Source organism: Rhamphochromis sp. 'chilingali', assembly GCF_963969265.1.
Source record: "Rhamphochromis sp. 'chilingali' genome assembly, chromosome: 21".
Lineage (NCBI taxonomy): Eukaryota > Metazoa > Chordata > Actinopteri > Cichliformes > Cichlidae > Rhamphochromis > Rhamphochromis sp. 'chilingali'.
In genome coordinates this window covers 2874787-2985148 of record NC_137949.1, presented here as the reverse complement: position 1 = coordinate 2985148, position 110362 = coordinate 2874787, and the positions used below count along the sequence as shown (strand labels likewise).

General features: G+C 41.8%; 2 protein-coding genes and 1 long non-coding RNA gene across 3 annotated transcripts; 1 reads left to right on the top strand and 2 right to left on the bottom strand.

Moving 5' to 3' along the window:
* Positions 1-7892: 7892 nt before the first annotated feature.
* Positions 7893-85721, bottom strand: gabrr2a (gamma-aminobutyric acid type A receptor subunit rho2a). The gene is made up of 9 exons (XM_080871168.1): positions 85492-85721; positions 73122-73228; positions 40886-40953; positions 39715-39938; positions 29326-29408; positions 20666-20806; positions 17821-17973; positions 13840-14048; positions 7893-8440 (listed from the first exon to the last, which is right to left on the bottom strand). The coding sequence occupies exons 1-9, from the start codon at positions 85611-85613 to the stop codon at positions 8105-8107; spliced, it is 1443 nt and encodes a 480-aa protein (XP_080727294.1). The 5' UTR covers positions 85614-85721; the 3' UTR covers positions 7893-8104.
* LOC308389742 lies at positions 54912-59122 on the bottom strand. Its single transcript, XR_013970320.1, has 3 exons — positions 58482-59122; positions 57400-57498; positions 54912-57265 (listed from the first exon to the last, which is right to left on the bottom strand). It is a non-coding gene; the product is annotated as an uncharacterized lncRNA (long non-coding RNA).
* Positions 59939-65371, top strand: LOC308389675 (uncharacterized protein). Its single transcript, XM_080871158.1, has 8 exons — positions 59939-59960; positions 60061-60477; positions 60561-60786; positions 60879-61028; positions 61726-61943; positions 62032-62185; positions 63923-64032; positions 64937-65371. The coding sequence occupies exons 2-8, from the start codon at positions 60184-60186 to the stop codon at positions 65246-65248; spliced, it is 1464 nt and encodes a 487-aa protein (XP_080727284.1). The 5' UTR covers positions 59939-59960; positions 60061-60183; the 3' UTR covers positions 65249-65371.
* Positions 85722-110362: the final 24641 nt, after the last annotated feature.

Below are 110362 nucleotides of genomic sequence, written 5' to 3'. Positions count from 1 at the left end.
AGTAATTAAACAGCTGAATTCAGTCACTCAGTTTACGCTTAAAATATGGTTTAACCTGATACAAAAATACAAACTAGAAAAAGAGCTTGGATTAGTTCGATGGATAGCCTATGATGAGGGTTTTACACCCGGTTATGTGGAACAAAGATTTAAACAGTGGATTCCTACTGGATTAACAGCGATGTGTACACTAATTAAAAATGGGAATTTTATGAGTTTCCAGGAGATTAAACAAAAATATGACCTAAGTAATCAAGATCACTACAGATATTTACAGATTCTGGACTTTTTTAATAAAGAAGTAAAACATAGTGTAGATCTGGATAAAAATTCGATAATTAAAACCATAACTGAAGTTTACAAAGCAAAAACAATTAGAACAATCTCTACAATTTACGAGCATATAATGGAGGCAAGAGGGTGTACAATAACATATGTAAAACTGAAGTGGCAGAGAGAGTTGGGAGTGAACATATCTGATGAGGAATGTTCACAAACCTGGAAAATACAGCAGTCAACAACATCATCACGTGCCTGGAGACTGCACTGCTGGGAAAATGTAATTAGATTTTTTATAACACCCAAAATTACGAACAAACATACCTCATTACCACAACCGTGTTGGAGGGGCTGTGGAGAGGTAAATGTGAATCATTCCCATGTGTTCTGGTTCTGTCCCAAGATTACAAAATTTTGGGAAGATATTCATTTAGTTATAGGTACAATTCTGGGTTATGCTGTATCTAAGACTTGTACATTAATATACTTTGGTGTCATTACGGGAAATGTGATGAAAGAAGGTAGATACATATTGAAAATTATGCTTGCTGCCTTTAAAAAGGCAATTACAAGAAAATGGAACAAGATAGACCCACCATCACAGGACGAATGGATCAAAATTATAGATGAAATACAAACCATGGAACAATTGACCTACAGAATAAGGACTCAGGAAGATCAATACCATAAAAAGTGGGAGAAATGGACTGAGCACATAAACCCAACAGGATAAAGACCAACACATTGATAATGAGAAATGATCAAACTGTAGAAACAAAGAGATCCAACATGTTTTTGTTTGTTTGTTTGTTTGTTTGTTATCCTACTTGTTGTATTTATCTTTTTGTTGTTGTTGTTGTTTTGTTGTTTTGTTTTGTTGTATAGTGTTTAAAGAAAAACAATAAAAAGAAAGTTTAAAAAAAATTCAGTAAAACTTGAGGTACTGATTCAACTTCTTTACTTCAATAAAAGTGAAAAAGTAATGGCTATGAAATGCACTCAAAGTAAGAAAGCAAAACGTGGCTCCTTAAAATACATTTCTACCATATTTTTTATGGAAAGGTAACTGGATGTTCTGCTATATTCATTATACACTAATATAATCGTAGTACATGAGAATACTGATGTTATTTAAATCTCAGTTCTAATTCTAATGAATGTTCTTTGCTTGAATCTATTATACAGGACACAAGCAGTAAGAGAGAATTTTAAATTATCTCATTTTTCTGTTGCCTACATGGTTGAGGATGACTTTGCCTCCACACCTAAACAGAAAAATGAGAACAGTCAGGCGTTAAAGTAAGATTCAAAAGATGGGGGAAGCCTAAGATCTGTTGTTTTGTGCTGTTGCGTGGGGGAAATACTAAAAACTAGGATCATTTCTAATGTGAATTCCAGTAGATTTTCTTAATGGACGAGCTGCTCTTTATGGATTTACACAACTGAATTTGAAAACAACACGTAGGAAGATGTTTCAAAACTATCTCAGTCAACATGTAGTGAAATGCTTGTGTTCAAACTGCGGACATTCTGCAGACGTAGCCTGGACCCTTATTGGATACCGGGTTGGAATCAGCCTTGCGACTCCCACTTCAAAACTGTATAAATGGCCTGTATTTGTATATCACTTTACTTTAGTGTACCACTACACATCCAGCTGCTGGATACTACACTATTCAGATAAATAAATTAATCTCGGCTACACTTGATATATCACTGACCATGAACACCAAAGCCTTTACTGTGAGCTCACCACATTACTGCAAGCGAACCTGTTTTTCCTGCACAAAGCTACCGAGCATTTTCATGCAACATCTGAATAACACAAACATAGTCTATTTAATTTGTTGTGCAGAAAGGTAGTGCCAGCCTACATTACATAATATTCTGCCTACAATAAAACCTAGTTCTCCTGTAGACAGTTTTTACACTTATAATGGCTACCCTATGCCTGTGTCAAATTATTCATCCTCTGACACTTAAGACCAACCGTACAAGGCTAAACTACACCCTGGTGCTATGCCCACCTACCAACACATACATGAAGAAACACACACAGTCTCTGCTTTGCCTTTTTTCATTTTTTGATTGGAATTAATAAAAAATAAATAAATTATTGGTTATTTTTTACTATAGTCAATGCAGCTAGGTTTATGTTTGAATAATTCCAGCGACAGTTCTGTTCATGTTAACAGGTTTATATTCAAAAGGCTTGTACAAAATTAAAACACAGTCAACACTCAAAGAAAACAAATTTTTGTGCACTGTTTGCCTCCTGCTTAACCAACTGTTGTCTAAACTAAACAATAAATATAAGTAAATACAGAGAAGGCACAATTTCTAAGAGTACACTTTAGACACTTTCAAGGTCTATATTTTAAAATACATTGGAAAAACTCAGAAAGCCAGGGTGAATCCAGGCGTATTGAGAACATGCAATCTTTAAAGTCACAGGTTTACAGTCAGCTGTTCAAAGCAGTGCACAATTACTTCACATGAAGTCACATGCCTTTCCAAAACTGAGGGATCCTTGCAGTGTAAATAAGTTCTTTAAATTGTTCTTCATTCTCGACACCTCTTGGCAGATAGAGGCATAAGCTGCATGTCGTAAGCGTACAATATGCAGCGCAATCCTGGTTCCTGGTCATAAAACTATTGCAGGACTTTGGGAACCCCAGTGGTGGCAGCTCCAGTTACAAAGACCAGCAAGTCTTCAAATGTATGGTCCACTTCTTGCTCTGGTAAAACTAACAAATAACTAAAAAATAATACTTGAAGTGGTTGACCTTGAAGTGACATTTATGATTACAAAGAATAACTTTTTATTTTTATTTCTTAAAACATGAAAATCACTGCACTCTGTTATTACATTTTACACAGTAGTCCAAGGCTTTCAGAACTGGGTCACATTATAGACTGCGATAGCATGAAAGATTTCCTGTATCTTTCTTTGGAGGAGCAGACCTGAATTAGAGGATTATGATTGTTCGCAGGGTGGTCAGGACTGTCCATGATGGAGTACGGCTCATGGAGCACACCATAGCAAAGTACACGGCACTCACCAGAAGTGACTGACAGAACATCTTCAACATTTTGGTGCACACACAAGCTTCATTAGCAAAAACAGTCTGCTCATCCTCTTTGTGTTCTGCTGTGATGTCACACCCTCTTGTCTTATTCTTATGGGACGTTTCAAGAGCACTCTGATGACTTTGAGAAGGACATCTCAAGTTTACATTAAAAGCAAGTATTTTGTGTTCTTAAGATTGCTCATTTTAATTTTGGTTCAAATCTTAAAGACATCTCTAAGGCAGTATGACATCTTTCTAAAATACGGGAACATGGGGGCAGACAGAAGTGCTGTACATGTAGAAAAACACAACACACAAGAGAGGAAAAGAGTGCAAACAAATACATGGCCACTTTTTAAATTCCCCTCTTGTTTAGTTGACATGTGGACGCCCTCCAGAGGATAAGAAATGTATGACTCATACAGGTCTGTTTCCAAACTGCGCATGAGTTTTTTTTACACGTATGTGTGGAAAGATCAAAAATGATATTCTTGATACACTGTTGATAATGTTATTAAATTTCAAGGCAATTATAAAGTGGCATTAATTTAAATAGAGAAAAACTGTATTTTTCCTAAACATTGAGCTCTCCACTTGTTTAAGAAAAAGCGTTCTGTCTTTTGTTTACTTTATCATGTTTTAAATTCATTAAAATGCATGGTATATAAGTATATAAGTAAAGTATATAAGTAAAGATTATGCTAAAGATTGCTACAGAATAGATAAAGTAGTCAAGCTTAGGCAATTGCTTGCATTTGTGACATGAAATTATTTGCTTGAATTATGCTTTTTTTACTTGCACATACATTATGACATAAATATCATTCAATACAATAAGCTCTATAGAGCTAACATAAAATATGGATTACTGTGTGGCGTGTACGACCTTGTGGTGGAGAGAGGAGAGAAATTTGGAAACGTTTGGAGTCTGTTCGATCCCTCACGGACCCTGGAGCCCTGGACCTCCCCGCTTCCCCCCTCTTGCACGTGTGCATATTATCACCTGGTGTCTTTTGTAAATAAATTCACTGTCTTCTTTGCAAGGATCCCTGGTCTGCGCGTCAGTCCGTTTACACCCCGTAATCACTGCAGAATTGTGTGTTTTTAACACTTCACTTTGTTGAACTGCATAACAAAATAAAAAGTCAGGAAACATGTGAACACAGCAGGAAGAAGTACAGGGCATCAGTGTTTCACATCTGAATCTGCAGACTGGTCAGACACACCTTGAATCCCTGCTGAGTGAAAGTGGTTCCAGAAAACCGGTGGCTAGAAATACATAAATGTGTGGTTATCTTCATACAGAAACGACAATGCTTGAGAAACATGATGTTTTAGAAAACATGACACCAGAAGAGGTAGGTAGTTTCCTTTTTTACCCATAGTATTGATTGCAATTGCAGCAGTTTACAAAACATAATCCCAAGTCACATGTGGCTTTAAACACAACTTTAAATATAACAGCAGTTCTGAAAACATTTGAGATGCTGTATTAAATGTAAATTTTAAATAAAATGCAACAATTTGAAAATGTTACAAACCCATCTTTTAATCGCAACAGAACATAGAAAATACATCAAATGTTGAAACGTAGAAAATGTACAATTTTAAGAAGAAAAAAATAGCTAATTTTAAATTCGATAATAGTTGGGACTATGTTTAGTACGACTGGTCTTTGTGGAACGGAGGGTTCAGGGGCAGTACCAGAGGAGGCCATTTCTATTTTGCTATGTTCTTCTATTTATGTGCACACTTGGTAAGCTGGCACTGAGGTGTGGTTGGTGCTGACTTTGATTGGCAGTCACTGTAGCTCTGACAGTTAATAAAACTGAGCGAACTGGGTTTGGTCTAGTATCACCTTTGGACAAGCATAACCAGAGACTTGCGTCCAGTGGTGTGTGTTGGGGAACCCAAAGATCCTCAAGGTGCTTTGTACAACTTATCTCATTCACACCAGCACCTTTTTTCTACACCTAAGTGCTTTCTAACAGTCACACTCCAATAATTGCATCAGAAAGTAGTTTAGGGTTTCTGGCTCAATGATACTTTGCATGTCAACTGAGCAGCCAGGGACTGAACCACCATTAGCAGATGACCTGCACTACCTCCTGAGGTGCACTACGCTCGTGTTTTGGTAACAGTCTATAAACGTCTGGGAACTGAGGAGATCTTGCTCTTTTGGGAGAGAAATATTGTTGCCCCATTGTAGCCTGATAGATTATTCTAGCTGCTCAACAGTCCTGGGTCTTTTTTCTCATGTTTTTCATTTCAAGACACACCAAATGTTTTTCAGTTGGTGGCCAGATGCTTCTAGTACAAGGCCATGCTGCTGGAAGAGATGCAGTATGTGGTTTTACTGAAATATGCAAACCCTTCCCTGAAGCCATACTCTGGATGGTACATAAGTTGCTCCCCATACCATCAGAGATGGAGGCTTTAAACTGAGTCCTGATAGAAAGGCAGATGGTCCCTCTCCTGTTTAGTCCAGAGGAGCAAGTGCCCAATTCTGTTTTCCAAAAACAATTTCAAATTTTAGTTTGTCTTATTACAGAAGTGTTTTCCACTTTGTTTAAGTCAATTTTTCTTTGTATAACAGAGTTTTAATCTACAGCCATCAAACTGTCTTCACAGATGATTTCTGGAGGTGCTCCTGAGCCTATGCAGTTCACGATAGAATGATACCTGTTCTTAATTCAGTGTCATCTGAGGGTCTGAAGGTAATCGGCATCCAAAATTGATTTTTATCCTTTTATCTAAATTGTAGAACAATGTTTTTCAGAGGTGTCTTCTAAAAACTTCTGGTTTATGATGACCTTTTTGATGCCATGTTTTCTGAAACTTGTAAAGCCGAAGCTGGGCCCATTTAAACCTCTCCCATTCCATCACTTTTGGCTAGAATATACTAAATAATAGAAACATTACCGGTCTATATTGTTAGATGAATGAGTATCCATCACTGTGCTAATTGAACACACCTTCCTTTCAACAGTGATGATGACTGGCTAAGAATGGACACCACTTCATATGCCTCACAGTGATTAGGTTTACTACCTACTGGTCTGTTGACCTCACTGAAATGGTGAGTTTTAAGGAAAATGTGGAAAAAAAATTAACCAGAGCATATGTTATTAGCTCAGTTACCTTGTTGCTGAAACTTGAGCTTCAATTCAGCTAATGTACTCTTATGAGGCAGTCATGTCTTCTAAATAGTGCTGTCAGCGTTAATCTCGTTATTAACATTTATTAACACTGACAGCACTACTTCTAAACCTTACGTATGGAGGCAGGAGTTTGAACATTTAAAATCATTAGAACTAGCTGTATTTTCAACCACTTTGTATTTTTAACTTCCCACCACAGCCTGTGCACATGAAAAATTCTGGAACTTGCCTGTTTCCATCCAAATATTTTTTACATTTTAATTTTATTTAAAAGAGTGTAAAAAATTGTAAATAAGTCCTGCCAGACTGCGGCTTTCAGACTAAAGAAGTGTTAAAAATAGCAGCAGACCAAATCTTTGCTCTGAACCATGCAGACTAATAATTATTCACATTATTGAAACAAACCCATTGCTACGCATATCCACATATTTCTCTGTCTTTTGAGAATTGATTGTTTTTTTTTATGTGATTGTGTTGATCAATCACCAGCAAGATGCTAACAGCTGAGTTACTGTTGAGTTAGCCATTATATGATCAGCCCAACTTCTAATACTGACTAACAGACCTTTGATCTTTGTCATGTGTTACTAGTACGTTGAATTTTAGTTCAAGTGTCCTAGGTAAGTGAAATATCTCTGCAGTTATGGTTACATTACAAGAAACTTTGGTATACATAGTATTGTTCTCCACGGCATGAATCCTGAGTTTCTTGATTTCTTTTACAGAGAAAACTTTATGATTATGTATTATTTTCCACTAATGTTACTATATTGACATTCATCAGCTTCACTTTGTATTTAATCAATTTCTTTCATATTTTTAGAAGCCATTCTTCACAAAAACATTTGAGCTGTTCCCATATTTGTTTCTAGAACTCTATACAGCATATAATGAAAATGCTGAAACTGACAGCAGCAAAATAGAAGCTGGTATCCATGTTAAAGCAAAAGCACTTATTCGCCTTTAAGATGATGCGCATACTAACAGAGTAACCTCGGAGAACTCTTAATGTGTGTTCCTCAATCTTAGGTCAGAATATCATTTTAGCTGAAATAACTGTCTTACAAATATGATCAGAGTTCATTATTTATCTATCATATATATATGAAAATAACTGAGTCATGATTAACAATGCACCTCATTGTGACTTTCATTTTATGATTGTTAAAAATCAAAACAATAAATATAAATAAACAATCAATACCTCACGGCATAAATACAGACACTATACACTGTATCTTTATCTATACAATTAAAATACAAAATATACGGTTTCTTCATCATACCAGGAATAGCAGTAATTTGTACAAAGACCTTTTCAATAGCAGCTGACAACTGACAAAGCTAAAAGAGACGACAAGAATTAGCATCAGTGGTTTGGAACAGAATTTATATCTTTTGTTTTTTTTAACTGATTGACATCCCATAGTCACATTGGAAACATTTAAGACATGTTTTGCTCATGTCCTTCATTATAATGATTTAGCAGCACAACAGCACTCAGAATTAGTCCCTTGTCTCACTGATGTAGCATTCATACTATCTGTGTATGCTAATGTCCCCACTGGCCTCAGTCTTGACTGACAGTGTTGTTTAGCAGTATACTGACCAGTAGATAAGATTAAAGAAGATGTATGAACCAGGGAAAATCATTCGGGAGTATTTGTCAATGGCATGCGTGTTCTGGATGATGTTGAGGGCACGAAGGCTCTTCTTCTTCTTCGTTGTTGTGGACTCACTACTCACTGACAGGTGTACCACCATATGATCAGGTTTATCAGAAACCTCGTGCATGTCTGCCTGTACTTCCTCAGGTACTATGGGCTCTTCAGTGTAGCCAGCCAAACTATTGGTGTCAGCTTCACTGTAGGTGCCATCCAACATGGTCATGGTTCGTGTTTGGGAAATACCACAGGTACAGGGCAGTGACTGGCAGGGAAGAAATACAACTGAAGTCATTATTGCATGCAACATCACCACATATCAACAGTTCATCTTTGCTCCAGGACAGAGCAGCTGGAACACAGATTTTTTGAAGATCACTGCATGAATGATAGCTGTCTTGTAAATGTGCCAATCTTATTCATTTCAGCTACTGTTATCAGAAAGGATTGTGTTGTTCAAACTTCTGCTTTAAAAGCTCTCAGTACAGCACAGTGCCATTTGTTTAAATTCATCCATCCATCCATCCATCCATCCATCCATCCATCCATCCATCTTCTTCCACTTTATCTGGGGCTGGGTCGCGGGGGCAGCAGCCTAAGCAGATAAGCCCAGACCTCCCTCTCCCCAGCCACCTCCTCTAACTTATCCGGGAGAACACCAAGGCGTTCCCAGGCCAGCCGAGAGATATAATCTCTCCAGCGTGTCCTGGGTCTGCAGGAGGCATCCTTGTCAGATGCCCGAACCACCTCAGCTGGCTCCTTTCGATGTGGAGGAGCAGCTGCTCTACTCTGAGCCCCTCCCGGTTGGCTGAACTTCTCACCCTATCTCTAAGGGAGAGGCCAGCCACCCTTCGGAGGAAACTCATTTCCGCCGCTTGTATCCACGATCTCGTTCTTTCGGTTATTACCCACAGCTCGTGGCCATAGGTGAGGGTACGGACATAGATCGACTGGTAAATTGAGACCTTCGCTTTTACACTCAGCTCTCTCTTCACTATGAAGGACCGGTGCAGCGTCCGCATCACTGCAGCCGCAGCATCAATCCATCTGTCAATCTTCGGCTCCCTTCTCCCATCACTTGCGAACAAGACCCCGAGATACTTGAACTCCTCCACTTGGGGCAGGAATTCATCCCCGACCCGGAGTGGGCACTCCACCCTTTTCCGTCTGAGAACCACGGCGCTGCTTCACACTCGACTGCAAACCGTTCCAGTGCAAGCTGGAGGTCATCACCCAATGAAGCCAACAGAACCACATCATCTGCAAAAAGCAGAGATGAGATTCTGAGGCCACCCAAGTGAAAGCCTTCCACCACTTGGCTACGCCTAGAAATCCTGTCCATAAAAATTATGAACAGAATCGGTGACAAAGGGCAGCCCTGGCGGAACCCATCACCCACCGGGAATGAGTCTGACTTATTGCCGGCAATGCGAACCAAGCTCTTTCAAAGGTTGTATAGGGATCGAATGGCCCGTAGCAATGGGCCAGACACCCCATACTCCCGTAGCATCCCGTAGACACGGTTGAATGCCTTCTTCAAGTCCACAAAACACATGTAGACTGGTTGGGCAAACTCCCATGCGCCCTCAAGTATCCTTGAGAGGATAAAGAGCTCGTCCAGTGTTCTGCAACCAGGGCGAAAACTGCATTGTTCCTTTTGTATCTGAGGTTTGACTAGTGGACGAATTCTCCTTTCCAGCACCCTGGCATAGACTTTCCCAGGGAGGCTGAGGAGTGTGATTCCCCTGTAGTTGGAACACACCCTCCGGTCTCCCTTCTTAAAGATGGGGACCACCACCCCCGTCTGCCAGTCCAGGGGTACTGCCCCTGATCTCCACGCAACATTGTAGAGGCGTGTCAATCAGGACAACCCTACAACGTCCAGAGCCTTCAGGAACTCGGGGTGGACCTTATCCACACCAGGGGCTCTGCCACCAAGGAGTTGTTTAACTGCCTCAGTGACCTCGCCCCCGGAAATTGGCGGGTCATTCCCCTCATCCCCAGACTCTGCTTCCTCCTCGGAAGACATGTCAGAGGGATTAAGGAGGTCCTCGAAGTATTCCTTCCACCGCGCGACAATTTTCTCAGTCGACGTCAGCAGCGCTTCGCCAGCACTATACACAGTGCAGGTAGAGCACCGCTTTCCCCTCCTGAGACGCCTGACGGTTTGCCAGAATCTCTTCGAGGCAGTCCCAAAGTCTTTTTCGATGGCCTCTCCGAACTCCTCCCACACCCGAGTTTTTGCTTCAGCCACTGCCCAAGCCGCATTCCACTTGGCCTGTCGGTACCTGTCAGCTGCCTCCGAAGTCACACTGGCTAACCAAGCCTGATAGGACTCCTTCTTCAGCCTGGTGGCTCCCTTCACCTCTGGTGTCCACCATTTGGTTTGGGGGTTACCACCACGACAGGCACCAACCACTTTGCGGCCGCAGCTAAATGCAGCAGCTTCAATGAAGATGCTGAACATGGTCCATTTGGACTCAATGTCCCCAGTCTCCCTCGGAATGCTGTTGCAGCTCTGCCGGTGGTGTGCGTTGAAGATCTCACAGACTGGGGCCTCTGCTACAGTGGGGCAAAAAAGTATTTAGTCAGCCACCGATTGTGCAAGTTCCCCCACCTAAAATGATGACAGAGGTCAGTAATTTGCACCAGAGGTACACTTCAACTGTGAGAGACAGAATGTGAAAAAAAAATCCATGAATCCACATTGTAGGATTTGTAAAGAATTTATTCGTAAATCAGGGTGGAAAATAAGTATTTGGTCAATAACAAAAATACAACTCAATACTTTGTAACATAACCTTTGTTGGCAATAACAGAGGTCAAACGTTTACTATAGGTCTTTACCAGGTTTGCACACACAGTAGCTGGTATTTTGGCCCATTCCTCCATGCAGATCTTCTCGAGAGCAGTGATGTTTTGGGGCTGTCGCCGAGCAACACGGACTTTCAACTCCCGCCACAGATTTTCTATGGGGTTGAGGTCTGGAGACTGGCTAGGCCACTCCAGGACTTTCAAATGCTTCTTACGGAGCCACTCCTTTGTTGCCCGGGCGGTGTGTTTTGGATCATTGTCATGTTGGAAGACCCAGCCTCGTTTCATCTTCAAAGTTCTCACTGATGGAAGGAGGTTTTGGCTCAAAATCTCACGATACATGGCCCCATTCATTCTGTCCTTAACACGGATCAGTCGTCCTGTCCCCTTGGCAGAAAAACAGCCCCATAGCATGATGTTTCCACCTTCACAGTAGGTATGGTGTTCTTGGGATGCAACTCAGTATTCTTCTTCCTCCAAACACCACGAGTTGAGTTTATACCAAAAAGTTCTACTTTGGTTTCATCTGACCACATGACATTCTCCCAATCCTCTGCTGTATCATCCATGTGCTCTCTGGCAAACTTCAGACGGGCCTGGACATGCACTGGCTTCAGCAGCGGAACACGTCTGGCACTGCGGGATTTGATTCCCTGCCGTTGTAGTGTGTTACTGATGGTGACCTTTGTTACTTTGGTCCCAGCTCTCTGCAGGTCATTCACCAGGTCCCCCCGTGTGGTTCTGGGATCTTTGCTCACCGTTCTCATGATCATTTTGACCCCACGGGATGAGATCTTGCGTGGAGCCCCAGATCGAGGGAGATTATCAGTGGTCTTGTATGTCTTCCATTTTCTGATGATTGCTCCCACAGTTGATTTTTTCACACCAAGCTGCTTGCCTATTGTAGATTCACTCTTCCCAGTCTGGTGCAGGTCTACAATACTTTTCCTGGTGTCCTTCGAAAGCTCTTTGGTCTTGGCCATGGCGGAGTTTGGAGTCTGACTGTTTGAGGCTGTGGACAGGTGTCTTTTATACAGATGATGAGTTCAAACAGGTGCCATTCATGCAGGTAACGAGTGGGGGACAGAAAAGCTTCTTACAGAAGACGTTACAGGTCTGTGAGAGCCAGAGATTTTCCTTGTTTGAGGTGACCAAATACTTATTTTCCACCCTGATTTACGAATAAATTCTTTACAAATCCTACCATGTGGATTCATGGATTTTTTTTTTCACATTCTGTCTCTCACAGTTGAAGTGTACCTCTGGTGCAAATTACTGACCTCTGTCATCATTTTAAGTGGGGGAACTTGCACAATCGGTGGCTGACTAAATACTTTTTTGCCCCACTGTATTACGCTTCCGGGCACCCAACACGTCCCTATATTATGAGATTGGAAAAATGAGGAAACACGAGAATCGTTCAGAATGAATTTACACATGTATGTTTGTTTTACTTAAATCGCTTTGGAAAGACTATCTAACGTCATTAGGTGCACACTGTAGGTGTTCGCAGCACACCCTCACTACGCGTTTAGGTGCACTGGGTCTGTCCAGCGTCCTCCCCTGCCACCTGATCCAAGTCACCACCAGGTGGTGATCAGTTGACAGCTCAGCCCCTCTCTTTACCTGAGTGTCCAGAACATATGGTCGCAGGTCTGGTGGAAAGATTACAAAATCGATCATCGACCTGCGGCCTACAGCATCCTGGTGCCACGTGCATTTATGGACACTCTTATGTTCGAACAAGGTGTTCAATTCAGTTTTATTAATATAGCGCCAATTCATAACAACAGTTGCCTCAAGGCACTTTGGTCTAATCTTAAAAGTAGAGATGTGTCTGTCTCCTGAGTTAACAGAAGGAGATAGAAAGAAAAATAAAGGAGAAGAGTGATAGAGAGAGAAAAGACACTAAAAATCTGCTCCATCACCTGCTGAAGAAAAAAAAGCAAAAAGAAAATAACAGAGTAGGGGAATCACAGCAACAACCAACCAACAAACCAGTAACAGTAAATAATAAATATTGAATGTTACTGAGCAGCATACAGGAGCCTGCAGGCTCCAGCAGGCAGACGGCTACGCCAGAGCAGACCAAGCCCCGGGCCCAGAGACCTGAGATCCAAGGGCCCTCCACACCCCGGGAGGTGCCCAACTGAGCCAGGGGGACCAGGCCCCACCAAGCAGCTGCTGGGAGTGAGCCAGTACTCACCCGAGAACCCAGCGCCAGACACAGAGAACCACGAATGCAATGGCAGGGAGTGTGGTGGGGGGAGAGATACTTTGGAAAAAGCTGCAATCACAGCACTGTAGGATGGTGACTCCTCCTCGGCTTAGTGATGCTCGTTCCCTTTCTAACATTAAAGACCTCCCTGACTCTGTTCCAACCAGCGTTTCTCCCTGTCCAAGATGTGTACATCCTCATCACTGGAAGACTGGCCTGTAGGTGTAAATAGACTGCGGAGTCCTGGCCTGACAAGATAGCTCTTCTGTGTTGTGCCATCCACCTAGCCAGGGTTCTTTGGTTTCCCTAAATGTATAATTCAACTGTTAAACATCATTCAGGGATGAGATCTCACAAATTTCACTAACTCTAACAAACTGCTGGCCACAAACACTCACTGTTTCTCTGTTCTTTATTTCTGTCTTTATTTCTTTGGCACTCTTGAGGTGTTGCTTGTAAAACAGAAACCCTGACAGATATTGTAGTAAGTGAAGTGACTCGGGAAGAGAGTCTGGAGGTTTTGCCATTTGATACAGCTGAAGGAGTTGAGGTGTGCCTTGTGAGTAGAATGAATTAACCTCTTTTTAGTTACATTACTTTCTCTTTTGATTTATCAGTGCAGTGAAACAAACCTGAGACCGCACTCTCTCTCTCATTTTGCGCTCTCGACGGTCCTGGACAGTGGACAGGTAGTTGACAGCAGCGTATTCCAACACAGACAAGAAGACAAAGACAAAGCTGACCCAGAGATAAATGTCCACAGCTTTGATGTAGGAGACCCTGGGCATGGAGGCATTCACTCCAGTAATGATGGTGGACATGGTCAACACTGTGGTGATGCCTGGACACAGGATACAAAGTTTTACTAAAGTAAACATGTTTGAATCTTAGCATGCATCTTTTTCATATTACATTGTAGACACTACAGCATAATTCTTTTTTATCTTCAGTCAGGGAGCTAATCTTATGTATAGCTAAAAGTGCAGGCGTAAAAGCATTACCCTGATTCAATACCATTGCCACGCAATGCATGTGACATGACAAGGCTGGATATTTGATTATATGCTGAAGATAATAAAATCATCATTTTAAATTAAATATAACTAGAAAATAATAAAAATACATCAGTGCGTTGTGGCCTTGTATAGTGTATTACCTACAATGATAGTAGGTGTTTTAACATCATCGTAAATTTACAAGTGTGAGTTTTAGAAATTTGTTGGATCTCTCACAACCACTTGTAATTGCAAAACTATTAACAACTGAATTCTGTCATGATCCTGGGTCTTTTGACCCAGCGTTTTAAGTTTGAGTTTATTTTGTTCATTAGGTTATCTAAGTTCATTTGGTTATTAGACTCCTTGTGTTTTCTTCCCCTGTATTTAAGTTTCCCCTCAACCTTCGTGTTTCATGCTGCGTGTCTTATGTTATCAAGTTTGTATTATCATGTCTGTCTCATGTTTCCTGTTTTATTTTGAAGGAGTCGTGTGTTCTTTGTACATTGTATTTAGTTTCACTTCCCTTGTCCTGTTATTAGGCTCATGTCAGTCAGCTGTTCCTCCATGTGTTCCCACTTCCCCTAATCACCTGCTGTGTATTTAAGTCCTCTATTTTCAGTGTGTGATTGTCAGGTCGTCTGTTGTTCATGCCATGCTTCCAAGTTTCTTGTCTAGGTTTTTCTTATTGTTTGTTTAGATTCCCCAGTTTAGGTTTGTGTTAATTTTGCTTCAGTTTGCCTTGCCCTTTGTTTGTACCTTTTCTACCAGCCATATTAAACGGCTCGCCTTTTGTTAACATTTCAAGTTCTGTTCCCTGTTCCTTGGAGTCTGCGTTTTGGGTCCTTTTCTCAATTCATACAGTCTGCTCTCGCCAGACTGTGACAGAATTCAATTTAATTAAATTTATATAGTGCCAAATCACAATAACACTTCCCTCAAAACACTTTATATTGTAAGGTAAAGACCCTATAATAATAAAAAGAAAACAGAGAATCCCCAACAATTATATGACCCCATAAATCAGAGACAAAGTCTGAGAATTCAGACAGAACCTCAGCCTAGGTGGATGATGGGTAACAACAAATAAGACTGGTTGTTTGATTTTTCCAGCTGGGGTGGACAAGGCTAAGTGTCAGGCTTTTGAATGAATTAAAATTCTGTCTAGGTCTTTGGTTGATTAATCAACTGGTGTGGAATAATGTGCAAACACACATTATTACTCAAGGATGTCAAGGACTAACTAAACATCTGAAGCAGTGAGCAAGACAGTGCAGGAGAGACGAGTGAAGTGGCCATGCTGCTAGCGAGTTTTTAATTAAATTGGCTACGCAGATAAGCTACACAAAAACACCAGTGTGTGTTGTAACAGGAAGAGATACTCTACTGCAAGAGAGAGAGCCAACCTGAATGTCATTTCATTTTTCTAATACCTCCATTTTTTACAGCAGGATGAGTCCAGATGTCTTTAAAGGACCAATGTGTTACAGGTGATCACATGCAAAGTATGAGCAATTTTCTGTATAATCGCATTAAACTATGAATCATTGCTTTTCATTTGTTTAAAATGAACCAATGTTATCTACATTTGGTCTGCCAAGCATACTGTGAAGTCACAGTAGTTTCTCCTACATGCTTGGAATGTGAGGAATTGAGTTCGGCAACCTCAGATCCAACACAGTGCTCGCCTCATTTCACTTCAGTGATAGGCTTTGCAATTGTTTCATGTTTTCCTGGTTTTAAAAAGACCAAAACTAGTAGTGTGTTAGTTCATCTCTCAAAAGGACCATCTGTGGCTTAAAGACCTTATCATGTTCATTCCGACTGATGGTATCAATCTTTAACAGCTCCATATTTATAGAATTGAAAAATGCTTCTTAAAACAGCTTGACCATGCACAGTTCTTGCTGGGTCGTGTCTGGATTTTTTCCATCTTGTTTTTCATTTGAAGTTATAATATCAGTACATTTGGTTCTGTTGGCCACAGAACCAAATGAAATGGTGCATACAGCAGTCGCTGACATTGTTTGTGTGGCATGGGGACATTTCTTAAAGATTAACAAGCAGCAAGAGGACATGACTGGGAATTTGGAAATTCTTTTTATAAATTAAGAGAATATTAGAAGATGAAGACGTCAATTATAGATAACTGATAAATGTACAGCCTATTCAAAATGAGTATATATTTTGTCTTTTTAAGTCCTTTGTTAAACAGGTCTTTAAAGATTAATTTAAGTGAAACATTATTAACATTTAATTTATTATAAGGGAATCAAATCCATAATAGGCTTAGTTTAAATGTCATGTAAAGTTAATAAAAAGGTTATTCTCTAGTCCATTTTATTAAAAATCATTTTGTTTGAGAAGCTCATTAATGTAGGGAGTCCAGTAGAATGACTCCATTAATGAAGTGAGGAGGTGGGGAGCATGTACACTAGAAAACTGGGTGGCTGCAGAATTTTGGCTAGAACCATATAATTTTAGACACTGGTACATTTTTGCACTTTTCCAGCTGTGTACCAAAACCTATTCAGTTTACAGTTATGGGATGAAAAATTGGTTACATTTAGCTTTTAACTGAGAGGTGAGACGCCCCCCCCCCCCCCCCCCAATTCTGGAGGCTTAAATGTTATCAAACAACTGACTGAGAAAGTCTTTAAGCAGGTAAAAGGTCTGGAATTGTTCAAAAGTTGTGTTAGCATTCCAAAGGTGTTTATTTGAACACACAGCATGTATTCAAAGCAGCCAATGCAGGTTAAACTGGTCATTGTTGGCAATATTAGCTGAAGAGCTAAAATAAAATTCTGTAGGTAAATCCATTGAATGACAGTAAGTGCGGGTTAAAACGTCTTGATGCATGCTCAATCATCCAGGTAAGTAAATCTCCAAAAGTTGATTCTGCTCATCTGGACGTAGCGTTTTCAGCGGGAGAAACGTTTCCCCAATTAGATTTGGGGAAACCTGCAGTCAGCTGAGACTGAAGAAGTCACCTGGATGATGACGAAACGTTTCTCCCACTGAAAACGCTACGTCCAGATGAACAGAATCAACTTTTGGAGACAGTAAGTGAGCTGTTTTTCAATTTAATAGGAGGTAGAGAACCAACCTTTCTGCTTTATGTGTTACTTTTTTTTTTTTTAACATACTTGTCAGGAAAAGACACCAGAATTAGCTACCTGTTAATTTCATCTGCATAGACTGCCCAAGGACTGCCTGAGCAACTTTCAAATTTAAATTGCTGCTGTAAATTATTAAATGCACAAAGCAGAAAGAAGAAAAAAACAGACCTTCAAACAGTCACGTAAAAACATCTCCACCAACTGAATTTAATAAGAGCGATAAGCTGAGCCATAAGAGAAGTAAGGGGGAAAGCAGATGCCTGCGTGACAAGTACAGCAACAGCCCCAATACAGAAAATAATTCAAAAGAAAAGTAAGCGTGGTATAGCGTGGGAGGCTTGTGTGATGACACATGTATGTGTGTATTCCCAGTTGGTGGAGCTATGTCACAACGAGCTTTCATCATTCCACAGAGACAGATTTTCCTCAGGCATGCAGAGCCTCTTCAAAGAACATTTGATATGAGTTTCTTTTCTTTTTTCTCTCTTTTTCTTTTTACCCAAGGAGACTCTGGCTGGCACAGCCCGGCGGTCAATCCAGAATGACACCCATGAAAGCATCACCATGAGTGTGGCGGGAAAGTACGTCTGCAGCAGGAAGAAGAAGATGTGCCGTCTCAATGTGAAGTTGATGTAGAGACGATTGTACCAGCCTGAAAACACAACAAGAGACCTTCTCAGAGTGGTAAAACAGTCAGAGCTTTCCTTACCTGAAATGTCAAGATTTTGCATGAGGTGTCAAATGTGTAGGTGTAAGATGTAAGAAGTGAAGAATTCTGCTTCTTATTTCCTCTAAAGTACTGCAACAAAATGTATGACTTTTGCCCTCTAACTTAATAACATAAAAACTGCCTGGTGACAGATAGAAACAAAAAGCAGCCTAACCAAATATTTTTCTTCTTCGAGAAAACAGCTGGAAGATCCACAGGGCCTTCCTCGATTATAAACCACTGGTTATCCGCAAGAAACATCTGATAAAACCCACGCACTGGCTTAAAAACTCATGAAATGAAATCAGTGGTTAACTAAGTGCTTAACCAGTGTAAAGACTTTCAGACAGATGTAATATGTAATGTTTGAATGCTCGTTATTTGTGCAGCAAAATTTAGAATGTTCAGCAGCAAAAGACATTTATAAAGATGAGTCTCCTGGGTTTCTGAGAAAGGTATTTTTCAAATAATAAAGTGATGCTTTTAAAATCACACCCTCTGGGTGGCTCTTGCCAGCTATTTCAAATTCTTCAATCCGTATTTGGTGAGTTGAACTTTATTGTAGTTAAACAATTTCTATACCTTTTTTTTTTTTAAATCCAGAAATACTATCACTAACATTTCTGCCTTGAAAAAGAATGCAGAACTTCAGAGTTTATGCTGGGGATAGGTTGTAGATAGGTTGTATCAAGAAAGGTGGGATAGAGACAGATTGAAGTCCCCCTGACTTACCTCTCATCACCTCAGAGACAGGACGAAAAGGCTTAACATCCAGTCAGAGTTTCTTTGTGTGGTTTAGTAAATCATCCTTATTCTTAAGTTTGAGCAGTGATCTTGTAATGGTAAATGGTAAATGGCCTGCATTTGTATAGCGCTTTTCTAGTCCATAGGACCCCAAAGCACTTTACACTACATTCAGTCATTCACACACACATTCACACACTGGTGATGGCAGCTACATTGTAGCCACAGCTGCCCTGGGGCGCACTGACAGAGGCGAGGCTGCCGGACACAGGCGCCACCGGGCCCTCTGACCACCACCAGTAGGCAAACACGGGGTTAGTATCTTGCCCAAGGATATTTGGCATGCAGCCAGGATGCAGCCTGGGATCGAACCACCGACCTTCTGATTAATGGCTAACCTGCTCTGCCACCTGAGCTACAGCCACGTGATCAAGCTTCGACCTTGGCAAGTATTTTAAAGTTGAACAAATATAACAAATAAGCCAATACAACCTATGAAATGATTCCAAGACAGGTCTAACTGAGAGGCTGTGTAGAAACAGCCTTAGGAGGTGTGTGTGTGTGTGTGTGTGTGTGTGTGTGTGTGTGTGTGTGTGTGTGTGTGTGTGTGTGTGTGTGTGTGTGTGTGTGTGTGTGTGTGTGTTTTGCAGGATGGGGAGGAGCCACCAAAGAATGTCTGATTTTTATAATGTATAATTTAATAAAAATAAGTTCTATTAAGAAAAAGTGAGTATTCCTCTATATTTGAATTGTGTTAAAATGGATGTACATATGAGAATGTATTAATGACAAATCTACCTGAAGTAGAATTACCTGAAACAAATGAAACATTAAGATATTGTATCCATAGCTGACTGAAGGTTCAAATGCTGTGTAATTATTAAAAGTATATTAAGTATTACATGGAAAAGAAAAAATGCAATGAAGTGATTTCAATGACTTGTGATTGCTATTATTATTTGATTCTGCTTTTGCTTTGCTCCTGCTAAATTGTTTCAATTTGATATCCTGTAATTAAAGTCATTTTTAATCGTTTGTGAAACAGTAAAGGTATATTTCTGAGTATTAATCCTTTTGGTATAAATAGGTCTTACAGGTTACTCTAGCCCTTTGAAAGTAACAGAACTTTGAGGTCTACTGTCCAGGCCCCAAAATTTAACCCAGTGCACCAATTTAGAGGGTATCTGCCATAACAGGTATCACTGGTAAGATACCGGGCCTGCAAGGCTATTCAGACACTTGTTTATGCTTTTCATCATCTCATTAATTTCCGAAGTATCAAGAAGAATTGCTATACTAAACAAAGCAAACGTCCACTCACTGGAAAATAAACGGAACCATCTCAGACAGGATGTAACATCAACATGAGAGGTGAAAGACAGTTGTTTACTCGTGCTTACTGAGACCTGGCTTAGCAGGGCTAACCATATGCTTATTTAGATAAGCATGAAATAAAGAAACATAAAAACATGAAGATATGATAATAATTTGTACTCCATGTAGTGGTCCAGACTTGGTATTGGTCCCACCAGATTGACAGTTGTATTTGACTTGTTATTACCGGCTAATTCCATGATGTCTTTCTACCTCTATAAACTTAAAGTTGTTGTTTCTACTTTTCATTATTTACTGTTATAAATGATTTCATTTTCAATGAGTTTAACTTAGGCTCAGTTTGACTATTTGAGGATTTCAGATTCTTTAAAAACCTCCCCCTTAAAACCATGCTAGCATAGCAGCCAATATAAAAGGTCCGAATTTATCCTAAGGGTGGAATTAAAGGAAAGGTTATATGTTGACTGTACCCAGTAAGTAAGTGCAAGCCTGTATAGATACACAAAAACATAATTTAAAAAGCATCAAGAACTTATGATTTTTTAAGTGTTTATACCTGTGCTGCTATAGAAGGCCAAGCGAGATGTGGTATGAAACTTCTGAATAAGAAACTGTGATAAGGAGATACGATCATCAATGCTGAGGGACTCATCTCCGCTCTTCCAGTACAGCATCAAGTCTTCATCTGTGTAAGCATCTGTAAAACACCATGCAGTAATAAGCTTAGACTTGGCCAGTAGAACTTTTAACCATTTCTTTACATTAAGAAAAAAAAAGAAAAACAAAACAAAACAGAGGAGCAACCTAAATCAAAAGTAAAGAAACTGCAACTTAAAACTGTCAGAAAAATATATATTAGTATGTACATAACATGAAAAAACTACTCATACCACATATGAGTAGTACCAACCATTTGATTAGTAGATGATCTGCTCTATAGCCTGAGCTATAGCAACCTTAGTAAGGGATTGTATTTATTGTATTATTAAGGCAGTGCTGGACAGGATTTATAAATATTATGCCAAGCACTGTCTCTTCAGCAAATGTAAAATGTACCACTGAAAAAAGAGCCAGTTTGAAGTGGTACTCAAGAAATTTACTACACAATGCAACTGTCTTCTGTTGCAATTCCTTAACTGTCTTTTGTTGAGATTTTGAAGCTTCGCATAGTTCACAGATAAATTTAAAACATGAGAGGATGTAATGTATAGAGACACTAGTGTGTGCTGGCTTTCCTGGCAGCCTTTTTGATGCCTTTAAAAATAAAGGAATGAACAGGCTGAAGGTGCAGTGTACCTGGGTACTAAGGTGCCCAGGTACACAGGTAGCTCTATCTCTGGATAGTAAGAAGAGTATTGCAGAAATAACAGGGAAAATTATGTTTTTTATGCACAGAGCCACAGTTACTTGAACCCTTGGATCCTACAATCAAGACATCCACTGGATGGCATTTACTTGGCCTAGTTTGATTGCACTTTCAGGGATTTCTGACAACATTTTTTTGTATTAAATATAATTAATTTGCTGTTGCTGAAGTTATATAATGAGAAATGGCAGTTTGTGGGATTTTTCCTGTTTTTATTGTCCTGTTTGTGGTAATGCAAATCTACTACTGGTCCTGGTCCTGTCCTGTCACCATCCTCAATCTGGGGCCTAGTAGACGGAGGAGACATCTGGAAAAAAAAGCAGGGTAAGAGGAGTGGCCTGCGCTTCTTCATTAATGCCCATTCACTCGCCAACGAAACAGACTCAAACAGACTCAAACAGACTCAGCCAATAGCTTCGGTCGAGGATGCAGGATTGACAGCTGCGTGGTGATTGGCGGAAAACAACACCGACTGGCAGTGGAGCTAGAGGGGTGTTTATTGTTGGCCACAGAGGTCCCTAACCCTAACCAGCAGCCAGACTGATGGTGAAACAACTAGTAACTTAGTTGTTTCGACTTAGTTAGTAACGATCGTGGCTCAAGAGTTGGGAGTTCGCCTTGTAATCGGAAGGTTGCCGGTTTGAGCCCCGGCTTGGACAGTCTCGTCGTTGTGTCCTTGGGCAAGACACTTCACCCGTTGCCTACTGGTGGTGGTCAGAGGGCCCGGTGGCGCCAGTGTCCGGCAGCCTCGCCTCTGTCAGTGCGCCCCAGGGTGGCTGTGGCTACAATGTAGCTTGCCATCACCAGTGTGTGAATGTGTGTGTGAATGGGTGGATGACTGGATATGTAAAGCGCTTTGGGGTCCTTAGGGACTAGTAAAGCGCTATATAAATACAGGCCATTTACCATTTAGTGTTCCAACTTTCAGAAGAAGGAACTGGTTTCACAGATAGAGATCGACGAGGTGCAACACAAATGATATGGCAAGGGGGAGCCAGGTGGGAGATATCATCACCCCCACCCAAGATTGGGCACCAAGTATGAAGTAGTGACCTGAAAGATAGGATCATGGCAAAGCTGGAAAGCTGGACCGTACGAAGCCGGTTACCAAGATTGCATGAAGTACCCTCTGAAGATCTACTAGAAGATGTGAATGCAGCACTATGTACAATCCCTACTGCAACCATCATCGAGACTAATCAGCTGATCTACACAACAGCAGCATTAATCAGTGAGATGCTTGGCTATAAGATGAAAAGCCAGAAGGAACAGTACCCTACATTGAGAAGGAGATTAGAAGCCAAGATCAAGTTAGCACAGAGGGAAGTTGGCCAACTATCGGCGTTACAGAAAGGTGTGATGAAGAAGGTGCCGAAGAAGTACAGCAAGCAGTCCATACCTGAGGCCTTGGAAACTGCCAAGCAAAGACTCACAGCCTTGGCCAACTACTTGAAGAGGTATACCAGAGAAATAGAGGGCAGGAGAACAAACCAGCTGTACTCCACCAAACCATCCAAGGTGTACTCTCAATGGCAGGGGAAGAATATGAGAACAGCACCACCAAGGCTGGAGACAGAGTAATACTGGAACAGCATAAGTCAGAGGGATGCAACCTACAATGGCAATGCTCAGTGGCTAGTGGATCTAAGAGCAGACCACCGCAAACTCCCTGAACAGGGTCCAGTAAGCATTACAGTGGCAAACATCTAGCTGCTGGACAGCAACAGGCCATGACATGATTCATGCCTACTGGCTGAAGAAGCTGATTGCACTCCATGAGCATCTGGCAGCAAAAATGAACAGGCTCCTAAGGGATGAAACACAGAGAATGGCCCGACAGTCCTGATCCCCAATACCAGAGGCGTAAAACACCAGCTCCTGGTATATGGAGCAGTCACCTGAGACTGCAAGACTAGGCTGGCCAACCTGTGCACTGCCTGGATTGACTACAAGGCCTATGACTTGATGCCCCACACATGGATCCTGGAATGCCTAGAACTATACAAGATTAACAGGATCCTAAGAGTCTTCATCAGGAACTCAGTGGGGATGTGGTGAACAGCACTAGAAGCCAACTTCAAACCAATAGCCGAAGTCACCATCAAGTGCGGGATCTACCAAGGAGTTGCCCATTCCCCACTGCTGTTCTTCACAGGTCTGAACCCGACTACAAAATAGAGCAGTTGTCAGCCACCTCCTCTACATCGATGAAATCAAGCTGTATGCCAGGAGTGAACGAGACATCGATTCACTGATCCACACCACGAAGATATACAGCAACGATATCAGAATGTCAGTTGGACGGTAGTCAGAACTGAAGGATCGCACTACCGGGAGACAACATTGCAGACATTGAGGACAGCTACAAGTATTTGGAAATCCCACAAGCAAATGGAATCAGGAAGAGGCCACTTGGAAAGCTGCAACCACCAAGTACCTGCAGTACAAAAGGTCAGGCAAGTCCTGAAGAGTCAGCGGAATGGTAGGATCAAGATCCGGGGTGTCAACACCTTGTAGGTGTTGACAGGAGATAGAAATCAAGAACAAGGAAGACAAGGAAGCTCTTGACCATGTATGGAAGGTTTAACCTCAAATCCAGCACCCTGAGACTGTACGGTAAATGGAAGGAAGGAGGCTGGAGACTAATGAAACTTAGTCTCCAGTAAGTTCAATAAGGAAAATCTATGGTCTCACATCTGTCTGCTCCCAGGTGTTGCCGGCCAAATCCAAGCTTTATCACTCCCCCTTTTCCATACTTTTAAGCTGTTTGTGTGATCACTGGTCTAGTAAAATCATTTTCTCCAGGCCAATTAGCATTCATGTCACTTACTTTAAATTTCACTGCGCATCTATCATTCTATCAAGAATGACAAAGAAGTCGAATCAGTACTTCAACTTTTACTGGAGTATTTGTAAAAACTAGCATCTGTACTTCTACTTAAGTACACAATGTCTTTACTTTTGCCACCTCTGCTGATGGATCGTGAATGGATGGTCTGTCAGTTTTATACAATCTGTGGTTTACTTTTTGTCTTTACTTTTACCACCTCTTGGGGTGGGCCGTGATGCCTGGGTTGTGTTGTCCAGTGCCCCACTTGGGCTTCGGATTTGTTCGCAGTCCCCCGGCTTCTGTGGTGTTCTGGGACCTTCTCTCTGGGTGCCATTACTATGTCCAGGGACTGGGATATGCTGGATGACTTACACTAGATCTCCATGGTGGCTCTGGAAACTGGTGCAGACTTTCATGCATGTTTGTCACACAGCATGTTGTTGAGTTGTTTGTACAGCATAAGTTACCACACTACCTGGTGTTTATCTAAGCTAGCGTACACAATGTTTTTAGGGGTGTGCTTATCTTATGTAGATTACGGGTATAACCTCACAAACCTTACACACACACACACACACACACACACACACACACACACACACACACACACACACACACAGAGGTTAGAGGAAAAAAATGATGCAGGAGTAATGGTGTTTCAAAATAATACAGACTGTCAGATGCCTCAACCTGTAGTTGATGGTAAATATGACATGTGTGCCTAGTAGCACAGCTCACCCTTTAATTCTCTTCTGAGAAAAATGTATGCTATGACTTTTAAGAATATTGCCTGAGGGAGGTGTGAATAATATAAATTGAAACAAATTAAATTACCAACACAATACCGTGTGGAACTCCAAAATGAACCTTACTGTATGAGGAAGATTTCTCCATTTAGCTGAACAAATTGGAGCATACTGGAATAATATCATTCAAACTACTGTAGCGCAATACCTTTAATACCTCCATCATGTTCTAGTTGCATTTTTGTCCCACCGAGCACAGTATCTCAAAGCAACACAGGTCAGCTAATCACAGTCTGTTCATAAATCAAATTCTATTAGAACTCATAATACAAATTATTGACTTATTTTTAAGTGATTATTTTCCCCACACAGCACCACTGCAACTGATCTTACACCAAATCCTACTTTCCTTCCCTATGGCCTCAGTTCTGGTAACCTAGGAATGACTGTTCTCTGTAATTATCTGCCAAATGACAGTTCAGTGTACCAAGCCTTCTTGTAATTTCAGGGTGTGGTGCTCCATTGTTCTACTGGGAAATGTCAGTGCTCACGTCAGCAATGACAGTGCAACCTTGGGGGGTGTGATTGGCACTGTTCTGGTCCAATCTGAACCAGAGAGGTGTGTTGTTGTTGGAATTCTTTGACAGCCACAGTTTGTCCACATTCAAGCATAAGAGTGTCTGTAAGTGCACTCGGCACCATAATGGCATAGGCCAGTCTTTCTCAAATGGTGGTATGCGTACCACTAGTGGTACTTGGGCTCTCTCTGGTGGTACGCGGGAAATCTCCATTTTTTTTACGATTAAATAGTAAAAAGAAAAGGTCACAGCCAGACTACAGAGTGCTGGCAGGCTCGTTTCCCTGGGCCTTAAAACTGCAAAGGTGCCATGGTGCTGTCACGCTGACGGTAAAAACACTGCCCTTTTCCGCGGTGCCGCGATCCCAGCCACCATCAATGAGTCGGAGGCTCCCGGGAGAATCGGTAGGGGTGCGGGAGATACCGTCAGTGAGTCAGGATGCGATCCACTTCTTCTGCGAGAGGGCGTTAATCCTTCGCACCCAGCTGGCGAGGCCACCTCGCACCAGCAACTATCGGAGAAAGACGTGAGTGAACAGGAATCCGCCGTCATCTACTCCTAGCAAGGACAGCGTGCTCTCCATGAGCTCGAGAGTGGCACCATCACCCAGGCCCGAGAGAGAGAGGAGTTTCACGGCCTGCTCTATGTGAGAAAGGGAGTAGCACCGCAGTAGCGATGTACTGAGCGCGGTGTATTTTCCTTGGCTGGAGAGATCCCAGAGGAGGGTCATCACATGGCGGGTGGACAGCGGATCCAGCAAGGCCACCACATTTTGTGTCGTTGGCTGAAACACCACGACGAGCAAACTGAGCAAACTGAGTTTCGACGTACACAAACTATGAAGGAGGGTCGTGAAGCCAAAAATCCGGCAGCTTAACCGCCACAGCAAAAATTAAAATGTACAGCTCTGCTATCACTTCCAACATAAATGAAGACAGAAAACTAAACAGCAAAAGCGTTTGCAGGGTTACTGAAGTTGGGCTAGCCAGTATATAATGATGTGGCTAGCTACACAGCTATAGTTAGCATAACATAAACACAGTGAAGCTGGAGGATGAACGCTAACCTTTTTCCACTCGATAAAAGTTAACGTGAAGGTTCCCGATGGTTAGGGACAAATGCAATTGCATGTCGGGATGATTTAAATGGACCAAACTTCAGTCAGGAGAACAACTGAGATAATCCATCCACAATACAAGGTTAGTCATTAATATACTGCTGCATGGGCTGGGCTGTAGTTACATTGTAAGGTTTTACAATGAATAGAGCTTTAAAATGAATAGTGATGATTAAAACCAAGAGAGGATGACAGTGATCACCAACTTTTTTTAGGGGCTTGTTCTAAATAATTAGAACAAAATTCAAAACATTAAAACATGTTAAAAACACAACAGCCTTAATAAATGTAGAATAGTTTGGACATGGAAGCAGGGTTCATATGTCATCACTTAAAGATTGCATATCCCACCTGCTGTGAATGTTTTAATGCAGTACAGTTGTTATTATTATCACTTTTCACATCCTGTTTATGACAGTTAAAATGAATAACATTCATATAAGAAATAAAATTGCCTTGGGTAAACAGTATGTGGTGTTAACCCTTGTGTGGTGTTCGTATTTTTGTTACTCAGCCAGTGTTCATGGGTCTGGTGGACCCGCTAGAGTTTTGGCTTTCCAAATTAACACTATCAAACAATTTTATGTTAAATTACTCAACAGATGTTTACTTCATCCCAATTACAAGACATATGAACAGCAAACATGGTTAATTTTTTCCCTTTACCTTTGTTAGATCACATTTATGAATTAATGTGCTTCTCGTTTTTCTTTTATATAAAATGTTATAAATAAATCAGTTATAATCAAGTGGAGTGAGTGGAAAGACACAACACATTTACACGTGAAAAAATAATTAATTGTTTAATTTTTCTTTTGAAAAAAACTGAACACGGGTCTCACAGACCCGAACACCATACAAGGGTTAAATAGGCCTATACTACTGTACTTTAATGTCGGTCATAAGGGTGGTACTTTAAGAGCCATATATTTTATGAGGTGGTACTCATTGTGAAAAGTTTGAGAACCACTGGCATAGGTCGTTATGGAGAATCTTTCCATTAGTCTAACTTTATATCCAGGAGAACCAATGTTCCACATCCTGGTTGTGGAGCACTGAATCAGCTGTTTATCCACTTGTGGTTGTGTGCAGGTGTATAGGATGTCTTGATGCATGCTCAATCATCCAAGTAAGTAAATCCCAAAAAGTTGATTCTGTTCATCTGGACGTAGCGTTTTCAGTGGGAGAAACGTTTCATCACTCCTCCAAGTGACTTCTTCAGTCTCAGCTGACTGCAGGTTTCCCCAATCTTATAAACAGTACATTTGCATAATGACTGAAACCAGCCCACTGAAGGAACAATGTGAATGGTACTCATGGCCAATGATCAATGGGCTTTGATCAGTGGTTTTTGATCAATGTTCATGACAATTTGCATGTTAATGATCAAGGACCTGACCTCACAGCTCAATTGTTAGCATAAAGTCAGTAACATTTTTTTAAACGGCAACTTCAAATGTAGCATTTCTATGAGGTCAACAAATATACATACATACAAACTGTTTGTGTGCAGTTTGTTGCACACTGAGTCTGCTAGCTTCTTAATGGTCCAAGGAGAGAAAAGAGTACGAGCGAGTACGAGCTAATCCATACATAGAAAAATGAGGCTGACAGGACAGGAGAGGAAGAAGAGAGGTGATATTTAAAGGTAAGGACTGCACAGTAGGAATTTGATAAGCTGAAAAAATAAAGGAAGCATATGATGTGAAGTTATGTCTTTTGATATTTTTGATATACTGAAAAGTCTTGCTAAACAAATTGAGGTGTTTAACGATTTTGTGTTATTTAAAAGGTTGCAAAAACACTCTGAAGTTTAATTTGCCATATTGGAATGGATTTAAAGTGAAGAACATTGTGTTAGACTGGTGCACAGTGGCTATGGGTTGCATAATGGGGAGCAGACATTAATTTGAATTTAAGTATATGATGCTTAGATGAATTCAGTGAATGTGGTTCACCAACTTTATGTAGTTTTGCTACATAAAGTTGGTATTAGCATGGCAGCTGATCACAGCCTGTACACCAAGAAAAGTTTTGATTCTTTTCCTCAGACTGAGGTAACAGAAAATAGAGCTACTTTTAAAAATTCACCCTTTTTTTTACTCTGCTTGCTTGCTGAGTATATTACATTACATTAATATAGCACGAGGTTCAGTTGGCTTTACATAAAAAACAGCTGGGGCAAATGTTTTCAAAAAGATCTACTTTTACTTTCTTCTGAGCACATTTCAGAGTCTGTTTCTTTGCTTTTTACTTTTGACTTTTACTTGAGTAAAGAATTTGAATCAGTACTTCAACTTTTACTGGAGTACTTTGTAACCCTGTCTGCACTTTTGCCACCTCTGCTGATGCATCAAGATGATGGTCTGTCAGTTTTATACTGGTTTAACTGCAATTCTCCTAACATGTATGGAGAAAAGTTCAAATATAGAGGAACTGTTACAAAAAACAAAACAAAGAAATAGCAGAGTACATGGTAGACAATACAATTTAAAAAGAAGATAATATATTGATATTTACTAATAATAATGAAATACTTGATATGTGCACCATTTTATCATCAGATGAAATTTACTTACAACTCTCCAGCTCCAGTGAACAGGTTTGAGAATCCAGAGGAAAGCGACTGAAGTCCATGTTACAGGCTGCTGTTACTGTTACTCTGTGAGCAAACAATGCACCAATAGAGGGACACAGTGAGAGTAGTGCACACTGTAAATTCACATGTGACAAAATGAAGAATATCAATTTATCAGAAGACAAGTGGAAAAGACCCTCACAGTGACACGGTCAGAACCAGGATTAGAGTTTGGTTGTCATCACAGCATATTTCATATTTCTGTGGAATGAATTATAATACAGATATAATTTGTGCCCCTTCATGTACCACATCATTAGCTGGGTTGGACCTCTTCAGAAATATCTTAATTCTATGTTGCATAAATTCTACAAGGTGCTGGAAACATTGCAGACTTTTGGTCCACATATTGACATGATTACATTTGTCAGCTATATATCCATGATATCCATTCCATCACATGCTCTATTGAATTGAGATGAGGTGACTATGGAGGCCATTTTAGTACAGTGAACTCATCGTCATGTTCAAGAAACCAGTTTGAGATTATCTGGGCTTTGTGACATGATGTGTTACCTGCTGGAAGCAGCCATTAGAAGATGGGCATAGTATAATTGTAATGAGATGAATAATATCAGCAGCAATACTCAGGCAGGCTGTGAAATTTAAATGCTGCTCAATTGATACTAAGTGCCCCAGAGAGCATCATGAAAATATCCCCCACACATTACACCACTGCTGGCAGCTTCTATTGCTGATATAATGCTGGGTAGATTCATGTTGTTTATGCCAAATTCTACAGTGCAAATGTAACAAGAGAAATCAAGACTCATCAGACCGAGAAATGTTTTTGCAATCTTCTGTTTTTTTTTATTGAATTGTAGCCTCTGTTTCCTGTTCTTAGTTTACAAGTCCGGCACTTGAAGACACCAGTGCGATATTCTGCCGATATAGCTAATCTGCTTTAAGGTACAATGTGGAGTGTTCAGAGATGCTCTGCTGCATACCTTGGTTTTAAAAAGTGGCAACAAGAGTTACTGTTGCCTTTCTATTAGTTTAAAACTGCCAAGGGGATCATTGGAACCAAACTCCTGAATTTTGACACTGTGTATGCTAGCCGTTTACAGAAGCGAGCTAGCTGCATCATCAAGGACCCAACCCATCCAGGTCACAGACTTTTTGTACCCCTCCCATCGGGGAAGATATATGGGGCAATCAGAACCCACACAAACAGACTAAAGAACAGCTTTTTCCCCAGAGCTGGAGCCTGTGTCACCCCTCCCCCAACACACAATAGCTAACTCTCTCTCTTTTACCCCATATCATGTCTGCTGCTAATGTAAAAAGTCATTTACTGGGCGTTAATGTTTAATGTTTGCACTAAATTACCACACTGTAAATACTGTTATACGTATTATTTTAGACACTTTATGGGACATTCATGTTTGCACTCAACTACCACATTGTAAATACTGTTATATTATCTTATACTGTTTGTTATATTGTAAATACTATTATATTTTCTTTGTTATTTACTGTGCTAAGTGCCTTCCTTTTACTTTATATCTTATACTTTTACTATGGTTATTTATTACTATGCTGCTTCTTGTTTTATTGCTGCTGGCCTCTGTGAGCTACCAAACAAATTTTGTTGTATAACTACAATGACAATAAAGTTCTTCTTATCTTCTTATTGTGTCTTATCTTATCTTATCTTATCTTATCTTCTTAAAGCAGTTTAGCCATTCTTTTCTGATCTCTGGCATCAATAAGCCAGCCATAAGTCACCAACTCCCACACCACGTGGGAAACCTCACTGTGTCATGAACATATATTAGAATATTAGTAAATGCATCATGTTGGACCATGTGACTGAATGATATTTGCATTAATGATTTGCCAAACGAATTGGCCAGTCAGTGTATGTGTATTATTCAGTTACAATTGATGTTACAGACCAGCAGGAAATTTAAAATTTAGGAATCACAAGTCACAGTGCTATGGTACATCTCAGTTAACACAGGGTGTATCTTTTAATGACAGAGTATAGAACACATAGAATATGATTTGTTACTATGATTATAACACAACTGCCAATTGTTTCTCATTTTCAGTCTTGTTTTTAATCTCTCTGAGTGTATATATTGTTTTATATTGTCTCCTTTGGGGAGGTTGTTTGCCAACCTCAGTTTGCTTTATTTGAAGTTTGCTTTTTCATGTTTCTCCACTAAGTTTTTTTGTTGTTGTTGTAGTGCATTCTGTTGAATTTTTCCTGCGATTACTAGATTTTTTTCTTTCTTTTGCACCCAAAAAGTCTACTGCATGTGGACCAATAATCATGTGATGCTGATGACAAACAACTCCAGAGGCTGAAGAAGTCACTTGGATGAGTGACGAAACGTTTCTCCCTCTGAAAACGCTACACCCAGTTGAACAGAATCAACTTTTGGGGATTCATTTACCTGGATGATTGAGCATGCATCAAGAGACTTTGTGATACAATTACAGCAGCCTTTATTAGTTGCACTGTGACTTGTTTTAGTATATAATATGAATCAGTAATATAAGGAAATATATTTACTTATAAAGCAAATATCCCTTTCGATTGTTGGAAGCAGGGTGGATTAACATGAGCCCCCCTCTGCTCACTACTTTTCAGGCCTGTTTCACCTTGAGGAAGATGGATCTGATTGGCCTTGTCAGCTAATCCAACTAATCCACTGCCACTCCCTTGTGCCCAGATACACTTTCCTCCAACCTATCCCAATGGCAATGTTCCCTCTAAGCCAGGGGTGTCAAACTCAAATACACAGTGGGCCAAAATTCAAAACTGGAACAAAGTCGCGGGCTAACATTAATATTTATTGAAAAAAAAATCTTCCTCTAGATATAAGAATGAATCTTTTCTTATGGACTCAAACAAGTTTTGCTGAAAAATTGAATATGGAACAAGCAAAGCTTAATACTAAATAATATATATATTAGCTGTATAATACCAGTAGGCCAGCTCTAATAGTAATTTGGTATGGCTTTGCGGGCCAAATGTAATTAGGCTGCGGGCCAAATTTGGCCCACGGGCCAGAGTTTGACTCCTATGCTTTAAGCTGTGCGCTTGCGCACATGTAAAACCAGAGTTATGATAAAAATATATGCAATGTTTGGTTTTCTTCCTGAATACTATCGTTGTTTATATTTACTGCGGGAAGAAACGGTAAAAACGGCGTTTTATAAGGAAAACGCTCGAAAGCACTCTCCGCCTGTGAGCAAAACCAAAACCAAAAAACCCCCACCCTTTCCTATTGGTCGAAAAATGTACCATGTCGACCAATCAAAAAATGATATGGCAACTAGGGCTGCCACGATTAGTCGACTAGTCACAATTACGTCGACTATCAAAATCGTCGACGACTGAGTTAATCGTTTGAAGCTTTGTAAGATCACAACAGACGCAGGAATAAGTAGCAGGATTTAAGAGTGTAATAACGGACTGAAACAGAAGATGGCAGCACTGCATGTACAAGGATACCAGCTTCCGTTAAACCCCGAAGAAGAAGAAGTAGCTCTGTCCCAGAATTCATAGCGCGGCCCTGCTCAGTTTCCAACAATGGCGGCGGCTAGTTAGTTATAATATTACTCTTATTATTCTTTCTGGGTCACAAAATAAACATTTAACATATGTTCAGGCGAGAATGTAACTGTGTAAACCTCAAATATCTGCTCAGTTTATCAAGACACCGCATATTTTCAAAAGCGCTCCGACGTTTTCGGAGACGTCTGTTACCCACTAGCTCGATAGCTAGCCGGGGGCTAGGCTCACTAGAGCCGTGAGAACATCGGACTCCCGGCAAATCATTTTCAAACCCACCGCCGTCTTTCGCTACTCAGTTAAACATGATATATAAGTCACTTAGATAACTTAAAAATGTTATTTTTTTGGCTTTTTTTAGTATTTTATTTGTTCCTGAGTAAATCGGTTTGGCTGAGATTAAAGTTATAGTTTTTACACAGCTGAATAAACGTCAAGCAGACAGCTGATTATCAGAAGTGTGAGATGCTCAAGAATTTACTCCGGTGTCCCGTTATAGTTTAGATATCAAGGAGTTTATTAAACTTCACCGAAACAATCTGCAAATTTCATTAAAATTTAATAAAGTACCATCTTGTCTTTATTTTTAGTTAGCACATACCTTAAACACTTAAAGCTGTAAGCTAAGGATAGTTATATAAGACAGATGCATGCTGGTTCAATAAGTTGTAAATTTTACGTCCAATGGATGCATGACCTGATTAGTCGACTAATCGCAAAATTAATCGGTGACTAGTCGACTATCAAAATAATCGTTTGTGGCAGCCCTAATGGCAACATGGCATTTAGTTGTTTAGGAAGGGGGGAAGTTTTAGGAGTGACGGCGGTGTTTTGAGATGTGAGAGATTTGCAACGTTTAGCACAAATCTTGTGTAGTTAGTGTGTAGTGTAGTCAGTAGTTTTGTTGTGTGTGTCAGAACCATGAGGCAACACTGAGTGCTACAGGTGTTACAGCAGTGATACATCTCCTGTTGTCAGGCCTGCAGGTCTCAGGCTGTTGTTCTCCTTTATCTCATAGTGGACAGAAATTAGTTTTTAGAGTGGCACAAATAATTTGTGTGGCATCAAATTTGATGCAAAACACCTGATTGTTCTGTAAATAGTTTGAAATGTTTATTTAAAAAAACGCCTTGGCTGCATTTTTAAGTAAACAGCTGCAAAAAACTTTGTTGTTTGCAAAACTCAGTTACTTTTTTGAAGAAGTAACTATATAATTAAATTGCCCAACATTGGTCATTATATAGGCCCTGCGACAGACTGGCAACCTGTCCAGGGTGTACCCCGCCTCTCGCCCTATGACAGCTGGGATAGGCTCCAGCGCCCCCCGCGACCCTGTAAAGGATAAGCGGGAGTGAATGGATGGATGGATGGATGGTCATTATATACTGTATTTTGCAGACAGAGAGTTACAGGACTCTCTCCCAGACCACAGGCTCATACTCATAATACAAGTCAGAGCTTTAAAAAAATAAAATAAAAATGCATATATATATTTATATTTTCATTATAAGTGGGCTAAAGCAGTTAATTAAAAGTAGTCTAACATAAATGTAAATGCTGTAATTTGATTATTTTAATAAACCATGTAACTTGGATGGATTCGATGCTGGCGTGACCACAGTGGTCCAAGGGACCGCTCCGGGAATTTGTGTGTTCGCTCAGACACATGAAAAATTAGAGGGAACATTGCCCTATGGGCTCAGCTGCTGACTTTGAAATTCCTCCCGGCGGTGCCCCTGCCAGGCAAACAGTGAAACATGGTGGCATATGGCACAGTGGCCCGGACCCCTTAGCCCTCTGTTGTAAAAACCCTTATCACATCACATGGCCCTTCCAGCCAAGCTGGTGCTAACCAGCCCAAGATCCATATCGAATAAAACTTTCATTCTAAATGACTTTATGTCCAGCTCCAATTTGGATTTCCTGTTTGTGGTAATGAAGTGCATGAAGTGTTTTACCATGCCATTATATGATGCAACTGGGACTATTTAAAAGCCACTTTGTGAATCGCTACCATATCATGGTCAACGGGTTTGTGTGTCCCAGGAGCCAAGCCCAGGGAGGGTGGCAAGGGCAAGTGGGCCTTAGTCCATGGGGCCTGGCTCGGCAGTCTAAAAAGGGGACATGGGACCACCCTCCTATAGGCCCACCACCCACAGGAGGAGCCATAGGATTTGGGTGCAATGTGTGCTGGGCACTGGCCAGGGGCAGATACCCTGGCTGACTGATCCCCCAGCTATTGAAATTAGCAACTGGGACATGGCATATCACCTCTCTGGAACCAAACTCCTGGAGAGGGGCTTGACTGTCTCAATCTGGAGTTACCCTTGGTGAGAGGCAGCGGGCTGGGGTGGGTATCCTACACCCAACATACAGGCTTGCTGCCTGTATGTTGGGGTTTTTTCCCAGTGGACGAGAGGGTTTGTTGTCGGGTTGGTTGAGGAATGGGTCCTGACTGTTGTCTGCATTTATGTGCTGAAAGATGGTTAAGAGTACCCGGCCTGTGCTTAAGGGTGCTCCACCTGGGGACTCTGTTGTCCTACTGGGAGACTTCAACACTCATGTGGGCAACGACAGTAAGACCTGGAGGGGCATGAACGGCCAACCAGATCTGAACCCAAGTCGTGTTCTGTTATTGGATTTCTGTGCTTCTGTGTTTGTCCATAATGAACACCATGTTAGAACATAAGGGTGTCCATAAGTGCACATGGCACCAGGACACTTTAGGCCGCAGGTCAATGATCAATTTTGTAATCGTATCATCAGATCTGCAGCCATATGTTCTGGACAGTCGGGTGAAGAGAGTTGCTGAGCTGTCAACTGATCACCATTTAAGTGGATAAGGTGGCGGTGGAAGATACTGGGTAGACCTGGTGCGCCTAAAAATATAGTGAGGGTGTGCTGGGAATGCCTCACATGTTTTTTGGGTGGCTGCAGCTCAGGAGGTAGAGCAGGTCACCTACTGATTGGAAGGTTGGTGGTTCAATTCCTGGCTCCTCCAGTCTGCATGTCAAGTATCCTTGGGCAACATACTAACCCCAAGTTGCTCTACGATGCATCCATCGGAGTGTGAATGTGGTTAGACAGCACTAAGTTTAGAGAAAGTGTGTGGGTGTGACTGTGGCATGTTGTATGTAAGAATCAGTCCATTTACCATTTACCATGTCCAGCCAATCTCAACTGCACTGAGTTGCGGTCGCAAGGTGATTGGGGCCTGTCATGGTGGTAACTCCCAACCAGATAGTGGGAACCACAGGTGAAGGGAACCGTAGAAGGAGTCCTATCAGGCTTGGTTAGCCTGTGGGACTTGGGAGGCAGCCGATACGTACCAACAGGCTAAGCGGGACGCGGCTCGGACAGTGGCTGAAGCAAAACTTGAGTGTGGGGGAAGTATGGAGAGACCATGGAAAAACACCTTTGCACTGCCTTGAAGTGATTCTGGCAAACCATCAGGCGACTCAGAAGAGGAAAGCGGTGATGTACCTGCACTGTATATATTGCGGGTGGAATGCTGCTGACTTTGACTGAGGACATTGTTAGGTGGTGGAAGGAATACTTCAAGGACCTCCTTAATCCCTCTGACATGTCTTCCCTAGAGGAAGCAGAATCTGGGGAAGAGGGGGGACGACTTGCCTATCTCTGGGGATGAGGTCAATGAGGCAGTTAAACAACTCCTTGGTGGCAGGGCCCCAAGAGTGGACGAGGTTTGTCCTGAGTTCCTGAAGGCTGTGGATGTTGTAGGGCTGTCTTGGTTGGCACGCCTCTACAATGTTGCGTGGAGATTAGGGTCGGTACCTCTGGATTGGCAGTCTGATGGTTCCCATCTTCAAGAAAGGGGACCGGATGGTGTGCTCCACTATAGGGGGATCACACTCCTCAACCTCCCCCGTAAAGTCTATGCCAGGGTGCTGGAAAGGAGAGTCCGTCCGTTAGTCGAAACTCGGATACAGGAGGAACAATCCAGGTTTTGCCACGGGCGTGGAACACTGGACGAGCTCTTTGCCCTCTCGAGGATAATCGAGGGGGCATGAGAGTTTGCCCAAACAGTCCATATGTGTTTTGTAAACTTGGAGAAGGCATTTGACCATGTTCCTCTGTGTGTCCTTTGGGGATGCTTCAGGAGTATGGGGTTTCTAGCCCAAGACCTTGATCCAGATAGCTGGCCCCGCACCCACTCATTTCCAGTGGGTGTTGGACAGAATTTTTATGGACAGAATTTCTAGGCATAGCCAAGTGACGGAAAGCTTCCACTTGGGTGGTCTCAGAATCTCATCTCTGCTTTTTGCAGATGATGTGGTTCTGTTGGCTTCATCAGGTGATGGCCTCCAACTGGCACTGGAGTGGTTTGTCATGGTGAAGTGTAAAAGTGAAGCTTTTAATTTAGTGGTTGGTCTACCTACCTACCCTCACAAGCTTTGGGTAGTGACTGAAAGAATGGAATTGTGAATACAAGCATTGCAGTTTCAGAGCAGTTTCTCTGAAGGGTGGCTCTCCCTTACAGATAGGTTAAGAGGTTTGGCCATCTAGGAGGGGCTCAGAATAGAGCTGCTGCACCTCTACATTAAAAGGAGCCAGTTGAGGTGGTTCGGGCATCTGACCAGGATGCCTCCTGGGTGCCTCCTGGGTGAGGTGTTTCAGCATGTCCTACCTGGAGGAGGTCCCGGGGCAGATCCAGGACACACTGGAGAGATTATGTCTCTCAGCTGACATGGGAGCACCTTACTGTTTCCCCAGAAAAGCTAGAGGAGGTGGCAGGGGAGAAGGAGGTCTAGACTCCACTCCTTAGGCTGCTGCCTCTGCGACCCAAGCCCCAGATAAGCGGAAGAAGATGGATGGATGGATTTAAAGGAAATCCGCTGAATCCTCGAAACCTTAAAAGTGAGTAGTGTGGAATCAGATATGGTCTGAAAATCTCATGCTTAGAAATCCTGGTTTACTTTATAACTTCTGTCTGATGAAGTAGCTTTTGGAGGTACATTATGAGTTGAAAGCAAAGTGACCATGATTAAAAACTGACTAAAAAGCAAATTATATAATTTTTATGCAATTTTTGTGAAATTATGGTGAAACCTGGCCGGCCATCCAGGACATGTTCCCTGTTTAAATGCCCACCTAAGATTTTAATTAGGGCTGAACGATATATTGCATTTGCGATAATATCGCGACATGATCAAGTGCAATTTTCTAACCGCAAAGGCTGCGATTATACTCTGGACATGTCCAAATTCATGGGCTGCATCCTCCTGAGGCCGCATTTGTAGACCGATTACGTCACAGCGACGCGCCGAAGGCTGTCCAAATTACTACCATATCCCAGAATTCATAGCGCGGCCCAGCCAAACTCCAGTTTCCAGCAATGGCGGTAGCTACTAAGTTTTAAAATTACTCTTACTAATCTTTCTGGGTCACAAAATAAACTTTTAACATATTTTCAGGCGAGAAAGTAGTTGTGTAAACATCAAATATCTGCTCGGTTTATCAAGATATCCCATATTTGCAAAAGTGCTTCGACGTTTTCAGAGGCGTCTGCTACCCACCAGCTCGACAGCTAGCCGGGAGCTCGAGGGTTACTGATGCGGCCGAGAACGGCACAACTCCCGGCACATCATTTTCAGATCACCGCGGAGTTTCGCTGCTCGGGTTAAACGTAGTCACTTAGACAACCTAAAAATGTTATTGTTGGGCTTTTTTCAGTGTTTTGTTTGTTCGTGAGTAAATCGGTTTGGCTGAGATTAAAGTTATTAGATTAGATAAAATAAAACTTTATTAATCCCCCGGGTGGGTTCCTCCTTGGTTTTCACACAGCTGACTAAACGTCAAACAGAAAACTTATTAAACAGAAGTATGAGACAGTCGAGAATTTACACCAGTGTCTGGTTATATTTTAGATAGCAAGAAGCAGACGGCCGAGTTTATTAAACTCCACCGAGACAGCGGTGACGCTAATCAGAACTAGCCTTCTGATTAGCTAATCAGAAGGCTAGACCGTCCAATTTCACGCCTTTAAACTTTAAAGGCGTGTTTGTGTGTGTGTTTATACAATTGCTATTATGTTTGCACTTTATGTGTAATGTTACTGACTGCAGAGATCAGTAAGATGTGTGTATTTTTTATTTATTAGTTTTAATTATTTAATATTATTTTTTAATTGAATGACTGTCTAGTAGTTCACAGATGTCGAAAAACTGAGTGTGGTAAAGCCACTGATTTTTTTTATGTATATTTCTGCAATCTGCACATTGTACTGACTTTCATTTTAATGTTTACACCAGGGTTCCTTGTCAGCACTTTATGCTCAGATGTTTGTAAGCTAAAAATAAACTATTGTGTATGTTCAAATATACTGTTGTGATTGAAGAAGTTAAATAAAAATGTCAGTCATCAATTCATGCATCACCTCATGTCATCATAACAGAGGTCTGTCTTCCAGGAAAGAACAGTTTAAAATTAATGTAATATAGTATTGGCCATACTATATGATGTATTGCTTGTCTTTGTTTAATAATACAGAAGACAAAGACCTTAAAAAATAATCGCATATCGCATCGCAATCGCAATATTGGGGCAAAAAATCGCAATTAGATTATTTTCCATAATCGTTCAGCCCTAATTTTAATTAACCTGAGGCATAATTACTCCACCAATGAGATCTATTGATGTTTGAAAGGAAAATTGCAAAAGCTTCCAGATCGCTTTTCAAGAAACTTGGAGAGGAATAATTTGAATAATTCAATTAAAAAATACAATTGGAGGCTGATTCAAATATTGATCTGTCAATAAATCAGATGCAGAGATTCTACAGACCTCAGGCTGTAAAGCACATGTCCATCAGGAAAGACCCGGAGCATGATATTGTCAGTAGTCGTATCGTGGATAAAGGATCTCTTAGAGTGGACAAAGAAGACATCAGGGACCCAAATCTTCTTCACCAAACGGCCATCAAACGTCATACTCTTGTTGGTGCTGCTGGTGAAGGACAGACGGTCATCCTTCCAGTAATGTCTCAGATACAAGGTCATGGTGAAGTCCTGGTGGAGTTAAAGAGTGTAATTAAAAGACTGTAAATGTGGAGATTATGTAGTGACTGAGTGAACGAAACACAAACATTTACCAAATTCTAATGTACCAATTGCACTCATCAAGCCATGCCAATTTTCTCATTAAATAATCAAATTGAGAAAGCTACAGGCATTCCAATCCCTCTGTTGCTTTTGTGTTAAAAATATCATTGGCACCAAAGGAAAAAAAGAAAAAATATATTTCCAAGTTTTATGGTAAGATGTATATCTCAGGCATACTAATAGAGAAACAACAACACTAACAAACAGTAACAAAGTGATTGACTCAATTTCTTTAATATCCTCTTATACATGAACCCACAAGGTATTTATCATACCAAAGCAAAAGTTTAAAGTGTAAGGGAGTAACCAACACTGGTTTTAAAGTAGATCTCGGAAAACTCTATATTCTAATGGTTGTTCAATGATACACCCCTCTGCAACCCATATCTATCTTGATTTTCTATTGTTTTTTATGTTGGCAGAAATCAATTTTACAGCAATTTTATTGTTTTAAAAGTATTAATTTCTGATCCTAACACAATACACCTACATTGTACTTGCTGACCTCATATTAAATTTGTATGTAGACTATGTTTCATTTCTGTTTTCATATTTAATGTTTTCTTTCAAACCATATATGTTATGTTTATGTTTGGTTTTAGCTTATGTTCAAGTTTTCTCCTTGGGATGAACCAGTTTTTGTCTGATGGTGTGGCTAGGTCTGAAGTGTACTGGGATGTCGTGCTTGGAGAACATTCTCCTGATTTTCATGGATAGATCTTTTACATAAGGGATAACATGGTTGTTTCTCTCTTTTCATAAGTTGTTTCACATGTTTTCTTTCACCCAACCTCAGCTCACCACCTTGGTAACAGGGCTGCCTCTTTGCTCTTTGTGGTGTGTAGCCAGCTTACCATATCAACTTCAGAGATGCTGTCCAAGCTCTCCACCTGAACATCCACTCCAACAGGGATTGCAGGACCTGCCAAACAAAATTCCATCATGACCAAATACTGTAGTAGACTATATAGCCTAAAAACACACACATCAGTAGGGATGGACATTAATAATGATTGATAACAACTGATTGCATTGTCAATATCACTTATTGATTCATTTCCTTACGGATTCTCCATGGCTCAGCTTTGAGCATCACCACCATTGCTAAACAACATAGACCTTGCATCTGTTCAAATTAATTGCATGTTGTGTGGTCAAATGTTTGGGCATGTTGAAGGCATTTGCCTTTTTTGTTGTGATCAGTGTTGGGGTCATTATTCAAAAAAGTAATTATTACACATTTTAAACAAGAGGAGTCATTACATCTACGCCTGTCCTATTTGGCCAAAAGGTTACGCCCACCTGTAAAGGAACAAGTACTGGTGGGCAAAATCTCTGGCTCTCTCAGTCCTCTGCACCTCATGATTCATGGGAAGACCCACTCTGTCCAAGCGCTTATTGATTTGGGTGTAGAGCAGTGTTTCATTGATAACTCCCTGGCACAAAAATGAAATATTTCCAAACTCAGCCTCGTGCCATCCAGGTCACAGTTTGAAATGGTCAACACTTGCTCGATGTCACTCTTAGAACCAAACCCAAACCCTGTCCCTTTCTAGTAATCACACAGAGCGTTTGTATGGCATTATTTTTGTGCCTCTATTCTGAGCGCACGTAAATAATTTTTGCAAGAACAAATGTTGCATTTTGAGGAGAAAATTATTTTGAGTGAAAAAAAGCTTAATTTGAGCGAAATGTAGATAAATCCAGTGGAGTGGTTTGGTTTTAAATATATTAAAACCAACGATGGTCTTAAAAAAATGATATATTTTACAATAAAATAAAATAACATGCTAACCGAAAATGGTTTTAGCTAAACTTTGGACAGTGTTTCCGGAATGCAGTCAATAGCGAGCCAATTGGAGACCACAACAACCAATCAGAATTTTTGCATCCAAGTCTGTGAGTGGTTGGTTTTGTGGCACATTTATAACGGAGTACAGAAAGAGTTGAGCGTGCAGGGAGCAGAGATGTTGAGAGCTGGAGCGACACTCTGAGAGCAGGTCCACAGATGTCTGTCAGCACACAGAGCAGAGATCTGAGCAAGAGCAAATGCCAACAACTGAGGGAGAGGGCTGTAATTGTGCATGTATATGGATAGTAGCAAACACTGAAACACATTTCTTGCACGCAGCAATGAATTTTCTTCACACAAAATATTCTCCTTAAAATGCAATATTTTTACTTGCAAAAATTATTTACGTGCGCTCAGAATAGAGGCACAAAAATAACGCCATAGTTTTGGGCCATCCTTAGCTACAACTACACATCCCCTGTATCGATTGGAGAAAGGATTGCATCTCCTGTTGAAGTAATGACTTCCACATGAACCATCTAAAATCTGTTACTCTGTCCATTCCATTAGCACTCTAACTCCATCACTGCCTCTCCTGATCTGGCAGAGGTGTCCAGGAATCATCTGGCTCTGTCTCTTCCCCCTCACGTATGATTGGAGGAGGATTCTCACTTTCCTGCAACCTCTCCTCCAATCTCTTTTGGTGACCCACACTAATTAGGGATGCTAGAGAGTATGTTTCAGTCTATTTAACCTGTGTGAAGAATAAGTCTGCTAGTTCCCCTCCTGTAGGCCTGCTCAAACCCCTTCCCACTCCAGGGTGTCCCTGGTCTCACACCTTTCCTTAACTTTGTGACTGGTCTGCCTCCCTCAGGTTGAAACACGGTAATCCTCACAATAGACGATGGAATATGCCCACAATTGCCCGACTACCTTGCCCCCCATCCTGTTCCCCTTCGAGGTCTCCCTGGGCTACTACCCACCACTCTTTCCAGTAATAGAAGGTCAGCACACAGTCCCGTCTGCACAGCTGCCACTAAATCAAGATACTAGCCCCCCTTCGAAATCGAGGCAATGATTAATCCTGTCTCTGCTCACCCGAAGTTACCCTGCAATATGCACGTACACAAGGTTTTCCATGTCTCCCAGCTCAAATCATACCTCTTTAGACATCTGTCCCCACCAGTGTTGGGGAGTAACGGAATACATGTACCACCGTTACGTATTTAAAATACAAAATATGAGTAACTGTATTCCGTTACAGTTACCGTTTAAAAAGGTGGTGTTTAGAATACAGTTACTTTGTTGAAATAAATGGATTACACTGCGGTACTTTCCTGTTTCATATTGTCACGGGTCAGGACTGTTTGGTTTTGTTTGACAGCTACGGTCTGTAGTTCCAGGCGGCAGTGTTACGGTTGCCATGGTTACAGGGTGACGCTCTCGCTCTGCGTGTTTCCTGGGTGAGAGAGCGCCTTTTTGTTGTTGTTGTTGTGCTAAGCTAATAGGCAGAATGCTACAGCTCTAAAGAATGTAGCCTGATGGGCAGTGTAGTCCGTGCTGCAGGGAGAATGGACTGCCATACCCGTTATGTGTCTGTGAGCGAGGAGGGAGAAAAAGGGGAGTGGAAAGGTACGAGTTGTCATCAAGCAAAAACGGGAGCTGGAAGCATGTAAATATAATAATAACCACTGCAGCCAAGAAGAGTGCCTGACGAGCCCAGTTGTAAGTAAGCTATTAAGACTCGACTGTACACCGTGTTCGTGTTTTCCTCCGAAAACAATAAGTTCTGTTGGAGCAGCCTTTCAACGCCTCTCTCTGTCTCTCACTAGCAAAGTTGACCCCCCCAACAAAGTAAAGCTATTTTTCAGCTACGAGCCCGACACGGAACCGTATTAGTCAGAGGTCCCTTTACTACGGGTTCGGAGCCGCAGACCTTCAGTAACAGTAATAAATCACACAGCAATAGTACATTCACGTAGTTGTAAAATGCATGATAATATGTTAAGTAATCCAAAGTATTCAGAATACGTTACTCTCATTGAGTAACGTAACGGAATACGTTACAGAATACATTTTAGGGCATGTATTCTGTAATGGAATACATTTTAAAAGTAACCTTCCCAACACTGGTCCCCACATATTACTTTTCTTAAAAAATAATGCATTATGTTACTCAAAGGAGAAAGTAGTTCATTATATTACTCATTACATTACTTTCATTTTCCTGTAAAACAGCTGAAAAGCATTGTCTCATAACTACCATTTAACAATAGATGGTAAATGGCCTGTATTTGTATAGCACTTTTCCTGCTATCTGCTGGTCCGGATGTCTGTACTATTGAGCCTCTGCACAAGCTCTGTCTGCAGCGCTTCACCACCAGCATAGACTCCAAAGACCCTCTGGTAATATCTGATAGTTAGGCTATATTCTGACCATGACCTCTCTTAGAAGATGGACATTCTAAAAGCCAGAGAGTGTCTGCAAGACCTCAGGTAGTATAGAGGTCTATATAAAAACAGCCCTCGGCGCCTTTGCTGTTAACCTTAGTAAACACTTTCCTGTTGACTTTGTGAGCTCAGTCACTAATTTCAAGTTTTACTGAATACACCGTGAAGTTAATTCGGGTCTGTTTCAGACTCGGAGAGTAGCATAAAGTAGGGTTTGCTCATTTACTAACAACTTGTGACAGAGAAATCATTATGAACTGAGCATGCAGCATTCTGCAGTTTCAGTCATTTCAACCTTGTGTTTTGACAATCAGTGCTTTTTGTTTGTTTTCTTTAAAAGGAACAATGTATACAGTGTGGCAATGACCATCTTTCATATACAGTTTGTGCCTCAAAGTGTTTTTCCGCCACATATTTCTGTTGCCATTAACTAGACCAGTGGTAAATGGTAAATGGCCTGTATTTATATAGCGCTTTACTAGTCCCTAAGGACCCCAAAGCGCTTTACACATCCAGTCATCCACCCATTCACACACACATTCACACACTGGTGATGGCAGCTACATTGTAGCCACAGCCACCCTGGGGCGCACTGACAGAGGCGAGATAGAAACCAAGGCTACAGTCCTACAAACTAACAAAAATCCTTATCCTAATGAGGAAACATACATGATCTTTCTCTTAGTGCTTTGGTATGAACACAAAACTGACAACAAAAAGCAAAGATGACAACCAGCACAAAGACACTTCAAAGTGATCGCCACAGTGATTCTACTGTAGAAACATGAGCAGGTAGAAACAGAAGCTGCATGGGAAGTAAGTGAACTAGGGCTGCAGCTATTAATTATTTAAGTAATCAAATAATTTATTGATTATCCCATATATTAATTGAGTAACTGGATAAGAAGCACTTTTGTCTTATATATATATATATATATATATTAAAAAAAAAACACCCAGCACGCCCCTGCGGGCGGTTTATCCTTCAAGCTCGGGTCCTCTACCAGAGGCCTGGGAGCTTGAGGGTCCTGCGCAGTATCTTAGCTGTTCCCAGGACTGCGCTCTTCTGGACAGAGATCTCCGATGTTATTCCCGGGATCTGCTGGAGCCACTCGCCTAGCTTGGGAGTCACCGCACCTAGTGCTCCGATTACCACGGGGACCACCGTTACCTTCACCCTCCACATCCTCTCGAGCTCTTCTCTGAGCCCTTGGTATTTCTCCAGCTTCTCGTGTTCCTTCTTCCTGATATTGCTGTCATTCGGAACCGCTACATCGATCACTACGGCCGTCTTCTTCTGTTTGTCTACCACCACTATGTCCGGTTGGTTAGCCACCACCATTTTGTCTGTCTGTATCTGGAAGTCCCACAGGATCTTAGCTCGGTCATTCTCCACCACCCTTGGGGGCATCTCCCATTTTGACCTCGGGACTTCTAGGTTATACTCGGCACAGATGTTCCTGTACACTATGCCGGCCACTTGGTTATGGCGTTCCATGTATGCCTTGCCTGCTAGCATCTTGCACCCTGCTGTTATGTGCTGGATTGTCTCTGGGGCATCTTTACACAGCCTGCACCTGGGGTCTTGCCTGGTGTGATAGACCCCAGCCTCTATGGATCTTGTACTCAGAGCTTGTTCTTGTGCTGCCATGATTAGTGCCTCTGTGCTGTCTTTCAGTCCAGCTTTGTCCAGCCACTGGTAGGATTTCTGGATATCAGCCACCTCCTCTATCTGCCGGTGGTACATACCGTGCAGGGGCCTGTCCTTCCATGATGGTTCCTCGTCTCCCTCCTCTTTCTTGGGTTTCTGCTGCCTGAGGTATTCACTGAGCACTCGGTCAGTTGGGGCCATCTTCCCAATGTATTCTTGGATGTTCCTTGTCTCATCCTGGACTGTGGTGCTGACACTCACCAGTCCCCGGCCCCCTTCCTTCCGCTTAGCGTACAGCCTCAGGGTGCTGGACTTGGGGTGAAACCCTCCATGCATGGTCAGGAGCTTTCTTGTCTTTATGTCAGTGGCTTCTATCTCCTCCTTTGGCCAGCCTATTACCCCAGCAGGGTACCTGATCACGGGCAGGGCGTATGTGTTGATGGCCCGGATCTTGTTCTTACCATTCAGCTGACTCCTCAGGACTTGCCTGACCCTCTGCAGGTACTTGGTGGTTGCAGCCTTTCTAGCGGCCTCTTCATGGTTCCCATTTGCCTGCGGGATCCCCAGGTACTTGTAACTGTCCTCTATGTCTGCAATGTTGCCTTCTGGTAGTTCAATCCCCTCAGTTCTGACTACCTTCCCTCTCTTTGTTACCATCCGACTACACTTCTCCAGTCCGAACGACATTCCAATGTCATTGCTGTATAGCCTGGTAGTGTGGATCAGTGAATCGATGTCTCGTTCACTCTTGGCATACAGCTTGATGTCATCCATGTACAGGAGGTGGCTGACAACTGCTCCGTTCCGTAGTCGGTATCCGTAGCCAGTCTTGTTAATGATCTCACTGAGGGGGTTCAGGCCTATGCAGAACAGCAGTGGGGACAGAGCATCTCCTTGGTAGATCCCGCACTTGATGGTAACTTGTGCTATGGGCTTGGAGTTGGCCTCTAGTGTTGTACGCCACATCCCCATTGAGTTCCTGATGAAGGCTCTTAGGGTCCCATTGATCTTGTACAATTCTAGGCATTCCAGTATCCAGCTGTGGGGCATTGAGTCATAGGCCTTCTTGTAATCAATCCAGGCAGTGCACAGGTTGGTCAGTCTGGTCTTGCAGTCTCGGCTGATTGTTCTGTCTACCAGTAGCTGGTGTTTTGCACCTCTGGTATTCTTGCCAATTCCTTTCTGTGTCCCGCTCATGTATTGACCCATGTGCCTGTTCATCTTAGCCGATATGATGCCTGACAGGAGCTTCCATGTAGTACTGAGGCAGGTTATTGGTCGGTAGTTGGAGGGGACCGCTCCCTTCTTGGGGTCCTTGGGGATCAGGACCGTCCGACCTTCGGTTAGCCATTCCGGGTGTCTCTCGTTAACTAGCAGCTGGTTCATTTGTGCTGCCAGACGCTCGTGGAGTGCAGTCAGCTTCTTCAGCCAGTAGGCGTGAACCATGTCGGGCCCTGGTGCTGTCCAACTCTTCATACTGGAGACCCTTTCTTGGATATCTGCCACTGTGATGGTTACTGGACCCTGTTCAGGGAGGTCGCTGTGGTCTGCCCTCAGATCCACTAGCCACTGAGCATTGCCGTTATGGGTTGCATCCTTCTCCCATATGCTCTTCCAGTATTGCTCCGTCTCCAGCCTTGGTGGTGCTGTTCTCTTATTGTTCCCTTGCCACTGAGAGTACACCTTTGCTGGTTCTGTGGAGAACAGCTGGTTTATTCTCCTGCCTTCTATCTCTCTGGTGTACCTCCTCAAGCGGCTGGCCAAGGCTGTGAGTCTTTGCTTGGCAGTTTCCAAGGCCTCAGGTATGGACAGCTTGCTGTATTTCTTAGGCACCTTATTTGTCGCACCTTTCTGCAACTCTGTTAGTTGGCTAACCTCCCTCCGTGCTACTTTGATCTTGCCCTCTAGCCTCCTTCTCCATGGAGGGTACTGCCCCTTGTGGCTGTTCAACTTGTAGCCAAGCATCTCACTGATCACTGCTGCCGTATTGTAGATCAGCTTGTTAGTGTCGGTAATCGTGGTTGTAGGTATTGCCCGTAGTGCTGCATTAACATCATCTAGCAGACCTTCTGAGGGTACTTCACGTAATCTTGGTAACTGGCTACGGGGGATCCAGGTTTCAAGCTTGGCCATGATCCTATTTTTCAGGTCAGTTCCTCTCGCACTCAACGATCCTTCTCCTATCGCACTTGGGGCTATGTACCCAATCTCGGGTGGGGGTGATGATATCTCCCCCCTGACCTGGCGTCCTGACTCCTCCTTGCCGTAGCATTTGTGTTGTACCTCGTCAATCTCTAGCTGTGAGAGCAGTCCCTTCTTTCGAATGTTGGAACACTGAGCTACTAGTTGTTTCGCTGTCATTGTGGATGTTGGGTATCGAAGAATCCATAGGTCCCTCATCCTATTCATGTAGCCCCTTCCGCCGGGGTTACTTGCGTAGTAGCATTCCAACAACGCCCTGTTTTCGTCCCTTGCCCACCGATGCCTTCTTGTTCCAGTAGCCCACTTTTCGTCAGGGTGCCCTGGTTCCTCAACACCTGACGCGGACCTTGTTGATCCGGGCGACGTCCGAGCCGGCATGCCTTCATATTTATCTGTCTCGCTCATGTCTGCGGTAGGCTTGCTTAGCATAGGGGGTCTAGCCTTAGGACCCTTACTGGATACAGACGCCCCAGGCAGGAATCGAACTTGCGATCCTCTGTTCCAAAGGCGTGTAGTTTAACCACTACGCTATCCAGCTGCTATATATATATATATATATATTAGGGGTGCAACGATACACAAAATTCACGGTTCGGTTCGATTCGATACTTTGGTGTCACGGTTCGATATTTTTTCGATACAAAAAAAATGTTCATGCCTTTTTAATTTGTCATTTATTAAAATTATAAATATATATTTTAACTCAAAAGTACAGTTTTTAAATTTAATGTTGCTGAAACAAAAGTAATTAAAAAAATAAATATATCTCAGGGCTCTCAAAATTTCAAAATCCCTGGTAGCCCTTCGGGCAGGGACTCTTCAGTTTTTGGTAGCCCAAAATAAATGTAAGTGGCCCGAATAAAAAAGAGAGCAATTTTTTGATTGATGTTTTGTTTCCTTTACAATATTATACTTTAATGTATAATATTGTAAAGGAAACAAAACATTAATCAAAAAATTGTTGAAAAACAAATTACAACATTGTATAAAAATTACAATCATCAACTCAAATACTTGGTTCTAATTGAACAGAAATTTCTATGAACTTGTAAGAACTGTGTAGGACATGAATCCGTCTGTGTCAGATCCTGAATTTGAAATTTCCACTGAAGTCACGGGTAAGAGACAAGTGGAACCAAGATCTAGGCCATTTGCTTTTTGAAGTTTGCAAAGACTGCTAAATTTTGCCAGTGGTAGTTCACTCTTTGCAACATAGTAGCTGTTCTAAACAGATTTTTCAGGTTTATTTTTAGTATGTTATTTGCAATTGGTGTTTGTTCTGGGAAAGATATTGCAGACTGAGCAATAATGCATTTCTTGCATTTCTCATGGGTTCTAATGGGGGCCTTTCTTAAAATGACTGGTCCCAGTAACAAAGGCGCTTGTCGACTCAGAAATCGAGAGAAAACCAACAACACACCCGGCAGAACATTATGTTATTTACACGGGTGCACATAAGTGGTCCGCATGTGCGCATTCGCTGTCAAAATAAAAGACACGCACCAGATAAGAAGTTGCAACGCGCGTTTGCGTCCATATAAAAAGCACTGTTTTTGTCCACTAGAGTGGGATTTTCACGGCACATTCCGCACCACATCTCTGTGCGTTCATCATTTGTTTGAAGCCAGCTCACCTCCTGCAACCACTTTTCCGAGAATACGCGCTTCTTTTGTGGTTGGGACTCCTTCTGACATTTCTTTGGAGGTGGAGGAAAACCAAAGTAATTGCTTAAAGGAGCTTCTTCGACATCTTTAAGAGTTTTAAACAAATGTCTGTCCTCCTCCAGAAAATCTTATGTATGCAAGCACGCGTTGCAACTTCATATCTTGTGCGTGGGTTTTTTTTGACAGCGAATGTGCACCTGCGGACCACTTATGTGCAGCCCCGGTTATATAGCTCGTCATATTGCAGCCACAGAAATTCTTTTGTCCAAGAAACCATAAAGCTGCACTTTCTTTTTGCCTTATAGTCTGATTTGTCATAACTTTTCCGTTTTGTGGTAAGCTTTTCTTTGGCTGTCACTTCTTCACCCTGACCTGTCTTATTTGGCTCAGCAGAACTAAAATATATATCCTGCTGCTTTTACACACATAACGGTCAGCGATTCTCTGCGTGATCAACCTCTCATATGTTTAAGCTTGCTGCGGGAGATTTCACTTGTCATGTTTGCATAGTAAGCTAACGATTGATAAAACGATGTCAGAGGAATTGGTGCGCAAATTATCATCACTCACCAATCAGTGCTGTCGCTCTCTATACACAGTTTGCGATTGCAAAGTGAAAGCAAAAAACAAGCGCAAATTCAAACGCGATTTCAATATGTCACATATTAACAGTGGCTCACCGATGCCAATGACATAATTACCCAGCTACATTTCCGAAAGAATGCAAAAGCATTGACATATATTTTTCCTTCCCACAATAGCCCGATGGGCAGGGCAGAGATAGATTTTGGTAGCCCGACTGGAAAAATCGCTAGCCCCGGGACCTCGGGCTAGCGATTTTGCAAGCCCTGTATCTGATTGAGGAATCACTCATCTTTGGAAAAGAGAGTTTATTACAGAGAAATGGCTCTTTCCAAAATAAAAGCTATACTATACGCTTCTTCTGGGCTATATTCTCAGCAGCATATTGTAGCGGGTCAGGGCTGTTCGGGGTTCTGTTTGTACAGTTATGTTTTGTTTATGTTGCCATAGTGACGGGTGACGCCCTCTCGCTGCGACGGTGTGTCCTTCCGGGGTCAGAGGGCGCCCTGTGTGTTGTTGTTGTTGTTGTTGCTGTGCGGTTGCCGCGCTGAGCAGTTAGCTAGCGGCAGTGTTCTTCTGCAGATGTCAATAAACGGCTGTGCTCCCTGGCTAGCACGCGGGAAGCAAGACCAAAGACACCTCCGTCTCCTCGTTGTCTGAGCTCGCCACATTGGTGTCAGAAGTGGGATGATGGTGGCACCCCATGTTCTGACCCGAGTGACTTTTCCCCCGCCGGTCGTGACCGGCCGGTGCGCCAAAAGAAGGCACCTGGACATTTGCAAAGTGAAAGCAAAAAACAAGCGCAAATTCAAACGCGATTTTAATATGTCACATATTGACAGTGGCTCACCGATGCCAATGACATAATTACCCAGCTACATTTCCGAAAGAATGCAAAAGCATTGACATATATTTTTCCTTCCTACAATAGCCCGACGGGCAGGGCAGAGATAGATTTTGGTAGCCCGACTGGAAAAATCGCTAGCCCCGGGACGTCGGGCTAGCGATTTTGCAAGACCTGTGTTACAGGCATGGCCCTTTAAGGATGAAGCCTGATGGGAAATGTATTCGGGATGTGTGTAGCGGGACTGCCTGGTGTGTGTGTGTGAAGAGAGAGAGCGGAGAAGGGGGAAAGTAACGGTTAGCTACAGAAGAGACGAAAAGAAAATAAATAAAAGGAATATAATAACTCCCTCGACAGCCAGAGTTGTGTCGGCGATGCTCGCTGTGAGTAAACTGTTTCAGCCCACTGTACGCGGTGTTCGTGCCTTAGAGAAGAAATAAAGTTCGGTGAAGCAGTTTCCTACGCCTCCTTCGATCTTTTTGCTAGCGGAGTTGACCTGTATAGTAAGCTGTTGCCGGCTACGAGTCAGTTACGGAACCTTCAAGTAACTGCCAGAGGTTTCCTTACTACGGTTCGGGGCCGCGGATCTGGCGCGGTAACACCTGTATCTGATTGAGGAATCACTCATCTTTGGAAAAGAGAGTTTATTACAGAGAAATGGCTCTTTCCAAAATAAAAGCTATACTATACGCTTCTTCTGGGTTATATTCTCAGCAGCATATTGTAGTGGGTCAGGGCTGTTCGGGGTTCTGTTTGTACAGTTATGTTTTGTTTATGTTGCCATAGTGACGGGTGACGCCCTCTCGCTGCGACGGTGTGTCCTTCCGGGGTCAGAGGGCGCTCTGTGTGTTGTTGTTGCTGTGCAATTGCCGCGCTGAGCAGTTAGCTAGCGCAGTGTTCTTCTGCAAATGTCAATAAACGGCTGTGCTCCCTGGCTAGCTCACGGGAAGCAAGACCAAACGATACCTCCGTCTCCTCCTTGTCTGAGCTCGCCACAATATTAAACATATCAGGTCCCCATATGGAGAATCCTGTGCTAACGGCTGTCTAAATGACTCGGGTAAAGTTTGTAGCATGCATGCTTGTTGTTTTTGTCTGCTTCCACTTGTCTTTGCACTAGGATGATGTCGGCGTAAATGTGCAGTCATATTCGTTGTGTTCCCACTAGTGCTGTCAGCGTTAATCTCGTTGAAATGACCTTAACGCCACAACACGGCAAATCTCCGTTAACGAGCTACCCCTGCATGGGGCTAGACGGCCAACACGTTAACGAGCTAACTGAGCTAACACACTAGTTCCCACCCATGTAATTGAGCATTGCGTGGCACATCCAACATACTGTTTTACTTTAGTCCATGACGCGCTTACCTTCAGGGTCATACATCACATGAAAACCAAAATAATTCCAAACGCCAGATCTGAATGAGGGTGGGGGAGGTTCAATTTGCCATGTTGCAAGGAGAGCTTAACTTCTGTCTCGCTAGCTTGCCCTGCGCTCTTCCTTCTGACAATGCTGTCTGTGTTGAACGCTCAGTGGATCTGCGCTCGACAGTGCAGCCTAGGCGGAGTAGTCGAACGCAGATTCACTGAGCGTTCAACACAGACAGCATCGTCAGAAGGAAAGTTGATAAAATAAATTGCAAATTTTGTATTGTTCGATACATATGCGTACCGAACCGAAAGCACTGTATCGAACGGTTCAATATCGATACGAGTATCGTTGCACCCCTAATATATATATATATACATATATATATATATATATATTCCAACAACGCCCTGTTTTCATCTCTTGCCCACCGATGCCTTCTTGTTCCAGTAGCCCACTTTTCGTCAGGGTGCCCTGGTTCCTCAACACCTGACGCGGACCTTGTTGATCCGGGTGACGTCCGAGCCGGCATGCCTTCATATTTATCTGTCTCGCTCATGTCTGCGGTAGGCTTTCTTAGCATAGGGGGTCTAGCCTTAGGACCCTTACTGGATACAAACGCCCCAGGAATCGAACTTGCGATCCTCTGCAACCACCAAGTACCTCCAGAGGGTCAGGCAAGTGCTGAGGAGTCAGCTGAATGGTAAGAACAAGATCCGGGCCATCAACACGTACGGTAGAGGACCCGAGCTTGAAGGATAAACCGCCCGCAGGGACGTGCTGGGTGTTTTTATATATATATATATATATATAAAATAAAAAAAACACCCAGCTCGCCCCTGCGGGCGGTTTATCCTCCAAGCTCGGGTCCTCTACCAGAGGCCTGGGAGCTTGAGGGTCCTGCGCAGTATCTTAACTGTTCCAAGGACTGCGCTCTTCTGGACAGAGATCTCCGATGTTATTGGATCGTTGAGTTGACTCGGTACAGCCCCAGCTGTGTGTGTGTGTGTGTGTGTGTGTGTGTGTGTGTTGCTTGCCAGACTAATCACTGCATCTTTTTTTGTCAGTATCTGGGAACAGAGTTTGTCACGGGGGCGGAGCCACTGTATAGATGGGGTTTGGAGTTTTCCCGATTCACGCCACGGACACGAGCACTGTGTGGGATTTTGGTAGAATCACAGGGCAGCCACAGAGCGAGGACTGTCACTGTTGTCATTCACCTTTTGCACTGTAAATAAACTCATTGTCTCTTTTGGAAAAGTCCTGCATTTGGGTCCCGTACTTACTGTGAACCTGACATGCATACCATTTTATACATATGATGACTTTGATTATTGGGCTTTCTTTACCTTAAAATATGAAACACCTCGAGGAGACTGTTGTGATTTGGCGCTACATAAATAAATTTGAAATAAGGCAAGACAAGGCAAGTTCATTTATATAGCACAATTCAACAACAAGGTGATTCAAAGTGCTTTACAGAGACATTAAAAAACAAAAACAAATAAAAAGCATGATTTAAAATTGATTAAAAAAACAGTAGATAAAATCAGAATAGTAGATAAAATCAGTAGTTAAAATGTAAGTTTTGAAATTTAAGCTTAAATGTGTGGATTTGGTGTTTTATTCAAATGCAGCTGAGAATAGGTGAGTCTTCAACCTGGATTAAAATTTAAATAACTGAACTTCAAAAGTACTTCGGACTAATGCTTATTCCAATGACCTTGATAAAGTCTTACTTATACCTCACCTTTTTTTTCTTTATTGCCATAATAATGTTTACTATTTTAAGAGTTTGACAGACCTTGGAAGAAAATCAAATTAGATCAATTGATCCATCCATTTTCTTAAATACTTATTCATTTCAGTTCAGTTCCAGGTAGACAGTGCCAAATCAAACAACAATTGTCTTAACTGCCTTTATATTTGCAAAGTATTAGACGTAACAGTAAAAGGAAATTGAAAAAAGACAAGCATAGCGAGACCATGAACAACTAAGAACAAAAACAATAAACAGGAGAAAGTACACTGCAAATTATCTGGTGCTTGCCATGATTTAAAATCCTATTTTTAGACAGGCCAGATTATTTGCCTTGTTTTAAAAAAAGATTTACTTGTTTCTAAGTCTAGATTTTAGATAATAAACTTAAATTGAGAATAACCATATAATTGTGTCTATATTAGTACAGAAATCCAGAAATGGGAAGAATAGCTCTTAAAATAGCCTACATTAGGTCTCTCACCAGATGTCTCTCAAAATATCACTTGTTTCAAGATAGAGTGACAAACTCAATTTGCTTGATTTTGGAAATTCACAAAAGGCACCTGTTGAAAATATGATTTATTCAAAATCATGTCTGACTTCAAAGTTGTACATATAAGGGAAAAAAATTAACCACAATTTATGATACAAATCACATTTCAAAGACAGCTGTTTGTCCCAGCATGCCAGCATTATGTGGTACAACATTGACATTGGTTTAGCGAACATTTAATGACTGTCAACTGATATCATCACAAACTACACTAAGCCAATACTTGGTGCAACCCTAATCTTAAGGGTGATTTCTATGGGAAATAATATCAGAAAGACTGTATTTGATTGGCACAAACACACTGTCCCTAAAACTAATAGAAAAGTATGAAGTATAATCAATGAGCTCATGGGCTAATTCTGTAGCTTGAGCAACAATGGGCACAGTTACTTCATATGCCAATAAGTCTTCATTTAAATTCAAAGTTTCATAGCGTTGGTACTCAAAAGCAATAAAAGATGAGTCAATCAAAAAGATATCCTTTATCAGTCCAAACACAGGGAAAGTGCCATCCACATCTGCAATAATCATGGACTTCCCAGCAATGTATTTATTGCCATTTAGAACATACCATTTCACTGAGACAACAGACTGCATGACATCTATTCCAAAAAATTCTTTAATTTTTTTCCTAACATATTCATTATTTTTAACAGCTGATACTGGCCCAAATTCCTTTTCTTTTGCAAAAATAGGATGTTCAGTTCCTATTTCATTTTGACAACACTCAAGAAATTGATTGTGGTTTGCTAGGGATTTACAAACATTTTTAAAATTTAACTTAGAAGCCCACTGTTTAAAATAGGAGTGCTTTGCCTCAAAGCGCATGCACATACTCCTTATTAAAGGTCCAAGGGATAAGATTTGACTGGGAAGATGCAACATATAATGTTGCTTAGGTATTATATTGGCTTCGGGAAAAAGTTGCTTGAACTGATACAGGTGTTCTTCAATCATACTTCTCAGTTGCAATACAGTTTGTAAAGAAATAATGGGAGCAAGAACTATTTGAATTATCATAATTAACTTTCTAATAAATACAACATACTCACTCTCCACACCATACAAAAGAAAAAGTAATATTTTTAAAAGAATTAGCATCTGTCCACAAGACTGTTTCAATTTGTTGTCGTTAGCCACTAAAGTGCCAAAGGTAATAGGACATGGTTTATCCCGTATTTCAAGAGGTGAGTAAGGAAAATTTTGAATGTCTGAATTAAACTTGTCTAATTCTAATTGTCCTGAGAGAATTAGGTGTTTTAATACAAATTTAACTTCCATTGATGCAACACCTTCAAAAATAACATGCATTATATCCTGTGGAGTTTGTTTGATCAGGTCAAATGCAGGAACATCAACTAGTCTGCTTCTTCTATTAATTCCATAAGTAGTTTTGAGGGATGCTTTCAATAAATCTGTGCTTGCTTTATCTATTTCAAAACACTGCCTCATGTGTTTCTCCAGAGTTCTTTGAACAAACTTCTTCTCAAAAACACTTTGCATATCATCAAAGTTGCATTCACAGTGTCTACATTTGCTATAAGCAAAACCAATCCCTTCTTTAAAGCCAGCAATCTCATGCTGGGCTAGCGTGTCTCCGCAAATGGCTATAACAGCACCAAACAATTCAATTTCACCATTTGACATTTCAATCCTTACACCATTGTAAAGCAGTGATAGATCTTGAAGTATTCTTTTCAGTACAACATCAATACCCCACTGAGAAATGTCATTTGCTTTAGCAATAGCAAGAAGTCGTATTGCAGCTAACTTTGACCTAAATTTTGGATCAATATTTCCTAAAGTATAATAAAACATGACCAATTTGTTTGCAGAAGCATGGGACCCTAAGGGGTTACATATTTCAATTTCATCTGTGTACAGTATTAATTGCAATGCATTTGGCCTCTGAGAAAACAAGGGGTGAGATGTAAAGAGGGACCCATCTCTAAAATCATAGAAGAATCCCTCTCTGCTTCTTTGTGGTGCAGTGTTCAACATGGTAAAGATTCTCTCATTAGTCATTAACTGCTTTAGACTTTCAATTAATGGTACATAGTAAAAACTTTTGTTCCTTAAAGACATGACCCTTGAAAGACCTTGCTTTACCCAACATATCTTCTGGGATACTACTACTTCCTCTGCGTTGACTTGACAGAACATTTCCCCTATGGCTCTACTCTGTCCATATGCAATGGTGGAGAAAGGATCCATGAATTTATCAAATGTAGCCAAAGCCTCATCTTGAAGCTGAGTGGTTCCCTCGGCATTATCTTCAAACACTGTCTTCATTCTTTCCTTGAGCGTATCCAAAAGAACAGCCTGATACTGTTGCACTCCTGAGATGATATGTTTGACCGTTCTCTGTGAAAACATTTGAAATAAAAGTAACTTATTCTGCATTTATATAAAAAAATAATAATTCTGAATTCCATTATGAACAAGTAAGACATTGATTGCCTTATGTAATGTATTGATCCATTAAGACTATAACATACCTGTGATAAGTGGCACTGTTCTTGAACACAGATAGCAAAAGCTGCAGCAGATCTGGTAATATCATGTCTGGTAAAGGATGTTGTAGCAACAGCTTCTTCCTTTAGAGCAGAAAAACAAAGTTACTCCAAACTCCTGGCCAATTATAGAAATTCTTACATAACAGGTATAATCAGTTACACCTAATGATTGGTCCACTAAAAAACAAAGTGCATGACAGTGACTAGTGTTACAGTTGTGAATATTCAATATAATATAAGATAATATAATATTCATTCTTTGGAATAAAGAAAAAAGAAATGGAAAAGAAATCAAAGACAAAGAAACAAAAAAAGGGGTTGTCCATTGTTTTGATGAGGCTAGGGATTGGATTCATGAGAATAAGATTTTATTTTTTTAAATAATGAATTTTTGTTCGCACTTAGATTTTAGTTTCTTTACATGTTTGTTGTATTTATTAAATTATTTATGTATTTTTACATCACGTAATTTAGATTTGCACTTAGAATTTATGTTAGTATTAGTATATGGATATATTTTATTGTATGCATTTATTAATTTATTTAATTTTCAAGAAAATCATTCTTAGCCATGTTTTGACAGTATTTCTGGCCAACAGATTTTTTTACAGTGCTTCGAAATACTCTGTGTCTTACCTGAAACCGTATTCACCACTTATAATTCCTACGAGATACCCAAATTGCTGCCACATTGAACGATTTAAGCGCGCTGAGAGTGTCTTTGATGCAAACTTCACCAGGAGACATGCCAGCCGCAGAGTGTGTGCCTTCTCCGGCTGCAGCATAGCCTGTACTATCTACACTGAACTGCTATTCTGTTTATTTATTTTTTATTTCATCCTGCAGAATGAAATTGTGATTTAAAATCCAACCATAGTGGAAATCGCTTGTAACAGATTGAAGAACAATATCTAGCGGTATAATATCGCGAGATCTCGTTAAATTTCTCTTGATTAAAAATGGAGAAAAGGATTAAAAGTAATATAGGACCACATACGAGGAGTTAGACATAGCTAAATTTGTCATCAGAAGCCACACTACATTTTATTTAGTTTAACACTTACCGTGATCGGGCTGTCAACAACCTGAGGCTCCTGCACTTCAGGCAAAGATCCACCAGTTGATATTTCCACGGTGCTGGTTGTTGTTGCAGTACTACAGTTGGCAAAGACTGAAACACCAACATTTTCCGATCCTAAAGAGTGGGATGTTGGGGGGATCCTCCATCCTCTTGGTGGGCTTCCATTCGTCAAATACAGAGGGTGCGTCCGTTTAATGTGGCGAAAGAATGAGTTAAAAACTCTGAAATCTTGTTCACAGCCATCTATTCCACAGTAAACCCAAAAATCCTGCCTTCGACCATGAGCTGCATTTATGTGGCTAAGGAGCACCTTCAGAGTTAAAGAAACAAAGATAAAACAGATCATACATCTCCAGAGCGCCATGGTGAACTGTTTTCGCGCTGTAGCAATGCAGCTTTACTTTACCGCTCTCCACTGAAGGCCACAGATGAGAGTGTGGGACCATGGGAAAGGTAGGCGATTTTAAAAATATATGTATCCTTAATTATCCAATTTTTCAGGTTTAAATTACATCAGTTATATTTATTTTTAGGCAATAAGTGTTTAAGACTGAATTTATATTTTTATTTTCTTTTTTTTTACTTAAAAAAATTTAAATATAAATAATTTTCTGCATGCGCATTCTCAGTTCCGGTCGTGACGTTACTTTCACGCGGGACAAACTCTTTTCCCCTGCTTTGTTAACCATCAGGACCGTTAGGAAGATCAAAATTATTTATCTAAACAAAGTGAACAGTAATTTAAGGTTGGTAACATTAAGTTGATTTGAAAAATACTATGGTACAACGGTGTTATTAAGATAAAGTCGTGTTTTGTGAGGGCTGCTGCTAGTTAGCAATCTAGCTAATGTGTTAACTTTAGCTAAATGATCTTATTTAAGCTGTAGGATATTTCCAGGCACTGTGAGTGGAGGCTTTGGAACGAACTAGAGAACTGCTGTCACGGCATGGACAAGTTTGACGATGCCATACTGTCTGTGTTGCAGGGTAAGTCTTATTTTTCAGTTATTTTGGTACGTTAGCTAAGCAGCCTCAGCATCTGTTAGCATCATTTCTGAAACTTGGAGCTAGGATTGTACTCTACTCTGAACTTTATCCACATTATAGCCTTGAGCTGTCTTTGCCTAAATAGACTTGGAACATCATTCTTGAAGACACCCAAAAATAGTTTTATTGCATTCCCAAATATTTGATAAACTGTTTTAAGTTTGACATTTTATCCTGTTAATATTACTTATTGCTAAAATACATTTACTGACAAAAAATGACCTCAATATGTAGTAAGCCACGCCCAGGAAAAGAGAAATAAATATCACTTTTGAAGTTGTTTTTCTCTTTTACAGCTGCGAATATTGATGAGGAAACTTTGAGAAGCTTTACCCGGGATGACCTAAAGGATCTTTTTCCGGGCCATGAAAATTTCTTCCATAGAAAGAAGATTTGGGATTTTATCAGCCAAAAGGTAAACACATTATACCACTAAGAAGATGATTACTGTCCATATTGTCTAGCATTAACTTGCCTAATTGTGTATTTTTGTTTATATCCCACAGCTGTTATAGTTTAAGAGTACTGACCAAGATGCCAACACTTTCCATCGAAGCGAGAGTAACCCCTTAGGCTTTGATGTGTCACAATGTCAGCCTCAAACTTCCACTCCCATTTCCTACACTGCTGACAAAAAAATGAAAATGCCAGACCCACCAGAGTATGTGGTGTATACAGATTCAGAGTTGGACATGGTGCGCAGTCAGTACTTTGCATTGCTCCACAGTGGAAAGGAAAAGGACTGTAGGATGTCGAAGGAGCTCTGTTGCAGACTTGTAAGGAACACAGTCACCAGCATGGTTGCAATCCTCCGAGCTAGTCCCATGGGGAAAGAAGTAACATACCCCTCCAAACTCGAAATGAGAGCAATGTCACAGAAGATTGTCGACTATTACCCCATGTTACGTGATGCTGACACACACATGCCATACGTAAGTCATTCTTTACCCACTACAATATCTAAAATTGAGTGAGATAATAAAAGGATGTACAAAAATATATTATTTTACCACAGCTGACCATCTACACCAAACTGTACAAACGACTCCAAAATATGAAGTCTCCAAGGAAGAGGCAGGGCTCCATGCCACAACGAGGCAGGCCCAGGAAGACTCTTTTCAGCTCAGATGACACAGACAATGGGACTGAAGGTGACCTAAGTGGTGAAGCAAGTGGTTCAAGTGACTGTACCATACTTCTTGAGAGCAATGATGACCTCAGCGAGGATAACTCAAATGCAGGTGTGTACTTTGGTCTGCTGTACTAATGACTTTTGGACATCTAAAACTTCAAAGAGACCACCCATTCTGTTCATCTTCTGTTTTTTCCTCAGAGAAAGAATCCCAATTGCCGCTACCCTCCACTGTACCAACTACGTCAAACAATACTACGCTGGCTTTACCACTATTATTCAAGTCAGCCTCATGCTCTGCACCCAGGTCTGATATAGGTCCTTCAACTGCACCTCCAGATGATGTTGTTGGTAAGTCCACCATCACCCTTATCTACCTCTCAGTCTGACTGTTCCTCTTACAGCTCTTTCCAAAATATGGTTGAAGCAATGAACCCCGTTCTAAGTGTTTATTCCATAAATCATAGTGGTTTGTCATTAACTCGAGTTGGTGTGTAAAATCAACATATGATAGATCCCTCATTCCAGTTTGCCAGTTAGCCATAGTAAGTATTTTACCACTTTGTGTTGTAATGGGTGTTACTCAGTGCTAATTATTTACACATGTAAATCCTCATGCTGGTCACATCTATCATGCCTTATCACAGTGTTTCTGTCATAGATCAAATTACCTAAAATATTTTTATCCATCAGCTCATAATCACTGTTCACACTGATGTGAACGATATACACAGTAAACAACCTTTACCTTATTTTCACCACAGTTTTATTCACGGGCATCTTAAACTTTCGTTTTAATATTTGATTCTGTTCAAACTAACAATTAACATAAATCCATGATCATTATAAGAAAAGGACACAAAGGGAAATGATCAGGACATATAGGGTCAGTTCATTACTCAAACATATTTAACCTAAACATTAATTCTCATAAATATTATACTTAAAAACAACCATGCAACCTTACTAGAAATGACTGATTAGAAAAATCTGAATTTAGTGAAGTCTAGTTACACCATGTCTTACAATTGCTCTTTGCTTTCCCTAGCAGACCATGACAGCCTGAAGATGCAGGCAAGACATTACAAAACCTTGAGCAACATGTACAGGAAACCCAATGCAAAACCCAACCAAAGTGACGTTGCTCAAATTTTGGACCTGGAGTTTGAGGCCAGACGAGCTTTTATTGACGCAGATGTTACAAGGGAAGAAGACAGGCCTAGAAAAATACTTGAAGCATACCCGTGCTTCAAAGACATACGAAATGTAAGTTCAACTACCTTCAGTTAAATTCCTTGCTTTCTCTGGATAGGTTTAGTTAGTTCTTGACTAACTGAGCACAACTTTGTCATAGGCGATGGATGAACTGCGTCGCATCATTGGTGGCTCCAACTGCAAATACATAGATCAAATGAAGGGTCGATGGGCAGAGTTTTGTTCGAAGGTGCAGTTCTATGGCATTTGGAAGAAGGTCCTGAAACCTCCTCTCCCCTTGGATGTACGTGGAGGTAAGTGGCCTTTGCATACATTAAAATCATACATCAGATATGTTCGGATTGCTTTGTTGTAGGGCTGAACGATATATCGCATTTGCGATAATATCGCGACATGATCAAGTGCAATTTTCTAACCGCAAAGGCTGCGATTATACTCTGGACATGTCCAAATTCATGGGCTGCATCCTCCTGAGGCCGCATTTGTAGACCGATTACGTCACAGCGACGCGCCGAAGGCTGTCCAAATTACTACCATATCCCAGAATTCATAGCGCGGCCCAGCCAAACTCCAGTTTCCAACAATGGCGGCCGCTACTAAGTTTTAAAATTACTCATACTAATCTTTCTGGGTCACAAAATAAACTTTTAAAATATTTTCAGGCGAGAAAGTAGTTGTGTAAACATCGAATATCTGCTCGGTTTATCAAGATATCCCATATTTGCAAAAGTGCTTCGACGTTTTCAGAGGCGTCTGCTACCCACCAGCTCGACAGCTAGCCGGGAGCTCGAGGGTTACTGATGCGGCCGAGAACGGCACAACTCCCGGCACATCATTTTCAGATCACCGCGGAGTTTCGCTGCTCGGGTTAAACGTAATATATAAGTCACTTAGACAACCTAAAAATGTTATTGTTGGGCTTTTTTCAGTGTTTTGTTTGTTCGTGAGTAAATCGGTTTGGCTGAGATTAAAGTTATTAGATTAGATAAAATAAAACTTTATTAATCCCCCGGGTGGGTTCCTCCTTGGTTTTCACACAGCTGACTAAACGTCAAACAGAAAACTTATTAAACAGAAGTATGAGACAGTCGAGAATTTACACCAGTGTCTGGTTATATTTTAGATAGCAAGAAGCAGACGGCCGAGTTTATTAAACTCCACCGAGACAGCGGTGACGCTAATCAGAACTAGACCGTCCAATTTCACGCCTTTAAACTTTAAAGGCGTGTTTGTGTGTGTGTTTATACAATTGCTATTATGTTTGCACTTTATGTGTAATGTTACTGACTGCAGAGATCAGTAAGATGTGTGTATTTTTTATTTATTAGTTTTATTTATTTAATATTATTTTTTAATTGAATGACTGTCTAGTAGTTCACAGATGTCGAAAAACTGAGTGTGGTAAAGCCACTGATTTTTTTTAATGTATATTTCTGCAATCTGCACATTGTACTGACTTTCATTTTAATGTTTACACCAGGGTTCCTTGTCAGCACTTTATGCTCAGATGTTTGTAAGCTAAAAATAAACTATTGTGTATGTTCAAATATACTGTTGTGATTGAAGAAGTTAAATAAAAATGTCAGTCATCAATTCATGCATCACCTCATGTCATCATAACAGAGGTCTGTCTTCCAGGAAAGAACAGTTTAAAATTAATGTAATATAGTATTGGCCATACTATATGATGTATTGCTTGTCTTTGTTTAATAATACAGAAGACAAAGACCTTAAAAAATAATCGCATATCGCATCGCAATCGCAATATTGGGGCAAAAAATCGCAATTAGATTATTTTCCATAATCGTTCAGCCCTACAGCAGGGATAGCTCAGTAGGTAAAGTGGTCGCCCCATGATCGGAAGGTCGGCGGTTCGAATCCACTTAACGGCTACCCTGAGGTACCCCTGAGCAAGGTACCGTCCCTACACACTGCTCCCCGGGCGCCTGCAAGTAATTTCCCCATGGGGATCAATAAAGTATCCATTATTATTATTATTACTTTGTTGAGATACTTTTCTCCGTTCACAGTGGATTTTACTGTCACTCTCTTCAATGCACTTCCATCTCTTTTTCCTTCAAAAACTACACCACCAAAGCGGCTGGGAAGTGCCAGTGAGGCTCTCCTTCATATCCTCAAGGTGCGAACAGCTGCAATACCAGCCACTGTAACTTGTACTCCATTTACTTGTATTGTTATTATTAATATTATTATTTTGCTTTTCCTGCTTAATAAGAGTGGGTTGAAGTTCAATTCAGCAGGGATTAAATTACTCCTTAGTCAGGATTTCTTAATTGTTATTCAAAACCTACTCCAGAGAGGCAGCACAGAGCAAAAGCACATTGCAGTTAGGATACAAGTAGAAGCAGTAAAATGATATATTTAAAAAGGCCTTCAAAAACTAGAATATGTAAAACAGTTAAAAGAAATAGTTTTAAAAAACAAATGAGGAAAAAAAGCACAAATAGACATGATAAAAATGCTGCAAACTAGAGAAAATTCATGCTCAGAATTAATACACAGCAAAATCTCCAGTGTTAAATTAACACTTTTGACAGTGTTATATGTTTAAAAGTAACCTAGTCAGTTTTGAAGATTAACAATGACTAACACTGAGCAGTGCTGATTTTCTAACACAGGAAAATAAATCAAAATGTTAGAAATATTCCAGTGTTAGAAAATCAGCACTGCTCAGTGTTAGCCATTGTTAATCTTCAAAACTGACTAGGTTACTTTTAAACATATAACACTGTCAAAGTGTTAATTTAACACTCAACAGTGTTGTATTTAACACTCAGAGGTGTGGACCCATATAGACACTCTGTAGTGTTAATTTAACACTGGAGATTTTGCTGTGTACATTTCCAAAATTTCATATTCATGTAAGTCAGATATTTTACATTTATTTCTTCTATTCCAACAGTAAATCAGTTGGAGCATTCTAAACTCTTGATATTGCTTTTTGTGTCTTAAGCTGTTTGGATGCACAGCAACCCTTTCATTGAAAATCTTGAAGAATTTGTCCTTTTTTTGTGCTTTTCTAGCCAGGTGAAGATGCAATGCTATACCTGGAGAAGCGGCCTCTCTCCTCCCCAGTGCTGCTTTTTGATGGAACAACCAGCATTGTTGCTGTAGGAAACATACCAGTGACCACTCTCCCCTTGGAGGATTTCTGGGAAGGAATGTTGGTGTTGATGGCATATTACTACACCTTGCACTTAACATACCCAAAATGTGTTGCAACGGTCCTCTCTGTCATACAAACTGAGGTAATCACTGATGCCATCCATGATCAAGATGCCACTAGTGCATATAAGAAAGCAATAGCTGAGTGGAAGTCGTTCTTTGAGAAATAGGTGAATACCAAGCAGGATTTTATCAGGTCATTTGCAGTTTGTTTAGTTTTGTAGTACGTTTGTACAACTTTGTTCCTAATTTGCCTAGCAATGTCCTGAGAAACGGCTTTACTTATAATGCTTTACAAATGAAAGTTGTTGTTGTTTTTTCTTAGTGATACTTTACCTGAGGCATGTAAAGTTTTAAGTCAGTAATGCCATTATTTACAACATTGTGAGACTATGTGACTGTCACAAAAGTTTAAGGCCAAAAATGTAACTTCTTTTCTCTGTTTAGGCCTTTTAAAGGGTTGATTTAGACTTTTAGGGATTGTGCAGCAGCCCTATATTGTTTAAATAAAGGATTTTGTTCTCATGAGAGAAATAAATGTTGACATATATCACTCTTGCCCTGGTTGTGATTTCAGTAGAAGCCAAGGAGTATTCTAGGAAAAAGGTCTGTTTTAAGGTTTTTTTGCCTGGATTTAATATCGATTCGGCTCTATTTTAAGATAAGCCAACCTGAATCAAGAAACAAATTAATCATACTTCACTAATATTGAGTAGTTTTTCATAGTATTAGAACTATTTTTCTCGTTGCAGTGCATTCATTTGCTGCAAGTAAGAATTCAAAACATAAAAAAAGACTGTAATTTAGCATATTTAACTTACTTTTGGGACTTGATATCAAGTAATTTTATCTTAAATTGAGCTTTTTAAAGCTTATTTTAACCCTCTTCAATTCTCAAATGTGTTCTTTTATTTCTGGATTAAAAAATCTTATTTCAAGATTTCTTATTAAGTAAAATAAACTTGCTGCATGGACAGATAATTTCACTTGTTTTCAGTGCTTTTTGTATCAAATGTAGTATTTCTTTCCTAAATATAGACTAGCCATTTTTGCAGTGTAGACAAAAATAGTGAAATGCAATAGTTGAACATACAGTCAGGGAAAAGGAGGAAAATGTAGAAAAAAGGTCAGTGCAACATGGGAAGTCTCCCAACAGCCTGAGCCCATAACCTGTCACCTGTCCAGCCCTAAATATAAGTTTTATCAAAAAGGAAAGTATAAATGATAATTTATCAAGGAATAGTGAAAACATATCCTTGTGTCACCATGACTTATTACTATGATGGAGAAAGTGTTCATAAACATTGGAATTTCTATCAAACACAGAATTTCAAAGTACCTTCAATAATACTGAATGTACTTTCACAGCCAGTTTTGGACCACTTCTCAGTTCCATGTCTGCTCTTAAATTGGGACAAAGTGTCACTGGTGAAGCAACAGCTGTCTGATGGCGTAACAGATTGGTGCCTGTGCTAATCTAAGCTGTAAACATGAGGAACTGCTGTCAGCTTAATCTGCTTGTCACTGCTGGAGTGGAGTCTGGCATGCTGCTAGACAACACTAGGCACGGCTGCCCACACAGCCAAGGGGAGCTGCACTGAGTAAAGCTAGCAACTGAACTAACTCTAGTCACTCTAGTCATATTAAGCCAACATCTCCAGATGGTATATGGGTGCAACTGACCCATTCACCAATGAGTGCTTAAAGCTTTAGCAACAAAAAAGGAAACAAATACCATGCTGATTATTGTGTCATTTCCCTGAGCTCTTGTCCCCTCAGAGATGATGCACTGGGATAATGTGTACTTAAATAACAGAAATGACAAGCTTCTGCTGTCCATTACATTTCACAAGCTCAAAATATCTTAATGGGAATATACAGCCATGCACACCTTTAAAAATGACGTGATTTAGAGTGATTTTAATAATTAAAGCAAGAGGAAACATAAACCAATGTTTCTGTTTTTCTGTTTGTTAATATATAGCTGCTCAGCACAATTTTCTCATCCGATCTCCAGAGTTCTGACATCAGATTCATTGTGCAGCAGGTGATATTTAGCTTGTTTTTCCATTAATGTGTTAAATTAGCATTATCAATATGATGAGACACATTTAATTTTTTATTTTTTGTTTTCAGGTGTGGAAAAGTGGAAAGCAGAAAAAGAAAACACAATGTCTGTGTTTAATTTTCACCAGCATCTGTAGAGCTCTTTACCAAATACTGATATGTGTTTTGCATCTGGGTACTTTGGGCACAACACGTTCTCACTCCCAAAGCGTAACATTTTACGCTAGGTGACGATATATTACGTTCCGGGCACCCAACACGTCCCTATATTATGAGATTGGAAAAATGAGGAAACACGAGAATCGTTCAGAATGAATTTACACATGTATGTTTGTTTTACTTAAATCGCTTTGGAAAGACTATCTAACGTCATTAAAGTGCTGGTTAGGGTTAGGGCTGGAATACATGGCTGGAATGTGTATTACAGCGGGAGCGTCATTCTACTGGATTTCATCCGTAACCCGGCGCGTAGCATAAGAACGCGAAAGGTGACCTTCCGCGTTCCTCAGGAATGCCTTGGGACTTGACAAATCGTCAGTATATTACGCTTCAGGAGCGAAAACGGACTGTTGGGCATTGAAGCTCTGCTTACAGGGGTTCTTTTCTGGTCATTTTAATTTCCTTCAATAATGAGCCAATATTGTTGTTCTTCTGGCAAGACCAGTCTCAAATGACATGAGGAAAAAACGCTTTGCATTTGTCATGTCACTTGTATGATAATGTCGTCATCTATAAGAGGATTGTCCCCTAATAGCAGGGTTGCACAGTTTGATCCTCAACTGTTTCTGTATGAAACCTAAGCCAGACCTACTCATTGAGTGTGTATGTTTTCATGTTCATGTAATAACTTTGAAACTGTATCCTCTGGTAAACTCTACATTTTCTGAAAAGAACACAATTCTTATGCTATTCTTAGTAGATCATACAACAAACCATTCCAAGCCCATATATCAAATGATCTCACTGATGGACTTTCAATCCTTCTCCCTTCTCGGTGGATTAAAAACAAGCTTAATGTGTTACTTTACCAAGGATTAAGAGAAATCATGCACCACACCCACAATCCCCACTCCCAACCCTCTCCTCAATCTTCTCCCCTGCCCATCCTCCCTATACTGCAGCAAGTGGCATTGGTACAGATCTGATGATATCTGAGTATTTGTATCTATAAAATGGTCTTGGAGTGCAGGGATTACTTTGCTTGAACTTAATGCAAATGGGGTTGTAAGATATGAAAGCTGTGGAAAGCAGTGTTAATCAAGAAAGCTTTTGGACATGAATTTGGTAAATGGTCAATGGTCAATGTCCGACTTTCTTTTGCTTTTTTGTGTGTTCACTGTTCTTTTTGCACTGGACAAGTGTTGTGCGCTGTTAACATACACGAGACAGGCACTACTAGACATTGGCAACTCACACAATTATCTGGACTCTACTCCTTTCTTACCCCTGGAGCTTTCCGCTCTACCACCGGAACTTACAGCCATTGTTTTCCCGCGGCAGCCACCGCCACCACTCCCAGGAAGGCCACGAAGCACCAAGCCCAAGTGAGCCAGCCGACCCCAGGAGAGCACTTTGGAGACAGTGACGCAAACAAGGCAATAGGGGTGGGCTCCATGCTAGGCTAAAAGCTCGGGCTAGCCAACCACCTCTTACTAGCCAATGTGCGGTCCCTGGAAAACAAACTCGACGAAATATGAGCCAGGATCACAACACAGCAGGAGATAAGAGAATGCTGTGCTCTTATTTTCACCGAGACCTGGCTTTCAGATAAAGTCCTGGAATGTGCCGTCCAGTTGCAGACTCACTCTGTACACTGGAGAATCCGGTAAGGCTTTTGGGGGAGGTCTATGTGCATTTATTAACAACTCGTGGTGTGGAGACGTGCAGACTGTCTACAAGTACTGTTCGCCAAACGTGGAGTTTCTAATGCTGAAATGCCGCTCTTACTATCTGCCGCGGGAGCTCTCAGCTGTGTTTTTGGCCATTGTTTACATCCCGCCGCGAGCTGACTTCGCAGCAGCGCTCGGCAAACTCCACGAAGTCATCAGCGCATTAGAGAAAACTGCAGTATGCCTACTGGCCCAACAGGTCCACGTCAGACACCATCGCTGCTGCCACTACTCACTCTCCCGCCTGGAAAATAATGACTCCTACATCAGGGTACTCTTTGTTGATTATAGCTCCGCCTTCAACACAGTCATCCCTCAAAAACTCATCCACAAACTGTCTACACTCGGCCTGCACCCCACCCTCTGTGACTGGCTACAGAACTTTTTGACTGGCAGGCCTCAGTCTGTCTGGATCGGCAACAGGACTTCAGCCAGCATTACAACAAACACTGGAGTTCCACAGGGTCATACTGAAGTTCACGGATGACACTGCAGTGATCTGTCGCATCACTGGAAGGGACGAAGTGGCTTATAGGAGAGAGGTGGCCGGTCTGGTGTCATGATGTGAGGACAACAAACTCACCCTCAAAACTGATAAAACAAAGGAGATGATAGTGGACATGAGGAAGAAGACGAGGCCTCACCAGCCGCTGTTTATCCGGGAGAGTGAAGTGGAGAGGTTGAGCAGCTTTAGGTATCTGGGCGTTCATATCAGTGAGGACCTCACCTGGACACTGAACACCACACAGTGGTCAAGAAGGCTCACCAGCAGCTGTATTTCCCGAGGAGCCTGAGGAAAATTTGGTATGTCAGCCAAGATCCTCAGCAGCTTCTACAGCTGCATTGTGGAGAGCACATTGACCAGCTGCATCATGCATGGTACGGCAGCACTACTGCTATGGACCGCAAACGCCTGCAGAGAGTGATAACAACTGCGGAGAGGATCACCAGGACCTCACTTGTCTTCATTTACTTATTTTGTACTTATTTATCTTTCAGTATTTTTATCCTTATTTTTACCTTATTTATCTTAATATCTTGTCTTATTTTTATCCTTATTTATCTTGTTCCTTCAACCCTACCTAACTTGGCATTAGAAGAAGAAGAATTTCATTGCACAGAGAAATGCTATTTCTTCTGTACACATGACAATAAACATTTTGAATCTTTGAATGGTAACTTTATTGCCCCCAATAGGACATTGATTTGTAGTATGTCAACACATCAATAACACACACACACACACACACACACACACACACACACACACACACACACACACACACACACACACACACACACAAAGAAACATCCCAAATGTTATCAGTAGCATCAACAAAGTGCAATGTGCAGTAGTGATGGCAACAACACTTATGGCTTAGTGTTATTGAGCATAACAATAGCAGCAGGTATAAAAGACACTCTATGTCTCTCGGTCTTCCCTGCGGCACTTTATACCAGCGACCTGAGGGAAACAGGTGAAAGTCTCTAAAGAGAGGATGGTCTGAACATGACATGACAGAGGTTGCCTTCCTCAGCACTGAGCTGATTAAAACAGATTCAATAAAACTTTTATAAAAAAGGTAATCATCTGAGGTGAAACGTTAAAATCTCCTTAAAAAGTACAATCGTTGTTTTACCTTTTTTTCCCTGTAGAGTCAAAATGTGACTCAAAGGACAGAGCCTTATCAAGAGCAACCTCCAAATACTTATGACTATCCACCAGTTCAATGGCTGCACCATTTACTACTGTTGGAGGGGGGCTTCCTGAAGTAAATTACCATGTCCTTAGTTTGTAAGGTTTTGATCTTTAAGGACTGATCACACCAAGAAGCAAACTCATCCACAGCAGGTCCATGGGAATACTCTTCACCATGAAGGACGCGTACAATGACTGTGTCATCTGCATATTTAATGAAATGCCTTTCAGCCTGTGTACTATGACAGTCATTAGTGTACAAAATATATAGCAGGGGAGAGAGAAAACAAAGCTGTGGTGAACCAGTGGAAGAATTCAGCTGATTGGAAAAACAGCCGTTTACTCTCACACACACTGAGATCTGTCAGTTAAAAAGTCTAAAATCCAACCAACAAGATTAAAATCACGTTTAAACTGGTTAAGAAGCTTATCAGCTAGGAGATGTAGCTGGATATTATTAAATGCTGAAGAAAAGTCAATAAATAGGTGCCAGTCATGGGCTTTGGCCCCATCCAGATGGTGATATAGGAAAATCAGTGGGATTGTATCAAGAAGAAAAGTGTACTTTACTGGCAGTCAAGCCTTCATGAGTCAAAGCTTTGAGTTTCTAAGCAATAGTTTACTGATTGGTACTGTGAAATTAAATAAAATCCATAATGATGCATTTGGTTGGTTTGACTCTATTAAAGAAGAAGAATCAGCTTTAATTGCTTTCCACCTGTCTCCTGTACAGAGATGTGGGTGGATGTTAACGTACAAATAACTTAATAAAATCTCCACTGAGTTTTAAGGACACCACAAAAATTGGACTCTGGAAAAGAGACACAATTCCACCAAGACCTAAGCGTAAATTTCTGTATATACTCAAGTTTATCAATTAAATATTATTATGTTTATCTAACCTATTACAAGTAGATTAAAAAATATATTTTAACTAGTAACTCAAAAAGGTTTAAACATCAGAAGGAAAAAAATTGTGTGACAAGGTCTGACTCAGGTGTTGGGGAACCTGTAAACAATGATGAGTAGTGGGGTACTGGAATAAGAAGGGAGTTACATGAAGAGGATGTGAGACCTATGGAAGCGTTGATACCCAGCATCAGGACTGACAGTGAATTCAACAAGTAGCTTAGTGTTCCAAGATTTGGAAGAAGCAACTGCTGTTACAACTGCAGATCAATGAGGTACAACACAAATGCTACGACAAAGGGGAGCCAGGACGTCTGGTCAGTGGGGAGATTTCAACCCCAGCCAAGATTTGATACCATGGTTAACTACTGAAGGTGTGTTAAGTGTGAGAGCTGCTCACCTGAGAGATAGGAAAGTATAAGAAAGCTGGACCTGGACACTATGTGGCAGATTACCAAGACTCTTTAACGTATCCTCTGAAGGTCTACTACAGGACGTGAATGCAGCATTACAGACTACACCTACTGTGACCATCACCAAAACCAATCAGCTGATCTACACCAAAGCAGCAGTGATCACAGAGATGCTTGGCTATAAGACAAACTGCCACAAGTACCCTCTATGGAGAAAAGGACTAGAGGAGAGTGTGGAGGGAAGTAAGCCAACTATTGATACTGCAGAAAGGTGTGATGAAGAAAGGGTTGCTTAAGAAGTACAGCAAGCTGTCCATGCCTTAGGTGTTGAAAACTGCCAAGGAAAGACTCTCAGCCTTGGCCAGTCACTTATAGAGGTATACCAGAGAGAAAGGAGGCAGGAGAATAAACCAGCTGTACTCCATTGAACTATCTAAGGTGTATTCTCAGTGGCAGGGCAACAATATGCGAACAGCCCCACCAAGGCTGGAGACAGAGCAATACTGGAAAAGCGTGAGGGAGAAGGACGCAACCCATAACATCAATGCTCAGTGGCTAGTGGATCTAAGAGCAGACCACAGCAACCTCCCTGAAAAGGATCCAGTAGCCTCTGGTAGAACAAATAAACCAGTAATGGCTAACTGAAGTTCTGATCCCAAAGGATCCCCAGAAGGTCCCATCAACTACTGGCCAATAACCTACCATGTGTTCCTGTGAGAATTACAAGATCTGGGCAATCAACACTTATGGCCTATCATGCACAAACCTGAAAAAGCTTATTACCATGCATGGAGGGTTTAGGGTTTGGTGAGACATGCCCAGAACACCTCCCAGGGACCAGATAGTCCACAACAACAGGAGAAATACCCCATACTCTTGACACTCTCTTTACCTGCTCCCTACTCTCACTACAGATCACAATTTTTCTGCAAACACCATAGACACTTGTCCATTACCATTGCAAGAAGCAGCTCAATGCTAATCCCTTATGTAATTCAACCCTGACTTTTAATCAACATCTAATGCTATGTGAAAGACAAACAAAAGCAGAAATTTCTACACCTACCTCCAAATGCTGGCCTCATGGTGAAGTCATGGTCATCTACTTTGAGCAGGTGTTCTGTCTTCATTTTGCGAGATTTCGTCACATCTGGAGGCTTCTTTGACAAGGAGCTACAGCAGGATGACAGTCACTGTCAGATAGCTGATTTAAACAGTTTTGATTATTAAGAATTAAAAAATAATGCACCAGGAAAGAATGGTACAAAATAATATGCACTGAATAAGAAATGTATGAACTGATTTATGCCGATATGATTGATGATTGAAAAGTTCAGTTCAACATAAGCAAATCAGTCACTCTGTTTGACGCCAGAGTGACTGAGTTTATTGTTTGTACTGTTTGTACAATTACAGTATTTGTGTTTTTGTTGAGTAGAGGCCATGCTGGGGTATTGTAAATGGCCTGCATTTGTAAATGGCCTGCATTTGTATAGCGCTTTTCTAGTCCATAGGACCCCAAAGCGCTTTACACTACATTCAGTCATCCACCCATTCACACACACATTCACACACTGGTGATAGCAAGCTACATTGTAGCCACAGCTGCCCTGGGGCGCACTGACAGAGGCGAGGCTGCCGGACACAGGCGCCACCGGGCCCTCTGACCACCACCAGTAGGCAAACACGGGGTTAGTATCTTGCCCAAGGATATTTGGCATGCAGCCAGGATGCAGCCTGGGATCGAACCACCGACCTTCTGATTAGTGGCTGACCTGCTCTGCCACCTGAGCTACAGTGTATTGCTTTACACATTGGTTAAATTCAATTCAATTCAGTCTTATTCAAATTGTGCCAAATCACAACAACAGTTGCCTCAAGCCATGTGTTGTAATGACTCCTCTGTTAGAGCATTCATTTGTGGCTTAAAAAGGAGAAAACCTACCTGGCCCTGTGTGAAAAAGTAATTGCCCCTCTTGTTAAATCAGGATTGAACTGTAATTGTCCACATTTTTTGGAAAGCTAAGTCCTGATTACTTGCAGATCTGGCAGAAATCACTCAAATAGAACATGTCTGACAAAGTGAAGCAGGCTAAAAGATCTCAAAAAGTATCCTCGATCTAAAGAAACAGCTGAGTAATAAAGTTAGACTTCTATCAGTCTGGAAAGGGTCACAAAGCCATCTGTAAGGCTTTGAGAACTCCACAGTGAGAGCCATTATGCACAAATAAAGAAAACAAGGAATAGTGGTGAACCTTCCCAGTGCCATGATTCCACTGTGTGGCAGGCAGGATTAGGACCCAAATGCAGGACTTCGTACACATGAGGATGAACTAAAAAAAGGCAGCTTTATTTTGCTGAAAAACCATAGAATACTAAACTGGAAAACTTGAAACTAAGACTAGGGAATGGAAAACTAGGAGTTACAAAGGAACACGAAGCACAGGAAATCACACAGCTACGAGGGACGATGTGACAACAAGCTCATGCAGATGGTCATAGTCAGATGCGACCAAAATCAAGCTCTTTGGCATTCAATTCAATTTTTTCAATTTTATTTATACAGCGCCAAATCAACAGTTGCCTCAAGGTGTTTTATATTGTAAGGTAGACCCTGCAATAATACATAATAATAGACTGCATTTATATAGCGCTTTTCTAGGCACCCAAAGCACTTTACAAATCCACTATTCATTCACTCTCACATTCACACACTGGTGGAGGCAGCTACAGTTGTAGCCACAGCTGCCCTGGGGCAGACTGACAGAAGCGATACTGCCATATCGTGCCATCAGCCCCTCTGGCCAACACCAGTAGGCGGTAGGGTAAAGTGTCTTGCCCAAGGACACAACGACCAGGACGGAGAGAGTAGGGGGATTGAACCGGCAACCTTCCAGTTACAGATGAGCTTCCCAATCCCCTGAGCCACGGTCGCCTCAGAGAAAAATACAGAGAAAAACCCAAATATCATGACCCCTTATGAGCAAGCACTTTGTTGACAGTGAGAAGGAAAATCTCCCTTTTAACAGGAAGTAACCTCCAGCAGAACCAGGCTCAGGGAGGGGCGGGCCATCTGCTTCGACCGGTTGGGGTGAGAGAAGGAAGAGGGATAAAAGACATGCTTTGGAAGAGAGCTAGAGATTAATAAGAAGTACATTTCAATGCAGAGGTCTATCTGGCAGGCAGGATGCAGGACTCAAACTCAAAAGGTGAACTTAAAGTGGCAACCTTATTTGCTAAAAAAACAAAACAAAAAAAACATCCTTCATAATATAACTTACAGAAAACAAACCAAAAACCTAGAGCATAAAACTAAGGATAAAACACTGAGAAATTAGAAGTGTAAAAAGACCAGAAACACGACAAAGGGCAAAGGAAAACTCAGGGCTTAAATACATAAGGGAGTAATGATGGAATGGGAAACAGGAGGGGAACACAGCTGGGACTAAAGGGGAAGCAAAACTAGATACAGTGACACGGGACAAGGGACCGTCAAAGTAAAACAGGAAACATGAGACAATCACAAAGACACAAACTAGACTCTGAGACACAGAAACACAACTGACATGGGAAACAGGGAACGTGGAGACGAGTGACTAGAAATGGGACACAGGGAAGACAAAGTAACAGAAACCTAAATTCTAGGAACTAAAAATAAAACACAAGCAGAAGACGATATTGAGAAAATCAAAACCGTGAATAACAATAATCAAGGAATATAAATTAATCCACAACCACAAAACACTGGGTTGCAGACCCAATTAACACATAAGTGAGAAAGGTGATTGAAGAAGAAAGTGCATCATGGGAATCCTCCAGCAGCCTACACCTATTGCAGCATAACTAAGGGAGGATTCAGGATCACCTGGTCCAGCCCTAACTATATGCTTTAGCAAAAAGGAAAGTTTGAAGCCTAATCTTAAAAGTAGAGATAGTGTCTGTCTCCTGAATCCAAACTTTAAGCTGGTTCCACAGAAGAGGGGCCTGAAAACTGAAGGCTCTGCCTCCCATTCTACTTTTAAATACTCTAGGAACAACAAGTAAATCTGCAGCGTGAGAGTGAAGTGCTCTAATAGGGTGATATGGTACTACAAGGTCATTAAGATAAGATGGGGCCTGATTATTTAAGAGCCTGTACGTGAGGAGCAGGATTTTGAATTCAATTCTGGATTTAACAGGAAGCCAATGAAGGGAAGCCAATATAGGAGAAATCTGCTCTCTCTTTCTAGTCCCTGTCAGGACTCTTTCTGCAGCATTTTGGATTAACTGAAGGCTTTTCAGGGAGTTTTTAGGACATCCTGATAATAATGAATTACAGTAGTCCAGCCTAGGGCTGCTCGATTATGGCAAAAATGATAATCACGATTATTTTTTACTGAAATTGAGATCTTGATTATTTGACGACATTTATTTAACCCTTACGACCTACTATAGAACCAAGTCCGCCAGAGCTTATATTATTTTTTTTACATGTTGTAGTGCCATTTGTGGGAGCATTTCAAGTTGCTATACAACTATTATAGCCCATATTTTAATAATATGTATGCGTTAAGTCCATAGTAACTACATTAATTGCAAAAAAGTGCAATAAACTACGAAAAAATTAAATCATTTTTGTTTTGTTTTTTACATATATTTCTACTTGGAGAAATTTAAGAGGTTTATCCCTCAAAACTTTAAATACAAAAAAGTTGCAAAAAATAGTTTACAACAACACGAAATTTATTTTGAGTGTCTTCATAGTTTTATTTTGGAGATACACCAATTTTTATATACTGCAGGAAAAACGAAAAAACAATCCTATGATGCAAATTTGCAAAGAAAACAGCATGTGCATCAAAATAAACTATTTCCAGCAGTGCAATTCGAGTTCTAAGCATCACAGAAACTATTCAGAAAAGTCAAACATGACTTATAAAACACCAGTATAGGCTTTTAAGGCCTACAAGTAAAAAACTACATTTTCCGCGAAAATGACGTCATTTCCGTTTTCGGGCAGGAAATGGCGGACATACGCGATAATTCACACTGACTTCTGTTTCACTGTTGGAAGTGTTACGAACAGCTAATCGGATCGGTAAAGCGTGTTTCTGGAATATTATGTTTTTGTTCCTGCAAGCGCTTTTTATGCAATTTTTGCAAAGCTTTATGTGGAAGGAAACCGTGACCGAGGACAAGCTGATGTCATAAGATGTAAGTACAACTCCTCTGGTTTCATATGCAAAAAAAAATTATTGCCCTAGCTTACAGGGCTCAGGGTTCTTCAGGGATTTAAAAATAGTTACACAAAACGGAGCGTGCAGCTCTGACCGGCTTTAAAGGGTTAACAATAACAATGTATTGAATAATGACTTTAAAAAATAATATAAAATAGTGTGCAACACCACTGAAGTTTTTTTTTAACCTCTCTTTTCAACCAACGGCAGTCACTCTCCTCTCCAAATAACTTCTGCTTAGCTTTCCGAGCTTCCCTCGGGTCCTCTTAATCAGCGGTCTCCACCCTTTTTTGCGCCACGGATCGGTTTATGCCCGACAATATTTTCACGGACCGGCCTTTAAGGTGTTGCGGATAAATGAGGGAGGGGCTAATAATCGGCTCAGTCATTTTTAATGATCGTTGAAAGCCCAGATCGTAATCGTGATTAAAATTCGATTAATTGAGCAGCCCTAGTCCAGCCTAGAAGTAATAAATGCATGAACTAGTTTTTCAGCGCCACTCTGAGACAGGATATTTCTAATTTTAGAGATACTGCCCAGATGGAAGAAAGCAGTCCTACATACTTGTTAAATATGTGCGTTGAAGAACATGTCCTGGTCAAAAATGACTCCAAGGTTCCTCACAGTGTTACTGGAGGCCAAGGTAATGCCATCCAGAGTAAGAATCTGGTTAGATACCATATTTCTATTTCAGGGTCGACTACAATAACCTCAGTTTGATCTGAATTTAGAAGCAAAAAATTACAGGTCATCCAGATCTTTATGTCTTTAAGACATTCCTGCAGTTTAACTAATTGCTGTGTTATTTGGTTTCAGAGATAGATAAAGTTGTGTGTCATCTGCATAGCAGTGAAACTCTATGCTATGCCTTCTGATGATAGGCATCAACTCAACTTGCCATGTTTGTAGGAGGAGGAATGCTGCCTATGATTTCAAGAACACCATCCCCAGCCTCAAACACGAAGGTGGAAAATTATACTTTGGGGGTGTTTTTCTGCCACGGGGACAGGAAAACTGCACCGCATAAAAGGGAGGATGGATGGGGCCATGTACCATTACATCTTGGGTGAGAACTTCCTTCTTCAGCCAGGGCATTGAAAATGGGTCGTGGGTGGTGTATTCCAGCATGACAATGATCCAAAACACATGGCGAAGGCAACAATGAATTGGCTCAAGAAGAAGCATATCAAGGTCTTGGAGTGGCCTAGTCAGTCTCCAGACCTTAATCCAATAGAAAATCTGTGGAGGGAGCTAAAGGTTCGAGTTGTATATTGGGTTACATCAAGGAAAAGTCAGCTCAGAATAACATCTCTGAGCGAAAGTTGGATTACATCGTGGAACAGCTCACTGCAGTCGTGAGTTCTCAGAATCGGCTCTCTGAGCACAAGAATGACAAGACCATGGACCGCAAGTTTGGTAGCTCGTGGTTCTCCAATGGGAGATTGAGAGACCAGTGTCGGAGTGTTAAAGAACAGCTTTGAAATTCTCATGAGCTGCTCGCATAAAAGAAAAATCAACAACATCAACAACATCAACATCAAATGCGGATACCCCCTCGGCGCCAGCTGTGGGCTCAAGGCTGGAGTCGAACAAAAACTCCCTGGTAACGACTGTGTTTAGACTGTTCTTCCCACTCTATGCAAGGCCACCTGGTTTGGCTGGAAGACTGTTTACTTAGCATGATAGGGCGGAGGACACTTTCTCAGCTGAACTATGGACACACACACACATACATTTACACTGATAAGCACTCACACATCCCCCCTTCCCTTCCAATGCCTTCGATGCTTGTTGCCTCCTGGGAACACGAGGCGGGTCTGGGCCTGCGCTGGAGAGTCGGCGCAGTGACAGGATGGCTGCTGTGTTGCCTGGGATTACTCCTTATCCCCTACCCAACCCTGTTGCTGGTCACGTGCTCTCTATAATGTTGTACTGTGGACATTTAAGTGCTTTCTGTGCAGAGGAGTTTTTTTGTTTCCTGTTCTCATGCTGTCCTCTATAGCCCAGCATGAGTAGAGGTCTCTTTTTTTCCTCTTGTACTTTCCCATTGTAGTGTATATTTCAGTGTTTTTTTTCTGTAATGCAACTGTTCTCTGACTTGTATTCCCATGTGATGTCTGTGTTGTGTGTGTAAGGTCAGGGGGCGGGTTCATTCCACTGCAGGGCAACCTGCCACTGCATGTGGCGAATAAAATTTGAACTTGAACTTGCCAAACAACAGCCACGAAACATGGACTTGGAGAGGATGTGCAAAAAGGAATGGGGCAAAATTTCCCCTGAGATGTGTGAAAAACTTCTGGGCAAATACAAGACACATCTGACCTCTGTGACTGCCAACAAAAGTTTTGCCAACAAGTACTAAAGCACGTTTTGCAAAGGGAGCAAATACTTATTTCTATCATGAAAATGCAAATTAATTTATGACTTTTTTGAAATGCATTTTTCTGGATTTTTTTGTTATTGTTCTGTCTCTCACTGTTCAAATAAACTTACCAGCTGGGGTTCAAATAATTTTTTCCCTGACTGTACTTAGGAACAACATGCAAATAAAACTACATTAGGCCCAAACAACCGCCCAGTTTTAAACAAAACACTAATAACACAACAGTAGCAGAGAGGATGAGGCTGTCATGGTTTAAGATGGAGCCTGAGTCTGTCTACACACACACACACACACACACTGGAAAGAGGTGGAGCCATTATAAAAACAGTGAGCTCAGGTGGAGTGAAAGAACGGCTGACAGCAGCCATCCCACTTTCTACTGCAGTGAAACCTGCAGCAAGCAGAGGTGACTCTAAACGTGGGATGGGATACTAGAGCTTATTTATTTTAAGGCTTTTATAGGGTTAACTAAGGGTTGGTTTCGTGGGGGGCTTGACCGGGGACTTTGGTCATAACCTGGATCTGGGTCATAACCAAGGGCTCTGATGGCTCTTGGGTGCTGTTTTTCTTTCAGCTGCGTGCGGTAGGGCAAGTTTGATTCCTGTCTGGGGCGTCTGTATCCAGTAAGGATCCTAGGCTAGACCCCCATGCTAACCAAGCCTGTGGCAGCCATGAGCGAGAGAGATAAATATGAAGTCATACTGGCTCGGATGTCGACCAGATCAACAAGCTCAGGTGTTGAGGAACCAGGGCACCCTGATGAGAAGTGAGCTACTGGAATACGAAGGCATCGGTGGGCAAGACATGAAAATAGGGTGCTGTTGGAATACTACTACACAAGTAACCCCAGCAAAAGGGGTTACATGAATAGGATGAGGGGACTATAGAATCTTTGATGCCCAACATCCACATTGACGGCAAATCAACTAGAAGCTCAGTGTTCCAGCATTCAGAGGAAGGGACTGCTCTCACAGCTAGAGATTGATGAGGTACAATACACATGCAACGGCAAGTGGGAGCCAGGATGACAGGGGGGAGATATCATCATGGAGCAATACTGGAAGAGCATATAGGAAAAGAACACAACCCACAACAGCAATGCTCAGTGGGTAGTGGATCTAAGAGGACACCACAGCAACCTCCCTGAACAAGGTCCAGTAACCATCACAGAGGCAGATATCAAGAAAGGGTCTCCAGTATGAAGAGTTGGACAGCACCAGGCCCCGATATGGTTCACGCCTACTGGCTGAAGAAGCTGACTGCACTCCACGAGCGTCTGGCAGCACAAATGAACCAGCTGCTAGTCAATGAGACACACTCGGAATAGCTAACCAAAGGCCAGACAGTGTTGATCCCTAAGGACCCCCATAAGGGACCAGTCCCATCCAACTACCATCCAATAACCTGCCTCAGCACCACATGGAAGCTCCTGTCAGGCATCATAGCAGCTAAGATGAATAGGCATATGGCTCAAAACATGAGTGGGGCACAGAAAGGAATTGGCATCGGAATGTCATTTGGACTGGAGAAGTGTTGTTGGATGATAACAAAGAGAGGGAACATAGTCAGATCTGAGGGGATTGAACCGCCAGATGGCAACATTGCAGACACAGAGGACAGCTACAAGTAGCTTCTGACCCAAGTCCAGCACCCCAAAGCTGTATGCTAAGCGAAAGAAAGGAGGCTAGGGACTGGTGAGTGTCAGTACCACAGTCCAGGATGAGACAAACATCCAAGAATATATCAGCAAGATGGCTCCAACTGACTGTGCGCTCAATGAATGCTTCAGGCAGCAGAAACCCAATAAAGAAGAGGAAGACAAGGGATCTGCATGAGGTGGCAACATATTACAGGATCAGTGTCTCCACCGGTCTACGCAAAGCGGAGCTGAAGGCCGCTCTGGTGTCTGGGTTGTTGGAGAAGAGGGTGGTTGTAATGCAAGAACCACCGAGCACACCCGGTCCGGATGGACCAAGTGCAGCGCCTCATGTTCCAAGCCAGGTCGTAGAAACGTCAGTGTGTACACCTGTGGGCCAGGGGCTGCCCGAGGGTGGGCCAATGACGCTGCCCCGTTTTGATCCGCTCTCCACCCAGTCATCAGAGGGTTTTAAGAAGGATGCTAGGCTCAAAGTCCGCCTGGCTCGTCTCCAGCTGGAAAAGGAGGAGCGTGAGAGAGAGTTCCAGCTGAGAAGGGAGTTAGAGCTTAGGCGTTTGGATGTGGAACTGGCTAGGGCTAGGGAGGTTGAGCTGAAGAAGGTGGAGGCGGAGACTAAGGTCAAGCTGCGACAGCTGAAACTCCAGCAGGCCTCCTCCCCTCCTGTGGCGGCTTCGCTGTCACAGACAGAGGTACAGTTTGATGTAGGAAGGAATAGTCGTCTGGTCCCTGTATTTCGTGACACTGAGGTGGAGATTTATTTTGAATCATTTGAGCGGATAGCAACAGCCTTGCGTTGGCCGCGGGATGCGTGGGCCATCCTGCTGTAGTGCAAGCTGGTGGGCAAGGCACAGGAAGTATGTTCCTCGTTGTCCGCTGAGTGCAGTTTGGATTACGACAAACTGAAAGGTGCTATCCTGCTAGCCTACGAACTAGTCCCCTGGATTTCGTGAGGGAAAAGAGTATCCTCTTTGACCGATGGTGTATGGCCTGTAAAGCTGCAGACCTAGTTTCGGTACGGGAGCTAATTCTCATTGAGGAATTTAAAAATTGCATCTCCGAGCGGATGGCAGTATATCTGAATGAACAGAAAGTCTCCACTTTGCAGCAGGTCTCCACACTGGCTGACGAGTTCGCACTCGTCCATAAAGCCAGTATCATTAAGCAAGAGCGACACGACACACTAGCGAAGGCTAGCAGTGCTAGTGGTGAGCAAGGCACAAGGGGGGAGGTGCCTGTGCCTTGTCCCAGGTCAGACCGAAAATGTTTTTACTCTTTTAAATCTGGCCATTTAGTAGCAAATTGTAAGACCTACAAACAGAAACAGTCAGTCTCGAGGGCTAGGAGTGTGCCTGCTAACAAAGCTAATGCTGGCATGGTTTCAAGATCCAGAATAAAGCTCTGTTTCTTTTGCCACAAACCTGGCCACCTGATTGCTCACTGTTCAAAAGCCAACTCAAAGCAAAATCGATCTGCTTTCAAAAGAGTGAACTGTGGTTCACAAACAGACAAGGTTGCCAGTGGTGTCATTTGGTGAATGTCAGAGGTCGACTAATTCTGAGCTGCCACCTGTTGATCATCGTCCAGATGACCTACAGTGTGACAGATTGTGTGCGACACAACCATTCCAACCTGCACCTCTGGCTAACCAGCATGCCTTTCGCCATGACCCAGCGAAGAAGCGTCAGAGAAGTGTTGCTGTAAGGCCTTCTAGCTGCCTGATGGGTTCTCCATATGTGATGGCTCAAAAAACTTCTGGCTGTCACTTGGGACACTATGTTGAGGGACTTGAGCCAACCCCATTCAGTGTTTTCAACCCATCAAAAAGGTCTTGGCAGATTTGGCAGGGTATGCCTAACCATTATTATGGTGCATGGTAGGTGAGAGATTTAAGATTTGTGTAGGACATTCTGTGACAAACCACTGGTTTGTATTTATGGGAGGGGGTCTTACAGCCCTAGCCAGGCCTCCTGAAACTGCCCTTGTGTGGGTGTGGTGTTTTTTCTCCGCCTCCTCCTCTCTCTGCCCCTGCCTTCTCTTTTAGGACACACCTGCTGCTCATCTGCCCTCGTTTACCACCAATTACCCTCAGAGGTGATACAAGCTGGAGAAGAGCAGTGTGGATGTGGGAGAGGCTTCTGGTGGATTTCCTCTGTGCTGGTCAGTGTGTGAGTCTGGTCTAGGTGTGGAAAAGGCCTGCTGTGTGTGTGACCAGCCCCACCGTGCGTGGCTCTTTGTGAGTAGCTCTTAACTGAGCAGTGGTTTCACTTAGGTGACGGCGGCCTCCATTATTTTGTTTGGCCTGCCTGGTTATTGCCAAGAGCAGCGTTGCTGTCTTTTTCTGTTGAAGCCTTATAGTTGTTTTCTTTGTTGAAGTGGTCACCATCTCATTGGGTTGGCTTGTCTGATTTATCATTAAAGCAGCGTTGCTGTCTCTTTTTGTTGTTATTGTTTATATGAATATTGAGGTAATTGATTATAATAAAGATATTTTGTGTTAAATACCTCTGCCTGGCGTTCTTTTCATTTCAACCCAGATCCAACTGTTACTGTCCCCCACCCTCTTCGCCTAGCTTTCATGTGGGGACGTAATACATCATGAAAGGATAGACCCCTGCATGGTATGTACCACTGGCAGATAGAGGAAGTGGCTGATATCCAGAAGTCCTACCAGTGGCTGGACAAAGCTGGACTGAAAGACAGCAAAGAGGCACTAATCATGGCCATTGATAGATCGGATGGCTGTGGCTCAGGAGCTAGAGCAGGTCATCTGCTAGTTGGAATATTGGTGGTTTGATTCCTGCTCCAGTCTACATGCCAACGTGTCTTCGGGCAAGCTACCAAAACCCCCAAGTTGCTCTCAGATAGAATATAAATGGTAAATGGACTGGTTCTTATATAGCGCTTTTCTACTCTCACTGAGCGCACTCAACTCGTGCATTCACCCAATCATACCCATTGCTCACACAAGCACTTTATCTAAGGTTTTTAGTGCTTCTATCCAACATTCACTTGCATTCACACTCCAATGGATGCATCGGAGAGCAACATGGGGTTACACGCCAAGGATATTTGGTATGTAGACTGGAGGAGCCTGGGATCGAACCACCAATCGTCCGGTGAGTAGGTGACCTGCTCTACCACCTGAGCTACAGCCACCCCACAATGTCTGTGAATGCTATACAGAAAGCACTCAGGCATAGAAAAAGATGCTTGTATTAATGGATGTAATATATATAAAGCACATATAATGGAATAACGAATGGTCAAGCAAGGCAAAAAGCAGGACATAAGAACCAGTCCAATTTCAATATTGTCATGTATTTTATTCAACTAGGATCTCTGCATTGGCTTTTAGCATCTGTATAAAACTCTGATGATGTTTTGGTTATATTTTTGCTGAAATATAGAAAATGTTAAAGCATTGTAAATTATTTCCTGCAACCATATATCAATATCACACCATGTGCACTATATTACTTCTGCTCTTACACCACTTCTCATTAACACAGAAGTCTGTTTGCTGTTTTATGCAATTCAACAAGTTACAGATGCTTTTCTTCTTTAGAGGTCTCTGACGACCTCTCAGTGCATCCTTGAACAAGTCTCTAATTCTGAAATTTCTATTAAGAGCATTATTCAGCGAACACACGTTTGGTAGCGCACTTTGACAGTCAGCGCAGTCCATAGATTGCTGTTAAGCCATATATAAGAATAAATAGTCATAAATAATCAAAATAACCAGTACAATGATTAATAATCATAAGCAGGAGATATAATCACACTGACATTCAGCTCTGACCACACCTTATTGATGCAGTGCACAAAGTTCAGGGATTTTAAAAAACACTATTTACATCTAAAATAAATCAACGACAAAACCTTTAATTTCAACTCAAACGCCTCTACACCATTTTGATCAACACCATTCTTTGCTAAACAATTTCAACTGATTTTAGGTAGAGCAGCTGTGGTTAATGTCGCCTTAGATTAAATATTTCTAACATCACACGCCATCCATTAATCTTTAGCATCTACATTAACCATCATATCTAATGTAAGATAACTAACACATTTGTTTGTGACATAAACAGTTTTGTTAAACGTATAATTTACTAAGATGAGTCACCCACATTTCCACGTGTTAATCGTGCTTTGATTGTCTCTGTATTTTTCACTTACGTGCCATGCTTTGGGGTCTCCCCAGTACCGGCCCACCTTCGCACCCGGTGACCGTGCTTATAACATTCCCCGGTAATGGCAAAATATAGAAATAAAATCAGAGATTTGGTCAAATAACGCATCTTGACTGCGTGAATCTACCGGCGAGTCCCTTAAAAGTCCTTTTCAGACGGTTCATTACAGCAGGAATCAGTCGGTTGCTCATGGTTGTCAGCAGAGGATGGACGTTGTCTCGCTCATGGCATCACACTCTGCCTCACGAGGCAGCTGGAGAGGAACGTGTCTGTGTGATCCTGCACTCTGCCTGCACTTATTTCCCGCGAGCGAGAGAGCGCGAGAGGAACATCTGCAGCCTGCATGCACCGAGAGGAAACACACACATACAAGTAAGACTGCCACTGTGAGGACTGACAGATAATGAATTCCCTGTATCTATGCTAACTCCAACCTTAAACATTACTTTCTGCCGTTCTTAAAAGGTCCACCACAAACGTCAAGATGGTTCTCACAAAGACAGTTCGCGCGCGCGCGCGCACACACACACAGACACACACACACACACAGAGCGAGAGAGAGATTATGCTGCTTGGTATGACACAAGAGAGCCAGATTATAACCCCCTCTAAATAAAAAATAAATAAAAACCTCATCACAGGAATCACGTTTCACCCAGCTCAGAGGCATGTTGGAACATTTTAAATGCAACCATTCAATGCAGCGCTGGCTGAAGCATTTCTGGGGATCTGGGCAGAAATATCCACCAAGTCACATGATATCTTATGTTGGTGTGATTTGCAGCTGTACTTAGCAGGAGACCATTTATACCCATATGGAAAAGATATATATAAATCTTATAAAGTTTGTATCTGCCTTGTGTGAAACTTGTATGAAAAGCATATAAGAGTGAAAACAGATATAAGATCCCTTGAAAAATTATATGAAACTTGTATGTTTTGGATACTTCCTAAAACAATATATGAAAGTAATGAGAAAGTGGCCACTTTCATGAGTAAATCATGTAAGCTTTTACTATTTCTTTTCCATATGGGTATGCTGCACATGGAGCTCCATCAAAATTCTACTCCTATGACAAAGCCAACATATATTTGTATGAATAATAGTAAACAGTATGTCTTTAGGACCAATCATACATACAAAAAATAGACTAACAAATCAGTACTGATAAGTCCACTTATTTTAGGCTCTCACGTGGGATTGGCTCTCTCTGCCTTAGAGCATCACTTCCTGTTCCTGTTACAACACACAGTGGTGTTTTTTAAGGAAAAACTCACAGATAACATCTTATTTCATTGTGTGATCGTCACATGCTTTATCCAAAGTGCATTCTCTCCTGAATCACCCACTAGTTGTTTCACAGTATTTATCACTGTGTCTTTAGAGATTTGTCAGCTTAGTTTAGTTTGTAGCCGACTCGCTAGCAGCATGGCTTCTTCACCTGTCCCTCCTGCACTGTCCTGCTTCTTAGTGTGTCATATGTTTAGCTACTCATTGGCCTCCTTTAATAATAATGATATTTGTCATAAATGCAGCCTGTTTACAACTCTGTAGTCCAGGAATGCTGAACTGGAGACCTGGCTCCACGCCACTGTAGCTAACAAGGCCCCTATAGATGGTACGGCTGCATGTAGCATAGCCACCATTAGTTCTCACCCAGCAGGTTGTCCCAAGCGGCTGGTAAACAGGATTGTTGGGTGACAGTCAGGAGGAAGCATAGTCCTAAACAGAAGCCCCTGGTACGCCACCAACATGGCTTGAATCATTTTTACCCACTAAGCGGAACAAACTCTGGATTATTGGCGATTCTAATTTGAGACGTGATTCTACAGATACTAGCAACCACAGTCAATTGTCTTCCAGGGACCAGAGCAGGCGACACTGAGGGAACCCGGTAACTGCTTGTTAAAAATAAATGTAACTTCTGTAAAATTATAATCCGCCTCATCAGTAATGACACCTGGTTAAATCAATTATTAATTATTAAAATTATTAATTTTAGAGGTCACTAAAATTAATAATAAACCGGTGTGTAATTTATTATTATTATTGGGGTCCCCGCCCTTGGCCCACATACCTGCTCTGATTGCCACCACCTGCTGCTGATTAGTCCTGTCTCCTCACCCACTATTTGAGTCTGTGGCTCAGAGCGTCTCATTATTGGATCACTGAACACTGTGAGTTTGTGCAGCCCTGGCACGTTGTGTATTTCTGGCTCATATTAATACTTGTTTCTGTATATAGATTCCCCGGACTTGTCTGTGAACCTTTCCGTGGATCCCTGAGTGCAGCAGTGTGAACTGGCTTGAGAGGAGCGAAAGTGTGAGTGGCAGAAGAGGAGCGTGTGTGAGCAGAGGAAGTGTGGAAATATGACTGCTGAAGGAGATGTATGTGGATTCATACAAGAAACACTGGTTCTCTCTCCCAGTTTAAATCCCAACTCAAAACCGATCTGTTCAAATCCGCATATTCATTGTGAACCTATTGTTTGTTTATTTCATCTTGTGCTTTTTTGTTTTTATTCTTTATTTTGTCATTCTATTATGGATTTTATTCTATTCTTAAGTGTTTTAATACAATGTGCGTGAGACAGTGGCTATACACAACACTGGGTGAAACAACTACACACTTGAACACTAAGGGGCAGGGCTATATACAGGGAAGCGACAATACAAAACCCGAAATACTACGACGTACCTGTCATGATCCAGAGTCTGTGACTCCGTGTTTATGTTTCAGTTTATTATTATTCTGTGGTTTTGGTTACCTTGGGTGTTTGTACTCTTCTGTTTCATGGTTCATGCTCTTATGTTCTGTGTCCCCCGGTCTGTGTTAAGGTTGTGTGTTATGTCATTACGTGTATGTGTTTCCTGTTTTACTTTGAAGATCCGTGTCTGATCTCAGTGTGTTCAGTTTACTTTTCCCCTGTCTCGTCAGGTCGGATTACTCCCAGCTGTGCCCTCCTTTTGTGTCTCATTCCCTCATTATCCTTCTGTGTATTCAAACCTCGTGTCTGCCTCTGTTAGTTGCTGGTTCGTCTGTGTTGTTCCCCTCGGTCTCCCTGCGTCTCTTTCCTCCGTCCCTGCATCTTCGTTCTGGTTTGTTTTATTAGTTTTGCCCAGTTTAGGTTTTCCAGTTTCATGTTCACCCGCCACTTCTGTTTGTATCTACTCTGTTCAATAAATACTCACCTGCACCAGAGCTGCTGCATTTTGGGTCCTTTCTACAAACTTCACACGTCTGCCACACCGGATGTGACAGTACCCTCCAGTTGTAAGCAAGAATGTGTGAGCAGAACACAGACAGTATTAACACTAGGGCTAATAGCAAAAAATACATATTTTTGTATATATCACCTGAATCACCTGTTGAGAGGAAAAAAAGAGAGAAAACAAGCAAACAAAAACAGCAATATAATAAACAACACCATCACGATGTATAGCAATAAATATTAAACATTATTGTGCAGCACGTAATATTGCATGTGTGGGTGATTGTGGTGGAGCGGGAAGAGGGAGGCAGCTGGAGATGGGGAGGGAAGGAAGGGAGAGGCAAGTGGCCCCTCCCTGGGGCCAGCTCCCCCGCTGACTCCAGTAGGCACCCCCCATACTCTGCAACCCACCAGGGCAAGGGGGCCTAGGCCCATCCGGACCGGGGCCCAGTTCAGCAGCGCCGCCCGGCCCCACAGAGCCCGGGACAGCCCACGCGACCCCACCACAGAGAAAACTACACCCACCCCGTCATCCACTCATCTTCCAGACTACACAAGACAATAGAGACCCAGGCTGAGTTCTTTCTCCACTAGGAGGAGGTAAGTTCAGAGAAGGTCCGTGTGAGTAGTGGCAGTTTGGCCTGAGAGGCCTTACTTGGTGAGTAAGGAGGTAGGCAGGCGGAGTGACTGAGTGTATTCAAACCATAGCGAAGGTGGGGAAGGATGCAGTGAAGTCCAGCGACCGGGTGAAGAGTAACTCCAAACGATGAAATGAATATTCCGGAAGTGCAACTGGACACAGGAGAAAAACAAGTTCAGTAGCAACATGAGCATACAACTAGACAAGAAAATGGGCCGACACTAAAACTGGTTAGCAGACGTTCTGACGAAGAGTTGTTGTCACAGCTGGACTTAAATGCTGCAGCGCTAATTAGCTCCAGGTGCGCTCCTAAAGAGATGATTCTGACTCCGGCCCGAGGACGAGGAGTAAGACTGGAAAAACACTGGCCATGACAGTTAAGTGTCCTTGTGTGTCTTGAAAGGTGCTTTTAAATAAAATGTACTATTATTATAAATTTTAAATAGAATGTATTATTCTGGGCAGCCCAATTTTCGTAGCTAGGTGCTATAGTTAAAGAGTTTCTTTTAAACTGGTCTTCCGCTGGGTGTGGAGGAGCGTTTACGCTCAGCCATTGTTTTGAGTGCACACGCCAAGGGGCTTCCACGCATTTATACAGCTGTATTTCGCATATGACTATGAAAGGCGGAAGAGGAAGTAGTTCCATCCAATTTAGACTGTCCGAATGATATACAGGGTGGGCCATTTATATGGCTACACCGTAATAAAATGGGAATGGTTGGTGATATTAAAGTCCTGTTTGTGGCACATTAGTATATGTGAGGGGGCAAACTCCTCAAGATGGGCGGTGACCATGGTGGCCATTTAGGAGTCGGCCATCTTGGATACAACTTTTGTTTTTTCAATAGGAAGAGGGTCATGTGACACATCAAACACATCAAAGAGCTCACAGCGTAGCACTCGCCGCATGTCACTGGAGAGTGGCATTAGTCGAACATCCCTTCGGCGGATATTAGCTACTCACAAATGGCACCCTTACAAACTCCAGCTACTGCAGCATCTCAACGAGGATGACCCAGATCGGCGCACAGAATTTGCAGAATGGGCAAAACAAAACTTGGAACAGGACCCTCAGTTCACGCAGAAGATTTTGTTCAGTGATGAGGCAAACTTTTATGTGAACGGTGACGTTAACAAATAAAACCACCACTATTGGTCTGACACTAACCCACATTGGATGGATCCCTCCAAGACTGTTGGAACAACAAAAGTGATGGTTTGGTGTGGTATATGGGGTACAATGATAGTGGGTCCATTCTTCATCAATGGAAACCTCAAGGCCACTGGATATTTGAAATTACTACATGATGTGTTTCCCTCTTTATGCACTGAAGCTGGCACGTTCCCTGAGTTTTTCCAGCAAGATGGTGCACCACCACATTATGGGTGCAGGTCCGAGCATTCCTAGATGAACAGTTTCCTGGAAAGTGGATTGGTCGTCGTGGGCCAGTTGAATGGCCCCCAAGGTCTCCCGATCTGACCCCCTTAGACTTTTATCTTTGGGGTCATCTGAAGGCAATTGTCTATGGTGTGAAGATACGAGATGTGCAGCACCTGAAACTACGGATACTGGATGCCTGTGCTGGCATAAATCCTGTGGTGTTGCTATCAGTGTGTGAAGAGTGGGAGAAAATTGAAACTTGTAAATAACTCATGAAAGAATAAAGTTACGTTGAAACCAAGCACACCATTGTTTTTCTTGTGAGATTACCAATAAGTTCGATGTGTCACATGGCCCTCTTCCTATTGAAAAAACAAAAGTTGTAAAAGTTGGTCACTATGGTCACCACCCATCTTGAGGAGTTTGCCCCCTCACATATACTAATGTGCCACAAACAGGACTTTAATATCACCAACCATTCCCATTTTATTATGGTGTATCCATAGAAATGGCCCACCCTGTAGTTTCCTTCCCTGTGTTCCTGTTAATGATAAACTACAAATTTACCCCGATAAATGGTTTCAGTCATTATGCAAATGTACAGTTTCTAAGATTTGGGAAACCTGCAGTCAGCTGAGACTGAAGAAGTCACTTGGATGAGTGACGAAACGTTTCTCCCACTGAAAATGCTACGTCCAGATGAACAGAGTCAATTTTTGGATATCCATTTCATCATTTGACGTGGGCTGCTGGACTAAAGGTTTGATACAGCCAAAGAAATCATTTGAATTCCAAATTTAAATTAAAGTGCCTTTTCACAGATTTTCTTTAAATAAAAGTAAGATTGGAGAGCTTTGATCATCAAGTGTCGGAATATTAAGTGGAAGTTTAATTACACTGCAGAGGTTCTTGTCCATGCATTTGTGTCTTCCTGCATTGATTATTGCGACGCTTTTCTTTCTGACCTACCAAAGAAAAGTTTTAGAGGTCTACAGATGGTGCAAAATGCAGCTGCTCGCATTTTAACAAGAACTGGGAAATTTGAGCACATTACCCCTGTTCTGAGATCTCTGCATTAGCTACCTTGTCAGGTTCGAGCAGATTTTAAGGTCCTGCTGCTCACCTACAAGGCTTTAAATGTATGAATATATAGCAATGGTGAAATTTAACTTCATTGACAAAACAATTAGTTTACTCAATAAAAACTGAAGGCGCCATGGTCCTGTGACCCAGCATTTACGTTTTTGGACCTTTTTTGACCTTTATTACTTTATTGTAGTAATCTGTGTACCTTAGTCTTTATTCAGTATTATTTAGTTTGTTGGTGCTTCTCAGCTTAATCATTTGTACTTTTAGTTTCTTGTTAATTCAGTTTATTCCATTTTATGTCCCCTTTGTCTCGGTCTCATCTGTGTCTTCCACCCAGGCTGTCATGTCTCCCTCGCTCTCTCTCTTCGTGTTGTGTTTCCTGTTTTATTTTGGTAGTCCTTGGCTGTATCCCAATTCAGGGCCTGCAGCCTTAAAGTACGCATTTCAAGGCCGATTACGTCACAGCGGTGTGCCGAAGGCTGTCCCAATTCAAAGGCTGCTCGAAATGTGGCCCTCAAATGCGTCCTTCATATCCCTGAATTTTAAGGCTGTGGCAGTGTAGACTTCGTGGCCCAACATATCCCAGAATCCATAGCGCGGCGGTGGGTGTGGATAATTTTGCCGAAAAAAAACGGCGGTGGAGGGGCGGCCGAAGAGTAAACTTTAAGTAAGTACTGAATATTATGTCACTTATTTATGTGCAAATGTTTAATAACGCAGAACATTAAAACATTACTGTTGGCAACATGTCGGCAAAGTTATGTGACATTAGTGACGTTTGTACTAACTTGGTTTTAAAGCCTTTACTTTAAAATATACGCCGTTCAATAGCTGAGCTTAATCTTACAGAGAATGATCAAAGCTCATGTAGAAAGAAAGAAACAAATGAACAAAATATGTTCTCCTTCATTTCTGTCAAACAAAGCTGTAAGACACGTTTCCAGCTGTTAGTATCATGGTTGCTAGGCAACCTGGGCAGCGCAACGGAGGCTAGACCGTCCCATTTCACAAGCCTCGTACTTCCGGCCTTAGCGGTCTTTAAGTACGTGGCCCTTGAGGATCGTTGAGGCTGCGTACTTTAAGGCTGCAGACCCTGAATTGGGATACAGCCTACGTCAGATTTGTTCCTCCCATGTTCCCCAGCTGCCTCCACTTACCTGATTATCCTGTTCTGCCATTTATTGTGGGAGTTTCCCATTGTCCCTTGTAGTGATGTGCGATTCCACTGATTTCCTTTCTGATCCGATACCAAGTAAAATTCAGGGTGTTATCGATGATACTGATCCAATACCGATACTTTGTACAAAAACTTAATGTTTATTGTATTTCAAATTATAGCTTCATAATGATTACAGGACATCAGACTACTTGTTCTTACTGCTAACTAATGCAGAATTATCATATAGAAATAAAAAACCTAAAGTTGTGCACTATTTGAACATGTTGCCTGCCTGCAGCATTAAAGGACTGCCCGAGAGACGTCTATCTCACCCTAGCAGCACCTGTCCCTCTCCTCTCCTCTGTCATATCACCTATTCATTGAAGACACCCCACAGATAATTTGCAGAAGTGGATTTCCCAATCTGTCTTGACTGGGGCTATACTGATCTGTCGTGGTAAGACAGTTGAGCATAAGAGCAAAGCTATCGATCAATCTACATTTCTATTCTCACTTGTGCCCTGGAGTATTTACACTGAAGTGTCATTCATTCACTTTTGCAACATTTGGCGTAGCCACTGTTGTACAGCCATTTGTACTTTTTACTAAACACACCGTTTTCACTAAAAGTGATCCTGATCATAAACACAATAAACACTGGCCTATCATAAATCATGAGATGTTACTGTTACTGTCTCTATACGTTTTGCTATCCATCAATCTGGTAAAAATTCTTCTGTTTAATTTTCAAAAGAATGTTTTTCCCAGTCCTGAGCAGGCTCTTTTACTGGCAGCATCTGACCTTGCATTTTTGTTCCTGTAAGAACGAGTTTGCACATTTCCTTGTAAATCTTCCTTTAGAGTGTTCTTGACTTTAATTGAAAAGAAAAAACCCTTAAAAATATTTAACAAAGGAACAATTCTGTGATAATCCACTTAGTTGTATAGCCCAGCATTTCAGACCTTTTGGCGTTGCTTGTTCTTTCAGAATAATGATGGATGCCTACTTTAATTTTTAATTGGCTTAAAAATCTCTCTGTATATGTTTAATCCAATGTCTGTAATGAAAATGAAAGATTGGGATGCAGTCAGTAGGCACAGCCCAACAAGCTGGCCATTAGCCTCCATAATTTTGCCAAAGGGAAAAAAAAAGATTTATTGTGCGTCACATCTGTGTTACAAAGTGTTACAAAATACTTTTTAAAATAAATATGGATATGTAAATGGATTTAAAAAAATTAAAATATTGAAGTCTGACATTTAAAACGGCGGTGGAAGGAACGGCTACAAAGTTTGCTTTTCTTCATGTCTGAGTTTGTTGATCAGGTGCTTTTTTCCAGCAAAGGTTTTAATGGTGATCACAGGAACAGTGCTACAGTTTTAGACACTAGAAACACGTTTTCTTTCAGTCAACCTGAGCTCTCCGTCTCAGTAACACTTTCGCCTCTTTGCTCTTCGCGGTGTGTAAACAGACTCAAGCTCCATGTTAAACTATGCCAGTGCCATCATCACTGCTGCTGTTATCAGTGTTTCTGTTCAACCTTGGGCTTAAAGTTGTCAGAATTTTTATTCACATGCTGCTCCTAAAACCATTTCTATTGCAGGTCTGCTTTTAGTCGCAAATGTGGGTGAAATGCTTGTGTTTACTACAACGGCACGAACCAGAGCTGTGTATTAAATAAAGCATTAAACAAAGAATTTGTGTCGCGAATTCTTTTATAATCAAATCATTTGAATTACTCAATGAGTTGTTTCAGCCCCAAAACCTAAACACAAAGGTCTATTGGAAATATGAACATCAGCCAAAACAACAGCACCGATTTAAAAACGTAACTTTATGAAAATGATTTCCACATAATTTACTGTATACGTTCAGGGCCTGTATAGGCACAGACCCTACAGAAATATACAGACAAAATTAATAAACTGAATCAATTTCAGCTTTGGTTTTCATTACATATATTTGATTAATAATTAAATTATACTGTCTTTATCTTTACGACATATTTGAATAGGTTTAGGCTTAGCTAATGTAGGTGCAGTAAATTGTTAAATGATACTCATTGGAATATACTGGACCTGGATTCAACATACTATGTTAGAGGCTGGTATTAGGTGAACATGGTCCTTGATGATCATCTATGTCCAGTTGAGAATGAATGTGCGTGTACTCGTGTAATTAAAACAACTGAACTTTAATCAATAGTGTCACCTCTACTCTTTGCCTTGGCAGAGGGCAGTGATATAGGCAATGACAGAAATGACAACTATCATTGTAATCACCCTCTTTAAGGTCTTTTAACTCAAGACATTAGAAAGTCATGTAGTAACATCTGGACTGATGTGTTTACAGGCAACATTTTAATCACAAGTTTAAGGCTGTTGGTTGCAGCCATTGCTCTGACACTGTGTATAAATGTAACAGGGCTCAGTGCTGGTTCTTACAGTTTGAGCTGAGCTTTACTTGTGAAGAGCACATTAGCTTACCAATTTCCTTTTTGTCTGTACAGGCTGACCTACCAGCATTGCTGCTGTAGTACCAGTCCAAAATCGCCCAGCTGCAGTTGGACAGACTATAACGTCACCCCTTTTGATTTTATAAATTACCTTATTAGGGTATTTAAGAAAACTTCTTAAACTTTTGCTTTCATCACAATGCATCCACATAAATCCCGCCCACCCTGGCACCATATGATGAAGTCCTCCACTAAAAACTGTGCCATCAAAAAACTTTTGTGTGCATGAAGCAACAGTAGGATTGTCTTTTTGGACAAGAACAGTAGCACAGCTTCTTTAATGCCCTCTACTTGCTGCAGGTTGAAGGATGTCATCAGTAGGAGCCTAGGAAACATGACTCTCACTACATCTGAATTCAAATGAGCAGCAAACAAACTTTAATGAATCTCCATTGAAAACATCAGTTTACAGTGTTATTGTCAGCAGCAGCCTCTAAGCATATTCAACACGTTCTCACTCCCAAAACTAGGTGACAAATCGTCAACATATTACGTTTTTGGGCACCCAACACGTTCCTACATGATGACATTGGAAAACTGAGGACATATGAGAACCATCCATCCATCCATCTTCATCCGCTTTATCCGGGGCCGGGTCGCGGGGGCAGCAGCCTAAGCAAAGAGGCCCAGACCTCCCTCTCCCCAGCCACCTCCTCCAGCTTATCCGGGGGAATACCAAGGCGTTCCCAGGCCAGCCGAAAGATATAATCTCTCCAGCGTGTCCTGGGTCTGCCCCGGGGCCTCCTCCCGGTGGGACATGCCTGGAACACCTCACCCAGGAGGCGCCCAGGGGGCATCCTTGTCAGATGCCCGAACCACCTCAGCTGGCTCCTTTCGATGTGGAGGAGCAGCAGCTGCTCTACTCTGAGCCCCTCCCGGATGGCCGAACTTCTCACCCTATCTCTAAGGGAGAGGCCAGCCACCCTTCGGAGGAAGCTCATTTCTGCTGCTTGTATCCGCGATCTCGTTCTTTCGGTCACTACCCACAGCTCGTGGCCATAGGCGAGGGTAGGGACGTAGATCGACCGGTAAATTGAGAGCTTCACTTTTACACTCAGCTCCCTCTTCACCACGACGGACCGGTGCAGCGTCCGCATTACTGCAGCTGCAGCCCCAATCCGTCTGTCGATCTCCGGCTCCCTTCTCCCATCACTCGCGAACAAGACCCCGAGATACTTGAACTCCTCCACTTGGGGCAGGAACTCATCCCCGACCCGGAGTGGGCACTCCACCCTTTTCCGTCTGAGAACCATGGCCTCAGATTTGGAGGTGCTGATCCTCATTCCCGCTGCTTCACACTCGGCTGCGAACCGTTCCAGTGCGAGCTGGAGGCCCTCACCCGATGAAGCCAACAGAACCACATCATCTGCAAAAATCAGAGATGAGATTCTGAGGCCACCAAAGCGAAAGCCCTCCGCCACTTGGCTGCGCCTAGAAATCCTGTCCATAAAAATTATGAACAGAACCGGAGACAAAGGGCAGCCCTGGCGGAGCCCATCACCCACCGGGAACGAGTCCGACTTATTGCCGGCAATGCGAACCAAGCTCTTGCAACGGTTGTATAGGGATCGAATGGCCCGTAGCAATGGGCCAGACACCCCATATTCCCGCAACACCTCCCACAGGACACCCCGAGGGACACGGTCGAATGCCTTCTCCAAGTCCACAAAACACATGTAGACTTGTTGGGCAAACTCCCATGCACCCTCAAGTATCCTGGAGAGGATAAAGAGCTGGTCCAGTGTTCCGCGACCAGGACGAAAACCGCATTGTTCCTCCTGTATCCGAGGTTCGACTAACGGACGAACTCTCCTTTCCAGCACCCTGGCATAGACTTTCCCAGGGAGGCTGAGGAGTGTGATTCCCCTGTAGTTGGAACACACCCTCCGGTCCCCCTTCTTAAAGATGGGGACCACCACCCCGGTCTGCAAGTCCACAGGTACTGCCCCTGATCTCCACGCAACATTGCAGAGGCGTGTCAACCAGGACAGCCCTACAACGTCCAGAGCCTTCAGGAACTCGGGGCGGACCTCATCAACACCAGGGGCTCTGCCACCAAGGAGTTGTTTAACTGCCTCAGTGACCTCGCCCCCGGAAATTGGCGGGTCATTCCCCTCATCCCCAGACTCTGCTTCCTCCTCGGAAGACGTGTCAGTGGGATTAAGGAGGTCCTCGAAGTATTCCTTCCACCGCCTGACAATTTTCTCAGTCGACGTCAGCAGCGCTCCGCCAGCACATATGAGAACCGTTTGGACTTAATCTACACATGTTTGCTCCTTTCCTTAAAATCGCTTGGGAAAACACTATTTAATCCATAACCGTACCATAAGAACGCGGAAGGTCACCTTTCGCGTTCCTCAGGAACGCCGCGGGACGTGACAAAACGTCGGGATGTTACACCTCGGGAGTGAGAATGGGCTCGCATGTTTGACCTAGGTAGCATGGTGGCACAGTGCTTAGCACTCTTGCTGCATAGTAAGAAGGTCCTGAGTTTAATTCCACCATCAGGTCAGGGTCTTTTTGTGTGGAGTTTGCATGTTCTGCCCAGGTACTCTGGCTTCCTCCCACAGTCCAAAGATAGTCAGTTAGTGGGGATAGGTTAATTGATCAATTTAAATTGCCCATAGGTGTGAATGTAAGTGCAAATGGTTGTCTGTCTCTGTGTGTTAGGCTATGTTCACACTGCAGGTGAAAGCGCATCAAATCCGATTTTTTTTACCCTATGCGACCCATCATGGTGTGACAGTGTGAACGGCACAAATCCGATATTTTCAAATCCGATCTGGGTCACTTTCGTATGTGGTACTGAATCCGGTATATATCCGATGTTTCAGAAAGCGACTGCTGTGTGAATGATCAAGTCGCATTAAATCCGTCTTTTACGTCACTGACACAAGACAGACGCCAATTATCAGCGCCGGAGAAGACATCGCGAATGCTTCCTGGCCATCCGGTGAAACTGAAAATCCATTTCCCTTTCCTGTTTGCTCAGGGATTAATTTTTGGATTAGCTGCTGGATTAACAACTGCATTTTTTAAAAAAACTGCGGCTATTCAAATTAGGCACACCGTGGGATGTAAGGAGCTCTCTGATTGGTGGACAGACACAGGTTTGCTTGGATTTTTTTAGCTCATAGCTTCGCCCTGCTAAGAAGCAGGTGTGCTTGTACAAAGGCCGTTCATCCTCAGGATTTACACTCAGCTCGACACGGATATGTGAAGAATGAAGGGACCCTGCAGCGAAACGGAGAGCGCAACCTCTGACTGAGTGCCCATTTACGCAGTCTGACCACCTGTTGAAGGTAACGTGCTTCAAAAATGAATTTACAAATGGAGAATTCATTCTACAATTTCTTGATGGATGCTCAATCATCCAGGTAAGTAAATCAGTCTCAGCCTGCAGTCAGCTGAGACTGAAGAAGTCACTTGGATGAGTGACGAAACATTTCTCCCACAAAAACGCTAAGTCCAGATGAACAGAATCAACTTTTGGAGTTATTCTACAATTCATTATTTAAGCACAGAATTCTTTATTTCGATGCACGTGGCTCTTGTGGTCCTCCATACACACACACATACACATTTTGTTTTCAAACTCCACTGCAATTTATTTCATACCTCAAACCTTTTGTAAACAATTAAACAAATAAATGCAAACTGCAATAAATGACAGATTGCAATAAAATAAACTACTCCCTTTTTTAAATAACAGAAAAACAAACCATCTTTATGGTAATTATTTTACTTGTAGTTGGGTTTTTTTTTACTGTGTAATAATATTCAACACTGCTATCAATACATTTTTCAAAAAATGCCTATGTGCAAAATGGGTTTAAAAATATAACCAGCTGTGGGATACTGTTTGTCCGTGATTTGGACCGGGGGATCAAATTGTGTCAGGATCAGCCTGATATTACTTGTATCCTCCTGTAACTTTACTGTATAAAGAGCTATCATCTCCAAAATCTCAAGAGTAGTTAGTCATTACAACAAGTGTTTGTAAACTAAAAATCAAGAATGTGGGATACTGTTTGTCTGTGATTTGGACAGCCCAGCACCTCCCTATGCAGGGGAAACAAATTATATCAAGGATACTTACCTTGGTACCACCATTGTACAGGTCAACCAAAAGCAAGAAATGCTTCACCATATTTTCTAGTGTTTGGCTTGGAAGGAAGTTGGTTTGGAGGCATATTTGGCGATGCTTCATCTTCTGCTTTTCGTTTGTGTGGGAGGCCCATCAAAAACCTTTCCATTATGCTAGCAGTGTCCAAGCATTCTTTTTTTATTTATACTGTGCCCCCCCCTGCAATGGCTCTGCGCCCCCCCACTTTCGGAACCAATGTGTTAGAACATGATGTTGGTTATAGGCAAACTGTGGTTTGCACAGAAGTCCAATGACAGAACACTGCTCGGGTTCAGATTAGGCAATCCGTTCCTCCCAGCTTCTCCAGGTCTCACTGCCGTTGCCCACATGACCATTAGGGCAACAGTGTGCAGGTGGAGCACCCTCAAGCACCCCACCCAAGCACTTCAAGAATTCTGTGTACTTGGAACTGTCGTTTGGCACATAAGCGCAGGGGCAACCTTCCGATTACAAGACGAACTGCCAACTCTTGAGCCACGATCGCCCCAGCACAATTCAATTCAATTTTATTTATATAACACCAAATCACAACAACAGTCGCCTCAAGGTGCTTTATATTGTACAGTAGATCATACAATAATAGATACAGAGAAAAACCCATCAATCATATGACCCATATGACAATGTACAAGCAGCAAGCCAAGTGGACACCAAGATACCCACACCAGCCCTCCACGGAGGGCAACTCTAAACTGGGACAGACTCCAGCCACTCTCCTGAAGACTGGGACCAGATCCAAAGCCATGTGTTAAGATCAGCCCGAATATATCTAGCCAATACCTTTCAAACTCATGTACTAGCACAGGCTACTTTCCCACCAGAGAGGCCACATTCCATATCCAAATATCCAGCCTAGGTAGCTGAGGATCAGTCTACCAGAGTCTCCGTCTTTGGCCTTTGTCCAGCACACATGGCACCTTCTGTGGGTGGTGGGCCTAAGAGGGGTGGCCCATGTCCCTCCTTCTATCACTACTACCGTTTTCTTCTGCTTGTCTACCACTCCTGTGTCCGGTTTGTTAGCCACCACCATTTTGTCCGTCTGTATCTGGAAGTCACACAGGATCAAAAAGGGCATCTCCCATTTTGACCTCGGGACTTCCAGGCCATACTCGGCACAGATGTTCCTGATTACTATGCTGGCCACTTGGTTATGGCGTTCCATGTATGACCTGCCTGCTAGCATCTTGCAACCTGCTGTGATGTGCTGGATTGTCTCAGGGGCATCTTTACTTTCTCTAACAACATAAGCAGGCTGTTTTTACATTAAACAAACATATCTGTTTAATTACACCTTAAATAATAATAATAACAATAGTATTTGTTTTGTTAAAAATTGTATTTAGACATTTAGTTTTGTTGTGAAAGTCCAAAGCCATAACCCAGATTAGTGGCCTGTTATATGGTTAAAGTCCAGGTTGCCTTTATAGTTGAAAATAAAGTAATTTATCTTGTCCTTCTAAACAAATAAGTTAAATTCCACAGTTCAATCATCAGAAACATTTTGGAGTTGCCTATGTTAAATATAAACACTGCCATATGTTTTATCTGGTCATTGTGCTTATTAGAAACCTTATATATTGGAAGTTAGCCTTTAACAAGCATGCAATGATTACATTTAAATTAGGTGCATTTAAACACATCTCTCTTTAGGCCTAAAATGACTTTAGCAATACCACACATTCAGACACAGTAGTAAATGGTGTTTTAATCTATATGCTATATGCTATGTGCTAGTCTAATTTGGTTGTATGAGGTCTACATTGACTTTCTGTGTTGGAAGTTATAATGGTTGCACAGCCATTAAGGATCAAATCAGCTTCTAAATAATTTTCTGTTTTTTCTCCCTCTGTTTGTGTTTTAAAGCATGACTCCAGAGGGTCATCAACACAGCACAGAAGGGTCATCAGCTGTGCTCTTCACTCCCCAGAGGGGCTGTACAGGTCCTGCTGCCACAGAAAAGCCTGCAGCATCCTGAAGGACACATTCCACCCAGCACATCACCTGTTTGAGCTGTTACCCTCAGGAAGGCGGTACAGGAGGACAAAACAAACAGACTGAGGAACAGCACATACGCCAGGACTGGTGCATTAATAAATATACTCGGGGGTTAAAACCACTGTGAAAATACAATTTAACTGTGCTGTATTTCTAAGGACTATATCACTGTGCAACAACCGTGTTCTTCACTCCTATAAACAGTCTTGTATATACTATATTTTATTTATTTTATTTTTTTATTTATTGTATATATATTCTTTTTTTTCTCTTAAAAGTGTGCTCTTTTCACTTGCACTGTACAGGTTTGCATACAATTTTTCATCTTCTTAAAGCACAATGACAATATAGATTCTGATTCTGATTTCCTGTCTGTGAGGCTCAGAGCAGCACTCCACACATCACATCAAACTCTTACAAGTCTATAAAAGGAGCTGTTGGACAGAAAGACATCAACTGTTTGGTTTTCCAATATATTAGTAATTGTTTTTCTTATTGTGTCATTTGTTATTTGGCTTTCCTTACTGATCTTTTTCCTGTCTACTGTTATCAGACTTATCAGAGATATGAATGCTCTGTGCTGTTGCTGATGACTCCAGTTAATTCAACAAACAAACAACGACAGTTTGATCTGCATTTCTTGAAAGATCATATGCCACAAACTTAGTTTAGAGGGTCCACACTGTCTGCACAGTATACAGTGAAGTCTGCAAGTTCCGTTTGTGTTTGCAGAGCTCTTTAAAAAAAATATGCTTTCATGACACTATTGTGTGTCGGGTGGTGGTCAGGGCTGTCCAGACTGACATTGAATGTCACCTCTCCGGTGGGGAGGGAGCCTGAGATTGTCTAAATTGGGATCTGTTCACCAGCAAATGCAGATTTTTTTTTAAGAAAGCAAATAAGTTGGTGTTCTAACAAGAGAGAGAGAGATTCCTAAGTCACAGATGGAGGTTCAAGGTCATTGCATCTCCAACCCACATCCACTGCCACTGTACTTAAGGGAAGTTAAAGACTTTCTTCTGCACTTACATTTGGATCACCTAAATCCATCTGGACAGGAAACAAGTCATCCTTAAAATATTACAACATACCAGCTTATGTGTTTGAATGCAAAACAAATGTGTTGTTTGAGCTAGAGACTGCACTTGTGACTGGACAATATCGATTATATAAGTAATGTAACTTGCAAAACAAAGTTGTAGAAAACCTAAACTTAGTTTCAGAATAGTTACATCAGAGACTTTGTTTCATTCTAAGATTATTAACAGTGTTGGCAATATAATTGTTCTGTGTTCAGCAGAACAACAGTGTCCAGCATGTTAGCTGATATACTTTTTTGCATTTGAAAACAAAGGTTGGGTTGATTTTAAACACCATTACAAGAAGTGTTGTTAATTATTCTTTTTGAATTATACTTGCATACAGTGTTATATCAATATATAAACAATTAGGGTAAATAATTAGTATTGCACAATCAGAAACATCAAGTTATTCTTAGTACTGTATATGTGCAATGAAAAAGTTGTCCTAACTTAGTCATCTGAAGTCAGCTTTACTCAATTTATTTGAGGCAATGAGTTTGCATAATCTTTTTAAGTTCTGGGAACTAATTTGATTCTACAGTGTGGGACTCACCCCTAAGATAATTTCAGGGAGAGTCAAAGTCAACGAGTACAATTGTAAATTATAATTTAAAACACATCATCAACTGATTAACTTGGTCAATAGAAAATTTATAAACCTACACCTCAATTCCATGTTAACCAAAGAATATGAAAAGAAAAGGTGAATATTAAAAGAAAAATGGCAGCTCATCCCTGCAAGCCTCCCTTGGGTCACATAAAGCAAAGACTCAAAAGATAAATTAATCAGGTTTAATAAGCAAAAACAAGCCAATGAGAAACATATAAACCCAATAAAACCAGGCAAACAAGGCTAAGGTTAACAGCATATTCAAAAACACAAGGTGCTCTGACAATCAAAAAAAAGTGTCCAAAGGCCCACCACACACACATACACACACACACTGCTACAGTTTGAGTGCTTGCCACCTCCTCTAAAAGAAAAGACTTCACAATGTGACCATGAAAACAACTGGTGCACAGCAGCAAGCTGAAGCAGAACAGATTTTCAGATGGTGTTGCTGGATATTCACTTTGGCAGCCTCTTCATGTCTCATATCACAGACTTCTTCCCAGGAGAGCAGTATTTTTAGGTTTTATGTTTACTGGGTTCATTTTACCTGTCAGGAGTTTTCGGTTTTCCATTTCAACACTGAATCAAACAGGATGATGTCACAGTTGTCTGAATGAGTCACTTCTGACTGTGTTTTTCAACCTAAAATGGAAATAGCAGGTTGCAAACATTAAAATTAAAATAAACCCACAAACAAGAAGGAAAAGGGCATATTTGCAGTTGGATAGAGGTTGAAGATTAATGTAAAAGGACCCAAATACAAGACTCAGGACACAAAGTGCATAAACCAAGCTTTTATTACAGGCTGATCAAAAATTACAGAATGAACAATAATCCAATTTATGGGAAATGGCACATCAGGGAAATACAGCACTGAAGAATAAGGGACGAAGAGACAAAAGACAAAGAGACACTATGACAATATATGCACAAGCAGGTAAGGAGGGAGGGGGAAACTGAATTCAATTCAATTTAATTCAATTCAGTTTTATTTACATGTGCCAAATCACAACAACAGTTGATTCAAGGTGCTTTATATTGTAAAGTAAAGACAATAATACAGAGAAAACGCCAACAATCAAAAGACCCCCTATGAGCAAGTACTATGTTGATAATGGGAAGGAAAATCTCCCCTTTAACAGGAAGAAGCCTCTGGCAGAACCAGGGTCAAGGGGCTGGAGCCATCTGCTGATCCCGCCTAAACTTAAAAGTAGAGAGGGTGTCTTTCTCCCAAATCCAAACTGGGAGCTGGTTCTACAGAAGGGGGTTGAAGGCTCTGGCTCCCATTCTACTTAAATACCCTGAGAACTAGGGGTGCAACAATACTTGTATCGATATTGAACCATTCGATACAGCGCTTTCGGTTCGGTACGCATATGTATCGAACAATACAAAATTTATTTTATCAACTTTTCTTCTGACGATGCTGTCTGTGTTGAGAGCTCAGTGGATCTGCGTTCGACTACTCTGCCTAGGCTGCACTGTCGAGCGCAGATCCACTGAGCGCAGCGCAAGCTAGCGACACAGAAGTTAAGCTTGTTGCAACATGGCAAATTGAACCTCCCCCACCCTCATTCAGATCTGGCCTTTGGAACTATTTTGGTTTTCATGTGAAGTATGACCCTGAAGGTAAGCACGTCATGGACTAAAGTAAAACAACATGTCGGATGTGCCACACAATGCTCAATTACATTTGTGGGAACTAGTGTGTTAGCTCAGGTAGCTCGTTAACGTGTTGACGCCGTCCAGCCCCACACACGGGGCGATCCGTGGTAACTTTTGCGGCGTTATGGCTTTAATGTCATTTTAACGAGATTAACGTTGACAGCACTAGTGGGAACACAACGAATATGACTGCACATTTACTCCGACATCATCCTAGTGCAATGACAAGTGGAAGCAGACAAAAACAACAAGCACGCATGCTACAAACTTTACCCGAGTCATTTAGACAGCCGTTAGCACAGGATTCACCTTATGGGGACCTGATATGTTTAATATGCTGCTGAGAATATAGCCCAGAAGAAGCGTATAGTATAGCTTTTATTTTGGAAAGAGACATTTCTCTGTAAGGTCTTTCCAAAGATGAGTGATTTCTCGATCAGATAGATTTATTTATTTTTTTATTATTTTGTTGTTTCAGCAACATTACATTTAAAAACTGTACTTTTGAGTTAAAATATATATTTATAATTTTAATTAATGACAAATTAAAAAGGCATGAACATTTTTTTGTATCGAAAAAATATCGAACCGTGACACCAAAGTATCGAACCGAACCGAACCGTGAATTTTGTGTATCGTTGCACCCCTACTAAGAACCACAAGTAAGCCTGCAATGTGAGAGCGAAATACTCTATTGGGGTGAAATGGTACTATCAGACCTTTAAGATAAGTTGGGCGATTAATCGAGACTCTGTAGTATTTTAGCCAGTACTCTCACTGGAGCATTTCTGATGAACTGAAGGCTTTTCAGAGTTTTTAGGAAAGCCTAATAATAACGAATTACAATAGTCCAACCTAGAAGTAATAAATTCATGAAAATGCAGGATGTAGAGACAGGATGTTTCTAATTTTGCAGATATGGCATAATGTATTTTCCGTACCATAAGGTGCACTTAAAATCCTTTAATTTTCTCAAAAATCGACAGTGCACCTTATAATCCGGTGAGCCTTATGTATGAATTCCAGTTGTGCTTACTGACCTCGAACCGATTTTATGTGGTACATGGCGCTCAAAAATCTGTCAAAAATGTTTTAGTACAACTTTGGTAAGCTACGAAGCCGCACGGCTTGATGGATTGTTGGAGCATTACGGCTACTGTATTCAGGAGCCTCGCGGACGCGGAGTAATCTGGGTCCAAAATTCCGTCTGCTTCAGGTTCAAAACACTGTAGCATCACTGAGAGTTAAAAACTGTCTAAATTCTTTCATCTTTAACAAAATTATCATCATTGCTGCTTTACTAGGTTATAACAATTAAGTTTAACATCCAGTCATGCATGAAAACAGAATTTATTGAATTTAACGGATTAATCTCCAAAAGTTGATTCTGTTCATCTGGACGTAGCGTTTTCAGTGGGAGAAACGCTTTGTCACTGATCCAAGTGACTTCTTCAGTCTCAGCTGACTGCAGGTTTCCCCAAATCTTATAAACAGTACATTTGCATAATGACTAAAACCAGCCCACTGAAGGAACAATGGGCTGGGAGGTCACCTTCATTCAATTATGCAAATTCTCATGACCATTGATCAACAACCACTGATCAAGGCCCACTGATCAAAGCCCACTGATCAATGGCCATGAGTCCCATTCACAGAGAGTTGGGGAATGGCTGCAGTCACAGCATTGTAAGATGGTGACAGATGTACCCTTAGGCCCCCTCCTCGATTCAGAGATGGTCTTTCCCTTTTCACGTAAATGGACTCCTTGACTCCGCCCTCAAACCAGCGTTCCTCCCTGTCCAGGATGTTACATCCTCATCATTGAAAGAGTGTCCACTGGCCTGTAGGTGTGAATAGACTGCAGAGTCCTGGCCTGACAAGGTGGCTCTTCTGTGTTGTGCCATCCTCTTAGCCAGAGGTTGTTTGGTTTCCCCGATGTATAAATCCTGGCAATCCTCCTGGCACTTAACAACTATGTTACTCTGCTTGTGTCGGGGGACCTGATCTTTGGGGTGGACCAATTTTTGGCGCAGTGTGTTTTGGGGTTTAAAAGCCACAGAGACCTGGTGTTTAGAAAAAATGCGTCTCAACTGCTCCGATACTCCTGACACGTACGGGATCACTACAGGTTTTCTCTTGGGCAGCGGTTGTCTGTCTCTCCTGGATCGGCTGGAGCTTTCTTTAGGAGCCTTCCCAGCTTTGACAAAAGTCCAGCTGGGATAACCACATTTACTCAGGACCTTCTTGATGTGATGTTCTTCTGCCTCCCTGGCTGCTGTGTCAGTGGGGATGGTGTTCGCTCTGTGTTGTAGCATCCTGATGACTCCCAGTTTGTGCTCCAGTGGATGATGAGAGTCAAACCTTAAATACTGATCTGTATGTGTAGGTTTCCTGTACACATCAGTTTTAGATGTCCCCCATTACTGATGGAAATCTCACAGTCTAAGAAGGCTAACCTGCCACTTTTCATATCCTCCTTGGTGAATTTGATGTGTCGGTCCACCAAGTTAATGTGATCCGTGAATTGTGGTACGTCCTGAGATTTAATTTTCACCCAGGTGTCATCCACATGCCTTAACCAATGACTTGGTGGTGTTCCAGGGTAGGATAGCAAAGCCCTCTTTTCCACTTCTTCCATGTACAAATTGGCGTAAAATAACCTCAGTTTTATCTTAATCTAGAAGCAGAAATTTAGAAGTCACCCAAGTCTTTATGTCTTTAAGATATTCCTGCAGGCATTGTGTTATCTGGCTTCATGGATAAAGCTGGGTATCATCTGCATAGCTGTTAAAATGCTATGCTTTCTAATGATACTGCCTAGCGGAAGCATGTATAAATTAAACAGAAGTTGTCCTAGCACTGAACCCTGTAGAACTCCATAATTAAACTTAGTGTGTGAGGAGGACTCTCCATTTACATGAATAAATGGGAGTCTGTTAGATAGATATGATAGATATGTGCTTACAGATACATACTGTCTTGGTTGGCTGCTGCCTCTAAACATATCATGCATTATTAGTACTGTATGCCGCTCAGTAACATTCAGTACTTATTATTTACTGCTACTCATGCTTATGTTGGTTGTTCCTGTGATTTCCAAACTGTGTTGTTGTTGTTTTTTGCTAGTTTTTTCTCAGCGAGGGATCAAACAGATTTTCAGTGTCTTTTCTCTCTATCCCTCTTTTCTATTTTTCTGTGGGTCTCCTTTTTTTTAACTCTCTTCCCAGCTTCTCTTTCCTCCGTCTTTCTCTTTCCCGTGCCTAAACCTGTCTGCCATTTTTCTTTGCCTTTTGTCACGGTTCTGGGTCAGTTTCAAACCAGTATTTTGAGTTTTGATTGTTAGTTTCTTTTGAATGATTGTTGTGGTTTTGGGTGCGATGATGATGATGATTATTATTATTATTAGAGTTCCATGTTTCTGTTTATTTGAGTTTAAGATTTGTGTTCTCATGTTTTGTGTGGGTGTAGTTCCATGTGTCATTTTCTGTCTGTCTCTCAGTGTCGAGTCTGCGTCTTTGTGTAGTGTTCTTGTTTCCTGTTTTATTGTGAAGGTCTGCGTCTCATGTGAGTGTGTGTGTGTTCAGTTTTACCTCTGTCTCGTCTTGTTGATTATTCCCAGCTGTGTCCACCACCTGTGTATTCACCATGTTTCATCCGTGTGTGTTCCCTGCTGTCTACCATCGTCTGCCTCTGCTCGCCCTCCTTCAGTATTTTCAGTATTCAGTATTTATTTATTTATTGTCATTGTCAAGAACAATGAAATTGCGTTTGGGGCTACCATACAACCCCCAAAAAAGAAGAAAATAATAAATACCCCCTAAAACCCAAGTGTACATATTTAACCCAGTGTGACTCCAATGCAATAAGACAATCCTTAGCAATAATGTTCGTAGAAATTCAGACAAAGACCTGAGAAACATGACAAAATACAACAATGCAACCCATTCAATATTATTGTACTGTGAGATATGATATCAGATATGATAGTTATCTATTTAAGAAAGAGGGGGGGGGGGGGGGCAGGAGGGGGAAGAGAATAAAGATATGATGCACCAATGCAGACCAGTTCATTGCTATTAAGAAGTTGGATATGGTTATTGTCCGTGAGAGGGGGGCAGAGAGTTCAGGAGCCTCACAGCCTGTGGATACAGGCTGTTGGCCAGTCTGGATGTTCTGGCCTGTATAGACCTGTACCTTCTCCCTGAGGGCAGCAGATGGAAAAGGTGGCGCGCAGGGTGATGTTGGTCCCGCAGGATACTGTGCACCCTCCTCAGACAGCGAGTGGGGAAGATATTACTGATCTCTGGCAGACTTGTTCCAATAATTCTGCCAGCTTCTTTCACCACCCGCTGGAGTGCTTGCTGATCGGCCTTGGTGCAGCTGGGGAACCACACTAGAAATCCATACGTCAGAACGCTGCTGATGGCACAGTTGTAGAAGTTCAACATCAGAGATCTGGGAATGTGTGCGCTCCGCAGTCTCCTCAGGTAGTAGAGGCGCTGTTGGGCCTTCCGTACAACTGAGGTGATATGGTTGCCCCAGGACAGGTCCTCGGTCACAGTTACCCCCAAGAATTTAAAACTGCTCACCCTCTCCACCGCCTCACTGCCAATGAAGAGAGGCAGATGGTTGTTATGACCCCTCTTCCGGAAATCTACAATGATCTCCTTGGTCTTTTTGGTGTTTAAGACCAAAGTTATTGTCGTGGCACCATGACTCTAGTTGTTGCACCTCTGTCCTATAGTTTGTCTCATCATTGTTGGATATAAGTCCGAGCACTGTAGTGTCATCTGCAAACTTAACAATGAGATTGGACGCGCAGGAGGAAATACAGTCATGGGTGAAGAGAGTGTATAGCAGAGGGCTCAGGACACACCCCTGAGGGGCACCGGTGTTGACCACAAGGGTAGAAGAGGTGTTCTTACCCACTCTGACACTCTGTCTACGGTTAGTGAGGAAGTCCACAATCCAGTTGCACAGAGAGGAGTTAAGTCCCAGTTCGTGTTCTGGTTTCTGCGCTGTAGTTTAGTTGTTTTCCAGTATAGTTTAGTTTGTCTTCATTTGCCATTTTCCCTTTGCCGTTTATTCAATAAACCACCTTCACGACTACCTGCGCTTGGATCCTCCTTCATTTCTTCCACACGGCTCTTCTCACTCGCCGTGACACCTTTAGACAATAATTCTGATCAACCAACCTGGTGATGTAACGTTCCTTACTGACAGAAGATGGTGCCAACAACTTTTTAAGCACTTATTTCTTAAATCCAGCTTCACAGACAGGATTATAGCTATATCCATTTTTGAGAACAGGGTTCTGTGGTGTAAATTAGCATTTATACATATTTTTACGTGTTTGTG

What these genes read in the sequence shown, in the direction of transcription:
- gabrr2a (XM_080871168.1), bottom strand. Translation starts at nt 85,613, where the DNA reads ATGCGTTATTTGACCAAATCTCTGATTTTATTTCTATATTTTGCCATT. An exon ending in GGCCTTCTATAGCAGCACAG is followed by an intron (nt 17,974 to 20,665) that starts GTATAAACACTT and finishes TTGTGTTTTCAG; the next exon opens with GCTGGTACAATCGTCTCTAC. An exon ending in GAGAGAGAGTGCGGTCTCAG is followed by an intron (nt 8,441 to 13,839) that starts GTTTGTTTCACT and finishes CTTCCCTGCCAG; the next exon opens with TCACTGCCCTGTACCTGTGG.
- LOC308389675 (XM_080871158.1), top strand. Translation starts at nt 60,184, where the DNA reads ATGAAAATGCCAGACCCACCAGAGTATGTGGTGTATACAGATTCAGAG. An exon ending in ACCTCCAGATGATGTTGTTG is followed by an intron (nt 61,029 to 61,725) that starts GTAAGTCCACCA and finishes TGCTTTCCCTAG; the next exon opens with CAGACCATGACAGCCTGAAG. An exon ending in CCCCTTGGATGTACGTGGAG is followed by an intron (nt 62,186 to 63,922) that starts GTAAGTGGCCTT and finishes CTCCGTTCACAG; the next exon opens with TGGATTTTACTGTCACTCTC.